The sequence below is a fragment of the Hyperoodon ampullatus genome, assembly GCF_949752795.1.
Source record: "Hyperoodon ampullatus genome assembly, chromosome: 3".
NCBI lineage: Eukaryota > Metazoa > Chordata > Mammalia > Artiodactyla > Ziphiidae > Hyperoodon > Hyperoodon ampullatus.
Window position 1 is genome coordinate 120245317 of NC_136916.1, and position 127925 is coordinate 120373241.

General features: G+C 36.6%; 1 protein-coding gene across 7 annotated transcripts; it reads left to right on the plus strand.

Moving 5' to 3' along the window:
• Positions 1 to 5915: 5915 nt before the first annotated feature.
• On the plus strand, positions 5916 to 118040 carry MIA2 (MIA SH3 domain ER export factor 2; the record flags this gene model as incomplete). 7 transcript variants are annotated; one of them, XM_079699272.1, is made up of 29 exons in its annotated part: positions 5916 to 6030; positions 7736 to 7869; positions 10027 to 10113; positions 13645 to 14875; positions 21314 to 21532; positions 21638 to 21738; positions 52030 to 52161; positions 56345 to 56366; positions 56455 to 56543; positions 66554 to 66625; positions 68808 to 68918; positions 69576 to 69647; positions 70197 to 70301; positions 74105 to 74227; positions 76103 to 76217; positions 77417 to 77463; positions 78316 to 78406; positions 81213 to 81351; positions 85759 to 85860; positions 86823 to 86883; positions 87440 to 87475; positions 91128 to 91195; positions 92457 to 92539; positions 94186 to 94314; positions 97253 to 97411; positions 110867 to 110989; positions 115685 to 115743; positions 116384 to 116618; positions 117723 to 118040. In XM_079699272.1, the coding sequence occupies 29 exons, from the start codon at positions 5916 to 5918 to the stop codon at positions 117887 to 117889; spliced, it is 4227 nt and encodes a 1408-aa protein (XP_079555398.1). In that variant the 3' UTR covers positions 117890 to 118040. The 7 variants fall into 7 exon arrangements, with proteins under 7 accessions (XP_079555398.1, XP_079555400.1, XP_079555403.1 ...); XM_079699274.1 differs by lacking the exons at positions 5916 to 6030; positions 7736 to 7869; positions 10027 to 10113; ... (1 more) ...; positions 21314 to 21532; positions 21638 to 21738 and adding exons at positions 28075 to 28137; positions 68224 to 68250; XM_079699277.1 differs by lacking the exons at positions 5916 to 6030; positions 7736 to 7869; positions 10027 to 10113; ... (2 more) ...; positions 21638 to 21738; positions 94186 to 94314 and adding exons at positions 28075 to 28137; positions 68224 to 68250.
• Between the last annotated feature and the right edge of the window lie 9885 nt (positions 118041 to 127925).

A 127925-nucleotide genomic window follows, 5' to 3' on the forward strand; every position in this document is an offset into this window, starting at 1 on the left:
TTTTTTATGTTCTGGATTAGTTTTAAGGATTTTTTTTTTTTTTTTTTTGGCTACCTGCACAGCTTGTGGGATCTTAGTTTCCTGACCAGGGCCATGCCCCCTGCAGTGGGAGCGAGGAGTCCTAACCACTGGACCACCAGGGAATTCCCTGAAGGCTTCAAGTTTCTGTTGGGCAGTCCTTTCCTAGAGTTCTCTCCAGGCTGTGGTTACTGTTTGCCTGGAGGTGTTACATCCCCTGCTGGTCTTCCTTAACCCTGCCCACACCTTTGTTAATAGTCCATTAGAAACTCCTCAGTCACTGAAGAGTGCCTCCCTCAAAATGGAATACCCATCTGTTTCCTGGTAGAACTCTGACTGATAGAATGAGAAAAAGTAGACAGAATTAAAACATGGCCTTTAGCAACAGAAAAGCAACAAAAGTAAGAAGAGCCATGGAGTGACTAGCGCCAAAATGTGGAAGTTCTGCCACCTCCTCTTTCTGCATCTGTGGATCACTAGCATCTGAGGTTGGGTCCTCTATAAGTAAATACTGGTATGGAGTTTTGGGTTCAAGGGATCAACATCTATGAAAGGAAGGGGGAGAAGGCAGGGTTGGGAAAAAGGGGAAGTCAAACTCCAATTCAGGCTTTACAGAACTTCAGTCAACCCAACAGGGAGCTCTAGAGTGAGGAATGCCTGTCAGAGTGTCCCACATTTGGCTGAGATGATCCTGCCTTTGTACTTGCTCATCATTTATTAACTAGATTCACTAGATCACCGAGGAAGGGGTGATCTTGGGTAAAGTGGCTCTCTGTAGCTGAGGCAGACATGGAAGTAGGTGCCAGCCGGAGGCTGCCAGCTCATTGCACTCCCTGCAGCTGGGCAGAAAGTCTTACCTTGAAGATGGGATGTGGGGTGCCATCCCCACATCTTCCACACCAGTTTGATCCCAGTCTCTCATTGTGTGCCTGTCTACCACAGGAACTGTTTCCAAAGGCTCCATTCTAGTGCCTCCTCCCTAGTAAGACACACCCCAGCTTAATTAGTTCAACTTATCCTAAGTACTTTCTACAGTACTCCCCGCTTCTCCATGGGGGATACATTCCAAGACCCCCAGTGGATGCCTGAAACCACGGATAGTACTGAACCTTATATATACTATGTTTTTTCCTATACATACATACTTATGATAAAGTTTAATTTATAAAGTAGGCACAGTAAGAGATTAACAACAATAACTAATAATAAAATAGAGCAATTATAATAATACAATGTAATAAAAGTCATGTGGTCTCTCTCTCAATATTATTGTACAAATTTAATGCCTTTTTCATCTTAACTAAGCATTTATCACACATTGTGGGTGTAACTTTTGCAGTTTGAGGTGTGATAGCGAAACTAGCACAAATTTCTTTTTCCTTTTTCACAATTTCACAGATAGAAGATTCGTTCTTACCTTAGATCTTAACAACTTCAGCATATGATGTTTTTTCTTCCCTTATTAAGTAGAGAACTTTCCCCCTTTCACTTAAAGGAAGCGCCTAACAGCTTCTCTTTGGCGTATCCTAATTGCCAGCGTCACTACTCTTGCACTTTGGGGCCAAAAAGCACATGAAAAGATGTTAAATATCATAATTATAAGAGAAATGCAAATCAAAACTACAGTGAGGTATCATCTCACACCAGTCAGAATGGCCACCTTCAAAAAAATCTACAAACAATAAATGCTGGAGAGGGTGTGGAGAAAAGGGAAACCTCTTGCACTGTTGGTGGGAATGTAAATTGATACAGCCACTATGGAGAACAGTATGGAGGGTCCTTAAAAAACTAAAAATAAAACTACCATATGACCCAGCAATCCTACTCGTAGACATGTACCCAGAGAAAACCATAATTCGAAAAGATACATGCACCCCAATGTTCATTGCAGCACTGTTTTCAATACAATAGCCAGGACATGGAAGTAACCTAAATGTCCATCAACAGAGGAATGGATAAAGAAGATGTGGTACATATATTCAATGGAATATTACTTGGCCGTTAAAAAGAATGAAATAATGCCATTTGCAGCAACATGGATGGACCTAGAGATTGTCATACTGAGTGAAGTAAGTCAGACACAGAAAGGCAAATATCATATGATATTGCTTATATGTGGAATCTAAAAAAAGGGGTACAAATGAACTTATTTACAAAACAGAAGTAGAGTCACAGATGTAGAAAACAAACTTATGGTTACCAGGGGATAAGGAGAAGGAGGGATAAATTGGAGACTGGGGTTGACATATACATACTACTATATATAAAATAGATAACTAGTAAGAACCTGCTGTATAGGACAGGGAACTCTACTCAATACTCTGTAATGGCCTATATGGAAAAAGAATCTAAAAAAAGAGTGGATATCTGTTTACTTATAACTGATTCACTTTGCTGTACACCTGAAACTACACAACATTGTAAATCAACTATACTCCAAAAAAAAAAAAAAAAAAAAAGTAAACCAAGGGCTACTTGAACACAAGCACTGTGATAACTTGATAGCTGATCTAGTAACCAAGGCGGCTACTAAGTGACTGATGGGTGGGGCATGCTGGACAAAGGGATAATTCATGACCAAGCAGGAGAGAGCAGGACAGCATGAGATTTCATCAACACTACTCAGAACGGTAAACAATTTAAAACTTCTGACTCATTTATTTCCAGAACTTTCAATTTAATGTTTTCAGACCTCAGGTACCAGAAACCATGGAAAGTGAACTGTGGATAAGATGGCACCACTGTAATCAAGTTTCTCTATCTTATAAACTGCCAAAGTAACAGGCAGCTGATTGAAGAAATATGTTCCCACTTTAGGAAATCTGAGGTACTAAGAGAAGAGATAGTACTATATAGTATCAGAAATAACATCACCAAGCAGTAGAAGTGCAGCATTCATGCTTCTGTCTGTATATACTCATGGAAAGAGTTGCTTTGTGATATTATCTCTAAGATACTGAACATGTGTGGCTTTTGACAATTAATTCTTTAGCTCTGTGCAGTAGGTACTCTTACCTCCTATGTGGTTTCTGAAGAAAGCTATAGGCTTTCCAAATCAGTATTCCTGACTCTTACCATTCCTCAGCAGTAGTAGTATATGTTAATATTGACACAACACTTGAGTTGCAAAATGCATCAGCCATTATATAATGTCTGGCTAAGTCAATATGACTGTTTTTATGGTGAAAATTGATACTTTGGGGTTTTTTTGGCCACACTGCAGCAACTTGCAGGATCTTAGTTCCCTGACCAGGGATCAACCCCATGCTCCCTGCAATGGAAGCACAGAGTTCTAACAACTGGGCCACCAGGGAATTCCTAATGCTCTGGTTTCTTTAACCTAAATGTTCTTATCCCTTTCATGTACCACCTCTTCATCTGGATCTGTTAGAGATAGTTGACATTGTGCTACCACATTTTCAGATATCCTATTAAAATATATTTAAGTAATGATCTGAACATAAAATGAGATCATTTGAGTGCATTAAGTAGCAAGAAAGTGGGAACATTTCTAACAGGAGCAAATCTCTCCAAGCTGGTATCTTAAGCAAGGATTGTTCTCTTGTTTTTCTGGACTCAAATGAACAGGCAAATTTAAATTTATCTGGGTTCTTCTCTATCTTAACTTAGAACACAATTAAATTAACTAGTTCAGAATTTAGCCATAACATCTTTAGTACTGAATACAAAAATGATGAAGTACATTAATTATTCTTTTAAAAAATATTTATTTATTTATTTATTTGGTTGTACTGGGTCTTAGTTGCAGCAGGCAGGCTCCTTAGTTTCGGATTGTGGGCTCCTTAGTTGCGGCATGCCTGTGGGATCTAGTTCCCTGACCAGGGATTGAACCCAGGCCCCCTGCTTTGGGAGCTCAGAGTCTTAACCATTGAGCCACCAGGGAAGTCCCAGTTATTAAACATTCTTGATTTGATATTATAGATTATGTAAATAATTCTGTGCCAAAATTTGAAGCTGAAGAGCTAATTGTTCTTTAATGTCTTTGACAACATAGTTTATAGATTTGCAAAAGTATTCAACCTACACCTTTTTGAGTGTGCACGTGTACAGCTATGCAGTGCTCTGATTGTAAACCAAAAGATCCTCAAACCCATGCTCTATCAGATTCTTTCTGAGGATGTAAAAATCTTTGATCTCTTGGGCTTCCCTGGTGGTGCAGTGGTTGAGAGTCCGCCTGCCGATGCAGGGGACACGGGTTCGTGTCCCGGTCCGGGAAGATCCCACATACCGCGGAGCGGCTAGACCCGTGAGCCATGGCTGCTGAGCCTGTGCATCTGGAGCCTGTGCTCCACAACGGGAGAGGCCACAACAGTGAGAGGCCCGCGTACAGCACACACACACACACACACCAAAAAAATCTTTGAGCTCAGAGAGGAGGCTTCCTACTAATTATTGGTTCTGGAAAACAAACAAATAGAAAACACACGTCTTTTTTTTTTTTAGGACTTTGAAAGCAATAGTCTTTCATATTAGCTTGCTCAGGCACTAGAGGGGAGCGTGGTGTCATTCAAGTGCTGCATTCTGCAAAGTATGTATACCCTGGCATGCCCAAACACTGGGAAAAGGTACAGCAAAGAAGGGCTTAGAAAAATATTTTCCTGAGATTAAAATAGGACAACTTTGGTTTCCAAAAATCTACTGCGATCTAGTATTTTACACAAAAATTTCCAATATAGGGATTTGATCCCTTTTTAGTGACAATATCTTTCAAATAATTTGATTTTCAAAACCTTATTGTTATTTTAAAATTATATATGCTCACTGATTTTTAAAAAGAAAGTCAGACAATAGAGAAAAATACAAAGAAGAAAGTGAACACAACTGGAACTCACATGATATATTCCCACCATATGGGGGAGGATTCTTTCAGACATCTCTCTCTTTCTCTTTATATATACAGAAATATGCATATGAATTTAAATACATAAAATGATATCGTACCTTCTGTTTCCAGAATGGTATTGTTGCAGACGGAGTAGACATCTTTCTGTGGCAGATGACTTGATTCTTGGTGGTAAAGCATAGTGGTTGTGGGTAGGAGGAGTCACAGAGCCTAGGTTTTAATTTCTTCTCCACTCACTATGTGACATTGGGCAAGTGATTTAACCCATCTCTATGTACCTCGGTTTCCTCATAATGCAAAAATGGGGATGATAATATGACCTACCTCAGAGAGTTGATGTGAGAGTAAAATCAGATCACATAATTGTTTGACAGTACCTGCAACATAATAAGTACTTAATACATTTTAACAATCTTAACTAAATATAGGTTTCAACTTCATAGTAACACTGAAGGTTGTTAAAATATGAACGTGGGATATTTTTTTCAAATAACTTTCATCATGATAATCCCAAACTACATGTTATGCTACATGTTATGCTTTTAACATAAAATATTATTGCTTCTACGTATAACTATATCTCCACTGACGCTGGTATTTGCATGCAGCAAATACTATGAACGTATTGACTGATCTACCTGAAGACTTTAACAGGAGGAGATGAACTACCTTTTTATGAAGGCCTCTTTAAGAATTGTTCTGTGGAATGCAAGGTGCCTTTAAGCAAGAGAGTTTTACTGCACTGGCTTTATAAAACATGACTCCAAGTAAAAATCCCTGTTAATTATTAAACCCTTATGTATAATCTGGATACCTGACACTGCTGATACTGCAGATTGAGAACAGAGAGTTTTTGTCCCTCAAGTTAAGCCTAAACACCAATAGAAAAAGGTAGTTATCAAGGGATTTAAAAACCCCAAAACTTCTCCTCTTATATTTAGTAAAGAGTGTGGGGTATCTCCTGTTTTGGCTGGCATATCTAGTGCCTAAACAACTGGTTTAAACCTTGTTTGGGATTCCTGCTTGTTTTAGCATGGCGGATCTTGGAGTTCACAGAATCCTCCTTCTGGTTATTTCTCTGACAAAGTGTCTGGAGGGCACAAAACTGCTGGCAGACTTAAAAAAATGTGGTGACTTGGAATGTGAAAGTAAGTCGCTTTTCTTTTTTTCCTTCTTTTCCTCTAAAAATGAGGCTCTGAAATGATATAAAATGTTATTGTGGACATGTATGATAAAAATGAATGTTAATATCATTGATAAATATTTATAATTATAAGGTATAGTACACTATGAAAGAGAAATGCTGGAAGCAAAGTATTTTGTGATAGTTTTTAATGTAAATATACAAAGATCAGCCTGATATATAAATATATAAGAAATTTTAAGGATATTAATCCAGATCTCAAAAACAAACTAATTAGCACTTTTACTATTTTTTAAGATCAATGTGATTGATTTGTATTAAAAAAAATATCAAGCCATTTGATAGTTATTTTTATGAAGCCCTTACATTTTTTAGTTTCTATTTCACAATCAGAAGTTTCTGATTCTCATGAGTTTTCTAAGACTGTTTTTATTTCAAACCGTCATGATTTATTGTGTAAACTTTATCAAACGTTAATTATTTCTGTGTTCCCTTATTATGCAAAAATACTGAAATCAGTGTTAGGAATACATAATTTTATTTATATCTTTGAATATTAAACTTCCTTCTTCTACAAAGAGAAATTAATTTTCATTTTATTGCTTAAGAACTTATTTTCTGAAATTGGCATTATGGTACAAAATGAATAGCATCCCAGTATATTAGAATTGCTTTATATTGTTCTATCCCTCCAGTATGTGAGAATTACTTCGAATTTGCAACATGTAATTAAAAATGCAAAATATTATTAGTATGAACATAAATGATTTAAAAGTAAATTTTTTATGTGTAAACATTTTCCTTAATCATTTGGATACATAATTTAATATATAGAGAATGTTTACTAGATGATGTTTTATAATAATTTTATTATAACAACTTTTCTTTCATTCTTTACAAACTCATTTTAGTTTCCTTAGGGCTAGGCACATAACATGGAAAGAGAACATTCAAATTTATAGTAATTGATAAAAGTTATTTTAACTTTAATTGCACGACTTAATGAAAATGTTTTACATATGCCAGTATAATTATAATCGTTAATAAGGTATGTATATTACTTTATGTGCTGAAGGGCTAAATCTAGCATATGTGTTTATGGTCATTCATAGTTATTAAGGGCCTATTATGTGCTGGGTCTGGGGGATGAGGGGTGTGTATCTAAGAGGGATAAAATGAAATGTAAGATAAGTTTCTTGTCCTCCACAGATTTTCATTCTAGTGAATGATGACAAGACAGGTCAATATGAAACAGTAAATAGTAATACAACATAAGGTTAATAGATAATATTGAAATTCAGAGAAGTGGCAGAGTAGGATGGACCAATTAGGGATGTCTATAGCGGAAGTAGGATATGAGTTGTCCATGAAGAGAGACTGATGGGTTTTTAGAAAGGCTTAGGAAAAAACAGAAAGAAAACTCAGAATACAGAAAGTGGATGTTGCAGTGAAAAGAACTTCAGTTCAAATCTGGCTCCACCATTTATCAGGTGTGTGACCAGCTCTTTGATACTTAATTAAAGGCTCAATTTTTAGTCTGAGATGAGATTATTTATCTCATAGGTCTGTTCTGAGGATTTAATAATAGCAGTAATAAAAGGTATGAAAGAGCTTATCATGATGCCTGGAGTATAGTAGGTGCCAGAAGAAAACTAATTATCTTTTCCTTCCCTTCTCTACTGTGTGTTTTTCTCTGCATGTTTACATAGCTTTAATAAGCAGAGTCTTAGCCATAAGAGATTACAGAGGACCTGACTGTCGATACCTGAACTTCACTAAGGGAGAAGAGATATCTGTTTATGTTAAGCTTGCAGGAGAAAGTGAAGATCTGTGGGCAGGAAGTGTAAGTATCTAATCTTACAAATTGAATACAGAATAAATGACTAGCTTGCACAAGGATGCCTGGTGTTCATCTCTAAAGGAACTTTAAGAATTTCAAAGTACTTTATATATATATATTAAAAACCCTTAACATATTTAAACAAACAAACAAAAAATGGTCATGTTCAGTGCTGGTTCCAGAATTTCTATAAAAAGTAGCTTTGGGGAAGCCAGTCTGGTTGGGATGAAGGCTTAAGAGTGCCTTGAAATTACTTTTACACAGCATGCATAGTTTTTGAACTTAGGTTTTATATTTATTTAGAGAGACTTTTAGAGGTGCCAGTGGAGATTATGGGATGACTAGGTAACCCCAGCCATCCCTTGGTGCTACCAATGGCCAAGTTTAAGAGAGACTGGGAAGTTTTAGTTAATCAGATTAAATGACATGTCTTGGGAATTCCCTGGTGGTCCAATGGTTAGGACTCTGCGCTTTCATTGCCGAGGGTGCAGTTTCATTCCCTGGTTGGGGAACTAAGATCCCACTTGGCCAAAAAAAGAAAAAAAAGACATGTCTTTTTGAGCAAATAAAGGACTGAGTTGCTATTGAAGAGATCCTCAGAAAGATTAGTAGCCTAGGGAAGCGAGGTATATGAATTTTTCATGGAGAAAAAGAATAACTGAGAGAGACCACTATTTGGCCCAAAAATCCTATTACACTGAAATGCCTAGATGCCTGAATCACCTCTCTGAATATACAAATAGAAAAATTAATGATTAATATTTTCAGTTGAATATAGGTTTATATCTTAGATTATATCATGCCTTAGAATGAAAAGATACCATGACAAGTGATTTTACTCCCAAGCTGAACAAGCATGACTAACCTGATACATACATCATTTCCATATTGCGTATGCATAAGATCTCTTCCCTGTGTAGCCTCTGTGATCTTTATTTGAAGGAGCAGATTCTATTTGGGTCTATCCTGCTTTTTAGCATGAGGGGCTACATGACTGAACCTCAGACTGTTGTTGACCAGAATTGTTTACCTGGACTTTGCAGCTCCCAAGGCTTCTTACTGCTTATGGTGCCTTAAACATGCCATTTCTTTGTCTTGAATGCATGGGAGGTATCCAATGCAACTATAAGGAAAATGACACAGTATCATAAGAGGAAAAGAAAGCATTCTTTCTTGTTTACTATGTGTGAAAATGATAGTTCCACACAAAAGCAGCATGTAATGTGTGGAGCCAGGATGAAGTTTCAACCACACTTGGTTTTGTGCCTTAGGTGTCTAGTCCAGGCAGATGACTGTTTAAGAAGCCACACTGTGTGGTTAGGACTCTGGGCTTTCATTGCTGGAGGGCCCGGGTTCAATCCTTGGTCAGGGAACTAAGATCCCACAAGCCCCACTGTCATGGCCAAGAAAAAGAAGCCACACTGTGGAGTTCATTCTGTCAGTTTCCAAATAATTGCAGCAACTGAAGAGCTGGAAGAATCACAGTTGAGGTATAATGGTGCTGAATCAAAGGGACAAAAGGAATATGCTGTTTAAAGTTTGACAGGGATGGGAAATGGGCTGAGAGTGGTTATGTGAAGCCTTCACCCTTGGGGGACATCTTGTATGCACTTAAACCGATTGAGAGGATCTCCGTTACCAAGGTACCCTCAGAAAAGTTGTATGGAACCAAATGCACCCTGGAAGACTCATAGATCTTTACTATCTTGATGAATCCACCTCAGTCCTTCAGAGTTTAAACATCTTACCCAATTTTGACATCCTGAAAATGCTGCATGTGTCACAGCTCCATCTTGCTTGGCTACAGTCACCATTCTCTTGCTTTTTGATATTCCAGGTTTACTAGTGTAAATCTGTGGTCCTCCCGGGCAAGAAAGGTCATTAGGAACAGAAAAAGAAAGAAAATGTGTGGTTTTCCCTCTGAAATCTGAAAAAGTGGCATTTTATAGCTTGGCCCTTTGTTCCCTCAGATTTATGCTGTTCTGTCGAGTAGCAAAAGGAATATGATTTCACTGACTTGCTTTTAGATGGTAAATGAAAGCTGTTAATGTTTGTAATTTGAAATAGATGAAAGCCAAGGACATGAAACAAAATTAAGCTCAATGGCTATTATTGCTCTGATCACTCTTACTTGCTAATCTTCATTCTTCATTTTGATAGAAAGGAAAGGACTTTGGGTATTTTCCCAGAGATGCAGTCCAGATTGAAGAGGTGTTCATATCTGAGGAAGTTGAAATATCAACAAAAGTGAGTAAACTCATTTCGGTTATTAATTGAATTTATGTATTTATTTATTAAAGAAAATTTTATTTTCTCTAACAAAAGAAATAGTTGTTGTAAACACCCAAGAATTCTCTTTTCCAATTACCAATAGTTTTTTTTCTTCTTCTTTTATAATGAATGTATTATTTATTTTATTTTATTTATTTATTTTTATTAATTGATATTGGAGTATAGTTGCTTTATCAATTATTAACTGAATTTAGAATTTTTTGGCTAAAACAGTTTTCTGTGGTATAAGTGCCCATCAGTTATACATCTTATATAGTGGATATATAAAATAGTCTGAAAACTCACTCTAGGAATAGTTTGAGTATGTGAATAAAATCAGGTAAGACGAGATTGATGACAAGGATTTTGCTTACTGAAAAATTAACAGGCAGTAGAGTATAGTGGTTAAGAGCATGGATTCTGGAGGTGGACTGGGTTCAAAGCCTGACTCAGCCACTTAGTTGCCATGTGGTCTTGTGTGCCTTTTTTCTCATCTGTAAAATGAAGATGATGATTATAATATAGTGTTACCTCAACAAATTTATTGAGTAAAAAAAGAGCATATGTAAAGTACATAGAACAGCACTTAGTAAGTGCTATGTAAGTGTTAGATATTATTACTAATGTTATTGTCCTTTATTATTACTAATGTTATTTTCCTACTGGGACAGAGTTTATTTCCCATCACACTCTCTAGGTCTCATATCTGTAAACCTCTTTTGCTGTTGGAGTTTTAAATGAGCTTGATAATGCTGGGCTTGATAATGAGAATGGGAATCAGAAGGTGACTCTTCAATATGTGAATTTGATTAGCCCATTTAATTCACATTCCAGGTTAAGCCTATTTACCTTACATGAGGTCAGTGTGACGTCAGTCTGCCTAGTTAGTAAACTATTATCTGGCTCTTTTCCAGCACAAATTCTGGGATTAACTGTCTATTCACTGTATAACTACTGGTCCCGTCAGTTCTGTCTCCAAAATATATCTGTCTTCTCTTCATTTTTACTCTCCCCATAGCCCTGATTTAAAGCATCATTGTCTCTTGAGTAGAACACTGCAGTAGGTTTCTAACTGGTCTCCTTGCCTCTACTTTTGCCCTCTTCCAATTCATTCTCCAGACAGCAATGGATCTTATAGATACAAAACCAAAGAAATCAGATCATGTCATTCGCTTGGTTTAAAGCCTTTTTATGGCTTTGCATTGAACCTGGAATCAAGCCCTGACTCCTTACCCTGGCTCTACATGATCTGCTGCTGCCCCGGCTGCTGACCCTGTCACGTGCCACTCTCCCTGCACTCACTATGCTCCTGGCCACACTGGCCTATTGATAGTTCTTAGAACATGCCAAGCTCTTTCCTAGCCCAGAAACCCAAACGGGCTGTTCCCTCTGTTTGGAATGCTTCCCCTAAGTTCTTCACCTGGTTAGTTCCTTTTTATCCTTTAGGTCATAGCTGAAATATCAGTGCCTCAGAGAGCTCTTCCATGATGATTCTAAAGGAATTACTGATTCTTAATCACAGCTTACTGTTTACTTCCTACATAGCACTTATCACAATCTATAATTACATTTTTCTATTGTTTACTGTAGAATTTCAGCACCTGGCACAGTGCAGAGCACATAATAAGCATATAGAAAGCCCAAATTCTTTATTTTTTAAAAAACATGTATTTATTTAGGCTGCACCGGGTCTTAGTTGTGGCATGCATGTGGGATCTAGTTCCCCGATCAGGGATCGAACCCGGGACCCCTGCGTTGGGAGTGCAGAGTCTTACCCACTGAACCACCAGGGAAGTCCCTAGAAGGCCCAAATTCTTAGGTCAGATTCCCTGGGAAATAGACTCCGAGATGGATCTTTGCATCCAAGAGGTTTACTAGGGAGTACTCTTGGGAATAGCACCTGTGAGGGAATACAAGAAAAAGCAGGACTGGGCAGAGAAGTTGAACTGTGATCCAGTTGCAACAAAGGTTTCAGGTGATTCCATAAGGAGCTTTGAAGCTGGAATGGCCTTTCAGGCTTGTCCTGAATAGAGGCAAGGGGTTGGGCCTTTTTATCCTTGCATGACTGGCTCATCTGGGGTAGTGTAAACTTGGGCTAGGTTAGGCTAGTATTTACTAGAGACAGTTGCTATTTTTGTGTGTGTGTGTGCTGTACGCGGGCCTCTCACTGTTGTGGCCTCTCCCGTTGCGGAGCACAGGCTCTGGACACGCAGGCTCAGCGGCCATGGCTCACGGGCCCAGCCGCTCCACGGCATGTGGGATCTTCCCGGACCGGGGCACAAACCCGTGTCCCGTGCATCGGCAGGCGGACTCTCAACCACTGCGCCACCAGGGAAGCCCAACAGTTGCTATTTTAATTACTTGATTCATTTAATCCTCACAACACCTCTATAATGTAGGTACTGTCATTATTCTCATTTTACAGATGAGGAGACTGAGGCATAGAAAGGTCATCCTATTCACCCAAGGTCACAGAGCTAGTAAACGGCAGGATTAGGATTTGAACCCAGAGTGTTTGGCTCCAGCGTCTGTTGTTAATCACCTACGATGTTGCAATGCCAAAAAATACTGTAAAATTGCAATTCTGAAGTTTATTTTTGTAAAATTCTGAGCTTTATTCTCATTTCATAATGGTGATATCCAAAGAGCAGTGTATATCACTGTTTCATACCTTCAGATTAAAAAAAAATAGCTTCACCATTTTTCTTCTTGATGATTTGGTTGTTTTGTGAGATGAGCAAGGGGATCACTGCTTCCATCAGCTACATGCAATATCTCAATAAAAGAAGTCTAAGTGGGGACTTCCCCAGTGGTCCATTGGTAAAGAATCCACCTTCCAATGCAGGGGACACAAGTCCGATCCCTGGTCGGGGAATTAAGATCCCACATACCACGGGGCAACTGAGCCCACACAGTACAACCACTGAGCTCGCATGGCTCAACCTGAATGCCACGGACTACAGAGCCCATGTGCCCTGGAGCCCGCATGCCACAAGTAGAGAGAAGCCCACGTGTCACAGCTACAACCCAACGCAGCCAAAAAAATGAAGTTTTTTTTAGTTCAACTTCTAACCAGGCCTTCATGCTTTAGAGTCTTTGGTTTGTCTGAGCTGTGACCATGTGCTGTAAATTCCCCTCCCTGAAAGCGCTGCACAGCTGCATATGTCCATTCAGTGTACCCTTACCAGGAGCAAGATTTTGTGGCCATGTACCCCTGTTCACTAGAGTTTATTTGCAGAATATACTCAATACTTGATTGCCTCTGCTTCTGAATTTCTTCAATTATTTGATAATAAATAAATCCTAATGCAAGAGGATTTTCATTTAGGTTTATATCATTAACCCTGAAAAGTCAGTTATGATACAAGTGTTTGAGATTAGGAGTTTTTGCTCTGCTGTTGAGCTAGTTGTGTGGCCTTGGGAAAATCATACTCATCCATTTTAAATGATTTCAGAGAAACAAGGAGTTTTTATATATTAATGTCCATCGTAACTTTTTTCTTTCAGGAATCTGACTTTCTCTGTCTTCTTGGAATAAGCTACACATTTGAAAATGAAGATAGTGAGTTAAACAGTGATAATGGTGAAAAAATATATCCATATGAAGAAGGCAAGGAGCCCAAATCTAGAGTATATGAAAGTGATTTGCAGATAGACCTTGGCTTTTATTCAACTTCTGAAAGTACTTTGTTTGAAGACCAATTTCCAGCATCAGAGGCTCCTGAAGATATCAGAAGTACTAGTGAATCAAAAGACTGGGAAGCAGTAGAAGCTGGAAATGTGGAACAGTATCTTATTCCAGAAGGGGATCATGTCCTACCATCCTCAGCTATTCCTGAAGTGAAAGGATGGTTTGGATTTGGAAAGGACCAAGCTGGAGAAAAGACTTTTGAATCAGTTACTGAACCTCTAGAAGAAAGCTCATTTCGAAGTAGAAAAATAACAGTGGAAGATGAGAACGACCCAGAGGGATTAAACAATGGTGAGCCCAAAACAGAACATAAGCAAGAACTTGAATCAGAATTTGATTCAGTGCCAAAGAAACAGTCTGAACTAGTGTCTGAGTCAGAGCACATCCTCAATCCTCAAGACACTGGTTGGTTTGGTGGTGGATTTACAAGTTATTTTGGTTTTGGGGGTGAGGATACAGGGCTTGAATTATTGTCCAAAGAAAGCAACCCACCATTACAAGATGTTCCTAGTTCCATATCCTCTGAGGAAGAACCCACCATTCCGTGTACAGAAATATTAACAGAAAAAGAAGACACAGCCACTAATGATAGCTCAATTCTCAAGCCAAGTTGGTTTGATTTTGGTTTTGCTATGCTAGGATTTTCATATGCTAATGAAGATAAAATTATATCAGATGATGGAAAAAATGAAGAAGGTGGGGGATATAAACATGGACAACCTCCAACAAGTGAATTTGACCCTGATAAGGAACAAGAAATAAAAATAATAAAAATTATGGAAACTGAAAATCAAATAGGCAAGAAAAGGGTCTTAGAGAAAACAGATGATTCTGATACTTTACCATATTTTAAAAAGTTCTTGTATACTTTTGACAACCCCTGGAACTTCCAGAACATTCTAAAGGAGACAGAATTGCCATTTCCCAAAGAGACACTGGATGAAAATAATGGAGGTGAAAATGATAAAAGAGAAGAATTTTCAGTTGAGTATTACCCCACAGATAATACAGAAGATATGATGTTGAAAAACGGATACAGTCAGCCAGGTTAGTATAAAAATATCTATAATATGATTTCTTTTTAAAATATAATCTAATTAAAAAAATTATACAGCAGGTTCTTATTAGTTATCTATTTTATACATATTAGTGTATATATGTCAATCCCAATCTCCCAATTCATCACACCACCACCCCTCCCCCCCACTTTCCCCGCTTGGTGTCCATACATTAAACATAATCTATTTTTAAGAGTGCAAATCACATGAAACATCCAGGAATCCATGTTTCTCAAAATACTCAATAATCAACAACAACTTTATCAATCACCCTTTTATCAATTTCTGGTTTACTGTGGGATTTAGTAGATCTTAATATCATAAAATAAAATCCCAAGGGACAAAGAATGATTGGCTATATATGGATGTTTCAAGGAGATCTCAAGGTATTTTACAATAAGCTCTAATCAAACTATTATACATAAACAGGTTAAAAATATAAATAGTGCTAAGGTTTTTTTTTTTTTTTAACAAAAGCAATTTCTGTTCCCTCTGTCCATTTCTACTTCTACCTCTGTCCCAGGGACAATAATTTCCTTTATTTATTTATTTATTTATTTATTTATTTTCTTTTTGCGGTATGCGGGCCTCTCACTATTGTGGCCTCTCCCGTTGAGGAGCACAGGCTCCGGACGCGCAGGCTCAGTGGCCATGGCTCACGGGCCTAGCCGCTCCGTGGCATGTGGGATCTTCCCAGACCAGGGCACGAACCCGTGTCCCCTGCATCGGCAGGCGGACTCTCAACCACTGCACCACCAGGGAAGCCCTCCTTTATTTTTTTAAGAAAATTTCTTTTAGTGTTTATCTCTATTTTCTAAATAAAATATTTATATTCTTCTTTGAGTAACCTATTTTAGATGATGTTCATTGACTTCCTGTTCTGTTAGGTGAGAATTTTTTCTTATTTGCACTCACTTTTTAGCTCATTTACACTTTCCCAATATAGCTATATCTGAATGGTGTTCTCAGAAACCTAAGCTAAGGTAATTTAAAATTGTCTTTATTCCTGAATGATATTTTATTCTAGATCTATAGCTCCTCCCCCCAAGAAGATCTATGATAACAAGGGTTTTCTTTAAGTTTACAAGATAATAAGGAAACTCAAGCAAAAACAATGTAAAAAGTTTTCAGCTTTCTTCAAGTCTCTCAATTCTAGGAGATCAACAGAGGGCAATAGAAGAGAGCAGAGTATCAGAGGATACTTCTAGATCTAGATGTCCAGGTATCTAGCAACTCCTATGATTAAAAACAAGTGGATAGCATTTTAAGTAAAGAATTATATAACATGACTTTCCCACATCTCCATTCTGATGTCTCTATGATGGACAGATTAGAAACCCAACAAATATTGGCCAATAATACAGAAACAATCGACCTAGAATGACAGAAAAACTTTCACAGGAAGAGATCAACAATGTTGCAAACTCAGAAGGAAACACATTTCACTGGTGCTGGTTGATTATCTTGAATTTCCAGAAGAACTATATGTTATTTCTTAATATTCTACAAAATATGAGTTCTTTACTTGATCAACATCCTCAACCAGAATATAGACTTTAGATTCTAACCCTTTTCTAAATAAGAAAGGTGGTGTGATGATTTTCATGACTGAAAACATTAGAGACCTAGATTTTCAAAGGCTAGAGGAAATTACTTTGTTCTAAGCTTGTTAGGTCCTAAGGGAATATTTGTGAAAAAGCAGATGAGTAATTGGAAAGAAGAGAGACTAAAAGAAAACAATATCAGGCCCAGAAATACAGTATTCAAAATATAGATATATAAAAATATTTTAGAGCTTATTTATAGAAACTTCAAGGCATTCTGAATATCATTTTAGTAGAACTTATTTATCATTTCATATAGTGATACTGGGAGAATTTCTAAATATGAATAACTTGGTAGATAGTCAAATGAGAACAGGGCATTTATGCAATTATAACTAGTTTTGAGGGTCTTTTATAAAAATGTTAAGAAATTCCTTTAAGTTTCAGAAAAAAGATGTCTTACTATATAAATACTTCAAAACATTTCACTATTAATTAAATGAAAAACAAGCTGGGGTCATGCAAAGTTTGTTTTAAAAAAAGAATACTAGGGACTTCCCTGGTGGTCCAGTGTTTAAGAATCTGCCTTCCAATGCAGGGGGACGCGGGTTTGATCCCTGATTGGGGAACTAAGATCTCACATGCTGCAGGACAACTAAGCCTGCGTGCTCTAGAGCCTGAGAGCCCCAACGAAGAGCCCGCACGCAGCAATGGAAGATCCCGCATGACGCAACAAAGATCCCAAGTGCTACAACTAAGACCCGACACAGCCAAATAAATAAATAAATACTAAAAAGAAAAAAGAAGAATACTGAAAGAGGGATTCAGATAAAACCACAGACTATTTTCTCAATATTGGAGAAATAGCTAAAATAGACAATATTTTCAGATAATTTCAACAACTCTTTTTTTTTGCGGTACGCGGGCCTCTCACTGTTGTGGCCTCTCCCATTGCGGAGCACAGGCTCCGGATGCGCAGGCCCAGTGGCCATGGCTCATGGGCCCAGCCGCTCCGTGGCATGTAGGATCTTCCCAGACTGGGGCACGAACCCATGTCCCCTGCATCGGCAGACGGACTCTCAACCACCGTGCCACCAGGGAAGCCCTCAACAACTCTTTTAGGGAATAACAAATGAAAACTTGACTTATTTAGAAAGAGTGCATAAGGAAAATGAATCACTGATCTTGAAAAAGCATTTGTGAAAAGCTGAGGTTTGAGATAACCACATTTACAAAAAGCTAATATCCTGAGATAAGAATTTACAAAACAGATAAATTAGGGAACAATTATTTATATTACAATATTAATAGATCCTAAGGGAATATTAGGATATTAGGACTCCATTTTACAAAAGGACTCCAAACTGAGCTTATTTAAATAATGAATTTCCCAAGTACAGTTAAATATGAAAACTATTCATTATTTTATTTGAATTAAAATTCTGTTTATTAATTTATTAACAATTGTAAGAAAGTCATATCTGTATCTAATGTACTTTTTAAAATTGAAGTATTGTTGATTTACAACGTTTCAGGTGTACAGCAAAGTGATTCACTTATACATATATAACTGAATATATATGTATAAGAATATATGTATATTCTTTTTCAGATTCTTTTCTATATTAGGTTATTATAAGGTATTGAATATAGTTCCCTGTGCTATACATTAGGACCTTGTTGTTTATCCATTTTATATACAGTAGTGTATAACTGTTAATCCCAAATTCCTAATTTATCTCTCTCCCACTTTCCCCTTTGGTAACCATAAATTTGTTTTCTATGTCTGTGAGTCTATTTCTGTTTTGTAAATAAGTTCATTTGTATCATTTTTTAGACTCCACATATAAGTGATATCATATGATATTTGTCTTTCTCTGACCTACTTCATTTAATATGATAATCTCTAGGCCCATCAATGTTGCTGCAAATGGCATTATTTCATTCTTTTTTATGTCTGAGTAATAGTCCATTGTATATGTATACCATCTTCTTTATCTATTCATCTGTCGATGGACATTTAGGTTGCTTCTATGTCTTGGCTATTTGTAAATATTGCTGTTATGAACATTGGGGTGCATGTATCTTTTCAAATTATAGTTTTCTCCCGATATATGCCCAGGAATGGGATTGTTGGATCATATGGTAGTTCTATTTTTAGTTTTTTAAGAAACCTCCATACTGTTCTTCATAGTGGCTGTATCAGTTTACATTTCTACCAACAGTATAAGAGGGTTCCCCTTTCTCCACACTCTCTCCAGCATTTATTGTTTGTAGGTTTTTTGATGATAACCATTCTGACTGGTGTGAGGTGATACCTCTTTGTACTTTTGATTTGAATTTCTCTAATAATTAGCAACATTGAACATCTTTTCATGTGCTTCTTGGCCATCCAGATGTCTTCTTTGGAGAAATGCCTATTTAGGTCTTCCACTCATTTTTTTGATTGGGTTGTTTGCTTTTTTGATATTGAGCTGTTTGTATATTTTGGAAATCAATTCCTTGTCAGTTGCATCATCCACAAATATTTTCTCCCATTCCGTAGGTTGTCTTTTTGTTTTGCTTATGGTTTCCTTTGCTGTGCAAAGCATTTTAGTTTGATTAGGTCCCATTTGTTTATCTTTGGTTTTGTTTCCATTTCCATCTCTAGGAAACAGATCCCCCAAAATACTGTTGCAATTTATGTCAAAGAGTGTTCTGCCTATGTTTTCCTCTAGGAGTTTTATAGTATCCAGTCTTACATTTAGGTCTTTAATCCATTTTGAGTTTATTTTTGTATACAGTATTAGAGAATGTTCTAATTTCATTCTTTTACATGTAGCTGTTCAGTTTTCCCAGCACCATTTATTGAAGATACCATCTTTTCTCCATTGTATATTCTTACCTCCTTTGTTCTAGATTAATTGACCATAAGTGCATGGGTCTATTTCTAGGCTCTCTATCCTGTTCCACTGATCCATGTGTCTTTGTTCCAGTACCATACTATTTTGATGACTGTAGCTTTGTAGTATAGTCTGAAGTCAGGGAACTTGATTCCTCCAGCTCTTCTTTTTCAAGATTGTTTTGGCTTCTAATGTAAATCTTAAAGCTTAGATTTAAGTAATGTGAAAATAATACCTCAAAAGTATAATCAAATATGAAATTATTATAGGAAATTTTCATTTTCTTCACATATATTTATTTCAAATGCAGTGTAAAACAATATTTAAAATAAACCAAATTAGGCACATATAAATTTGGTGTAATTAATTGTCGAATAAGCCTTTTTTTCCCCTAATGCCATTAAACATCATTGTAGATCACTATTTGAGTCCTATATTTACAACAGTCCCATTGTATTAAGACTCCTGAGTTGATTGTTCATTTTTAAGTTTAATGTCCACAGGTGGCATGAGTAAGTTACAGACATGTGTTTGCTTACTTGGGACTTTCATCTTTTAAACAATGCTAAGTAAGTGACAGCATCAAAGCCATGTGTTAAATTCATAACTCAAAGAGCAAAGTTAGACATTGAATAATTCAGTTAGGACTATTCTTTAATATTGTTTTTCAGGGCTGCACTGATACTTTTCTATCCTTGTCTTAAAAAGTAACTGAGGAATAAATCCCACAATTTACTTGAATACTATAAATCAGGCTAGGACTAGTTAGAACTTCTTTTTTTAAATCCTGTTCGATTAGTTCATTGAATCAGGTGATCAGTTTAAACTATGTTTGAAAATTGAAGTGTCTTAAATTGATGGCTATTTGACATGGTATGCACATGTATGCATATGATGCCATGGTATGCATATGATGCAACATTACAAATGTGTAAAATTATGACATATATGTTTCTTTATTTTGGGGAAGGGTGATCCTTTTTATTTTTTATTATTTTTATTATTTTTTATAAATTTATTCATTTAAAAATAAATTTATTTATTTTTTATTTATTTTTGGCTGCATTGGGTCTTTGTTGCTGCGCACAGGCTTTCTCTAGTTGTGGCAAGCAGAGTCTACACTTCGTTGCAGTGTGTGGGCTTCTCTTGCTGTGGAGCATGAGCTCTAGGCCTGCGGGCTCAGTAGTTGTGGCTCATGGGCTCTAGAGCACAGGCTTAATAGTTGTGGTGCATGGTCTTAGTTGCTCCGCGGCATGTGTGATTTTCCTGGACCAGGGCTCGAACCCGTGTCCCCTGCATTGGCAGGCTGATTCTTAACCACTGCGCCACCAGGGAAGCCTGGTAATCCTTTTTAAATGAAAGTTCTTGAGATGTACATATATATCTTCATATATACAGGGCCATGAGTCAAAGGACGCAGATGCACTCCAGAAGGTAGAAAAGGCAATGAAATGGGTTCTCCTCTAGAGCCTCCAGAAGGAACACACAGCCCTGCCAAAACCTTGGTTCTAGGATTTCTGATTTCCAGAACTCTAAGAGAATATATTTGTATTCTTTAAGCCGCTAAGTGTGTGGTAATTTATTACATCAGAAGTAGCAACTGGGGCTTCCCTGGTGGCGCAGTGGTTGAGAGTCCGCCTGCCGATGCAGGGGAGGCGGGTTCGTGCCCCGGTCCGGGAAGATCCCACATGCCGTGGAGCGGCTGGGCCCGTGGGCCATGGCCGCTGAGCCTGTGTGTCCGGAGCCTGTGCTCCGCAACGGGAGAGGCCACAACAGTGAGAGGCCCGCGTACCACACACACAAAAAAAAAAAAAAAAAAAAAAAAGAAGTAGCAACTAACAGAGGCTACAAATTTATGTTTTAATGAATTCTTTCCATAATGAAGTATCACAATGCCCACAAGATTCAAAGAATGACCTGACTAGAAAAAAAAATAGGAAGCCCACAACAAAGCAAGCATGTAAAAAAGAATCCCAAATATTTCTCCTTATTTATTTGCAGATATGGTCTCTAAAATAGAGCTATCTATGAGAATTCATGAAGAAGTACATTTCAAAACTCTGTCTTCTGAAAATAATGATGAAAAATCAAAAACATCACTAGGCACTGAAAGGCCTACTCAAGTGGAAATAGACACATTTGTGGAAAATACCCTGTCAAACAGTCAGATCTTTTCAACTGATTACTCTTTGTCTTCTCAAAATTATGTTTCTCAAAAAGGTAAGAAACAAGCTATTTGTTCTCCAATGCAGCAAGTAAGGAAAAAATTAGATTCAAAATTATATCGTATCAAGTGTTAACATATTTTTATTTATAAATTGACAGAAGATGCTTCTGAGTGTCAGATTCTGAAATATTTATTTCAAATTGATGTTTATGATTTCCTGAATTCTGCGTTTTCACCAATTGTAGTTCTTACAGAAAGGGTAAGTTGACGTTTTAGATGTTTTTCAATAATTTTACCTATTTTACTAAGTATAGGAACAGCTGAAAATTATGTTTGAGTGAATCCTTCCTATGTGAGTGTTACATAATATTTCTCTTTACATAAGATCTTACATGTAAGCTTTCTCCTTACATGAATGTTTTGTTGCATGGATGTTGTTAAGGATTTTTTCTAAAACTTTCCTTAAGCTTTGTTGATCTTGAGCATTTGGGATTTTTCCTTCTCCTTTTTTTCAAATCAGGGGAAATTACACTAAGAGTTAACTCAGAAATAATATGAACTGAAAATTAATCTTAAGCAAATTATTAGTATTTGAATGACAGCTGTGACCTCAGAATGGTGTAATGTGAGAATCTTGCAAAAGCAACTAGTACCTCAAAATTTAACCAAGTCATAACTAAAATTCTAAAATCTGTCCACTTTTTCATTTATTGTAAATCCTATTAAATTCTGTCTCATTTATTGTAAATGAAATATTGCAAAAGGACCTAGCTGTAGTACTTGGCACATGAGGCCTTTTACAAATGTTTGTTCCTTTTCTCATCTACTGCTACCAAATAAATAATTGAGGAAGTACTTTTGTCTTCTCATTTACATTTTAAGATGAAATTTTTTTTTTTTTTTTTTTTTTTTTTTTTTTTTTTTGTGGTACGCGGGCCTCTCACTGTTGTGGCCTCTCCCGTTGCGGAGCACAGGCTCCGGATGCGCAGGCTCAGCAGCCATGGCTCACGGGCCCAGCCGCTCCGCGGCATATGGGATCCTCCCAGACCGGGGCACGAACCCGTATCCCCTGCATCGGCAGGCGGACTCTCAACCACTGCGCCACCAGGGAGGCCCTTAAGATGAAATTTAACAGTGGTTGCCTTCAAGGAGTTCACTCTAGTTGGAGGACACCAGTGAAAAAAATGCAATAATTATAATATGGTGCCGTAATAGCCACAGGATGCTACTGATATACAGGAAGAGCTGCCTAGTAGACTGATTGGAAGTGGTAGGTAGAGAGGGTGTGGACGAGGATCCTGGGAAAATGTCCCAGAAGAGATCTTACTTGAGCTGATATTGAAGAAAGAGTAGGAGTTAGCCAGGCAAGAAAGGATAAACATTCTAGGTTGAGGAGAGAGCATTTTTAAAAGCACAGGAGTGGGAGAGAGCTTGGCATTTTTGGAGATCTATAAACAATTCAGTCTGATTGAATACAAAGTGAGACTGAAGTTGTATACTGGGATTATGTAAAAAACAGCTTTGCATGTTATGATAGGAAGTTGAACTCTATCTTTTAAATGATGGGGCACTATTGAGGAATTTTAAGTAGGGAGTGAACTGAAAAATTTTCATTTTTAAAGTCTATCTGTCAACATTGTCAAATAAGAATTGAACCGGATAAAGACCAGAGGCAGGGAGGCCAATCAAGAAGTTATCACTTTAGTTCAGGAAATAAATGGTGAAGGTCTAAAACAGGGTTTATAAACTCAAATGAAATGAGTGCAGCACAGGTAAAGGTGAGAGCTGTAACCAACTGGAGAGTGTATGCCTTCTCTGAAACATGTAGCTGCTACTTACCTTCAGCCTGGTTTTTGCCAGATCTTCTGATATTTCAGGAAAAGTTGGAAATCTGGGTTCTTTTGTGTGAAATTTCCCAATTTTAAATGCTGGCAAATATTTAGATTAGAAAAAATATCATGCAGTTCAGACAAAACATTCTGTGGGTTGGGTCTGGCCCACTAGCCACATTTTTTAACCTTTGGCCTAATATCTGATAGTGGTTGTTAAAATGATTGGAAGGACAAACTAGGTAGATTTTTGTAGATAGAATTCATTGGATTTAATGATTGATCAAATGTAGCAAGGAAAAGAAAATGGAAAAGTGAGGATAATTTACCAGATTTTTATTTAGGGTGACCAGGTGCCACTGACTGTAAGAGTATTTGTGAAAACTAGGCTTAATGACACATATTGTTTTGCTTTCAGAGGCTTCCTCCTTACTTTATTTCTTTGCTGGTTTCCAGAGAGTTGACATTACTTGGTAAATAAGTTCAGAGAAGTGATTAATTTACTCTGTATGATTTGGTGTTGAAGATGTTGATTAAAAACATTACTTAGAAATCTGCTCTAGCATAGGAGAAAAGGAAAACTAATAATAATGATGTAATTTATAAAAATAGTCATAATAAAACTTTCAACTACCCATTTAATTAATTCTACTTATTAGTATGTCCAACTGACATAGCCCTCACTTGTCATCCCCCTCTCCCATAAATTATACCAGTGAAGTTACTAAATTAAAAAATAATTTATTAGTACACCATATTCACCTTTCATATAAAGTGCTTACTTAATACAGGCTATGCTAAGTAAGCTTACTTTTGTGGACTCATTAAATATCATCAAATACATTTTACTTGAACCATTTTGGTTGAAATTCTTCAGACATGAAAATATTGAAGTTAAATTTGTTAATTATCTTGTGACCTTGGAGAGTCACTTGTTCTCTGGGGAAGTCTTGGTTTAAAACTGTAATATCAGTAGCAGAGACTAGATGACAGACTGGTCATTGGCTGGCTTGAACATTGTTTAAAAATTATGAACCAGTTGACTACATTTAAAAGGTTAGTTCATATAAAAATCTGGATTTCTGCGTTCTCTTGAAGAAGTAGAAGACTGTAATACATAGTCTTCCGTTCTTCTGTGGCAACACGAAGCTCAAGCTGAATAGCGCTTGCATTGAATAGACATGTGGTTTTCATTTCCCTATACTTATTTCAACTGTTTGGCCTCTATACAGCTTTAAGTTCATAATGTTTGGGCTAAATGCTCTGAAGAGTTTCTGCCAGGTCAGGAATGCTAAGTCTTAGTGGGTCTATTAAGCATCCATAATAGCTGAAGTAAATGGAAAATTTGAGCAATTTTCCAGTTAAATGTAGGCAAAAGTGTTTCCTTTTCTTCTTGCCTAAATGCTTCAGGTAATTGTTTCTATTCGCTGATAATTTTAGTTAGATTTTGTATACAAAATACTTTTTTTGAATTGTTTAAGTAATAGGAATCAACACCACTTTTTAATCTATTTTATTTTATAATTGAGGAGGCTCTTTGGGTTCTAACCTTTATATATTCTTAACTAGAATAAAAAATATATAAATATATTCATTTATATGTGGAATAAACAATGGAAATTCCCCAGCTCTTGTTCAACAGGTAGCTCCTGATTTAGTATGTTCTGAGAACAACTCTTACATCACTAGTGCAGAGAATGAAGATGTGGCTCAGCATGTTTGACTTTCTTTTGAAGGACTAGATCGTACAGCCTGTGACACTGACTGTTTAATTAAATGGGAGTAACTAGTGTTTACAGTTTAGCAACAGGGCCCTTCATAAGGGAAATCAGTTTCTAGGTTGTGGACAAGGTTTACTGGTTAGCATGTTTCCAATGTGCTTGTATGCTTTCTAGCAGCTGTCACAAACACTAACAGCATTTGTTCTCCATTTCCTTTAAAGTAAGCTTATATAAGATGGCAAAATCCCATATCTACTTAAGGAGGACAAACTTTGATATCTTTCACATGGTAAAAATCATGTACTCTATATGAATATAATATAAAATAAAACATTCAATTTTATTTTTATCAGTTACCTAATTTAGTATTTCTCTTTTCAATTGTAGATTTTAAGAGGGTAGTACTAGGCATGACATTTAAGGAAGAATTAATCAGGAGTTATGTCCATGAAATTAGATTATGGGTTGGTAGTCACAACTCCACCTATAGCACCCCTTTGCCACACAAGTGTCAAAGCAGGATCACAGTGTGGAAACACAAGAGTGCAGGATGTATTAGAATCTGAAATCTTTCTCAAGGATATGAGGAGCTTAGTAGAACTTTATTTACATATTAGAATATATTAACATGAACCTTTTAAAAAATGGAATTGAAACATCTAGAGGAAGAGGTAAGTTTCTATATGACTATTAAATGTGCAGAAAAGAAATTAGGTTTGAACCTGGCATTGAGTTTAAGTTTTACTGTTTTTGCCATGGGGAAACTTGTAGATTTTTCTTTTAAATTTCATTTATCCTTTTGTCCCTGCTCTATGTTTTTAATATTTGGAATGGTAATTATTGAAAAACTAGAAAAGGACACAGACTGTCTCAGGGAGGGCAAAGGGATTTTTAAAAAAATGTTTTACGTTGTAAATAAATCCTGAAAGCTAACGATTCTGGAGTTCCCTGAAAATGTTCAGACTAACTGAAGAATTTTCATTCAGTAATACAGTGTTTTAATTGAGGCATATGTTGTTGTTCTAAGATCCTTTGAAATTCTAAATTTTGGTTATGCTTCTGTTTAGATTTTTAAAATTAATTAATGAATTAGTTTATTTATTTTTGGCTGCATTGGGTCTTCGTAGCTGTATGCGGGCTTTCTCTAGTTGCAGCGAGCGGGGGCCACTCTTCGTTGCAGTGCGCGGGCTTCTCATTGCAGTGGCTTCTCTTGTCGCGGAGCATGGGTTCTAGAGTACAGGCTCAGTAGTTGTGGCTCGTGGGCTCCAGAGCACGGGCTCAGTAGTTGTGGCGCACGGGCTTGGTTGCTCTGCGGCATGTGGGATCCTCCTGGACCAGGGCTCGAACCCATGTGCCCTACACTGGCAGGCGGATTTTTAACCACAGCGCCACCAGGGAAGCCCCTTCTGTTCTGATTTTAGTGAACTATTCACATAGTTTAGTTTCAGCACACACTGTCCAACACATATGAAGGTTGTGTAATACCTTAAAAATGGAGAATTATTAAGCAATTTCTGCTACTCTTTGCTACTTGTGAAAGTTCCTGAAACTCCTTAAGCTGATGTGGCAAATGAGAGAGAGCACTTTGAGTTCCAAAAAACTAGTCTGCATTTTGGTCCTGAAAATCACTTGCCGTGAACTTGGGCCATTTCTGGATTCTTTTTGGCACAATAGTTCTGTTGCTGCTAGAGCTTAACATTAGGGAAGTTTCCTAAGGATCTAAGATTCTGTTCAATTATTGAGTTCTCTCGGGTGATTTGTTTAGGAAGAAGTATCTGTGGCTTTTTGAGTTGCTTCATTAAGGACTTCAATTAGAAGACTCAGAGATGGGTGATCCTTTACACCTGTGTTAGCTAAAACCCATTCCCCAAGAACAGATCCAGCCCTGGGTATTTTATTCGACAGACCTAAATATAGGGTCCTAAATTTAGAGGGCAAGATGCTACTTTTAGCTTCCCTTCCTCAGAGGAGAACAGCACGCGCCCAGCTAAGGTCCATACGGGTTTGATTTAGCATTTGGGTAACTAGGAGCTCATGGAGTTTAAAGAGTTTTGCCCAGCAAGTGCCCAGGTAACTCAGGTAAAAGTGAGTAAAGCCCTCGAACCCTTCGCTGGGCAGAGGAGGCCCGATCGATGTCCTCTTGCGTGGGAGAGGTTAAACTTTGCCCAGAACACAGCTGACCCGAGACGCCTTCCTGTCCAAAGTCCGGACACGGTTGGCAGGAGGCGCGGGCCCTGCAAGCCATTTTCTGACAGGAATGAAGACGGCGGCCGGTTTCCCTGGGCCGGCGGGCTCCCTCAGGGTACGACGCCGTCAGGGCTTCCGTGGGGTGCGGACAGCAGGCTCTAGCGGGGCTGCGAGAGGAAAGCGATGGGGGCTGGGGCTGGGCCAGGCGCCGGCACCCGGGCCGAGGGGGCGCTTCGCGCTCACCCCGCCGGGCTACGCCGAGGGGCCTCCGGGAGAAGCCTCGTCGCCGGCACCCGAGGTGGGGACTCCTGAGACCTAGTCCTGACGTTCGGGGCGGTGCGGCCCACACCACAGAGCAGGCCTGGAGGTCGAATCCCATTCTCTCAGCCCCAAGCCTCTCGATTTCCAAGGTTTGGTAGCTCCGCCAGGTAGAGCCCCGGCCCCTTTAAGAGAGAACGACCGGGACACGTCTACTAACCTCGCGCGAAGTAGGAGGGGAAATTAACGGAGTCCTTGCGACCCCGCCTCCGTGCGGAGGTCTGGCCGAAACCAAACCGAGGGGTAGGGCGGCGAGGAGAGTGCAGGTCGCAGGCTCATGCGGGCGGGCTTGGACCTTCGGATCTTCAGGACGCAAAGCGTAACCTAGGGGCCGAAGCTCCCCGGCTGGGCAGCGTGGACACTTGAGGCCCGTAGGCGCCGTTCATCTCTGGCACCTCCCCGCAGCCGGCTCCGCAGTGGTCTGCTCCGGTTGCCGGTGCGGGTTTGGGTTCCGGACCGAACGCTGCGTGTCCGGTACCGCTGGTGGTGGCTCGGCCAGGCCCTGGATACGGCGCCGACTGCCAGGGCAGCCTTGACGCCATGGAGGGCCCAGGGACTGTCTCTCAGCCGCACTTGGGGCTGGTCCTGGGACAGCTTCGCCGGGTGAGTCCAGGCGCGATCCGGGTCACTTGGCTCAGGGGTCGCGGGAGCCGCCCGGGGAAGGTAGCAGCCGACTTTGGCTTTGGGGTCTCAGCGGCGGTGGTCGGAGGTCCTGAAGCCAGTTCTCACCTGTCGCCGGGCAACGGCCTGTGTCCGAGACAGTAGCCAGGTTCCTAGGATGCCTGGGCGGTTTTTTTGTGTGGTGTAAGGGGACCTGGAGATCAGGAAGGTGAACAGAGCATTAGCTTAGCAGGACTTTACAAGGGTGTGTTTCCCGATTCCTAAAATGAATTAGCCTTTCGGTCGTGTTATTTATTTTGAACAGAGGTCAATAACACGTGGTTTCCCCGACAGTGAGAAACTTGAGGACAGATACTCTGAAATGAGTTCCCTTTAGTACTGAAACTTCAGGTTGCTTGAAAAGACACCTAAGCCTGGATAGGGAATCGGGATTCTAATTCTGCGTTTTCTTTTAATAAAGAATGCTTTTTTGAGTTGCTTTACCGTAAGTGAGATTGTTCTTCGTTTCTTTCTGTGTCTTGTTAATGTGAAAGGTCGTGTTAATGTAAAATCTGGAGATCCTGAGCTCCCAGTGTTCACAATTTCCTTTTTCTTTTTTTTTTTTTTAGGTTCAGTTTATAATCAGGTTGCAGGGATTTTTCTCACTAAGTGTTTACAGGTGTCTTTGTTGACATATTTAGGGGCATTTATGTCGCCGTATTTTAAAAAAACTATTTGTATTAAAAATGTCAAGGGCTTCCCTGGTGGCGCAGTGGTTGAGAGTCCGCCTGCCGATGCAGGGGACGCGGGTTCGTGCCCCGGTCTGGGAGGATCCCACATGCCGAGGAGCGGCTGGGCCCGTGAGCCATGGCCGCTGAGCCTGTGCGTCCGGAGCCTGTGCTCCGCAATGGGAGAGGCCACAACAGTGAGAGGCCCAACTACCGCAAAAAAAAAAAAAAAAAAAAGTCAAAAACCCCGTTAAACTTTGGGGCAGTTATGGTTATCGCTTTCTTATTATGTAAATTTAAAAGTTCTGTTGCCGTTGTATTCATTTATTCAACCATAGTGTGTCTAGTGATTTTATATATGTATGAATGTAAATACAGATGACAGTTATATGGAGGTTCTAAATGGACTAAGACATAGTCTGGGCCACTGGTGTCATACTATCTGTTAAGGGAGAGAAGACAAAAGCATAGAACAAAGTAGAAACGGATGAAGTGCTTACTGAAGCATACATACAAAGTGCTGAGGAAATTGAGGGGTGGGAGAGATTACATTTTCTTGAGTGTTTATGAAAGCCTTTCCAGGCTGAGCCAATAGCTTAAGCAGAGCAGGAATGAAAACAACATGGTGTGTACAGCAGACTGGGAGCAGTATTACTAGAGTGTAAAGTGGGCTCAGGGAGTGATGTGCAATGATCCTTGTTGTAGACGTAAGTTTGTTCCAAGTGATGTAGGTGCTGGAGAGCCCTTGAAGTATTGCAGTGGTTAGACTTTTGGTTTAAATAGATCTTCCTGATAGTAGTATGTAGGTTAGGTGTAAGGACAACCAAACTAGAAGCAGGGTGTAAGGGAGAGGTGACAGAGTCGTCAAGTAGGGGTAGAGAAGAGGGTACTGAATGGGAAATATATAGTAGCTAAGAACTATAGTGGGTAGGAATTTAATGATTGTATGCAAAGGATCAGAGAGAGAAAAGGAATCTAGAATGACTCCCAGTTTCTGGTTATGGCAACTTACTCATTCAAAGAGATAGGATATATAGAAAGATAAGGATTTGTGGGATGAGAGAGAATTTCAGATTGCACATATTTCCCTTTCTTCACGAAAAACAACTCTGTGAACAATATCTTCATCTGGATGTTTTTTTTGGCTAAATGCACTATGCTCACAACACTGGCCTGGGACCTAGGATAGCACAACACTGCTCGGCTTTTTAAATTTTTTTTTTAAGTTAAAAAATAATTTTTTATTGAGGTATAATCATATAACATAAAATTTACCCTTTTATAGTATCGAATTCAGTGATTTTTTAAAATGTTCATTATGTTGTGCAGCTATCACCACAATTTTGGAATATTTTTATCACCCTAAAAAGAAACCCTGTCCTTATTAGTACATTCCCAATTTTCACCTCACTCCATCCCTTGGCCACCACTAATCTACTTTCTGTCTCTGTGAATTTGTCTATTCTGGACATTTCATGTAAATGGATCATACGATATGTGGCCTTTTGTATCTGGCTTCATCTACTTAGCACACTTTCAAGAGTCTTTCGTGTTGTACCATGTAACAGTACTTCATTCCTTTTTATGGCTGAAAAATGTTTCATTGTCTAGATATACTATATTTTGAATATTCATTCATAGTTTAATGGATATTTGGGTTGTTTGTACTTTTTGACTCCTATGACTAATGCTGCTATGGACATTCATGTACAAATTTTTTTTAATGAATATTTTAAGTTCTCTTGGGTATATACCTAGGAATGGAATTACTGGATCATATTTACTGTATGTTTAACTTTTGGAAGAACTGCCAAATTGTTTTCCACAGATGCTGTGCCATTTTACATCTCCACCGGCAGTTTATGAGGGTCGAATTTCCCACATCCTCTCCGATACTTTTTTATTATAAATAGTCACTCTAATGATGAGTGTAAAGTGGTATATCTCGTTGTGGTTTTGATTTGCAGTTCCCTGATGACTAATGATGTTGAGCAATCTCACGTGTGCTTATTGGCCATTGTGTTGTCTTCTTTGGAGAAATATCTATTCAGTTCTTTTACTATTTAAAAAATTGGATTATTTGTCTTTTTATTGTTGAAGTCATAAGAGTTCTTTATACATTAACAAAATTAGACCCTTATCAGGTATATGATTTGCAAATATTTTCTCCTGTGGATTGTCTTTTTACTTTCTTGATGGTGACCTTTGAAGCACCAAGGTTTTTAATTTTTTTTTTTTTTTTGTGGTACGCGGGCCTCTCACTTTTGTGGCCTCTCCCGTTGTGGAGCACAGGCTCCGGACGTGCAGGCTCAGCGGCCATGGCTCACGGGCCCAGCCGCTCCGCGGCATGTGGGATCTTCCCGGACCGGGGCACGAACCCGCGTCCCCTGCATCGGCAGGTGGACTCTCAACCACTGCGCCACCAGGGAAGCCCAAGGTTTTTAATTTTGATGAAATCTAGTTTATCTTTTTTTTCCCTTTGGTTGCGTATGCTTTTGGTGTTATATCTATGAAACCAGTGTTTAAAATAAGGTCACAAAGATTTACTTCCTTCCTGTGCTTCCTTCTAAGAGTTTTAGCTCTTACATTAAGGTCTGTGATCCATTTAAAATTAATTTTTATATATGGTATAAAGTATGGGTCCAGATTCATTTGTTAGTGGGTAGATATTCACTTGTCCCAATACCATTTGTTGAAAAGACTCCTCTTTCCTCATTAATTTTGTATTGGTACTGCTGTTAAAAATCAATTGACCATACGTTTTTTTATTGATATAGTTCATTTACAATATTATATTAGTTTCAGGTGTACAACACAGTGATTCAGAACTTCTATAGATTATCCTCCATTTAAAGTTATTATAAAATATTGGCAGTATTCCCTGTGCTGTACAATATATCCTTGTAGCTTATTTACTTTATGCATAGTAGTTTGTACATCTTAACCCTCTCCTTTTTCCTGCCCCTCCCCCTCCCCACTGGTAACCACTAGTTTGTTCATTATATCTGTGAGTCAGTTTCTGTTGTGTTGTATTCACTTGTTTTATTTTTTTAGATCCCACACACAGTGATAACATACAGTATCTATCTTTCTCTGTCTCAGTCATTTCAGTAAGCATAATACCCTCCGGGTTCCCATGTTGTTGCAAAAGGCAAAATTTTATTCTTTTTTATGACTGAGTAACATTCCATTGTATCTATATCTGTATCTATCACATCTTCTTTATTCATTCATCTGTTGATGGACACTTAGGTTGCTTCCATATATTGGCAATTGTAAATAATGCTGCAATGAACATTGTGGTGCGTGTATCTTTTCAAATTAATCTTTGTATTCTTCGGATGTATGCCCAGGAGTGGAATTGCTGGATCATATGGTAGCTCTATTTTTAGTTTTTTGAGAAACCTCCATAATGTTTTCCACAGTGGCTGCAGCAGTTTACATTCCCACCAACAGCGTCCGAGGGTTCTCTTTTCTCCACATCCTTGCCAGCATTTGTGGTTTGTGGTCTTTTTGATGATAACCTTTCTGACAGGTATGAAGTGATATCTCATTGTAGTTTTGATTTGCATTTGTCTGATGATTAGCGATGTTGAGCATCTTTTTATGTGCCTGTTGGCCATCTGTTTGTCTTCTTTGGAAAAATGTCTTTTCAGGTCTTTCACTCATTTTTAAATTGGGTTGTGTGTGTTTTTGACATAGAATTGTATGAACTGTTTATATATTTTGGATAGTAACCCTTTATTGGTCAGGTCATTTGCAAATATTTTCTCCCATTCATTAGGTTGTCTTTTCATTTTGTAGATGGTTTTATTTGCTGTGCAAAGGCTTTTAAAAGTTTAATTAGGCCTTATTTGTTTATTTTTACTTTTGTTTCCTTTGCCATAGGTAACAGATCCAAAAAAATATTGCTATAATTTTTGTCAAAAAGTGTTCTGCCTATGTTTTCTTCCAGGAGTTGCTGTTTTTTTTTCTTTTTAAAAATTTATTTATTTTAGTTATTTAGTTTTGACTATGTTGGGTCCTTGTTGCTGCATGTAGGCTTTCTCTAGTTGCGGTGAGTGGGGGCTACTCTTCATTGTGGTGCGCGGGCTCATCATTGCAGTGGCTTCTCTTGTTGTGGAGTATGGGCTCTAGGTGTGTGGGCTTCAGTAGTTGTGGCACGCGGGCTCAGTAGTTGTGGCTCGCGGGCTCTAGAGCAGGCTCAGTAGTTGTGGTGCACGGGCATAGCTGCTCCACAGCATGTGGGATCTTCCAGGACCAGGGCTCGAACCCATGTCCCCTGCATTGGCAGGCAGATTCTTAACCACTGAGCCACCAGGGAAGCCCCCTTCCAGGAGTTTTTATGGTTTCTGATCTTACATTTAGGTCTTTAATCCACTTTGAGTTTATTTTTGTATATGGTGTGAGAAAATATTCTAATTTCATTCTTTTACATGTAGCTGTCCAGTTTTCCCAGCACCACGTATTGGAGAGACTGTCTTTTCCCAGTTGTATATTCTTGCCTCCTTTGTCATAGATTAATTGACCATAAGTGTGTGGATTTATTTCTGGACTCTCTATTCTGTTCCATTGATCTATGTGTTTGTTTTTGTGCCAGTACCATACTGGCTTGATTAATATAGCTTTGTAGTATAGTCTGAGGTCAGGGAGCGTGATTCTTCTGGCTCTGTTCATCTTTCTCAAGATTGTTTTGGCTATATGGGTTTTTTTGTGGTTCCATACAAATTTTAAAATTATTTGTTCTAGTTCTGTGAAAAATACCCTTGGTAATTTGATAGAGATTGCATTGAATCTGTAGATTGCCTTGGGCAGTATAGCTATTTTAACAATATTAATTCTTCCAGTCCATGAACATGGTGTAACTTTGCATTGTAATTGACGGTAAGTTTAAGAGTTTATTTCTGGATACTCATTTCTACTCCATTGGTCTATCTGTCTTTACTTAGGCTATTACCAAGCTGTCTTTATTATTGTAACCTTGTAGTAAGTTTTGAAATAGGGAAGTATGAATACTCCAACATTGTTCTTCATTTTCAATATTGTTTTGGCTAATATGTGTGTAGATAGATAGATAGATAGACAGCCAAAGGTAGGTATGTTTGTATGTATCTATGAATATATATCTCTGTAAAAGGAAATGCTATCCCTTGCATTTCCATATGAATTTTAGGATCTGCTTGTCTGTTTTTACGAAAGAGGCATTTGGAATTTTGATAGGGATTGCACTGACTCTGTACATAAATTTGGAGAGTATTGCCATCTTGACAGTATTAAGTCTTCCAATCTATGAACATGGGATTTATTTCCATTTATTTAGATGTTATTTACTTTCTTTCAACAGTGTTTTGTAGTTTTCAGAGTATAAGATTTCCACTTTGTTAAATTTATTCCTAAGTATTTTATTCTTTTTTTTTCTCTTGTAAATGGAAATGTTTTCTTAATTTCATTTTCAGGTGGCTCATTGCTGTTGTATAGAAATATACTGATTTTTCTTTTTTGATTTTGTATCCTACAGCTTTCCTGAACTTGTTTGTTAGGTCTACTAGTTTGTGTGTTGTGTTTATGTGTGTGTGTATGTATGTATGGTTTAGGTGTTTTTTTTTTTTTTATGTGTAAGATTATGTCATCTTCAAATGGAGATGGTTTTACTTTTTTTTTCCCCCCCAGTCTGGGTGCCTTTTATTTCTTTTTCTTGCCTAACTGCCGGGTTAGAATCTCTAGTACAATGTTGAATCAATGTGGAGAGAGTGAACATCCCTGTCTTGTTACTGGTCTTAAGGTGAAAGCTTTCAGCCTTTCACTGTTAAGTATGTGAGCTGTGAGTTTTTCATACATGCCCCTTATAAGGTTGAGGAAGTTCCCTTCAGTCCTAGTTTGTTGAGTGCTTTGATCCTGAAAGGGTGTTGGATTTTGTTAAATCTCTTTTGTCTGTTGAGTGATCATGGGTTATTTCCTTCTTTATTCTTTTAATATTGTGTTTAACATTGGTTTAGTTTTGTATGTTGAACCAACCTTGTATTCTTGGAATAAATTCCACTGTCATGATATATAATTGTTTTTACATGCTGCTGGATTTGCTTTGCTAGTATTTTGTTGAGGATTTTGCATCTATATTTATAACAAATATTGATGTGTGGTTTTCTTTTCTTGTGATGTATTTGTCTGACTATCATATCAGGGTAATACTGGCCTCATAGAATGAATGAGTTAGGAAGAGTTCCTCCTCTTTTATTTTCTGGAAGAGTTTGAGAATGATTGGTATTAATTCTTCAGTAAACTTTTGGTATAATTCACTACTGAATCCAACTGGCCCTGGGTTTTTCTTTTTGGTATCCAAAGGGGATTGGTTCCAGGACCCCAGTGAATACCAAAATCGGAGGATGCTCAAGTCCCTTTCATAAAATGTATTTGTAAATAACCTATGCACATCCTTCCTCCTGTATATTTTAAATCATCTCTAGATTCCTTATAATACTGAATAAAATGTATATGCTATGTAAGTAGTTGCCAATGTGTGGCCAATTTAAGTTTTGCTTTTTGGAACTTTCTGGAAATGAAAAAAAATTTTTTTTTTTTGATCTACAGTTAGTTGAATCTGTGGCTGCAGAACCCATGGATACGAAGGGCCAACTGTACTAACTCAGTCTGTTTATTTGTTTTAGGTCTAATCAGATTTTCTATTTCTTCTTGAGTTAGGTTTAGTAGTTTATGTGTTTTTAGTGATTTGTCAGTTTCACCTAGGTTATGTAATCTGTTGACATACTATTGTTCTCAAGATCTTTTTCGTTTCTGTAAGATTGCTAGTAATACTTTAATTACTGGTTTTAGTAATTTGAGTCTTCTCTTTTTCTTGGTTAATCTAGCTACAGATTCGTCAATTTTGTTGCTTGATTTTGTTGATTTTTTCCCGCCCAAAACCAATGTTTGTTTGTTTTTATCTTTATTGGAGTATTTTTGCTTTACAGCGTTGTGTTAGTTTCTGCTGTACAACAAAGTGAATCAGCTGTATGTATACATATATCCCCATATCCCCTCCCTCTTGAGCATTTGGAAGAGTTTGAGAAGGATGGGTGTTAGCTCTTCTCTAAATGTTTGATAGAATTCACCTGTGAAGCCATCTGGTCCTGGACTTTGGTTTGTTGGAAGACTTTTAACACAGTTTCAATTTCATTACTTGTGATTGGTCTGTTCATATTTTCTATTTCTTCCTGCTTCAGTCTTGGAAGGTTATACCTTTCTAAGAATTTGTCCATTTCTTCCAGGGTGTCCATTTTATTGGCATAGAGTTGCTTGTAGTAGTCTCTTAGGATGCTTTGTATTTCTGTGGTGTCTGTTGTAACTTCTCCTTTTTCATTTCTAATTTTATTGATTTGAGTCCTCTCCCTGTTTTTCTTGATGAGTCTGGCTAATGGTTTATCAATTTTGTTTATCTTCTCAAAGAACCAGCTTTTAGTTTTATTGATCTTTGCTCTTGTTTTCTTTGTTTCTATTTCATTTATTTGTGCTCTGATCTTCATGATTTCTTTTCTTCTGCTAACTTCGGGGTTTTTTGTTCTTCTTTCTCTAATTGCTTTAGGTGTAAGGTTAGGTTGTTTATTTGAGATGTTTCTTGTTTCTTAAGGTAGGATTTTATTGCTATAAACTTCCCTCTTAGAACTGCTTTTGCTGCATCCCATAGGTTTTGTATCGTGTTTTCATTGTCATTTGTCTCTAGGTATTTTTTGATTTCCTCTTTGATTTCTTCAGTGACCTCTTGGTTAATTAGTAATGTATTGTTTAGCCTCCATGTGTTTGTGTTTTTTCATTTTTTTCCCCTGTAATTGATTCCTAATCTCATAGCGTTGTGGTTGGAAAAGATGCTTGATATGATTTCAGTTTTCTTAAATTTGCTGAGGCTTGATTTGTGACCCAAGATGTGATCTATCCTAGAGAATGTTCCATGCGCACTTGAGAAGAAAGTGTAATCTGCTGTTTTTGGATGGAATGTCCTATAAATATCAATTAAATTTATCTGCTCTATTTTGTCATTTAAAGCTTGTGTTTCCTTCTTAATTTTCTGTTTGGATGATCTGTCCATTTGGGTAAGTGAGGTGTTAATGTCCCTTACTATTATTGTGTCACTGTCGATTTCCTCTTTTATAGCTGCTAGCAGTTGCCTTATGTATTGAGGTTCTCCTATGTTGGGTGCATATATATTTATAATTGTTATATCTTCTTCTTGGTTTGATCCCTTGATCATTATGTAGTGTCCTTCTTTGTCTCTTGTAACGTTCTTTATTTTAAAGTCTATTTTATGTGATATGAGTATTGCTACTCCAGCTTTCTTTTGATTTCCATTTGCATGAAATATCTTTTTACATCCCATCACTTTCAGTCTGTATGTGTCTCTAGGTCTGAAGTGGGTCTCTTGTAGACAGCACATATATGGGTCTTGTTTTTGTATCCATTCAGCAAGCCTGTGTCTTTTGGTTGGAGCATTGAATCCATTCACGTTTAAGGTAGTTATTGATATGTATGTTCCTATTACCATTTTCTTAATTATTTTGGGTTTGTTTTTGTAGGTCCTTTTCTTCTCATGTGTTTCCCACTTAGAAAAGTTTCTGTAGCATGTTTTTTTTTTTTTATTTTTATTTTTTATTTTTTTATTTTTATTTTTTTCTGCTTTATAACAAATTTAATCAGTTTTACATACACATATGTTCCCATATCCCCTCCCTTTTGCATCTCCCTCCCACCCTCCCTATCCCACCCCTCCAGGCGGTCACAAAGCACCGAGCTGATTTCCCTGTGCTCTGCGGCTGCTTCCCACTAGCTATCTACCTTACGTTTGGTAGTGTATATATGTCCATGCCGCTCTTTCGCTTTGTCACAGCTTACCCTTCCCCCTCCCCATATCCTCAAGTCCATTCTCTAGTAGGTCTGTGTCTTTATTCCTGTCTTACCCCTATGTTCTTCATGACATTTTTTTTTTTAAATTCCATATATATGTGTCAGCATACAGTATTTGTCTTTCTCTTTCTGACTTACTTCACTCTGTATGACAGACTCTAGGTCCATCCACCTCATTACAAATAGCTCAATTTTGTTTCTTTTTATGGCTGAGTAATATTCCATTGTATATATGCGCCACATCTTCTTTATCCATTCATCCGATGATGGACACTTAGGTTGTTTCCATCTCCGGGCTATTGTAAATAGGGCTGCTATGAACATTTTGGTACATGACTCTTTTTGAATTATGGTTTTCTCAGGGTATATGCCCAGTAGTGGGATTGCTGGGTCATATGGTAGTTCTATTTTTAGTTTTTTAAGGACCCTCCATACTGTTCTCCATAGTGGCTGTACCAATTCACATTCCCACCAGCAGTGCAAGAGTGTTCCCTTTTTTCCACACCCTCTGCAGCATTTATTGTTTCTAGATTTTTAAGGTACGCGGGCCTCTCACCATTGTGGCCTCACCCGTTGCGGAGCACAGGCTCCGGACGCGCAGGCTCAGCGGCCATGGCTCACAGGCCCAGCCGCTCTGCCACATGTGGGATCCTCTCGGACCGGGGCATGAACCCGCGTCCCCTGCATCGGCAGGCGGACTCCCAACCACTGCGCCACCAGGGAAGCCCTGTTTCTAGATTTTTTGATGATGGCCATTCTGACTGGTGTGAGATGATATCTCATTGTAGTTTTGATTTGCATTTCTCTAATGAGTAAAGATGTTGAGCATCCTTTCATGTGTTTGTTGGCAGTCTGTATATCTTCTGTGGAGAAATGTCTGTTTAGGTCTTCTGCCCATTTTTGGATTGGGTTGTTTGTTTTTTTGTTATTGAGCTGCATGAGCTGCTTATAAAATTTGGAGATTAATCCTTTGTCAGTTGCTTCATTTGCAAATATTTTCTCCCATTCTGAGGGTTGTCTTTTGGTCTTGTTCATGGTTTCCTTTGCTGTGCAAAAGCTTTGAAGTTTCATTAGGTCCCATGTGTTTATTTTTGTCTTTATTTCCATTTCTCTAGGAGGTGGGTCAAAAAGGATCTTGCTGTGATTTATGTCATAGAGTGTTCTGCCTATGTTTTCCTCTAAGAGTTTGATAGTGTCTGGCCTTACATTTAGATCTCTAATCCATTTTGAGCTTATTTTTGTGTATGGTGTTAGGGAGTGATCTAATCTCGTACTTTTACATGTCCCTATCCAGTTTTCCCAGCACCACTTATTGAAGAGACTGTCCTTTCTCCACTGTACATTCCTGCCTCCTTTATCAAAGATAAGGTGACCATATGTGCGTGGGTTTATCTCTGGGCTTTCTATCCTGTTCCATTGATCTATCTTTCTGTTTTTGTGCCAGTACCATACTGTCTTGATTACTGTAGCTTTGTAGTATAGTCTGAAGTCAGGGAGCCTGATTCCTCCAGCTCCATTTTTCGTTCTCAAGATTGCTTTGGCTATTCGGGGTCTTTTGTGTTTCCATACAAATTGTGAAATTTTTTGTTCTACTTCTGTGAAAAATGCCAGTGGTAGTTTGATAGGGATTGCATTGAATCTGTAGATTGCTTTGGGTAGTAGAGTCATTTTCACAATGTTGATTCTTCCAATCCAAGAACATGGTACATCTCTCCATCTATTTGTATCATCTTTAATTTCTTTCATCAGTGTCTTATAATTTTCTGCATACAGGTCTTTTGTCTCCTTAGGTAGGTTTATTCCTAGATATTTTATTCTTTTTGTTGCAATGGTAAATGGGAGTGTTTCCTTGATTTCACTTTCAGATTTTTCATCATTAGTATATAGGAATGCCGGAGATTTCTGTGCATTAATTTTGTATCCTGCAACTTTACCAAATTCATTGATTAGCTCTAGTAGTTTTCTGGTAGCATCTTTAGGATTCTCTATGTATAATATCATGTCATCTGCAAACAGTGACAGCTTTACTTCTTCTTTTCCAATTTGGATTCCTTTTATTTCCTTTTCTTCTCTGATTGCTGTGGCTAAAACTTCCAAAACTATGTTGAATAAGAGTGGTGAGAGTGGGCAACCTTGTCTTGTTCCTGATCTTAGTGGAAATAGTTTCAGTTTTTCACCATTGAGGACGATGCTGGCTGTGGGTTTGTCATATATGGCCTTTATTATGTTGAGGAAATTTCCCTCTATGCCTACTTTCTGCAGGGTTTTTATCATAAATGGGTGTTGAATTTTGTCGAAAGCTTTCTCTGCATCTATTGAGATGATCATATTGTTTTTCTCCTTCAATTTGTTAATATGGTGTATCACGTTGATTGATTTGCGTATATTGAAGAATCCTTGCATTCCTGGAATAAACCCCACTTGATCATGGTGTATGATCCTTTTAATGTGCTGTTGGATTCTGTTTGCTAGTATTTTGTTGAGGATTTTTGCATCTATGTTCATCAGTGATATTGGCCTGTAGTTTTCTTTCTTTGTGACATCCTTGTCTGGTTTTGGTATCAAGGTGATGGTGGCCTCGTAGAATGAGTTTGGGAGTGTTCCTCCCTCTGCTATATTTTGGAAGAGTTTGAGAAGAATAGGTGTTAGCTCTTCTGTAAATGCTTGATAGAATTCGCCTGTGAAGCCATCTGGTCCTGGGCTTTTGTTTGTTGGAAGATTTTTTATCACAGTTTCAATTTCAGTGCTTGTGATTGGTCTGTTCCTATTTTCTATTTCTTCCTGATTCAGTCTTGGCAGGTTGTGCATTTCTAAGAATTTGTCCATTTCTTCCAGGTTGTCCATTTTATTGGCATAGAGTTGCTTGTAGTAATCTTTCATGATCTTTTGTATTTCGGCAGTGTCAGTTGTTACTTCTGCTTTTTTTTTTTTATTTTTTATTTAAAAAAATTTTTTTTATTAGTTTCTGCTTTATAACACAGTGAATCATTCATACATATACATCCATTCCCACATCCCTTCCCTCATGCATCTCCCTCCCTCCCACCCTCCCCATCCCACCCCTCCAGGCGGTCACAAAGCAGCGAGCTGATCTCCCCGTGCTCTGCGGCTGCTTCCCACTATCTGTCTACCTCACGTTTGGTAGTGTATACATGTCCATGACTCTCTTTCGCTTTGTCACAGCTTACCCTTCCCCCTCCCCATATCCTCAAGTCCATTCTCTAGTAGGTCTGTGTCTTTATTCCTGTCTTACCCCTATGTTCTTCATGACATTTTTTTTTTAAATTCCATATATATGTGTCAGCATACAGTATTTGTCTTTCTCTTTCTGACTTACTTCACTCTGTATGACAGACTCTAGGTCCATCCACCTCATTACAAATAGCTCAGTTTTGTTTCTTTTTATGGCTGAGTAATATTCCATTGTATATATGTGCCACATCTTCTTTATCCATTCATCCGATGATGGACATTTAGGTTGTTTCCAGCTCCGGGCTGTTGTGAATGGAGCTGCAATGAACATTTTGGTACATGTCTCTTTTTGAATTATGGTTTTCTCAGGGTATATGCCTAGTAGTGGGATTGCTGGGTCATATGGTAGTTCTATTTTTAGTTTTTTAAGGAACCTCCATACTGTTCTCCATAGTGGCTGTACCAATTCACATTCCCACCAGCAGTGCAAGAGTGTTCCCTTTTCTCCACACCCTCTCCAGCATTTATTGTTTCTAGATTTCTTGATGATGGCCATTCTGACTGGTGTGAGATGATATCTCATTGTAGTTTTGATTTGCATTTCTCTAATGAGTAATGATGTTGAGCATTCTTTCATGTGTTTGTTGGCAGTCTGTATATCTTCTTTGGAGAAATGCCTATTTAAGTCTTCTGCCCATTTTTGGATTGGGTTGTTTGTTTTTTTGCTATTGAGCTGCATGAGCTGTTTATAAATTTTGGAGATTAATCCTTTGTCAGTTGCTTCATTTGCAAATATTTTCTCCCATTCTGAGGGTTGTGTTTTGGTCTTGTTTATGGTTTCCTTTGCTGTGTTGTGTCATCTGCAAACAGTGACAGCTTTACTTCTTCTTTTCCAATTTGGATTCCTTTTATTTCCTTTTCTTCTCTGATTGCTGTGGCTAAAACTTCCAAAACTATGTTGAATAAGAGTGGTGAGAGTGGGCAACCTTGTCTTGTTCCTGATCTTAGTGGAAATAGTTTCAGTTTTTCACCATTGAGGACGATGCTGGCTGTGGGTTTGTCATATATGGCCTTTATTATGTTGAGGAAATTTCCCTCTATGCCTACTTTCTGCAGGGTTTTTATCATAAATGGGTGTTGAATTTTGTCGAAAGCTTTCTCTGCATCTATTGAGATGATCATATTGTTTTTCTCCTTCAATTTGTTAATATGGTGTATCACGTTGATTGATTTGCATATATTGAAGAATCCTTGCATTCCTGGAATAAACCCCACTTGATCATGGTGTATGATCCTTTTAATGTGCTGTTGGATTCTGTTTGCCAGTATTTTGTTGAGGATTTTTGCATCTATGTTCATCAGTGATATTGGCCTGTAGTTTTCTTTCTTTGTGACATCCTTGTCTGGTTTTGGTATCAAGGTGATGGTGGCCTCGTAGAATGAGTTTGGCATTGTTCCTTCCTCTGATATTGTTTGGAAGAGTTTGAGAAGGATGGGTGTTAGCTCTTCTCTAAATGTTTGGTAGAATTCGCCTGTGAAGCCATCTGGTCCTGGGCTTTTGTTTGTTGGAAGATTTTTTATCACAGTTTCAATTTCAGTGCTTGCGATTGGTCTATTCATATTTTCTATTTCTTCCTGATTCAGTCTTGGCAGGTTGTGCATTTCTAAGAATTTGTCCATTTCTTCCAGGTTGTCCATTTTATTGGCATAGAGTTGCTTGTAGTAATCTCTCATGATCTTTTGTATTTCTGCAGTGTCAGTTGTTACTTCTCCTTTTTCATTTCTAATTCTATTGATTTGAGTCTTCTCCCTTCTTTTCTTGATGAGTCTGGCTAATGGTTTGTCAATTTTGTTTATCTTCTCAAAGAACCAGCTTTTAGTTTGGTTGATCTTTGCTATCATTTCCTTAATTTCTTTTTCATTTATTTCTGATCTGATCTTTATGATTTCTTTCCTTCTGCTAACTTTGGGATGTTTTTGTTCTTCTTTCTCTAATTGCTTTAGGTGCAAGGTTAGGTTGTTTATTTGAGATGTTTCCTGTTTCTTAAGGTAAGATTGTATTGCTATAAACTTCCCTCTTAGAACTGCTTTTGCTGCATCCCATAGGTTTTCGGTTGTTGTGTCTCCATTGTCATTTGTTTCTAGGTATTTTTTTATTTCGTCTTTGATTTCTTCAGTGATCACTTTGTTAGTAAGTAGTGTATTGTTTAGCCTCCATGTGTTCGTATTTTTTACAGATCTTTTCCTGTAATTGATATCTAGTCTCATAGTGTTGTGGTTGAAAAGATACTTGATACAATTTCAATTTTCTGAAATTTACCAAGGCTTGATTTGTGACCCAAGATATGATCTATGCTGGAGAATGTTCCATGAGCACTTGAGAAAAATGTGTATTCTGTTGTTTTTGGATGGAATGTCCTACAAATATCAATTAAGTCCATCTTGTTTAATGTATCATTTAAAGCTTGTGTTTCCTTGTTTATTTTCATTTTGGATGATCTGTCCATTGGTGAAAGTGGGGTGTTAAAGTCCCCTACTATGATTGTGTTACTGTCGATTTCCCCTTTTATGGCTGTTAGTATTTGCCTTATGTATTGAGGTGCTCCTATGTTGGATGCATAAATATTTACAATTGTTATATCTTCTTCTTGGATCGATCCCTTGATCATTATGTAGTGTCCTTCTTTGTCTCTGTTAGTAGTCTTTATTTTAAAGTCTATCTTGTCTGGTATGAGAATTGCTACTCCAGCTTTCTTTTGGTTTCCATTTGCATGGAATATCTTTTTGAATCCCCTTACTTTCAGTCTGTATGTGTCTCTAGGTCTGAAGTGGGTCTCTTGTAGACAGCATATATATGGGTCTTGTTTTTGTATCCATTCAGCCTGTCTGTGTCTTTTGGTGGGAGCATTTAATCCATTTACATTTAAGGTAATTATTGATATGTATGTTCCTATGACCGTATTCCTAATTGTTTGGGTTTTTTTATTGTAGGTCTTTTCCTTCTGTTGTGTTTCTTGCCTAGAGAAGATCCTTTAGCATTTGTCGTAAAGCTGGTTTGGTGGTGCTGAACTCTCTCAGCTTTTGCTTGTCTGTAAAGGTTTTAATTTCTCCATCAAATCTGAATGAGATCCTTGCTGGGTAGAGTAATCTTGGTCGTAGGTTTTTCTCTTTCATCACTTTAAATATGTCCTGCCAGTCCCTTGTGGCTTGCAGAGTTTCTGCTGAAAGATTAGCTGGTAACCTTATGGGGATTCCCTTGTGTGTTATTTGTTGTTTTTCCCTTGCTGCTTTTAATATGTTTTCTTTGTATTTAATTTTTGACAGTTTGATTAATATGTGTCTTGGCGTGTTTCTTCTTGGATTTATCCTGTATGGGACTCTCTGTGCTTCCTGGACTTGATTAACTATTTCCTTTCCCATATTAGGGAAGTTTTCAACTATAATCTCTTCAAATATTTTCTCAGTCCCTTTCTTTTACTTTTCTTCTTCTGGGACCCCTATAATTCGAATGTTGGTGTGTTTAATGTTGTCCCAGAGGTCTCTGAGACTGTCCTCAGTTCTTTTCATTCTTTTTTCTTTATTCTGCTTTGCAGTAGTTATTTCCACTATTTTATCTTCCAGGTTACTTATCTGTTCTTCTGCCTCCGTTATCCTGCTATTGATCCCTTGTAGAGTATTTTTAATTTCATTTATTGTGTTGTTCATCGTTGCTTGTTTCATCTTTAGTTCTTCTAGGTCCTTGTTAAATGTTTCTTGCATTTGCTCTATTCTTTAAATTGCGAGATTTTGGATCATCTTTACTATCATTATTCTGAATTCTTTTTCAGGTAGACTGCCTATTTCCTCTTCATTTGTTAGGTCTGGTGGGTTTTTATCTTGCTCCTTCATCTGCTGTGTGTTTTTCTGTCTTCTCATTTTGCTTATCTTACTATGTTTGGGGTCTCCTTTTTGCAGGCTGCAGGTTCGTAATTCCCGTTGTTTTTGGTGTCTGTCTCCCATGGCTAAAGTTGGTTCAGTGGGTTGTGTAGGGTTCTTGGTGGAGGGGACTAGTGCCTGTGTTCTGGTGGATGAGGCTGGATCTTGTCTTTCTGGTGGGCAGGTGCACATCTGCTGGTGTGTTTTGGGGTGTCTGTGGACTTATTATGATTTTAGGCATCCTCTCTGCTAATGGGTGGGGTTGTGTTCCTGTCTTGCTAGTTGTTTGGCATAGGGTGTCCAGCACTGTAGCTTGCTGGTCATTGAGTGAAGCTGGGTGTTGGTGTTGAGATGGAGATCTCTGGTATATTTTCGCCATTTAATATTACGTGGAGCTGGGAGGTCTTTTGTGGACCAGTGTCCTGAAGTTGGTTGTCCCATCTTAGAGACAAGCACTGACTCCTGGCTGCAGTACCAAGAGCCTTTCTTCCACACGGCTCAGAATAAAAGGGAGAAGAAGTAGAAAGAAAGAAAGTGGATAAAATAAAATAAAGTAAGAAAAAATAAAATAAAGTTATTAAAATAAAAAATATTTATTTAGAAAAAAAATTTTTTTACTGTAAAAAAGAGAAAGGACGGATAGAACCCTAGGACAAATCGTGAAAGCAAAGCTATACAGACAACATCTCACACACAAGCATACAGATACACACTCACAAAAAGAGGAAAAGGGGAAAAAATAATAAATCTTGCTCTCAAAGTCTACCTCCTCAATTTGGGATGATTCGTTGTCTATTCAGGTATTCCACAGATGCAGGGTACATTAAGTTGATTGTGGAGCTTTAATCTGCTGCTTCTGAGGCTGCTGGGAGAGATTTCCTTTTCTCTTCTTTGTTCGCACAGCTCCCAGGACTCAGCTTTGGATTTGGCCCCGCCTCTGCGTGTAGGTCGCCGGAGGGCGTCTGTTCTTCGCTCAGACAGGACGGGGTTAAAGGAGCCGCTGATTTGGGGGCTCTGGCTCACTCAGGCCGGGGGGAGGGAGGGGTACAGAGTGCGGGGCGAGCCTGCGGCGGCAGAGGCCGGCGTGACGTTGCACCAGCGTGAGGCGCGCCGTGCGTTCTCCCGGGGAAGTTTTTCCTGGATCCCGGGACCCGGGCAGTGGCGGGCTGCACAGGCTACCCGGAAGGGAGGTATGGATAGTGACCTGTGCTCCCACATAGGCTTCTTGGTGGCGGCAGCAGCAGCCTTAGCATCTCATGCCCGTTCCTGGGGTCTGCGCTGTTAGTCGCGGCTCGCGCCCGTCTCTGGAGCTCCTTTAAGCAGCGCTCTTAATCCCCTCTCCTCGCGCACCAGGAAACAAAGAGGGAAGAAAAAGTCCCTTGCCTCTTCGGTAGGTCCATACTTTTCCCCGGACTGCCGCCTGGCTAGCCGTGGTGCACTATCCCCCTGCAGGCTGTGTTCACGCTGCCAACCCCAGTCCTCTCCCTGCGCCCCTACCGAAGCCCGAGCGTCAGCTCCCAGCCCCGCCCGCCCCGGCGGGTGAGCAGACAAGCCTCTCGGGCTGGTGAGTGCTGGTCGGCACCGATCCTCCGGGCGGGAATCTCTCCGCTTTGCCCTCCGCACCATTGTTGCTGCGCTCTCCTCCGCGACTCCGAAGCTTCCCCCCTCCGCCACCCACAGTCTCCGCCCACGAAGGGGCTTCTTAGTGTGTGGAAACCTTTCCTCCTTCACAGCTCCCTCCCACTGGTGCAGGTCCCGTCCCTATTCTTTTGTCTCTGTTTATTCTTTTTTCTTTTGCCCTATCCAAGTACGTGGGGAGTTTCTTGCCTTTTGGGAGGTGTGAGGTCTTCTGCCAGCGTTCAGTAGGTGTTCTGTAGGAGTTGTTCCACGTGTAGATGTATTTCTGATGTATCTGTGGGGAGGAAGGTGATCTCCGCGTCTTACTCTTCCGCCCTCTTCCCCCTCTCCCACTATTGTTATTCTGAATTGTTTTTCTGGAAAGTTAACTATCTCCACTTCATTTAGTTGTTTTTATGGGGTTTTATCTTGTTCCACCATCTGTTACAAAGCCCTCTGCCTTTTTATCTTGTCTCTCTTTCTGTGAATGTGGTTTTGTTTCACAGGCTGCAGGATTGTAGTTGTTCTTGCTTCTGCTGTGTGCCCTCTGGTGGATTAGGCTATGTAAGAGGCTTGTGCAAGTTTCCTGATGGGAGGGACTGGTGGTGAGTAGAGCTGGCTGTTGCTCTATTGGGCAGAGCTCAGTAAAACTTTAATCTGCTTGTCTGTGATGGGTGGGGCTGGGTTTCCTCCCTTTTGGTTGTTTGGCCTGAGGCAACCCAACAGTGGAGCCTACCTAGGCTCTTTGGTGGGGCTAATGGTGTACTCTGGGAGGGCTCAGGCCAAGGAGTACTTCCCAGAACTTCTGATGCCAGTGTCCTTGTTCTCACGCTGAGACACAGCCACCCCCCGCCTCTGCAGGAGACCCTCCAGCACTAGCAGGTAGGTCTGGTTCAGTCTCCTATAGGGTCACTGGTCCTTCCCCTGGGTCCCGATGCGCACACTGCTTTGTGTGTGCGCTCCAAGAGTGGAGTCTCTGTTTCCCCCAGTCCTGTCGAAGTCCTGCAGTCACATCTTGCTAGCCTCAAAGTCTCATTCTCTAGGAATTCCTCCTCCCATTGCCAGACCCCCAGGTTGGGAAGCCTGACATGGGGCTCACAACCTTCACTCCAGTGGGTGGACTTCTGTGGTATAATTGTTCTCCAGTTTGTGAGTCACCCACCCAGCAATTATGGGATTTGATTTTATTGTGATTGCGCCCTCCTACCGTCTCATTGTGGCTTCTCCTTTGTCTTTGGATGTGGGGTATCTTTTTTGATGAGTTCCAGTGTTTTCCTGTTGATGACTGTTCAGAGTTAGTTGTGATTCTGGTGCTCTCGCCAAAGGGAGTGAGAACACGTCCTTGTACTCCGCCGTCTTGAACCAGTCTCGCCTCTTCTTCCATCTTTCGGCCTATTTATGTGTTTTAATCTAAAGTATGTGTCTTGTAGATGGCATATAGTTGGAACGTGTTTTTTTTGGTCCATTCTGCCAATCTCTGCCATTTAGTTGGACAGTGTAGCCCATTTACTTTAATATAATTAGTGATACTTCTGCCATTTTGCTATTTGTTTTCTATATTTCTTAGGTCTTTTTTGTTTCTTAGTCCCTCCATTTCTTTTGTGTTATATAGATGTTTTCTACTGTGCCATTTTAGTGTCGTTCCCCCCCCCGCCCCTTAACTGTATGTGTTTGATTTATAGTGATTTACTTTGGATTAATCCACCTAATGTCAACAACTTTGCTTCTATATAGTTCCATCCTTGCGTTCTGTATGCTGTTTTTGTTACAATTTACATCTTTATGTAGTTTACATCCAACAAAATAAATTTCTAATTATTGCATTATGCAGTTGTGTTTTAAATCAGATAGAGAAAAAGGGAGTTATAAACAAAAATGTGTTTATAACCCTGCCCTGCTTTTATTTAGAACGTTAGGCTAAGCCTAATATCTCATAAGGCTGCTGAAACAAGACTGAAGCATTTAAGTAAACCTTTACTAAATGGTTGTATACTGAGGGTAAAAAAAAAGAAACCAGAAGAATAAGAATCAGACAGTTTAGTCTTAGTAATATACCTTCCTCTCCAGCCTGTGTCCCATTTTAGGACCTGGCATATATATATATATATATATATTTTAATGTTTATTTATTTATTTGGCTGCGTCGGATCTTTCATTGCAGCACATGGGCTCTTTGTTGCAGCACACGGGCTCTCTAGTTGTGGCACACGAGCTCTCTAGTTGTGGCACACAGGCTCTCTAGTTGTGGTGCATGGGCTCTAGAGTGTGTGTGCTTAGTTGCCCTGCGGCATGTGGGATCTTAGTTCCTTGACTAGGGATCGAACCTGTGTTCCCTGCATTGGAAGGCAGATTCTTAACCACTGGACCACCAGGGAAGTCCCAGGACCTGGCATATTTTTATGGGCTAGGTACCATTTTAGCACCCATCCTTATCCCTACCTTCCCTAATGTCTAGGTCCCAAGAGAGAATGACTGAAGTAGAAATAGTTGTTTTACCAGCTTAAGATCAGATACTGGTTTCCTTTTAGAGGTCCTCTCCCTTTATCTGTATGATTGGCTTTGGGAATGATCACTTCCCTCACCACATTAAGGATGATACTGTAACTATTTGCAGGAAGCTTTCCCGTTTCAGTAGAACATAGACTGTATCAGACGATCTTTCTGTACAGTGACCCCTCCAGGACATCCATGTAGATTTGTCCAATAAACTGGTATTATAAAGCTCAGAGTTGGAGTCACAGATTTGTGAGTTATTAGCATAGTGATTTTAGTGTTTAGTTTCCATTAAAACAATGGAAATGGATAAAATGAAAAGAGTATGTGTTTTAAAGTGTCTGGAATGTAACATGTTAATAAATGTGGAATTAGTTGCTGGGTAGATGGATGAATGACTGAACGAATGTTAACTGCCTCTTGTGAGGTAATTATTAATTTTACAGATCCTGTTTCATCTTGTTTGGGTTGAACTCTTATTCTGCCTTAGTTCTTTTTAGAGCATTTGATTCTAAAGCTCTTTTGATACCCTTTTAAAGGGAGAATTATTATTAATGATTACAAGTTTACATTTTTTGTAAAGAAAAGTTTAAGAAAGGGATATACTAAAAATAGTTTTTATCAAACTTGATCATGAATAATGAGTGAATCAGTGCCCCTTTTAAACTTTTTGGTGGTTTATCACTAATTACAGGAAAAAATCTCTTTATGTAAAGTGGAAATTATTTTTTAAGTTTTATATATTGGAGAGTGTAGGTTCATAAAACTTTGCATTACAGTCAAGTATTATCAGGGCCTGTATATTGACATCTTATTATGTTGTTTTTATTAATATAATATTTATTTGAGGTAAAATGAAAAATAATTTTAATTTAACCTTACTGTATTTTGTCAACTTGATTAATTGCTTCTTTTCAGTTACTTGGTCTAGAATTCCTTTAATACTCACGTTTGGGAGTGGAATAGGTTTTAAGTGTTCTGTGATTAATCACTACCATATTGTATGGAGGGTTACCTATTACTTCTAAAATTTAGGACCAATTTATCAAATCATGTGTAATTGTGTATTGCATTATATTTATTGATGTTTGATAAATTTGGTTATTCTTTCTATACTTTTGTGAGATAGGGTTCTATATTTTAGTTAAATTTAAGGGTGAAAAATCTCCATGAGAAAACCAGCATAATTAAGACCTGAGCAATGGATTTGACATGCATTCTTGAGACTCAGATTCTTTGCTATTCCTCAGTCCACCAGATCCCACCAGATTCCACCAGCTCAAGGCTTTAACCTAGAATTTACCACCTCCTTTTAGAATAGAAGGACTGATAAAATGTTATTGGATTTAAGAAATATCACTATACTAAAGATAATTACATGTTTAATCTGAGAGATGCTTTTAGAATTGTCTCTTAAAGTGTTGTAGTGTTGTAAAGAAATCATTCCGATTATTAGGTTTTTGAAGTGATGTGCATTCTATGTTTTGACATAGTTAGCTGAAAATAAGATGGTTGGAGAATATGTAAACTGTAAAGAAAGCACCTTTTCTTCCCAGTATTGTGTGTCAAATGCCTCTTTTTCTCAGAGGCAGAAATAGATTTTTTTTTTTTTTTAAATCACTGGTTGTTTCTAGCGATGTCACAATTCTGTGAGCTAGTAACAAGGGTAATGTAGGGAGAGGCAGAGGCAGAGATCAGGGTAAAGCGGTATTTTTTTTTTTTTTTTTTTAGAAAAGGTATAATCAGGTTTATTTAATACAGGTTAATGAACTGTTGATAGCATATATGGGTCAGAGTTACAAAAAAGATTTTGGAGAAGAGAATAGATATTAAAAGGTGTTTTTCTAGATAGAAGGGGCCTAAAAAGGGAAGATTTGCCATAGAGGTTTTGGATTGAACCCTGGAAAGAATCAAACCTGATCAGACTTGAGGTTGTTCTTAAAAAAGAGTATTTTTCCCCCCCTACTTTTCACCTTTTTATGTGATTGAATAATATGTGGGGCCTGGTAACAAAGAAAAAATAACCTCATTGGATGACAGTGAATAATGAACTGACCCAGAGAAAGATGAAATACAGAAGCAACTGCAAAAGCCTTAAGCTGTTTTGTGCTGAAGACTTGTTAGGGAGGAGGACTAATAGAAACAGCTACCTTTATTGAGTACCTGCACTCCATATTCATACAACATTATTCCCATTACAGATAAGAGAAGGGAGCCACTGAGGTAGGGTAGAGGGATTCAGATTCTAAACCAAAGGTTTCATCAGTGGTTTTCAAACTTTAATAAAGCAGCAGATCCATTTTTTTTCCCCCATGGGGAAATCTTAAATGGAACACCATATACTCTATGGAAAAAGCCTAAACTGGTTGAATCAGGGTAAGAGCACCTGATTCAGCTTCTTTCTTTGGCCTTCTTTCTTCTTACTCTTATTTTCAGAAGCTCTGAGGCATCTCTGTAGAACTCTGGTTGGAAAATCATTAAATTTCACCATACTACTTTCCTTCATCACTTGGTGATAGTGGTTGAAAATTGCCAGAAAAATACCCTCTGATACCTGCTGTTTGGTGATAGTCTGGTACCCATTTCATGAAAAGGGTGTTAATAGTATTTACATGTAAACTTGTACTTATGTTTGTGTCTTAATCTGTTGGGGCTGCCATAACAAAATACCATAGACTGGGTGGCTTAAACAACAAACATTTTTCTCACAGTTATGGAGTCTGGGAACACCAAGATAAAGATGCCATGGATCTGGTGTGTGGTGAGGGCACACTTCTGGTTCACAGTCTTCTCATTATAACCTCACATGATAGAAGTGTCAAGGGAGCTTGGAGCCTCTTTTCTAAGGTCACTAATCCCATTTCTGAGGGCTCCACTCTTATGACCTAATCACCTCCAAAGGGCCCTACTTCCAGATACCATCGCATTGGGGATTAGGTTTAACATAAGAATTTTGGGGTTGCAGGGGGACACAGAAAAATTCAGTGTATAGCAATTTGTAATCAACACTTTTTATCAAAAGTGTATTTTTAAGAGGTTAATTTTCTTTGTCTTGAAGGTTGTGGCAGGATTGCCTGAAGATATGAGACCAGGTTCTAACTTCTATGGTTTTCCATGGGAATTAGTGATATGTGCAACTATTGTTGGATTTTTTGCTATTCTCTTGTTTTTGTGGAGAAGTTTTCGATCGGTAAGTAACCAGTGCTCTATATACTAAGAGAATGTTCGTTCTGTCTTCATGTTGAACAAGTAATATGAGAAACATATATTTTGTTTTAAGGAAACAGGTTATTGTTATGTGGGCTACTCATGTTAATGTGTGGCTCCTAGAAACTGAATATGGATTTAGAGGAATTTTTTAAAGTGTAAAAATTAAAATAAATTCTCTGTAGGACTATTCCACACTAATACTAAAACCCTACCTCTATTTCTTTTTTTTAAATTTTTATTGGAGTATAGTTGATTTACAATGTTGTGTAAGTTTCAGGTGTACAGCAAAGCCTACCTTTATTTCTTACTTACTTAGTATTTGGGGTCTGTGTTTATTTTTAACAGTATACTAAACATCTGTGAATATACCACCCAACCTGGAATCAAAGATATTGACTGTCACCTATATTTAGGTGATCCTCCCTCATTTCATCCCCCTGCCTCCCTGTACTAGAGGTAATCCTGTTCTGGATCCTGTGTTAATTATTCCCATGCCTTAAAAAAATTTTTTTTTGGGTCATATGTACACAAATCCTTCAGAAGTGTAGTAATTTTGCTTAGTCTCATGCCATATGTCATGTTTTGGAACTTTTTTACTCCATCCTGTATTGCTAAGATTCATCCATATTTTTGACCCATTTTGATTGTTTTAAGAATATTTTATTGTAAGAATATACTACAATTAATTGGTATATTTTATGGTCTTGGGCCTTTGAGTTGTTTCCAGGTTTTTTCTATTACAAATAATGCTGCTGGGTAGTTTCTTATACTTGTCTCCTGTTGTATATTTGTAAGTTTCTCTTGGGAATATACTAGGTGCGAGATTCCTGGGTTATATAGTATATTGGAAGTTCTGCTTTTAAAATGTAATACCAGGGCTTCCCTGGTGGCACAGTGGTTGAGAGCCTGCCTGCTGATGCGGGGGACACGGGTTCGTGCCCCGGTCCGGAAAGATCCCACGTGCCGTACAGCGGCTAGGCCCGTGAGCCATGGCCGCTGAGCCTGCGCATCCGGAGCCTGTGCTCCGCAACGGGAGAGGCTGCGGCAGTGAGGGCCCCGCGTACCGCAAAAAAAAAAAAAAATGTAATACCAAATTCTTTTCCAAATTATCTGTACCAGTTTATACTCCCAACAGTAGTATATAAGAGGTCCTAGAGATCCATTTGATCTGTGTCATCTCCAACACTTGTTATTGTTGAAATTCTTTATTTTTGCCACTTGAATGGTATCTTAACCATGGTTCTGATTTGTATTCTTTGATCACTAGTGAGATTGAAAACTCAGTAAATTTATTGGCCATATGTATTTTTTCTTCAGGGAAATATTTATGTCTTATACCCATTTTTCTTTTGAGTAGTTTGTTGTTTTCTTTTTTATTTGTAGGAGTTCTTTATATATTCTTGATGATATCCTTGTTGATTATCTATATTACATATGTCCCAGTATGAAACATCTTTTCATTTTTCTTAAGATGTTTTCTGATGAGTAGAAATTCTTAATTAAAAGTTTTCTTTTAGCACAGAATTGCTTGATCCATCTTGAGTTGATTTTTTGTTTAGTGTGGGGTAAGGAGTTGGTGTAATTCCCCACCCCCCTTCCCCCCACAATATAACCTTTTTCCCAGCTTTGTTTATTGAATAGTCTCCCTTCTTCCCATTCATCTGCCATGCTACATATGTGAGTTCCACATACATGTAGACTTTTTCTGTGCTCTTTATGCTCCTGATTATTATTGAAAGCAGATACATGTATATCATTCTATATCCATCCATTATTAGGTCAAGCTTGCTAATTGACTAATTTTTGTGGTGCTCATGTATTACATATTCTTGCTCTTTTTTTGTTGTTGTTTCCTTCATCTGTCAAGAGTGAAGAGAAGTTGGCTGAATTCCACTGTCATGATGGATTTATCAGTTACTTTCTGTAGTTTTGCCAATTCTTGCTTTACATATTTTGAGGATATTTTGTTAGGTGGATACATGTTTAGAATTGCTACATCTCTTCTTGGTGGATTGAATCTTTTATCAATATCTAGTGACCCTCTATAACTCTTCCGATGCTTTTGTCTTAAAGTCTCTTATCTGATGTTAGTGTAGCCAGACCAATTTTCTTTTTGGTAATATTTCATGTGTCTTTTTCCATCCTTATATTTTCCAGTCTTTCTGTGGTCTTTTACTTAATGTATGTCCTGTATGAATTTCTTTTTTTATTTTTATTTTGTTGGAGTATAGTTGATTTACAATGTATTAGTTTCAGGTGTACAGCAAAGTAATTCAGTTCTGTATGAATTTCTTTTATATAATCTGAAAATCTCTTTTTCACTGAGTTTAGTGTATCTACATATATTATGATTATTGATTACTGATGTATTTGGACCAGTTTCTTCTAGCATACTTTATTAATTTGTTCCACTTTTAATGTTTCTTTTCTACATTTGTAAGTAAATCTTCCTTCTGAGAAAACAAAAACCTTATTTAGCATACTCTCACATCCCTTGGTCTCTTTCACTTTCTAACCCCCTTTCATATTGGTATAATCTAGAATTTTAGTTCTAAAAATATTTCCTTTTCCATTTCTTTGTTTTTTACTTTCTCCTCCACCCCTTCTCCAGTCCTCAAGATACATCTCTTGCAGCGGCTCCTGAATTTAATTCTTCCCATATTTGAATGCTTCTTTCTAGATTGTTTTCAGTGTTGGTCTTTATGTGGCAAACCTTTTGTATGCTTGAGGATGTTTGAATTAAGTCTTCACGCTGAAATGGTAATTTGTTTGATATAAACATCCTGCGTCCAAAGTTCTATCCTTTTACTTCCTTGTCTTTTTACATCAAATGTTACTTGTTGAAAGGTCTAGTGTCAATGTGATTCTTATTCATTTGTAAGTGATCTGTTCTCTGTGGAGGCTTTTAATTTGATATCCTTATTTCAATATAATATGTTCAGGTTTGATTTTTTTTTCTTATTTCTTTAAATTCTCTTGAATATTTAAATATGAAATCTTTTATCTTTTTTAATTCTGGGAAGTTTCTTCTGCAGTTTACATTTTTTTTCCTCTTTGGAACTATTATTTTTTTGAGATGTTGGCTCTTCTACTTCTCACTTCCCTCTTAACTTTTTTTTTCCTTTTTTTTTTAATGGTTTACTGTTACCTTTTGAGATAGTTTCTGAATCTGATGTTTCAGTTCACTAATTGTTCCTCATCTATACCTACTATATTGTACCTTGACTTTCTTTTTAAATTTATTTATTTTATTTTTATTTTATTTTTGGCTGCGTTGGGTCTTCATTGCTGCGTGCAGGCTTTCTCTAGTTGTGGCGAGCGGGGGAGACTCTTCGCTTTGGTATGTGGGCTTCTCATTGTGGTGGCCTCTCCTGCCGCGGAGCACAGGCTCAAGGCATGCAGGCCTCAGCAGTTGTGGCTCGCGGGCTCAGTAGTTGTGGTACACGGGCTCCAGAGCGCAAGCTCAGCAGCCATGGCACATGGGCCTAGCTGCTCCGCGGCATGTGGGATCCTCCTAGACCAGGGCTTGAACCCGTGTCCTCTGCATTGGCAGACAGATTCCTAACCACTGCACCACCAGGGAAACCCTGTACCTTGACTTTTAAATCTTGTTTTATTTAATTTTATTCCTATATATCTTCTGTAGATCATTTAAGTCCCCACTGTTTTCTCTTAGATTACCTTAGTCCTAAACCTGATCCCCTTTTAAATGGAATTTTTCCTTCATTGTTTGAGAGAGAGGTTAAAGAAGAAAAAAGGTTTTTTACTTTATAGTCAGCAGATCCATGGCCGCATGGTAACATTTTTCAAACTGTGTTATTTTGGATATTAGTACTGGGGAGATGATATAGGGGCTTCCTTAAGTAGTTCATTTTAGGGTCAAATATGTTTGAGGAGCAGTGGGCTAAATGAAATGAAACAGATATCTTTAAGGTAGACTTATTTCAGAGTCTTTAATATGCTAATACACAATGTGACTCTTCAGTAGGAGGACTTTCATATGTATTTTTCTCATTGGAAATAGAACACTTTTTGGCGAACTACATTTATACTAAGGCAATAACAAACCTTTTGTTTTTAAGTTGGCAGTAGAAGTTAAATAAATTATATGTGCTTGAATCTGTGTGTGTTTTAATGTAATTTTTGTTAAAAATTTGTTTCAGGTTAGAAGCCGGCTTTATGTGGGTAAGCTCTTTTTTCTATTTTAGATCTCATCATTGTTGTTTACAATTAAATCAACTTAAAAACATGATAACATTAACTCTGTTTTTAGGAAGAGAGAAAAAGCTTGCTGCAGAACTTTCTACACTGATCGAAGAAAAATGTAAACTACTTGAAAAATTTAGTGTTGTTCAAAAGGAGGTAAGACGTTTTTGAAAATGTTGACATTCGTGTTAGAATCAGAAAACTTGATACTTTTCAATGCAGCTACTTCTGTGTAAGTTGAAGATCACTCATGCTTTGTTTGCAAAGTGTGAGACTTCGGTGGCTTTCATATTACCAGTCTAAATTTTAACCATTGTGGTAGGTGCATAGTGATGTCTCATTGTGGTTTCAGTTTTCATTTCCCTGACTAATGAGGTTAATCACCTTTTCATGATTATTGGCCATTTGGATATCCTTTTTGTCATGTTGCCTAGTTTTTTTGTTTTCACATTTTAAAAAGTATGTTTATCTCTCTTTTTCCTTTTGATATGTAGGATTTTTTCCTATATTTTGGATACAAGTCCTTTGTCAGATATACATATTGCAAATATCTTCTTCCACTCTGTGGTTTGCTTTTTTATTTCAAATGGTGTCTTGGTAAGCATAAGTTCTTAATTGTAACATAGTCTAATTTTTCAGTCTTTTCTTTATGATGACTGTTATTTGTTTCCTACTTAAATTTTTTTTGTGTACTCAAGAGTATGAAGATATTCTTCTGTGTTATCTTTTAGAAACTTAATTTTTTTACTCATTTAGTCTTTGTATTAGTTTGCTAGGACTGCCATAAGACAATACCACAGACTGGATGACTTACATAGAAATTAAGTGTTTTCACAGTTTTGGAGGCTAGAGGTGCAGGATCAAGGTGTTGGCAGGTTTGGTTTCTTCTGAGGCTTACCATTTTGACATAACTGGTCATCTTCTTGCCCTGTCCTCACATTGTCTTTTCTCCGTGCAGGTGCATGTTTCTGATGTCTCTCAGTGTGTCCAAATTTCCTCTTCTTGTAAGGGCACCAGTAAGATGGATTAGGGCCTATCTTTTTTTTTTTTTTTTGGGGTACGCGGGCCTCTCGCTGTTGTGGCCTCTCCCGTTGCGGAGCACAGGCCCCGGACGCACAGGCTCAGCGGCCATGGCTCACGGGCCCAGCTGCTCCGCAGCATGTGGGATCTTCCCGGACTGGGGCACGAACCCGTGTCCCCTGCATCAGCAGGCGGACTTTCAACCACTGCGCCACCAGGGAAGCCCAGGGCCTATCTTAATCCAAGGGGCTCATTTTAACTTAACAACCTTTATTTTTAAAAACATTTTATTTATTTTTGGCTGTGTTGGGTCTTTGTTGCTACCCGTGGGCTTTCTCTAGTTGTGGCAAGCAGGGGCTGCTCTTCGTTGTGGTGCGCCAGCTTCTCATTGCAGTGGCTTCTCCTGTTGCGGAGCATGGCCTCTAGGTGCGGGAGCTTCAGTAGTTGCAGCATGTGGGCTCAGTAGTTGTGGCTCCTGGGCTCTAGAGCGCAGACTCAGTAGTTGTGGCGCACAGGCTTAGTTGCTCTGCGGCATGTGGGATCTTCCCAGACCAGGGCTTGAACCCGTGTCCCCTGAATTGGCAGGTGGATTCTTAACCACTGTGCCTCCGGGGAAGTCCTAACTTAATGACTTTTAAAGGGCCTGTCTCCAAATACAGTCACATTTTGAGGTATTGGGGCTTCAACATACACATTCTGAGGGGAAACAGTTCAGCCCTAAATTAATGTCTTTAATCCATTTAGAATTGAATCTGTGATGGTGTGATTGGTGGTTAGTATTCAATTTTTTTTTGGGGGGGGTACGCGGGCCTCTCACTGTTGTGGCCTCTTCCGTTGCGGAGCACAGGCTCCAGACGCGCAAGCTCAGTGGCCATGGCTCATGGGCCTAGCCGCTCTGTGGCACGTGGGATCTTCCTGGACCGGGGCACCAACCCGTGTCCCCTGCATTGGCAGGCGGACTCTCAACCACTGTGCCACCAGGGAAGCCCAGTATTCAATATTTTTCATGTGGCTATTGAATTTACCAGTACCACTTATTAAAGGACCATCTTTTCCTTTTGTTCTGTACTGTCGTAGTCTTAAGTTATGTGACTGTATGTATCTGAGTCTGTTTCTATAATATTTTCTATTGTGTTGGTCTGTTTTTTTAAAAAAATATATCCTTGCACCAATACCATGCTTTTTATTAAAAAAAAGTTTTTTAACATATTTATTGGAATATCATGCTTTTTAAACTCTACCTAGCACGTCTTGATGTCTGACAGTATAAACCTCCAGGTTTGTTTCTCAAGATTGTCTTGGCTGTCTTGGCACTTTGTCTTTTCATGTAAATTTTAAATCACTTCATCAGTTTACACATGCACACATACACATAGCCTCTTAGGAGTTTGGGATTGCATTGAATATATAGATTAATTTGGAGAGAATTTACCTTTTTACAGTGTTGAGTGTTTATCCGTGGCCTGTGGTATATCCCTCTATTTATGTCTTTTTAAAATTCTCTCAGTATTGTTCATACATTTTTGTGTTGAGGTCTTGTACATCTTTTCTTAGATTTATTCCCCGGTATCTGATGATTTTTGAAACTATTCTAAATAGTATAGTTTTTTTAACAGCTTTTCAGGGGTATGATTCACATACTATACTATTTATTTAAAGTGTACAAATGAATGGCTTTTAGTATATTCACAGAGTTGTATGTCCACCACAAAATATTTTCAAACATATTTTTTACACCCCAAAGAAACCCTGTACCTCTTAGCTGCCACCCTTCACCCAATCTCCCCTACTCGTAAGCCCTAGACAGCTTATCTACTTTCTGTCTCTATAAACTTGCCTACTCTAGATTCCATTTTACATAAATGGAATGATAGAACATGTGCTTCCTTGTGACTAGCTTTTTAAGCCTAGCATAATGTTTTCAAGATTCATCCATGTTGTACTATGTATCAATACTTAATATCTTTTTTTGCCAAATAATATTCCCTACCACAACTGATATATCCATTTTTCAGGTGGTGGACATTTGGGTTATTGTCTGGCTGTTATAAATGATGCTGTTGTGGACATTCTTGTACAAGTTTTTGTGTGGATATATGTTTTAAATTCTTTGAGGTATATACCTAGGAGTAGAATTGCCGGATCTATATTTAACTTTTTGAGGAACTGCGAGATTGTGTTTCACAGTGGCTGTGCTAGTTTATATTTCCACCAGCAGTTTGTGAATGTTGCATTTACTCCACATGTTTCCCAACACTTGGTTTTTTTTTGGCCACGCCATGCAGCATGCGGGACCTCAGTTCCCCAACCAGGGATTGAACCCGTGCCCCCTGCAGTGGAAGCGTGGAGTCCTAACCACTGGACCCCCTGGGAATTCCCTTCCAACACTTGTTATTATGTCTTTTTGATTATAGTCATCCTAGTTGATGTGAAGTGTTGTCTCAATGAGGTGTTGTTGTTGTTTTCTTTTGATTTTATTGAAGTATAGTTGGTTTACAGTGTTGTGTCAGTGAGGTTTTAATTTGCGTTTCCCTGATGGCTAGTGATGTTGAACATCTTTTCATTTGCTTATTGGCATTTATATATATTTTCTTTGGAGTAATGTCTACTCAGTTCCTTTGCTTATTTTTATTTTTAATTTTTAAAAATTAATTAATTAATTTATTTATTTTTGGCTGCATTGGGTCTTTGTTGTTGTGCACAGGCTTTCTGTAGTTGCGGTGCATGGGGGCTACTCTTCGTTGCGGTGCGCAGGCTTCTCATTGCGGTGGCTTCTCTTTGTTGCAGAGCGCAGGCTCTAGGTGCGTGGGCTTCAGTAGTTGTGGTGTGCGGCCTCCGTAGTTGTGGCTTGTGGGCTCTAGAGTGCAGGCTCAGTATTTGTGGCACATGGGCTTAGTTGCTCCGTGGTGTATGGGATCTTCCCAGCCCAGAGCTCGAACCTGTGTCCACTGCATTGGCAGGTGGATTCTTAACCACTGTGCCACCAGGGAAGCCCCCTTTGCCTATTTTTTTTTTTTTGCCGTACACGGGCCTCTCACTGTTGTGGCCTCTCCCGTTGCGGAGCACAGGCTCTGGACGTGCAGGCTCAGCAGCCATGGCTCACGGGCCTAGCCGCTCCACGGCATGCGGGACCCTCCCGGACCGGGGCACGAACCCGTGTCCCCTGCATCGGCAGGCAGACTCTCAACCACTGCGCCACCAGGGAAGCCCCCACTTTGCCTATTTTTAAATAGGGTTATTTGTCTTTGTTATTGAGTTCTAACTTTATATATTATAGATATGAGCCCCTTATCAGATATGTAATTTGCAAATATTTTCTCTTATTCTGTGGCATGTTCTCCTCACTTTCTTGGTGGTATCTTTGAAGCATAGAACTTTTTAATTTTGGTGATGCTCAGTTTATCTATTTTTTCTTTTGTTGGTTATGCTTTTGGTGTCATTTCTAAGAAACTATTGCTTAAAACAAGGTCACAAAGATTTACACCTGTGTTTCCTTCTAAAAGTTTTATTCGATTAGCTCTTATGTTTAGATCTTTGATCTATTTTGAATAAATTCTTGTATATTGTGTTAGGTAGGGGTCCAGCTTTATTTCTGGCATGTGGATATCCAGTTGTCTTAGCACTGTTTGTTGAAATGACTAATCTTTCCCCATTGAAGTTTTGTGGCATCCTTGTTGAAAATCAGTTGACCATAATTGTGAGGGTGCATTTCTGGGCTCTCAGTTGTATTTCATTGATTTATATGTGTATTCTTAATGCCAGTTTCACACTGTCTTGATTCGTGTAGCTTTGCAGTAAGGTTTGAAATTGGGAAGTATAAGTCCTGCAACTTTTCAAGATCATTCTGAGCCTTTTGCATTTTCTATGAATTTTAGGACCAGCTTGCAATTTCTGCAAATAAATTAGCTGGGATTTTGATAGGGCCTATGTTGAATCAGTAGATCAATTTGGGGTTATTGCCATCTTAGCAATATTATGTCTTCTGATCCATGAATATGGGATGCCTTTCCATTTATTTAGGTCTTCTTTATTTCTGTAATATTTTGTAGTTCGCAGAGTATTAGGTTTACACTTCTTTTGCTAAATTTATTTCTAAGTATTTTTTTCTTTTTGATGTTACTGCAAACGGAATTTAAAAAAATTATCTTTTGTTTGCTCATTGCTGGTATATTATTTATTCTCTTGTTATTTTCTAAACATTTATGGGACCTTCAGAGAGGTCTGCTCTTTTATTTGTGACATTAGGTTTATTGTCCATCTTTCTCTCTTTGTCACCTTATCCTTGACAGGGGTTTATCAACTTTTTTAGTGTTTCCAAAGAACAATCTTTCGGCTCAGTTGATTCTTTTTACTTTATTTGCTTTCTAATTCATTACTATCTTTATTACTTCATTTTTAACTTTTCTTTGGTTTACTTGCTTTTCTTTTTTATCACTTCTTGGGATGGATACTAAAATCATTGAGTTTTTAGCCTTCTTTTATAATTTCTGCATTAAAGTTATAATTTACTTGGCAAGTTTGGCTTTTATTAAAGAATCTTCTTAGTTTTGATATGTCATGGTTTCCTGATCATTCAGTGTAAAATATTTTAAAAATTTTATTGTGATATTTTCTTTGAAACATTGGTTATTTGTTAGGATATTTATTACTTTCCTAACATATGGGGATTTCCCAATAGTTTATTTGTTATTAAGTTTTAGCCGAATTCTACCTAATTGTATTTAATTCAGAGAATATCCTTTGTGTGATTTTGCTCCTTTATTTGTTGATACTTAATTTCTGGCTTTTCATAAGATTGATTTTGGTAAATGTTTCATATACAATATACATACATACATATTATTATCCTTGTGTCAACACCATACCATTTTATTTACTAGTTTATTGATATATAAATATAAAAATTGTCACTTGTTAATTTTTTATTCATATCGTCTATTGGTTATTGAGAGAAATATGTTAAAATTTCCCATTAAGATTGTAGATTCATTTTTCTCTTTTAGTTTTATGATTTTTATGTATATTGAGGCTATGTTAGATGCATATAGATTTAAAATTATTTATATGCTTAGTTAGATTGACCATTTTATTATCATGAATACCTCTGTTTTATTTGTACTAATTCTTTTTTTAAAAATTTTTATTGGAGTATATTTGATTTATTACAATGTAGTGTTAGTTTCAGATGTACACCAAAGTGAAGCAGTTATACGTATACATATATCTAACCTTTTTTAGATTATTTTCCCATATAGGCCATTACAGAGTATTGAGTAGAGTTCCCTGTCCTATACAGCAGGTTCTTACTAGTTACCTATTTTATATATAGTAGTATGTATATGTCAACCCCAGTCTCCAATTTATCCCTCCTTCTCCTTATCCCCTGGTAACCATAAGTTTGTTTTCTACATCTGTGACTCTACTTCTGTTTTGTAAATAAGTTCATTTGTACCCCTTTTTTTAGATTCCACATATAAGCAATATCATATGATATTTGTCTTTCTGTGTTTGACTTACTTCACTCAGTATGACAATCTCTAGGTCCATCCATGTTGCTGCAAATGGCATTATTTCATTCTTTTTAATGGCTGAGTAATATTCCATTGTATATATGTACCACATCTTCTTTTTTTTTTTTTTTCCACAGCATTTTTTTTTTTTTTTGTGAGATGGGGAGGTGGTACGTGGGCCTCTCACTGCCGTGGCCTCTCCCGTTGCGGAGCACAGGCTCTGGACGCGCAGGCTCAGCGGCCATGGCTCACGGGCCCAGCTGCTCTGCGGCATGTGGGATCTTTCTGGACCAGGGCACGAACCCGTGTCCCCTGCATCAGCAGGCGGACTCTCAACCACTGCGCCACCAGGGAAGCCCAACCACATCTTCTTTATCCATTCCTCTGTTGATGGACATTTAGGTTACTTCCATGTCCTGGCTATTGTATTGTAGATAGTGCTGCAGTGAACATTGGGGTGCATGTATCTTTTTGAATTATGGTTTTCTCAGGGTATATGCCCAGTAGTGGGATTGCTGAGTCATATGGTAGTTCTATTTTTAGTTTTTTAAGGAACCTCCATACTGTTCTCCATACTGGCTGTATCAATTTACATTCCCACCAACAGTGCAAGAGGATTCCCTTTTCTCCACACCCTCTCCAGCATTTATTGTTTGTAGATTTTTTGATGGTGGCCATTCAGACTGGTGTGAGGTGATACCTCACTGCGGTTTTGATTTGCATTTCTCTGATAATTAGTGATGTTGAGAATCTTTTCATGTGCTTTTTGGCCATCTGTATGTCTTTTTTTGGAGAAATGTCTATTTAGATCTTCTGCCCATTTTTTGATTGGATTATTTGGTTTTTTTGGATAATTGAACTACATGAGCTGTTTGTATATTTTGGAGATTAATCCCTTGTTGGTTGCTTCGTTTGCAGATATTTTCTCGCCTTCTGAAGGTTGTCTTTTTGTTTTGTATTTGTAGTAATTGACTTTGTCTGATATACAGTGTAACAACCCCAGTTTTCACTTGGTGAACATTTGCGTGGTAGATCTTTTCCCATTATTTTACTTTCAACCTTATTATATGCTTGTTTAAGCTGTCTCTTTTGGAAACAGCATACAGATGGGTTTTGCTTTTTTTAATCAGTCTAAAAAAATCTTTTAATTAGATTATTTAGTTCATTTGCATTTAATGTAATTTCTAATTTATTAGGGGTCAAATCTACCATCTTAACTGTTTATTTTCTATTTGACCCACCTGTCCCATGTGGCTTTTTCTCTTCTCTTGTTTTCTTCTGGATTGAAATAGTCATTTATTAATTCAGTATTTTCTACATGAATGCATTTGTTATAGATTTTATTTTTTTAATGGTTACCTTAGAGATTGCAACATGTATCCTTAATTTATTAAATTCTAATATAAATTTGTGCTGTTGCTACTTACTGGATAATGCAAAGATCTTAGAATGCTTTAATTCCACTTGCCCCTTTTTATCTAAGTGCTGTTGCACTATATATATATATATATATATATATGTATTTTTCTTCTCATTATTAATTTATTTTATTTATTTTTATTTTTGGCTGCATTGGGTCTTTGTTGCTGCATGCAGGCTTTCTCTGGTTTTGGCAGGTGGGGGCTACTCTTCGTTGCGGTGCGCGGGCTTCTCATTGTGGTGGCTTCTCTTGTTGCGGAGCATGGGCTCTAGGCACATGGGCTTCAGTAGTTGTGGCTCGCGGGCTGTAGAGCGCAGGCTCAGTAGTTGTGGTACACGGGCTTAGTTGCTCCGTGGCACGTGGGATCTTCCAAGATCAGGGCTCGAACCCATGTCCCCTGCATTGGCAGGCAGATTCTTAACCACTGCTCCACCAGGGAAGCCCTGTTGCACTATATTTTGACTTTATATTTATATAAACCTCCAAATCGTTTTATTATCCTTTGAAACAGTCAAGATTCATTTGGATTTATCTACACATTTATTCTTTCCATTGTTCTTTATTCTTTCTTTCCTTTCCACCTTCTGTCTGGGATGATTTTCCTTCCTCCTGAAGGATAGAGAAACTTCCTGGTCTTTTCTTTTCTGGAATATACTGTTGATAAATTCTCTTAGTTTTTGTTTGTCTGATAATGTCTTTATTTCTCCATTTTGTATAATGCTCTTTATAGAAGTCTGAGATGGCAGTTGCAGTTATTTTCTTTAAGCACTTTGGACATCTCATTTTACTGATTTTTTTCCTTGGCATGTTGTTTGTGGGTCAAAGTCAGCTATAAGTTTTATTGCAATTTGGTGATCTTGTTTTGTATTTTTTCTCTTCCAATTTAAAAAATTGAGGTATAATTTTCATATAATAAAATGGACATTCTTAAATATGCAGTTCTGTGAATTTTGACAGGTATATTCACCCATGAACCTACCACTCCCATCAATACATAAAACATTTCTATCACCCTTATATTTCCCTTGTGCTCATTTTCACTCAGTCCCCTACCCCTGCCAGCAACCACTGTTTTCATTTCTATCACCGTAAATTAGTTTTTGTCTGTTTCAGAGTTTGTATAAATGAAATCATACTCTTTTGTTTCTGCCTTTTTTCAGTTAGCATTGTGTTTTTGAGATTCACTATGTTGTTGCATATATTAGTAGTTTTTAAATTTTAACTTGCAAGTAAATTTGCATTACATCAACATATCACAATTTTTTTATCCATTTACCACTTAATATGGTTATTTCTAGCTTTTGGCTATTATGAATAAAGTTGCTATGATCATTCTATCTTTTTGTGTGTGTGGGGTATATATTTTCATTTCTCTTTTGTAAATATCTAGTATTAGAATTGGTAGGTCATAGGGCAGGTATTGTATAACTTCTTAAGAAACTATCTGGCTACTTTTATGATTTTCTCTTTATCTTTGATTTTCAGCAGCATTACTAGTTGTCTAGATGTGGTTTCTTCTATTTATCATCCCTAGGCTTCATGATGTTCTAGAATCTGTGGCTTAATGTCTTTCTTTAGTTTTGTAACACTCTTGATCATAACCTTTTCAAATATTGTTATTGCTTTTTTTTCTTCTCTTCCTGTAATTTTAAATACTTGTATTTTAGTTTTTTACTATATCCCATGTATCTCTTATGTTCTTTTCTGGGTTTCTTATCTCTTTGTTCACACTTCAGTCTAGATGTTTTCTTCTAATCTAGCTTCCATTTTACTAATTGTTTTCATCTGTGTCTAATCGTCTTTCAAACCATCTTAATTTCATTTATTTCCTTTTTCAGTTCTAAAGTTTGTTTCGCTCTTTTTGTAGTTCTTTTTTTCTGGTTTAATTATTTTGGTTCCTCTTACATATCAAGCTTACTTATTTTAATGTCTGAAGGAGAACTGTATTACCTGAATCCTCCAAGAGTCTGCTCTCTTGCTCATTTTTTTCTCTTGGTTCTCAGTCAGATCTTGTTTTCTTGAATGCCAGATTATTTTACGTTGAGTATCAGTAATAGTATAACAAAAATTATAGTGGTAAATTTGAAACTGTGGGCAATATTATCTTTCTGCAGTGAGGATTTACTCTTCCTTCTCATGGAATTGGTGGGTCATAGGGCAGGTGTAGTTTGGAATAAAATTTATGGCCCTTTTACTACAGTGTTGCTTTCTTTCAGTTTGAAGGCTTAGAGTCATCTTTAAAGGATGCCAGCTTTGAGAAGGAGTCAACAGAAGCACAAAGTTTGGAGGTAAAAACAAATAGTATAATTATAAAAGTTAGGGGAAAGATTCTTACTAAATAACATAAATTTTGAAAGTCATGTATCTTCTCAAAACTCACATTTCAAAGGAAATGTGAAAGAGTATCTCTAGATGTTAAAACTGAACAAGTTAAATATAGGAAACAGAATATTAGTAAGTAGCATAAGGTATTTTAAAAATTTGAGCTCTTGTTGATAACTTGTTTTCAGTGAAGCATATTCAGTTCAATGTAATCTAGAGCTATATAGAAGCTCTTTATTCTTCATTCCTGGGAAGTGTATTAAGGTAACCATTTCTTTTTTGACTCAGTTTGCTCTAGGAAGGAGAAATAGGATTTATTTTCATAAATTTAGGAATAGTTGGCAATGAAAAATTATCTAAGTTGAGGCAGTACTTGCCTTTACCTCATACCAATGTATTAGGAGCTGACTAGAATTAGACCAAAGATTTATGTTATACACAGTGGTGTGCTGGTAAATGTTTAACAGCTGGCTCTTTAAAAAGCAGGAGCCTTTATTTGTAGCATTTGCTGGGTTCTGTTGTGTAAATACTCCCACGTTGACCAGTTTCAAGGTACCAACATGATGCCACTGAATGTGGAGTTTGGAAGAGATAAAGAGTCAGCTCTCCTGAGTGAGGCATGATTTAGGTAATAGTAAGGAAGGAAACTGTGATAATTTGTCATTTAGCTAAGCTATGACAGATTAGGGTAAGTAATAGCAATTTCTTTAGAGATGGAAATGTTGTAAAAAGCATACTAATATTAAAGTAGAAAACAATGGACTTTGTACCTTTGTTGTACAAGTTCAGTCATTTCAGCTTGGCGGTTCTCAATCACTGATGTCTGTAATCATCAGAAAGCATATGTATCATGAATCAGAATTTCTTAGTAGAGTCCAAAGGAAATTATAAATTGAATTCCAAATGAAATTAATTTCTTAACCTTTTCTTTCTTCATTTGTTACCTATTAATATTCTTAAGAACTTGTTGAAATTGTTGTATTTTATTTGTTGACCCTCTGTTTTAACTGCTGTTATGGTAGTAATTTATTAGATTGATTAAAAGAATTTTATAAGGAATTTAGCATGCTGACAAAACAGCAAAAACTGGAGAGCAAAAATATTTACTCAAGCTTTGTGATGTTGTGGATAAAATAAAACATACCAATTTATTCTCAGGCATTGAATTTATGTAATCTGCCCGTAAAATTAGCTAAATTTTTACTTTATAATGAATATTTTGGAAGTTTTCCTCTAATTTTAGTAATTTTTTTAAACATACAGTGTTTATTTTCAAGATTGGTAAACATAGTTGAATATAAACTATAATGTGTTATAATTAAAAAAATTGATGTTTGAATCTATAGATAAAATCAAAACAATAGATTAATTTTGATTCAAGTCAGAGAATTCATATAATCAGATAGTCAAATTTGGGGAAATATATATACATATATATATATATATATATGTATGTATATATGTAAATGAGTTTTTTAACCAGTATAATATAGTATGTAGTTGTGCTACTTTTATTTTGGCCTGCATTAAATTCTTTGATTCTTTTGGTTTTTTTTTTAACAAGTTTGTTGAAGGATCACAAATATCAGAGGTATGTTTATTATAGTATTTAAAATCCAATTGGAATAATCCAACAACTAATCATTTTAAATTAAAAAGGTCACAGAAAATATGTCTTAATTCAGTGTGGAATATTATCTTGATTGTTTTTTGAATTTATTTTTTATTTTATGTATTTATATTAAATTTGGTTTTTTTCTTATGGTTTCTTTTACAATGCTTTAGAGCAGAAGTTGGCAAACTACACTCTGAGCTCTCCACCTGTTACTGTAAATAAAATTTTATTGAAACACAGCCATGCTCATTCATTTACGTATAGCCTTTGCTTTCTCACTACATATGCATATCAGTTGAATAGCTGGGACAGAAACTGTGTGGCCTTCAAGCCTAAAATATTTACTTTCTGTCTCTTTATAGAAAAAATTTGCGATACCTGCTAGTATTGCTGTTATTTCAGTGTTATAAAAATGAACAAATATACAAACTAGACTTATTTAACTTATAGTGTATGTATTTGATTACACTCATCTGATTTATCTTGACCAAAAATTTCCATGTCAGTCTTATAAAGTTGGCTTCCTCTTTTAGGCAGTCTGTGAAAAGCTGACTAGGTCCACATCTGAACTTGAGGATGAAATACTCATTCTAGAAAAAGAGTTAAAAGAAGAGAAATCTAAACATTTGGAACAAGATGAATTGGTAAGACTTTTGTGTTTGAGGAGACTGTAGGAAAAAAAAATATATTGAGTTAAAAAAATGACATGATATTGGTTAAAGTATTACATGCACTGGAAAAAAAAAAAAAGAAATCCAAAGAATACAGAAGGCTGTAAAGTGGAGAATAAAAATTTCCAGATCCACTAGCTCTTTTCATTTGTTAGGGGTTACCATTATTATGTTACATTTCTTATATTCTTATAGAAATTTTCTATTTCCACTATGGAAGTAGCTCACATAAATAATTTAAGTTGAACAGTCACATACATAGTGGATTTTTAAAAATTACTCAAAACATGTATTAAGAACTTTAACTTTCCTTTGTCTTTCTATTTTAAAATCTGTCTTAAGGATGATCTTGATGTGTGTGAGACTATTTAGTAAGATATGATGCTAGTGGACTTCTTTTGAGCCTATATAACTTAAGTGTTACAAAATATTAAAGATGAGTTGAAATACTGTTGTTATGTAACTTTTGTATGAAATCCCTTTAAGCATATGGCTGAGAATGTTTCTTAATTTGAACCCTCACTTTTGGAGCAAAAATGTTAGGTTAATAATATAGTTAATATATATGGCATCTTGGAAACTGGAGGAGTTTAGTATATACTTGTTTATTGATTTATACTGCCTTTTTAGATGGTGGATATTTCAAAAAGGATACAGTCCCTAGAAGATGAATCAAAGTCCCTCAAATCACAAGTATCTGAAGTAAGTTGAATTACTTTAATAGCTCTGTTGCTTTTGAAAATCAGTTACATTTTACTATTACTTTTATAATTAAAGAATAAGGTATAATAATAGAATTCAGATGTATTTTAAAAATACAGGGTATCTGAGGAAAGTTCATTTTTTTCATTGGACAGTGTTTATTGAGCCATTGCTATGTACTAGTCACTGTTGAAGGTGATTGGCACTTAATATTAGTAGACAAAATAGAAAGACTCTTGTGGATTTTAAATTCTGGTAAGAGAGACAGACAGTAGAAAGTTAACAGAATTTGCCGTGTAGTACATAGAAGGTTACAGGAGGTTAAATCATTTGTCCAAGGTCATGTGGCAAGTTAGTGGCAGAGCAACTAGACCTTGAGTGACTAGACCTTGAGTCTAGGCCAGCCTTTTTTTCTGCTACAGCATGCTGCCTCTCCTATTAATATTGGCACATTTTTTATTTTAATTCCGTGTTTCAGGGAATGTGTATAAAAAAGAGCTATTGTGTTAAACTAATTCTTGTAATCTCAATATGTTGTATTTTACTTAGGCCAAAACAACCTTCAAAATATTTCAGATGAATGAAGAAAGACTTAAGGTAGCTATAAAGGAAGCTTTGAGTGAAAATTCTCAACTTCAGGAAAGCCAGAAACAGGTTTGTACTGTAAAGGGACTCCAGCTTGTGAGTATGTAATTATAAACGTTCTAGAAGGGCATAGTCATGACTGACCCATGCTAGGGGCAAAAGTAGGCTCTTTCTGGAGACCACAAGAGCAGGACAATCTCCTATGTATATCCTATGGTGTCTCTTTTATATAGGATACAGAGGTCTGTATTCCTGGAACCCTCTTCCGCCAGGAGTGAAAGTAAGCCCGGGCACTCAGCACTTTAATAATAATAATAACAAATAGCATTTATCACAAATCTTCAAAGCCAGACTGAAGGAGGGCAGAGAATACCATGAGAGTTATTGCAGCTGTGTGTCTGGGCCCTGAAGACAGAAGCAGTTGTTGTGGCAGATCTAATGAGGATTTAACTTTTACCCTCTTCCTCCCCACATATGTAGACACTGCCACATACCCAAATATATTTCCTCTCCAGCTGTTGTCCCGATACAGTTATAATTTTTCAGTGGGAACATTTTTTAATGATTATATTATTTATGATTTTCTAAATAATACAGCTGAGACACATGGTGTGCTCTGATTACATATTCCGTTTCACTCAACATTTTATTTGCCCTAGAGTTAATAATTGTCTTGTTTCTTTTATACCTATCTGTAATTCATCTGTAGTTCAATCATATATATCTCTTTTAGAGATTATGTAAATATTTATGTGTTCAAATGCTTTGGTTAATCTATTAATTTCATTTTTTCCTTGAAGCAGTCCTTCCTGGGGTCTTCCATCCTCCTGGTCCAGTAGGAACTTGTTCTCTAGGTCTGTTATACTTCTGCTGTTCTGAGATTTCACTTCACCCCCATCCTTTCCCTTGTCTTTCTTTTGTGTTAGATCTTTTATTTCCTGTGTCCTACCTGTGCTTCTATGTGGTGAATTCCCTTGATTAGCTTCCTGAGAAAAGGTATAGGAGGTAACTTTTAAAAAACTTTCATGACTTAGACTGTCTTCTTCTTTCATACTGTTAACATTTTGGTTGGGTATCTTCTGGGTTGAAATTTTTTTTCTTGATATTTTGACATAATCACTCTATTGTCTTCATTTTCCAGTATTACTTTTGAGAAGTCAAATGCTATTTGGATTACTGAACCTTTTTTGTGACCTACTCTTTTCCCCGGTAGAAAATTTTAATATCTTTCACTGTTGCCAGTTCTCCAAAATTTCATGATGGTGTGCCTTAGTGTGGGTCTTTTTCTATACATTTGTTGGATACTCTCAGTCTGGAAACTTGCTCTTGATTCAGTTCTGGGAAATTTACTTAAATTATTTCATACTTTTTGGGGTGTATTTTGTATGATATATGAAATTATTGAAAATGTCTTTTTTGGTTTCTTTGTGTCTGTGGAACTTTCATTCACTTATTCTCTGATATTTTTCACTTGTAAGAGTTCTTTGTTTTGCTTATGCCTTTTTCTGGTTTCATGGATGCAGTGTCTTACTTTGCTGAGGACATTATGGTTTTTTTTTTTTCTCTTTTTTCACACGTTTTTCCCTGAGTTGCCTTGTTTCCTTTGAGCTCCTTTATTTTCTGTTTTAGTCTATGTCTTTTATCTAAGAGTTTCTTTTTTCAGGTATTTGATGGTTCTTGGGTGTCTGCTCATTTAATAGTGAAGCCCTCCAAATCTAATTGGAAGCTCTGTTTGTGTTTTTCGTGGACCCCTCCGTAGGGTAATCTGGCTAGGGTATTTCATTGGAGGATCCCCGATTGTTGGTATTCAAAGACCATTTTCCACAGGGATGACTCCTCCATAGTTCCCATTTGGGAGGTATAAACCTGTTTGCCAACAGTGAGGTAAGCAGCTTAGTGAGGTAAGGAGGGCTGGTATCTCACCCTTCATTTCAGTAAGTCAACTTTCGCTTAATGCTTTTATGTTTTCATCTTGTTACTCACACCTTTACCTGGGTCAGGTGTCCCAGAGTTTCAGATTCTAGCTCTCCAGAGCATAACCTTCCAGGTTCTTGCCAGATGTGTGTGTATGTGTGTGAGTGTGCCTGTGCACATGCATGTGTGCATGCATGTGAAAGACAGTGGTGTGTGTGTGGGGGAGAGGGATGGATTGAGAATTAGAGTGTGTGTATATGTGTGCAGGGAGAACTTAGGGGATTTTCTAACTGCTTTTCATACAGACTTTTGGGCAGTCCTCCTCTTTTCATTCCACATACACCGTAGTACTTGTGCCTCCAAATCATGAGCCGTTCTGAGTTGTATCAAGTCAACCTGCTTTTAGAGTCTCCCATCTTCTGCCTTAGATTTCACTTCTGTCTGGTCTTTTACCGTGCTTCCATCTCTTTCCACTTTCCACTTCTAGAATTATCTTTTTCCTCATCACGTTTTCACTTTTTCTTTGTGGGTTTATGCTTTTTTTCCCTTAAACCTCTTTACTGTCATCTTAGTAGATTTCAGGAGAAAGTGGTTGTACACCCTGTGTTAATTTTGCTATGTTATCAATATAATCAAAAGTGACCTTTTGTACCTTGAAAAAAAATTTCACCTAGATTGTCTTACTCTTTATAGCTGCTTTCATCTAATTCTTTTTAATCACCAGAGTTCTTGAAATAAACTATTCTGTATTCACTGATTCCATGTTCTAACACATTCCTTCTTTAACCTTATAAGACTGCATGCTGTGTATACAGTCTCTTTAGTAAATCACTAGAGACCAGCCAATCACCAAATCTAAGTTTCATTCTTCAATTCTTATTTATTTTTAATCTGTCAGTGTTGTCTTATTCTATTATACATGCATGGAGAAGGATTGGTTTTTCTCGTGCTAGGGAATATGCTAATGAAGCCTTAGTTTTTCAGAGAAACCCAGTAATTACTATTTGATAGAATAGAGTTTTAAAGACTAAATAAAATTGGCCTTTTTTTTTCATATATATATATATATATATATATATATATAGGCCAATTCTTTTGTAAATTGCTTGCTGATTCTATTTTTTTGTGGGGGGCTATTTTTCTTAATGACTTCTAAGAGCTCTTTGCATGTCAAGGTTATTAACCCTTTGGTATATATAAGAATTTCTTTCTCATTACTTGCTTGTTTTTAAATTTTCTGTTATTTTTTGATTTGCAAAGCTTTTAAGCAGTATGTAGTTAAGTTTATCTTTTATAACAATCTTTATCTTTTATTCATGTTGAGAAAGTCTTTCCTCTCCTGTAAAAGTATATACGGTAAAAGATTATTTATGCAGAATTTGATCTGTTCTAGATTAATGGTATTTCTGAAGGTTAGTTAACCACAAAATGGCACATGATTAAAAAAAATAAATTTTAATACAAGTAAGGTATGGCATGTTATATGGGATATAAGGAATGGTAAGGAATGGCCAAAGCTAACAAATATGCTTGTCTTAGAATGCTTTTTATTTGATATAAGTTTATTATGTAAATCAGTTGAAGATTGTTTTAAGTGTCTTATTTTGCCTTACCCCTGTTTTGAAAGTTCTTTGAAAACAGTAGCCCTTCTTTCCTTCCTGCTTTCCTTCCTTCCCTTCTTTCCTCATTCCATTCCTCCTTTCCTTCCTCTCTCCTTCCCCCCCTCCCTTTCTCTCTCCCTTCTCAGTAACACATTGTGTTGTATATTTATTAGTGGTACACCTAGGTATATAAATAAGTGCATCTACACCTACGTATGATAAGAAAATATGAGGTATTTTTCCTTTTTGTGAGGTTCTATTAATGATACACCTTAGATATATAAATAAGTGTACCTACACATAAGTATGATGGATAATATGAGTTGTTTTTCTTTTTATTTGGGGTTTGAATTTTAGCTTTCACAAGAAGCTGAAGAATGGAGGGAACAAGTGAATGAACTTAATAAACAGAAAATAACATTCGAAGACTCCAAAGTACATGTGGAACAAGTTCTATGTGATAAAGAAAATCAGATTAAGGTAAATGACCCTACTGGTTTAGTGAATGAGTTAAGCTAGAATTTTATACTAATTTGTGAAATTTGAGAATTTTTGTTTTTAGCAGCTTTTATTTTGATAATTTATTTGGCCAAATTTGAAGAAGTGTACTTTTGGGCATATACATTCCAATTTGTACCAGTGTTGTTATCCTTGCTGCCTAATGTTCCTTGAAGACTTTGTAGATTTGTAGTATATATACATCTATATTCCCTGTGTCCTTTTTTCTTCTCTCCTCTGTATTTTAGCCTAGGTATTTAGTGAAGAGAGACAAAGGATATTGGATTTTACCTTTTATCTTAAGACTGCCATCTTTTTTTGTTGATAAGAAGAGGTTGGAAAGAATTTTATAAAATGGACAAATGAGATTATGTGTATTGGCTGAATGTCTTTAATACTAGATTAACTGTTATATGTACTTTTACAGAGAGGAATACTTTAAGTAAATCTAATTGAAATTTGACTCCAATAGGAATAAAATAGTTGATATTACTATTCGGATTTTTTGATTTTTTTTTTCCTACACCCCGTCTCTCCCTCCTACCACTTTTTCCTGCCTACCCTTTTATTTTATTTATTTATTTTTTTAACATCTTTATTGGAGTATAGTTGCTTTACGATGGTGTGTTAGTTTCTGCTTTATAGATGAATCAGCTATACATATACATATATCCCCACATCTCCTCCCTCTTGCATCTCCCTCCCATCCTCCCTATCCCACCCCTCTAGGTGGTCACAAAGCACTGAGCTGATCTCCCTGTGCTATGCAGCTGCTTCCCACTAGCTATCTATTTTACATTTGGTAGTGTATATATGTCCACCTGCCTACCCTTTTAAATCTTACACTTTCAAGCTGCAAACAGATACTCAAGTGTAAATACTAAGTAATAAGCTGTACAATTAACATTCTGTAATCTGCACAGTGAAGTGGATGTTTTTATCTTGAAAGCTATACATTTATGCTATTTACGTTGCTACTAAGGATGTTTTTAAGATTCCATCTTTAGGATTTGTATTCATAATTTGTTTTATTTTTTTTGTTGTTTTATTTGTTTTGTTGTTTTATTTTTTTCCCCTAAACTTACTCTACTAAAGAACTTGGGACTCTTCCTAACAGAACAAGAATGAGATGCTAATCTCAAGCTCTACTCAAAGTTGTAGGCCATGATATTTGTGCCTGGAACTCAAGAGGGAGGAGATCGAAGGGTGGAAATTGTAGAGCAGAATGGGTTTTTTTAGGTGGGTCCTTCCACAGAAATACGTGGGACAGTCTATTTTATTCTCTATGGTTTAAGAAAATCTTCCTTTATTTAAGAAAATTCAAAAAAGTACTGTTGGAAAACCTCTAACGTTCCAATTCAGATTCTCTTTTATAATTTCCTTTTCTTTATGTCAGTTGAGCTCCTCATCTAGTTGTTTACTTGAATAAATTGTATCTGTGAAATCTGTGATTTTTTTCATATATCACGTACCTCACTTGAGGATTTGTTTGACTTCACACAAAATTGACTCTCATGTTAATGACCACTCTTACTATGGCAAGTGAGAAACATCATGTAAGAAATGTTTTGTTCCTTTATAGTCATGTGATACTTTTAGCAAAAATGGGCCATTATCAAGTATTGTTTTTGATTTAGGAATAACCAGTTTTGATTTTTAACTTGCAGAGTTTAATAGTAAATAAATGTTAGTTTTTGAGAGTTTTTACATATTTTATGCCAGGTGGAGAATAAGAGCTCCTGTACCGTCATCTATGTGGATTGATTTTTAGACTACAGCTATGCATTCAGAAGTTGTAAAGCTGTTAGCATAAGGTATTACCCTCTCTCTTTTTTTCCCCCTTTGCTAAATGTCAAGTCTCTGACTGAGCACTTACAAAAGATGAAAGACTGGGCTGCTGTGCTTGGAGAAGACATAACAGATGATGATAACTTGGAAATGAAGAGTGATTCAGGGAATGGTGCGGACTTAGGTATTAAGTCATGACTTATCCTCTTTTACCGAAAACGATGACTGGCTCTTGTATTTCCTTTTAGTTCCCCATGTGCACCATGTTCTTTATATACTTGTGTAATATCCTGTCCCTCTCTCACTATCCCTTATGGTTGTTTCGGCTGGGATAACACCTTTTCAGTAAATCTTTTCTCAGCCCCTCAGATAGACCTTCAGTCTTCTCCCTCTCTGTTCTTTTTATATGTTGTACATTACAGCACTCTTCACGTTGCATCATAATCATTTCCATGCCTGTTTTTCCCTGTACTGTAAGCTGATCAAATGGCTGGGTGAGTAGTTTGAAAAACGAGTGTTATATAAATGAACGCCTCAGGATACCTTTTTTTTTAGATGGTTCAGATGTTTACAGTACTTTAATCTTGGCCATCCCAAATTCTTATTGCCATTGCTGGTTGCAGTCTGGAAACTCAGCAAAAGTTAGGTTCACTATAGCCACCTAGTGTATTTTCAAACCAATTCCTTTGACTTAAAAAAAGAACATTTTGTTTTGACATAATTATAGACTCACAGAAAGTTGTAAAAGCAGTACAGAGAAGTCTCATGTATATTCATCCAGTTTCTCCCAATGATAGTTCTTCTGACTTTTGTGCCCTTTCTCTTTTCTCTCCCTCCATCCCCTGTATAATTAACAAATATTAAGGAGAAGGTGTGATTTTTAAAAAGATTTTCTTTGATGATAGCATTAATGTGTTGGAAGAAAAGTACATTTTAAAGTAAATACATATAGTTCTGTTTATACTTTTTCACTTCTGCTTTATTTTGTAAGAAATAATTCTTTTTCTAATAAGAAAACTCATGCTTTTTTAATGTTTTAATTTGGAGTATAATTCCACTCATATTTTGTGTGCTGAAGGATTCTAAGAATAATTGAGATGGTGGGCTGGATTTAGGTGAATACCAAATCCCTGTTATAACTCTGTTCTTGGAGTTAGTGGTGAAGAACCTTGTTAGATGATACTGTGGTACTTCCAGTGCTTTTTTAGTTTAGCTTCCTGGGAGCAGGTTCGAGGCTCTTCTGCCTTATATTAAGTTCTTTATTGTAGCAAGAAGAGGGATTATAAGGCTCTACTTGAGTGAACTAATAAAATCATTTGAATGTCTGTTGTGGCATTGCACTGTTTTCTCAATTTATTATTATGTTTTTGTTTTTCACTATAGATAATCAACCAAAAGGAGCTTTGAAGAAACTGATTCATGCTGCTAAGGTTTGCATTACTACAGAAATGTAAAGAATATAGAGAAAGAAATAAACATCCATATTTCCTAGTAACTTTTAAAAGTCCATTTTATAGTTACCATGAAGTGATAGAATTTTTAGAAGTGATCAGAATTTTCTTCAATTGCTTTTTTCTTTTTTTATAGTAACTATTGTTATTATAAAATTATATTGTTAATTTTTAGAATTTATCATAAAATTTTTCAAGGTATACACTCATTTCTTTGGATAAGGAATATATTAAGAATGTTTACTATATATTCTCCCATACTTCCCTCTTTATACATTCTTCATCCTCTGGTCTCAGTATTTTCTGATCCCCTATTGCCTAATATCTTATTTTGAGAAGTAGGTATTAGATTCATTTTCTTATGGTTTATCCCTAACCTTTTTCATCCTAGTAGTGGTATCCTGATCTTTATTGATCTATGTGAAGTCTTGGTAATGTAGTTTGAAGGTTGCTTTAATCAAAACTTATGTGCTGGGACTTCCCTGGCGGTCCAGTCATTAAGACTCCAAAGCTTCCACTGCAGGAGAAAAAAAACCCCCAGAACTACAAAAAATGAAAAAAAAATCTTACGTGCTGAAAGCAAATAGCTACTATTCAAGCATCTGTCACTGATCTTCTCTGTTCCTGTTTGGAGATTTACAACTATTGATGACTTTGCTAACTTTCCAGGATGGAAGCTACATTGTTGGTTTGTGTAGTCTAGGCAATAATTTCATCAGAGTGTAAAAGAGCTTCAAGGGATTGGGATGGTGTGTTGAGATTTTTTTGTTTTTTTTTGGTATAATTGATTAATGTTGCTTTTCTTCCTTCTCCTTCTCCCATTCTTTGAAGTTAAGAGCTTCTTTAAAAACCCTAGAAGGAGAAAGAAACCAAATTTACACTCAATTATCCGAAGTTGATAAAACAAAAGAAGAGCTTACAGGTAGGTAATCTACATACTTATAAAGTTTTTCTAAATAAATACATCTTATAGAGAATGGTACATTAATTGAATCAATTATGGGGAGATACAATTTGATTTTTTTTTTACTTTTGTTGGTTATCTGAAAAGTTAGTCATGAGGTTTTATTGTTGTTGGTAAAGCCATATCCTTTTCTCCATATTTATATAAAATTAATGGCATTATTTTAAAAAACATGTAAAACTACTTACCTTTGAATTTCAGTGTCATACGTGTGGTATGGTTTTAGTTGTTAAAAAGTAGCAAATTAAAAATGTTAACAGAGGGGTGGGATAGGGAGGGTGGGAGGGAGGTGCAAGAGAGAGGGGATATGGGGATATATATATACGTATAGCTGATTCACTTTGTTATACAGCAGAAAATAACAACATTGCAAAGCAGTTATACTCCAATAAAGATGTTAAAAAAAAATCTGTTAACTGCAAAATTGATTTTTAGTAGTGGTACTACTGTATTTTACAGAACTTTTTACAGAATAGTTTTTTCCTTTAATGTACATGCATATTATATTAGCACATACAGGAATGATGTTAGACCTGTAGAACTGAAGTTTTTTTTTTAATTGAAAAGATTTTTATTTATTTTGCTGATAGTGTTTTTTTCCTAAAGTAAACAAATGCAGTTAGGTTTGACATTTTTTAAAGTTGATATAAGTAACATTCCATTTTGTAAAAAAAAAAAAAATTCACCGTAACTGTTAGCATAAAAAAATAATGGAAGGACATTCTCAAATGTCAACCATGATTCTTTTTGAATACGGGACAGATTTCTATTTTCTTTGTACTTAATTGTATTTTCAAAAATTTCTAAAATAAGTGAACTGTATTTATAATAAGACACTTTTTGAAAAGGTTGAACCACCAGAGATACAGATTATTTAAAAAATTATCATTGCCCTATTCACACGATACTGGTAGTTGGATTTTTTTTGGATTTTGAAAAACATTAATTTTAACTTAAAAATAACATTTTGCTATATGTAAAGCATAGTGCTAAAAGCCATGGGAGATTTACAGGAGGAAAAGATATGGAGCCTGCTTTCAAGGAAGCCATATTTTAGTACATTAACAGGCTCTCAGTGAGGAACTGTAGTAAGTGCTAGAATAGCAAGGAATTTGCTCACCAGTTACCCCATCACTTAATAAAATTTCTTGGCAAATTATTATTTTCTAAAAGTAGTATTTGGAGACTTTGTGTTTGTATGCTTCTTCCACATCTTTCTTTTTTTTAATGGGTCATGAAAGATAAATTTCTGTAATTGACCTTCTATTCATAACAGGAAAGTTTTCTTCTAAACTGTTTCTCCTCTGATCTTGCCTTTTTCGGTAATCATTTACAGTCCTCTTTTAAGATACAGAGGATTTGAAACAAAATAGTTAAGGTAGAAGTACAAAAATATAATGAAGATTTAACTGTTTAATTTTTTTTTTAAGTAGGGATGATCCAGTTTGGTTTTTTTTTTGCGTTATGCGGGCCTCTCACTGTTGTGGCCTCCCCCGTTGCGGAGCACAGGCTCCGGACGCGCAGGCTCAGCGGCCATGGCTCACGGGCCCAGCCGCTCCGCGGCATGTGGGATCCTCCCAGACCGGGGCATGAACCCGTGTCCCCTGCATCGGCAGGCGGACTCCCAACCACTGCGCCACCAGGGAAGCCCGGGATGATCCAATTTTAATAGAGATAATATCCAACATTAATGTCAGTTAAATGACGTAACAATGGCTTGTTAAGAATTATTAAGACTTAACAGTGGCAATGGCTTAAAGCGTAGGTCAACACTTTTTAACTGATATAGATTTTAAAATTTCTGTGGAAAGACAGATGTGGACAGTTTCCTGCACATTTAATCATTTAATGTTAAGGTATTTTCTTTAACTGTCATTTTGGTGTGTACCTTTAATTAATAGATGTTGTAGAATAATTATATACTATTACATGTAATTAATAAACTTTTAATGCTTGTTAGTATGATTTTGAAACTGCCCTCTTTAGGCAGAGTGTTTTGCCTTGTTTTAAGATATATGGTATAGTGGTGATTCATACACATTTTGGGGGAGATATCACCTCAGACTTAGAGGGGTTGAATTAACTTATGTTGGAAGAGTAATAAGGTTTTAAAAACAGTGGTTGCGCTAATTATAAAATATTCATAATTAATTAGAATTGTTAATTTTAGTTCAATAGATAATTCTTTTAGGTTGAAACAAAGCTAAAGTTGGTATTTTTCTTTCCAGTCTTGATATGGTTTAAGCTAGCAAGACTTTGGAGCATTTGTTATCAGAAGATCCAAATTTCTGGCTTGATTTATAACACATATCAAAATTTTGGCTTAAAAAGAGGCTGGGTTGAAGTTAACTATTAATGGATAAAGTTTTTACTAGATAAAAACATGCATTATTCATCATGTGGAAGTAGTTTCATGGAAAATATTGAACTAAAATATTTGCCTTCAAAACCCTCATCACCAAAACTTTGAGAATTTTAGTGACTTTTTTCTCCTAGACTGAAAATTAGATGCTAGAATTAGAATATTGAAGGTTTTAGGAAATTTTTTTAAAGGAAATCTTTAAATAATAAAATAATGTATAATAATTTATATAGCTCTTTAAAATGTTAAAAGGTATTTAGGTGAACAAAATACCTTATAGATTTTCTGTTGCAAAGAATTTAGTTTATTAATTATTTTTGGTAATTTTTATTTTTATGAAATGTTACTGTGCAACTCAGAATATTTGCTCCTTTAATTGTGATTTAAAAACTTTTTCTGTAGACTGTATTAAAAATCTCCAGACTGAACAAGCATCTTTACAGTCAGAAAATACACAGTTTGAAAGTGAGACTCAAAAACTTCAGCAGAAACTTAAAGTAATGACTGAACTGTATCAAGAAAATGAAATGACACTTCACAGGTAATAAAAATTATGTTGGTGACTCCACTGAGTGGGAAGTAAAGTAGCTTAAAAATGTTGCATATGCAGCTTATGTGATTATTCACAGTTCTTAATTTATGACTGGGTTGCTTTTCATTAATTTATTTTTAAGAAAGTTATTTGATTTTGACACATTTTTCTTCAAGGAAGAAAATATAAATGATAGTAGACTTTCACAAAATCCTCTTTAACTTCTAATAAATAGTCAGCAAATTATTGCTAATTAAACTTCCCAATATTGCAGGTCTGGGAATCTGGGTGGACATCTTACTAATTGAACTATCCATTAATTCCATCTCGTATATATATAAAACTGATTCCTCTCCCCTGTGTAAATTGCTGCAGCCCAAGTGTTGCTTGTCTCAGTAAAAGGCAGTGTCATTTGCTGAACTGTTCAGGGCAGGTGCTTAAGCTGTCCTTGCCTTCTCTCTTTCATTTAGTCAATTGTCAGATTCTGTCAGCTTTCCTATGTCTTGAATCTGACCACTTTCCACCACCTCCCACACTGCTACTCTGATCCCAGGCATCATCTCTTAGTACCTGGTTTATTGCAGTAGCCTCATGAGTGGTCTCCATCTTTCCACTCTTAACTTCCTCATGTGTTTTCTGTAGCATAGCCCTCTAAAACATAAATTATGGGTATTGTCACTCTCTTGCTTGGAAATTCCAAGTGCCTGCACATCACACTCAGAATTTAATCCACAGCTTTTATCATGGCCTCCAAGGCCCTATAAGATCTGGCCTGTTGCTACCTCTTTAATTTTAACTTATTCATTTTCTTTTTCCCTCACTGTCTTCCAGCCATGCTGGCCTTTTTGATGATCTTTAGCATGCCAAGCACATCTGTAGCTCAGGGCCTTTTGCACTTGTTCCTTCTGCCTGGAGTGGTTATTCCCCTGTGTAAGGTTCAATCCTTCATTTCACTTGAGTCTAGGTTCAAATGTTACCTCAAAGAATCTTTCCCTGGCTACTGTAACTAAAATAATACCTGCCCCTTCCTATCCCCTTATCTTGTATCTTGCTTTATCTTTCTTCATTGTCCTCTGATGATTGATTATCTTTTTTTTTTAATCTTCCCCACATTAAATGTAAACTCCATGAGATAATTACTTCATTTTCTTCTCTTCTGTATTCCCAGTGCCTGAAACTATGCACATGGTAGTTATTCAATAAGTATTTTTTGAATATATGAATAAATATGTTTAGTGCTTTTATATATTGTAGTGAAAGATTGTGTGCGTGTGTGTGTGTGTGTGTGTGTATGTATATGTATGCTGATGCTTGAATGCATAGATACACAGAAGACCCTTGAGATACCTATCTGGAGACACCAGATTTTCAAATACCACTATATCACATGTTTTTCATCATTAAAGGAAATAAAATATCTGGAGACACCAGATTTCCAAATAACACTGTATCACATGTTTTTCTGTCATTAAGGGAAATAAAATGTAACAGACTTTCAAGCCTCTTTGTAACTTAATGGAAGTTTTTACAGTTGATCCTCATTATTCGTAGATTCTGTATTTGTAAATTCACCTACTTGTGAAAATTTATATGTAACCCCAAATCGATACTTGTGGGACTTCCCTGGTGGCACAGCGGTTAGAATCCTCCTGCCAGTGCAGGGGACACGGGTTCAAACCCTGGGCCGGGAAGATCCCACATGCCGCGGAGCAACTATGCCAGTGTGTCACAACTACTGAGGCTGTGCTCTAGAGCCTGCGAGCCACAACTGCTGAGCCTGTGTGCTGTATCTACTGAAGCCTACACGCCTAGAGCCCATGCTCCGCAACAAGATAAGCCACTGCAGTGAGAAGCCCGCACACCACAACAAAAGAGTAGCCCCCGCTTGCCGCAACTAGAGAAAGCCCACGCGCAGCAATGAAGACCCAGCACGGCCCAAAATAAATAAATATAAATAAACATGTATATAAAAAAATCTTTAAAAAGAAAATCAATACTTGCAAAGCTTTAGTGGTCATTTGCAGACTTGCACAGAATGGCAGAAAATTTGAATTGCCCAGTGTGGATGTTTCCAATTGAGGTCGAACAAGAACTCTGCCTTCTTGTTTCAGCTCTCATTCTGTAAACAAGTGTTCTTTATTTAGGGCCACATCTTAATTTTTTATTTTTTAGGTGATTTAGCTGTTTAAAATGGCCCCCAAGTGTAATACTGAAGTGCTGTCTAGCGTTGCTAAGTGCAGGAAGGCAGGGGTGCGCCTTCTAGAGAAAATACATGTGCAGATAAACTTTGTTCAGGCATGAGTTATAATGCTGTGGGCCATGAGTTCCTTGTTATGAATCAGCAGTATATATTAAATAAGGTGTCTAACCAGAAACACATACAACAGGGTTATGTATTAATGATCAAAGTGCTGTGATCAGAGCTCATAGGAATCTAACCCTGTATTTCCCCTAGGAGCAGTATTTGCTAACTTAGGGTTTGTGGTGACTTTATAGACCATAACTAGCGGGAATAATGAGATTCTATTGTATGTGTTCGGAAACTCGTAGAGAATATTAAAACTTCACTGACATCAGGATGCTAGGTGATTTGTTAGGCTCTTTGACTACCAAGGTGTGTACTTCAATCATGCTTTGGATTCAGTTCAGAATTTACAACCTTTCTATTCATCATGGACTTCTGGGCCACTTAGGACTGCTCTAGGCATAAAAGAGAAATAAACTTCACCAAATGGAAGAGCTACCATGAGGGTAGCCTCATGGTTTCTGTCAGTAAACCTAGGAATGAGTCCTTCTTTTTAGGTTAGGATGAAAGATACTGTGAGTAAATTTTGGACATAACAAGGATTATTTGAGGTGAAAGGAGTACTTTTGAGTGTATCTTTTGAACAAAAGAATATATGTTTGATTATAGAAATTTAATGAGTGATGTGTAAACTTTCAAAGAAAAAAATATTCTCTGTAGATACTCAAAGCAAGGATGGGAAGCTGAGCAGAAATCCTAGCTGTGTGTGTGTTGTTCACATTGCAATTTCATTCATTAGTTTGAAATGTTTTCAGTTCTCAATTTCCATCGTTTATGAGCCCACCCAAATTCAAGAGGAGGGTTCATAGACTTTACCTCTCAACTGGAGGGGTGTCATAAATTTCTGGCCATTTTTAATCATACAGTCTTTACAGGAAGAACACACCTCTCTTCCATCTCCAAGCCCACTACACTTTCATGCTTTTCCTAAGGAGATGACTTATTTTCTTATAACACCTGTGAAACGATTGAGTTGGGGAGTGCTTCCTAAGCAATAGGTAATGTAGTGTGTGGAATATAAAACATTTATTGTTGACATGTAGAATTTCTTCAGTGGTTTGTCACGTTCTTCCTCAAAGCTCATGAAAAAGGTGAGGCATCCACAGTTAGGACTCCAAATATGTTTTCCTGTGGCCTTCAACAAGTATATCTTGAGGGACCAGTGTTATTAATGATACCGTGTGAAACAACATGGGTAATGTAGTATAATGGAGTCACTAACTGCTGACTGTATGTCTTGGTCTAGTTATTTAGTTTCTCTGGGCTTCATTTTCTTTTTGTAAACAGTACCCTTCTTTTTTTTTTCTTTTTTTTTTTTTGTGGTATGTGAACCTCTCACTATTGTGGCCTCTCCTGTTGCGGAGTACAGGCTCCGGACGCGCAGGCTCAGTGGCCATGGCTCACGGGCCCAGCCACTCCTGGACCGGGGCACGAACCCATGTCCCCTGCATCGGCAGGCGGACTCTCAACCACTGCGCCACCAGGAAAGCCCAATAGTACCTTTCTTGTAGAGCTGTTGTGATAAATAAGATAATATATAGAGAGGTGAAAGAAGAGTTTCTGGCACATGCTCAAGGGCTCATTAAATTAGCTATTATTGTTAAGTAGAAGTAGTAAGTTGGACACTAAATTTTATTTACTTTGGGTTCATTTGTGTGTGTGTGTGTGTGTGTGTGCATGTGCATGTGCGTGTGTCCTGGCCTGGAAGCCCAATCACTATTTTAACAACTAACAACCAATTTAAAAATTATTGAAACATAGTTCATTAGTTGGTGACTTCTTGTCTAATAAATGTAATACTTCTTTATACTAGAAAGCTTGGTAAATAATATAGTCATAATATTTTTTATTAATATTTACCTTTGGTAATCTCATTTCTGTGATAAATTCTTATAGAAAACTCTTGAAACTTCTATATTACTAGTACTGTATTAGACAAGGTGCTTTACAATTTGAGTTTATAATATTAAATTCCACACTCAGGTACGTTTTTTTTTTCTTGCATGTGATGTTTTTACTGGTATTTGCAGATTACTTTATGGGTAGCAGTAATTGATTATTGATTATTTTATGACATATAGTAAAAGAAATAAAACACTTTTTGTTTTAAGGAAGTTAACAGCAGAGGAAAACTACCGGTTAGAGAAAGAGGAGAAACTTTCCAAAGCAGATGAAAAGATCAGCCATGCAGCTGAAGAGCTGGAGATCTATAGGTATTGAATATATTTTACCCCTTTCTTTTGAGGTGGGAAGAGTATCCAAAAGCCCAATACCAGAAAAAATAATAAAGCAACCAAAAAAAACCCCACATATTTTTGTTTCATTATTTTTCAGTTAGATGTCTTGCTATTATGCAATTATACAGAAAATATAAAAAGGAAAAGCTTTTCTTTCAGTGTGTGCAATTTTAAATCTCTCACATTAGTTGGATTTGAATATGAGCAATCCTATTTTATGTTAATGTTAAGAACTTTATGAATGTGATTAATTTTAAGGTCTTTCCTCTTTGGTTCACATGGGGAAGAATGTATATAATGTTAATCAATTTGAGAAGTATGCCACCAAAAGGAGAGTAAGCCTTAATTAAAGTTATGAAGAAGTGTTTATAAGACCATAAGTCTGGTTTTTACCTTAGCTCAATCCTCACTGAGCTAAGGTAAAATAATAGATATAATAAAAACCCAGAGAAAATAAGTGGCAAGATTCAACAGTATTCCAGATAGTTGTGATACTTCATTTTACATTGGGAAGAGTAAGCTTGAATTTTATCCAAAAGAAGGAATTGTCTTTTTAGTCTTATAAAGGTAATAAATAACAATTTATTTCTTACAGATTATTAATTTCCTAGAGTTCTATTAAGATTATATGAAGTCTGACTAAATCTCCCAATACTATGCTTCTTAAAAATAAAAATGAGCCAGTATACCATCTAATCTTTTCATGATCTTGATTTAGGTAAACCCAAGTAGTAGTACTCCTAAAGCTTAATTAATGTTGAAATTATATCAGGAAAAAATATACTTTAGAACCTCGTAAAGGTGATTAACATGTGGAGTTCTAGAGTTACATGAAACAAAGCACTCTAGGTGTTTTAATTAATATTTTCAGTAGAGATAGTGTGTTCTATTATTTCTTAGTATATGTTAATAGTAGAATGATTATTTGTTCTTTATAGAAAGCGAGCCAAAGATCTAGAAGAAGAATTGGAGAGAACCATTCATTCTTATCAAGGACAGGTATGTGCGTGCATGTGTGTGTGTGTGTGTGTGTGTGTGTGTGTGACTTAAAACAGTTGTGATTTGTTTGAATTGGTATCTATTTTGATGTAGGAGTATAGTTACTCTCTTGAGGTTTTGCAAATGGCTGTGGAACATTTCTAGGGAGGCAGAGATTCTAGAACAAGAGATATTGTTTCAAGTTGCCATGTGAACTGCTGCTGATTTGGGAATTGGGGTTGCATAAATAAATAAACATATATCAGCATTGGGGGCTTGTATTTAGTCTGGCTAGTTGTCTCTTAATTGGCACCTCCTATTGTAGTTGATAATAGTGTAAAATAGAAATGTTACTAGACAAAAATTTTAGTTGTCTTTACATTCAGTTTTTATTTAAAAGTATAATAGTAGATCATATGTATATGAAAATTTGCTTTTAAATGTTACTTGCTGACTTTTTAGAGATGCTTGAGTTATTTTTGAGTTTGAGTTGCGTACTAAATCATAGTGGTAGGTGTGAATGTTTTTTACTGAAAAAAATTGTTATCAGTACTATTTTAATGACTTTCTTTTTCAGATTATTTCTCATGAGAAAAAAGCACATGATAATTGGGTAAGTATTAAATTTTCTTAGGCTTTTTCATCAAATTGTTCTTTTTCCTAATTTAAATGAGCAGTGTAAAAAGTACACTTTTAAAACTGAGAAAAAAGGTGGTGTTTAAAGAAATCAGTTTCTTTTAATTTCACCAGTAATGAAATTATGTTCCTTATGATACAGTTATTCACAAAATCTGACCTTTCCTTCTCCGCTTTCAGCACATTGCTTCTTTGCAAGGAGCTTATACTCTTTGGGGGAGGTGAGGTAGTGTTCATGGATTTGTTTCAGGCACTGGATTGTCAACTAATTACTTGTGGACAAATTACTTAAAATTCTCTGGGCCTGTTTACTCATCTGTAAAACAATGGGACTGTACTAAGTAATAATCTAGAGCCCCTCCTAATTCTAAAAGTTATACAATTCAGGTATCTGATTCTCATTGTTGAATTACTTGTTACACATTAAGAAAAAGACCATCATGAGAAATGACATGTCAGTGCTCCAGAGGAACTGTATGAGGAAGTGATAAGCATGTAGATTTTGACTAATGATCAGGATGATCCCTCTAAAATGAAGAACTATTGTTAATAGCTGGCCTTTGGAAGACTTGTCCCTTGCAGTCTTCAAGGGGAAGCAGTTTGCACAGTGCGTGAATATGGGGTCTGGAATCAACCTGTCTTGGTTGATATTCTGACTCTATCACCTACCACCAGTTTCCTTACCTAAAGACAGAGATATCATTAGTACCTATTTCACAGAGTTATTGTGATGGTTAAATAAGATAATTCTGTTAGCCAGGTACCTGACATATAGTAAGCACTTAGTAGATATTAACTGTTAAATTATCACTGTTGTTATACTGAAGCTTGGAAGGTATTTTTTTTTTAGGCATGGATGTTTCTTGGAATGGAGATTTCAACTTACAGTGAGAGATTATGTATGTTGAATATCAAGGTGCTTCCCAATTTTGAGATTTTTGTATGCTTCTGTATTTAGTGGTCAAGTGAAGATTTGTTTTTGAATTAATAAGCTGGGCTTGGAAATGAATTTAGTCTTCTCACCACTCCTCACTACTTTCTTTTTTTTTTTTTTTAAATTCTATTTATTTATTTTTGGCTGTGTTGGGTCTTCATTGCGGCACACAGGCTTTCTCTAGTTGCGGTGAGCGGGGGATGCTCTTCCTTGCGGTGCGCGGGCTTCTCATTGCAGTGGCTTCTCTCATTGTGGAGCACGGGCTCTAGGCGCGTGGGCTTCAATAGTTGCGGCATGCAGGCTCAGTAGTTGTGGCTCACGGGCTCTAGAGCACAGGCTCAGTAGTTGTGGCACACGAGCTTAGTTGCTCCGCGGCATGTGGGATCTTCCCAGGCCAGGGATTGAACCTGTGTCCCCTGCATTGGCAGGTGGATTCTCAACCACTGCGCCACCGGGGAAGCCCTCTCACCACTTTCTAAATACTCAGATGCATATTATTTTTTCAAGATTGAGAGGAACTGATGTTTATTAATATTTCTTATGTTCTAGGCACTTAAAGGCATTTTACATATATTACTCATTCAATCCACACTGTAACTCTGTAAAATAGGTATTATTATTCAGGTCTTACTAGTGAGGAAATAGCCCAAGGTCACATGATTAGAGAGGGAAGATTGGAAATTGAAACATTGACCTTTCAGATTTATAAGTCTTGTATTTTTTCTTTTCAATACATTGAAAATCTTGTTTAGTAAATAATGACATTGACTTTAAAACATGCAGAAAATATGCCCTTCATGTCTCAAATTCAAAAGATATTTTTCAGATTTTATAAAAATAATATATACTTATTGAACAAAAGTTCATACCATGTAGAAAAGTACAAAGAAGTAATCAGCAGTATTACTTTAATTTATTCCATACTTTTTTGATACATTTAGACATAAAGCACATATATATGTTTAAGAAAACAAAATCATATATTAACATTTTATAACCTGCTTTCTTAATGTATCATAGATATTTTTTATGAATGTTTTATAATTTATATAAACCTTTCTCATTTTATAAACTTTTAGTTTGTTTCCACTATTTTACTGTTATAAATAATTTCATAATTTCAGATGTTACTTTCTCAACTGAGCATTTCTTTCCTCCATCCTGTTAGATTTAATCTTTTCTTCCTTCAAACTGTCATAGTACTTTGCTTTTTGTATCCCGTGGCAGATACTATGGTCATTTATATTTGTCCTTACCACAGATTTAAGCTTATAGGGACTGTTTCATTTTCCATAACACCTGTTCCTAATAGAATCTGTTTTGCATATTGTAAATATTTAATATCTGAATATGAATGTTTTGGAATACACTGCAGTTATTCACTGTAATTACAGTTTTTGCTAACATTTGGGTATAAACTTTTCAAGTATGAATCATTGCCGTCAGTTTATTTTTATATTTCTCTGTTGTAAGTATATCTTTAATATATATGATACTATAATCAGAGTAGAACTTACTTTTGACTTAACTATGCATTTTTTTGTGCCATATGCTTAATAGTAAATAAGTTACACTATAGACAACATTTAGAGATGATTTTAGTTCTGCATTATTAAAAGTTAAATGAATTGGTATTTTGTTAACTAAAATTGTTATGGTGTAGTATTCTTTTTTGTTAGTACAAAATTGATTATATAATTATATATCAGAAAAAAGATTTACACATGGAATCTTTTTGATACTGAGTGCTAAAATGTGGTTAAGCTATATTTTTGGTGAATATTTGCCTACTTAAAGTCAATTCTCAGGTGCAGTTCACCATTTTAAGTGAACACATTTGATAATATAGTTCTTTTTACTTGAAAAAAGTTATAGACTGAGTTAATTTACCTACCTTTTTGTGATTGTTACATTTGCTCTAGTGGATTGCATTAATCTGGCAGGTCTGATATTCCACACCCTGCTGCTTGTAATCTGGAGAGTCCACAGAATAACTGGGAAACATTCAGTATTCTATACAAGCTTAATTTTGCCCACAACTATTTGGGTATATTGCATGTTCTTGGTATAAGTGTAAGCTTTTTTTTCTATAACATACATACTCTGATTTTTATTAAATGAAAGTGTCTCTAAGCAAATGTAAAAGACTAAAGGAATGTATCTGTACAGTGCTGTGTACTTAATAAACACACAGCATGCTTTGATTATATTCAGCCATTTAAAAAAATGGCCTTTACCAGCTCTGAAACTGTTTTAGACCTTTATAGGTTCACAGAGTTATAGTGATTTCTTTCCAGAGATGGTTACTTCGTTCCATAGCCAATGCGGCCATGCGTAATGATCCTGAGTCTTAATTCCTAAGCTTGGGTCCTGTTACATTGCTCTTGTCATTTTATTTGGATATTTACAGTACCAAATAATGCTAATCCTTGACTTCACATCTAGCTAAAAGCATTTCTTGCAAGTACATGATTAAACTCCAGCCTTAGGCTCATGTCTTCTGGTTATATGAAACTCATGCCCTTTTAAAATAATTTTCTGAATTAGAATTTTTTTACATTGAGTTTACTGAAATGGATACTTAGTTACTTAAGTGACTGTGATATTTGTATGCCATTATTGAGATATTTATATATGCTTATCTTTCATTTTAAGTTTTCATAAATGTTTTTAAAGATATATTATTTTCCTTAAGTTGGCAGCTCGAACTACTGAAAGAAACCTCAATGATTTAAGGAAAGAAAATGCTCACAACAGACAAAAGTAAGTATCTTAGTGGGAATACTTTAAAAACTTTAGTTATAACTTTTATTCTTAGTTGTCATTTTAGTAATTAGTTAATACTTTTATAAGGATAAACAAGAAAGCTTTCAGTGAACCCAACATATCTAGTGGTAAAGTATCTATTAGTTTTACTAGGAGTTACTAGATTTTTGTTTGAAACACTTGTCTTGGAGAGGTTACTCTAACAGAAGGAAACTTTTCACAGATTCTTTTGTAAAAAGTGACTTAAAAAAACTTTTTTTTTTTTAAAGCAGTGTAGGTAGCGGGAGATTACCAGAGATGGAGATAGAAAGGATGAATCTCTCTGATATAGTACTTCTCAGAGCATTAGCATCTTATAATGAATAAGTGGATAGAATGTTTATTATTCCTCTTTTTCCCTGGTTTTATTGCATTTGGTGGCATTGCTTTACAATAACAAAATGAATAGGAGGATAAAAGGGTACAGTGTACAATCGAAAGGAAGAGTAAACATTTTTCTATGAAGATTGTGAAAGTCTTCCCATAGAGTTATAATTTCTTGACAGAATGTACTATTAACATTATCCAGTATTAGTTTTAGTCTTCTTGCTTGTCTTTTCTACTCACAAATGAAAACTGAATGACTAAATGTTTCATTTCAGATCTGATGGTCAAGAACTAGAAATAAGATTCTTTTAAAATGTCATATTTTTCAGATAAAAAATTTAGGAGTAAAATAGTAGGATGAGTTAATCAGATTCCAATTTTATGTTATGATTGGAATCTTATGGATAACATTATAATGGAAAGCATATGGGACTCAGAGCTGGGAGCCCTGTTTTAATCCTGGTACTTTCATTTTGCATAAATCATTTAAACTGCAACTTCACTTTCCTTAGTTGTAAAATAATAGACTTGAACTGGTTGACCTTGGAGGACCCTTCAAGGTCTTTCTAAAATTTGGATTCTGTGATATAGTACTCTTTGTACTCTGTTTTTTTGTTTTTTTTTTGTACTCTGTTTTTGAAGAAACAAAACAAAACAATTCCAAGCCTCAACAAAACATCACTATTACTAGACAAAAAGGAATCTGTTACCCCAAAATAAATAGTGGGGGATATGGAAAGGTATTTTGGTCAGAATAATTTTAAAGGATCTGTTTCTCTTATGTAGATATTGAGATAGTGAAGAGTAGCTTGTACTTAACAGTGGCAGTTTCTTGAAATGTGGGTGCTTCTCTTGGATGAGTAACTTAGAGATGCTTGTTCTTTATTTGCAGATTAACTGAAACAGAGTTTAAATTTGAACTTTTAGAAAAAGATCCTTACGCACTTGATGTTCCAAATACAGCATTTGGCAGAGGTAGTTTTTTTTTTTAACCCTACATTTAAAATACATATATTTTTATATATATTGCATATATAGTTTATATTAGTGTGAATTAACACTGCTAATAAATATTTTAGATTTTGGAGCTAGGGTTCTAATCTGAGTTCTCTCATGGTCTCTCAGTTTTCTGAGTTTTGTTCTCTAGCAATAATGTAAATAATGGCTGCCTCCTTTTCTCAGTGGCATTTGGTAAGATAATGTATGTTTAGTACCTTGAGCTTCTTGAGAAGCAAAGTGCTTTGTACATAGTAAGGTACTCATTAATTAGTTTTTTGGAGAATGAATAAGGATTGCTTAAATGGAATAGCATTGTGACTGTTTATATATTAACTATTCTTTGGAATTTGCTTGAATTATAAAAATAAGAATTAAAACAGCTGGTTTTAAAGTATTTAAAAGTATTCATTAAAAAGTTGGGAAAACCTTAATAATATGAGTTTTGATTGCTTTAATTATCCCTAAAAGAAACAGTTCTTTGGAAGATGTATTTAATATTTCTGTCCATTCATTAATGAGTTAGCATCTTTATGATCTCATACTATTCCAAATAGTTTAAATTTTGCCAAATAATTTTGGTTGAATTGGAATTAAGCTTCTAGGGCAGTGAAAACAAACTTATTTTTATATAGGTAGATTCCCCTTTTAATAACTGTTGCAAAGTTATAAAAATCACTTTTGAGAGTCCAGTTTCATTAAAATGAAAGTATTTCTACATTAAAAAATAGAAGATTGTTATGGATTTCAAATAGGAACAAAATCTGGAGTGGGGGGAATTATACAGAAGGAATTTTTATCTGAATCTAATTCAAAAAAGTCTCAGGGTAAATAATGCTTTGATCTTACTGTTGTAACTATATTTGAATATTATATAAGCTACATAATAAAATTTAACATGTTTTGAAAAGTGTCATTTTGGTGGCATTTAAGTTTGTTTGTTTTTTGATGTTGTTGATTTTTGATCTTTGGAAGTATAACCATTATTTGAGAATGGTGAAGTTTGTAAAATGATAAGGCTCTTCTTGGTTATATGGTTTATAGATAAAGTGATTTATTTAATGAATTATTTTATGTAAACTGAATTTTCACTGGTGATGAATCAAAAGTAATTTCTGATGTTTCAGAGTATTTTGTGGGGTTTTTTCCCTACTTTTCAAAATGTGAGCTTTTCTCAAGTAATTCATGGCCCAACACAGCCTATCTGGCCCTGATTTAAACAGAGCCCTTCCATGTTACAACCTTCACCAGCTTAAATATCTGGAAACATACTGCCATTAAAAACAAAACAAAAACAAACAAACTTCATGCCCCTCAAGTCCTCTTACTATAAAATATGATGTCCTTTGCTTAATATTGTATGGTTATTCAAGTGTATTAGTTGCCAAGAAGATGATGTTTTTATTGACTGAAGTGTCCATTTGGTAGATAGACTTTAAAAACAGGGTTCAATATTTAATTCTATCCCATATCAGCAAAACTCAAGGCACGGTTAGTATTTAAGACAGGGATTAAACTTAAATTGGCAAGAGAATGACCCGAAGGTAATTGTTGAAATGGGATTCTAATCTGTAGTGTAGGTAATTGAAACTATGAATTTAAATATGCTGTTTTAATTATTCCAGAGCATTCCCCATATGGTCCCTCACCATTGGGTCGATCTTCACCTGAAGTGAGAGCTTTTCTCTCCCCTCCAACTTTGTTGGAGGGTCCACTCAGACTCTCACCTTTGCTTCCAGGGGGAGGAGGAAGAGGTATATTGTTTAAACATCTTTATTACTCTAGATTTCTTCCTTACTTTATATTTTCATCTCAACTTATCTTTAAAATGATCTTTAAAATAAACCTTTGCAAAATACAGGCATTCCTTGCACTTATTCTGAGTTACTTTTGTTTGGAAAAGGAGCTCTATGACATCTAATTTGAATATATTTTTCCTTTAGAAACACTGTTATAATGGATTACATTTTGTTCAAGGACTTGATATATATCTTTTAAAATCATATTTTAACTTTTAAAAAACTGTATTATACTGTATATCACTTTATAAAGAATACATAAAATACAATCACAATATAACCTAGCATAAAATTGTATTTTAATGAAACATTATTGGAATATAGAATTTTAAAAATCTTTTTTACCTTATTATCATGATCTTTTTCATGGTAGAAAATCAACAAGTGAAAGAACTTTTTTTTTTTTTTTTTTTAAAAACAAGGAATTCAGAAGTGCTCTCTTGAAGGCAGAGTTTTGATGGGAACCTAAAAGAGACCTAAATCATTTGTTAATACTTTGAGAAACTGACCCCAAATTGTCTGCTTTGTTACCTTCTTATGTGTTTTTGAGAATTTCCAGAGCCACTTCAAGCCCAAGCATTAGCTGTTGATCTTTCTGCATTTACATCATCAGCACTTACCCTGATGTTACCTGTATATCTGGAGTTTTACTGTTTTGATCTCTCAACTATATTTTGTTTACTTTGTCAAGTTACTTTAAAAATTTCCCTTGAGTTGTAGCAAAATTCAAACCTATGTATTCCAAAATCAAGAGTCTTAGGTTTTTAGCCCCAAATCTGTGTTTATATCATGTCATATTACACACCAACATAAATGTAATTGAAACCAGTCACATGAAATAGCACTACCCTTACTATTTTTGATGCTTTCTGATATCTTCTATTCAGTTCTATTCCATTTCATTAAAAAAGAATGCTAGTTAAGATTAAGTTAATTTCATGTACCACAATGGGTTGTAGCCAGCAGTCTGAAAAACAGTGCCCTAGTAATAAGGGTATATAATTGGCAAAACTGCAAATGTGAATCACTGGAAGTTGAATGACATAAGTCAAGGATTGCTTGTAGTCAATTGAATATTTGGAATAACAGTAAAAATTACCTTTGATTTCTCCTCTCCTATTTAAATTACTTTCCTTTCTTTTTAAATTACTTTCAAGATACAGTGTGGTTAGCATTTGCAAGTGTGTTTTACTATTCATTAGAAAAGCTACAGAAGTTTTAGGTAAGTTATCAGCAGGTCTTAAAAAGAGTTGTTTTGAATTAAAAGTTTCTGTGACCCACCAAAGAAGAATGACCTTTCTTTTCCTTCCTCTTGTTATCATTTTTTTTTGAAAGTTTGGATGAGATATATGTTTGAATAAGGTTGAGTATAGGAAAATAATTTCTTTCTAGAGTAAATTGTATATAACTTTTGGACTGAATGAAAAACCTTAACCTTTAGCGTTTTCATGTTTGCAGTTTTTCAGCTGGTAGTCACTTGGCCTGTATTTTGTTCTCTGGAAGTAAACAGTCAGGAGAAAGCCTTTGAATGTCTCCTTTAAAGATCTGTCCTTCACTCTAGACAAACTCAGCCTAATGGACTCTCGCACATTTCTCATTGATTTAATTTTCTGCTTTCCCAGCCTTTTTCTTCTAATGAACTGATTAGAAGGATAAACATGCTAGAAGGAATAAGGAAAAGTTGACATTCTGATATAAAAGTCAGTTGGCCTCCTGTCTCTACAAAAGAGAGTAGATAGGACAATTTTAAAGATTACTACATATTAAAAAAAAATGGTTATAGTTACTTGTACAAGTTACCATGAAAAGGTCATATTAGTTTTAGTCTCTTCTTTTAAAGGAGGTACTGAAATGTGGGAAGCATTGTAGAAAGATTTCTATTAAAACAATTTTTTTTAAAAAAGCTGTTTTTTGAACTCATTCCCCCCTCAATGACAGATGAAGTATTAATTTATTTTGTTATTTAATGTTAAAAATTTTTTTATATTTGTCTTTTTCATTTTAATTGAATATGGGTTATTAATTGAGGTACCATTCTTTCTGTGGTCATAGGAAAGGAACTTTAAAATGATTCCCCTTCTTTATAAATGTTAGCATGTCAGTTTTTGTTATCCAAATGAGTGTTACCTTGTTCAAAGTGTTTATTTCGACAGTGCTGTTGTTTTTGAAACTCTTGTTTTAGACTCGCCTTCAGAGTTGTGAGCTGTCTTTGAAGGTGGATTTGATATTTAGAAACTGCTAGAAGCCATTTAAAGCCAAATTTATTTGGCAAATATAAAGTTTGTAATCAGACTGGTTAAAATCATTTTGGGGCAGAAGTAGAGAGTCATGTTACAACATTAAGATCCAATTTTTTGAGTGCTTCTTAAGTTAATCTGAGTACATTTCTAAAAGAGTTGTTCTAAAAAATACTTTGAGTCGTTTCAGAAATATTGAAATAGGTATATTAGCCTCTAAGATGACTGTTTTAAAGGCATCATGCTCTTTTTGACTATTGGCATATTAGTTTAAATAACAAAAACCTGATTTTATAATTATTACATCTGGAATAGAAATCTCTTACTTTGCAATTTACTTTCTACTCTTATTTTTCAGACTTAGTGGTTATAATTTTCAATTTAACCACTGATTTTTTGTGTAAATAATGATGGTGATAACATTTAAAAATGAATTTTATAGGCAAGTGTTTGCTTATGTACATGACAAAATTATTTTTTCTTTTCGTCTTAGAAATGGCTTTGGTAGGATAGAGTTACAGTCTAATGTGTCTTAGGGAAACTTTGTTGGAATCTGATTGTTTTTCCTTTTTAAAAAGGTCTAGATTTTATTTGATGATGGATCTTGTAATACTTTTTTTAGATAAAACATAGTTGTATTTTTCTTCTTTAATTAGGCTCAAGAGGCCCAGGGAATCCTCTGGACCATCAGATTACCAATGAAAGAGGAGAATCAAGCTCTGATAGGTTAATTGATCCTCATAGAGCACCTTCTGACACTGGGTCCCTTTCACCTCCCTGGGAACAAGATCGTAGGATGATGATTCCTCCATCAGGTATGGAAAGAGTATAGTTAGTATGTTTATTTGAAAGGCAAGCAGTATGTGCAACATACAGGACTGGAAGAAAAGAGGAGAACGTGTGTGCCCTGTCTTAAGAAAAGCCATGATATAGATTAGAAAACAACAATACACACATTTCCAAACAGAATAGTGATAATTGTTCACATTACAGAAGGCTGTCCTCTCTGCAACCCCCTTCCCCCCCGCCACCCCATGGAATGTCTTTATTGTTTTTGTTGCTCATAGAAGTGATACATGTTTATATTTATGTTAGAAAATCCAAACAATGGAGAAATGTATAATTAGGAAAGTGAAAAAAATCCCCCTCATCATCTTAAGCATGCCCTTCCCAGAATTTAGTTTTATATCTTTTAGGGAGTTCCTTTTTGGTATGCATTCATAAACCTAGGTATACCCATTCCTTCATCACTTCTGTGCAGTTATACTATTCACCTTCTTGTAATTATCTTTTTAAAAAAATTTTATTTATTTACTATTTATTTGTTTGTTTGTTTATTTATTTATGGCTGTGTTGGGTCTTCATTTCTGTGCGTGGGCTTTCTCTAGTTGCGGAGAGCGGGGGCCACTCTTCATTGCGGTGCGTGGGCCTCTCACTGTCACAGCCTCTCTTGTTGTGGAGCACAAGCTCCAGACGCACAGGCTCAGTAGTTGTGGCTCACAGGCCTAGTTGCTCCGCGGCATGTGGGACTTCCCAGACCAGGGCTCGAACCCGTGTCCCCTGCATTGGCAGGCAGATTCTCAACCACTGCGCCACCAGGGAAGCCTGTAATTGTCTTTTTACCTTGAACAGTATATCTTAGATTAATTGCCAAAATAAATATATTTACCAGAAGACTCACAGTAAAACATCCTGAAGTTAGGCAATAACTGCTGTTCTCTTGATAGAACTAAAATCTCCCCTACTTTCTCAAGGAATGTATTTAAAATTATTCAGCTTGCTAAACTTTTATTTATGCATAGTGTTTCAGGGACAGGCACTGTTATGTAAAATGAGCTATGCCTGCTTTGTATAAATTAGTTACAATTAAAAAATATACTAGTTCGGATTGCTTCCTGAGGAGTTGGAGATAAGAATACTGTGATTAAAAAACTTTTAATTCCAAGAATTAGCCTTTGCTTTGATAGTGTGTATGTTCTATGAAGTGGTGCCTCCTTTGGTTTGATATCACTTTCCTCGGCTTGATATCACTCGAATATCAGCTTCATAAAGACAGAGATTTGTGTCACTTTAGTTCACTGCTATATCTCCAGCACCTAGAACAATGCTGGACCTGTAATACTTGCCCAGTAAGTATTTGTTGAATGAATGAATACCCCAGTAATTCTCAGAAAGCTGAATATTTTTTGTTATTGTTTTTATATTTAGAAATATATATGCTGTGACTTAAAAACTTAAGAATCTGTTAGCAGGTGGCATAGAACATCCTTTTTTCAAGGACTTTTTCTTGAGTAACTTTCATTTTAAAGTTTAGCTGTGATAAAAATAAAGATTAATAAACTCCAGCCCCTTTCTTAAGGAACTTGATTTCAAGGTTTTGGTGGATATCATATTTCTGTATATCTTTGGAGAGGACATTCCTTTTGAGAATTTACAAGCTGTCAGTACCAAGAGTCCCTGTCACATGCTCTGCCTACCTCCCCAAGTATTATCCAGTGTAGTGATTCTCAAACCTGGCTTATCATCAGAAGTAATCTAGGGAACTTCAAAAAAAAAAATACAAATACCTGGGTTTCACCTCATTACACCTTTTTTGGGGGTAAATTTTATTGAAGTATAGTTGATTTACAATGTTGATTTATATTACACCTTCTGAACATGAACTCTGGAGGTAAGCTCTGTATTTCTAAAAAACTCCCTAGGAGGTTCTGAGGATTAGCTAAATTTAAGAACCACTAATCTATTCAGTGCTCTTAGTAAATGGAGAAGGGCATTGAGTCCCTGAAGAGATTAGCTGACAATCTTAGGTTAAAACAGCCAGGTGAGGAGCTGAGACTAGAACTCAAATAGTAGTGACTGTTATTCATAAAATTGGAACAAATTTTACATGTCCTTTAAAAACTGCCTGAAACCTGTAATTTTTCAGACATTTCGATGTTGTCCCAGGTCTCTGAGTCTCTTTTCATTTTGTTTCCAATTTTTTTTCCCTTCTTTTTTTGGTTGAATAATTTCTTTTGATCTGTCTTCAAGTTTAGTGACTATTCCCTCTGTCACTTCCATTCTGCTATTAAGTCCATCCAGTACAATTTTATTTTAGATATTGTATTTTTCAGTTCTAGAATTTCCTTTTTTTTTTAAAGTTTTGATTTCTTTGCTGAAATTTATTACTTTTTAAAAATCATTATAAGTATTTTTTAAACCCCAATATCTGCTTTAAAGTCCTTGTATGGTCATTCTAACATCAAGGTCATCTTGAGGATGACCTCTATTGATTGTATTTTCCCTTTAAGAATGGGTCACATTTTTCTGTTTCTTTGTATATTAATTTTGGTTTGTATTATAGACATTGTGGAGGTTCTGGATTCTACCGTATTTTTCTGAAGACTGTTGTTTGTTTTGTGTTACAAGACAATTAAATTGGTGAAACTGTAGACTTATTCTCTCCTGTGGTGGGTAGCAGCTCAAATATCAGTTCGGTTTTTAGCCTTTGCTGAAAACTGCTTAAGTTTGCCTCACATGTGTGTGGTTCAGGGGTCAGCAATAGACTTGGGCAGAAAACTCAGAACTTTAGGTTCCACTTCTCTGGCTCTCATGAGCTCTGTCCTTTGGTTTTTCAAGCCAGAAAGTTCTGTGAATTTTTTTTTTTTTTTTTTTTTTGCGGTAGGCGGGCCTCTCACTGTTGTGGCCTCTCCCCTTTGCAGAGCACAGGCTCCGGACGCGCAGGCTCAGTGGCCATGGCTCACGGGCCCAGCCGCTCTGCGGCATGTGGGATCTTCCCCCAGACTGGGGCACGAACCCGTGTCCCCTGCATCGGCAGGCGGACTCTCAACCACTGCGCCACCAGGGAAGCCCGAGTTCTGTGAATTTTGACTGCTCTGTGCTATAGTTTGACTGTGGTCTGCTTTCAGGCTAAACTATAAAGGAAAACACTCTGCATATGGGTCCCTTCTTTCTAGTTCCCACTCATTTCCCAAATCTGTCTACTTTTATTCATGGCCCTGAGTCTTCAGGTATTTATTTCATTATTTTAAAATTTTTTGATTTTTTCCTGTTTTATTGAGATATATAATTGACACACAGCACTGTGTAAGTTTAAGGTGTACCGCACAATGAGTTGCCTTACACACATCGTGAAATGATTACCTACCATAATAAGTTTAGTAACATCCATCATCTCATATAGATACAAAATAAAAGAAAAAAAGTTTGGGAATTCCCTGGTGGTCCAGTGGTTAGGACCCGGTGGTTTCATTCCCGGGGTCTGGGTTTGATCCCTGGTCAGGGAACTAAGATACCACAAGCCCGTGACTCAGCCAAAAAAAAGGAAAAAAAATTTTTTTCCCCTTGTGATGGGAACTCTTAGTATTTATTGTCTTAACAATTTTCCTATGTATCATACAGCAGTGTTAACTACAGTCATCATGTTATACATTACATCCCTAGTACTTATTTATTTTATAACTGGTGGTTTGTACCTTTTGATCCCCTTCATCCAGTTTCCCTTCTCTCTCCCCCCACCTCCAGTAACCACAAATCTAATCTCTTTTTCTATGAGTTTGGTTTTTGTTTTTTCAGATTGCACATGTAAATGTGATCGTGCAGGATTTGTATTTCACGTAGCATAATGCCCTCGAGGTCCATTCATGTTTTCACATATGGCAAGATTTCCTTCCTTTTTATGGCTGAATGATATTCCATTGTTTGTATGTGTATATATATTTTCTTTATCCATTCATCCATCGATGAATTCTTAGATTATTTCCATGTCTTGGCTATTGTAAATAATGCTGCAGTGAATATGGGGATGCAGATATCTTTTCAAGTTAGTGTTTTTGGGTTTTGGGGGGATAAATACCCAGAAGTGGAATTCCTGGATCATATGGTAGTTCTATTTTTAATTTTTTGAGGAACTTTGATACTGTTTTCTATAGTAACTACACTTCAGGTAGTTATTTTTTGTAAATTGTCTGGACTTATTATATGTAGGAGGGTCAGTCTGTTATGAGCTTACTCTGCCATGCTAGAAATGGAACCTGGTACCCATTATTTTCAAAGTCTAACTGAAAATTCAAAATTGTGAGCTTCTGAATCTGCCAAGCTAGAAGTGGAACCTGGTATCCATTATTTTCAAAGTCTAACTGAAAATTCAAAATCGTGAGCTTCTGAATTAACGTCTTCGTAGAAGAGATATATATGCATTCGATAGAGAGTGTTTCCAAATAATGTAACTGATCCATTTAGTTTAACACAGGGGCACCTGTGCCAGTGCTAATCTTAATGAAATAGGATTACTCTACAGAAAGAGCAAAAGAATTTTAGAGACTGTCCTATACTTTATGAATGAGTAAATGACTCCTAAGATTCTACTTGAATTGGAGCAATGCTGATAAATGTATTTAGCTATTAGCCCTGTTTTCACCTAGAGTAAAATTATAAAAATATTCTGTGTTTGCCCTCAGTACATCCCTATTTCATCTAAATAGTCACTGAACAGGTTTCTGGGTTGATTCTTTTATTTTGTATTACACTTAGCTAATTGGTAAATTAGAACACTGAATAAGGAAGGAGGAGACCTAGGTTTTTATCGTAACACTGATGTTAATTTTTTATATAATCTTGAGTTTTTCATCTTACCTGTCACTGTTTTCTCAGCTCTAAAATGTGGACTTGCATAAAACAAGAGATGGCAATAATCTAATCTCCCCCTACCTACACTTTTTTTTTTTTTTTTTTTTCTTTTGTGGTATGCGGGCCTCTCACTATTGTGGCCTCCCCCGTTGCGGAGCACAGCCTCCGGACGTGCAGGCTCAGCGGCCATGGCTCACGGGCCCAGCCGCTCCACGGCATGTGGGATCCTCCCAGACCAGGGCACGAACCCGTGTCCCCTGCATTGGCAGGCGGACTCTCAACAACTGCGCCACCAGGGAAGCCCCCCCCACCTACATTTTATATTATGTTGAATTATCAGGACTCATGAAGAGTCCTGCTTTCCAGTAATAATTGTGTCTTTAAGATTTTTCTTAAATTTTAAAATATTTTAGTTTAAAACACTTGTGTTAAAAGATAATGACAACGAGAATAACTAAATTTCTGAATGATGTGGATTCCGTAGTTGTTTCAGATTTTCTGTAATTTAGTCCTATTAATGCATACTTTGTAAAATTCATATATTCCCTTAACATGTTAGTACCTGGCCGAAATTAAAAAATTTTTTCTTTACTTAAGATGAGTAAGCAGAAATAATTTTAAATGACTCTATAATTCCAAGGAATCATTTGTTTTTGCACTGTTAAATACTTTGGGGTGGGGGGAATGTTCTTATCTTATATAGTTAAAAAAGATATACTCTAACTTGTCTTTTTCCTGTATATTATATTTCAGATATTTTTATTACTTAGAGGTTTTGTTAACAGTATAGATCTAGTTTCTTCAAGTAATCAATATTTTATTTTCACTATTTTTAGATGCAAATCAATCTTTTAATAGACCAATATAGGTTTTAATCATCTTTTCTTCCAAAATTCTGCAGTGTAATGTATATGTTCATCTAACATTCTTTTACGTGTTTATAACTTAGAGTGCATGGTGTAGAGCAAGAATGGTTCAGTTGAAAAAGTATTTGGACTGGAAATTAAGGAATTTGGTTTCTAATCTTCACTCTTTTTAATCTTTTTATGTGTTTTGAAACTTGTTTTATCTCTTTGGACCTCAGTCCTTATATACACTGAGAGAGATGAACTGAGTGATCTGTGTAATCTGTTTATCTGAGTAATAGAAAATTTAGTTAGGTATTAATGGTTAATGCTGAGGTTTGTTAATGTTCAATCTAGTTGGTAGACCAAATAACGTATTGTAATATACAATGTTAGTAAAACCAAAGACTATTTACAGCATTCTTTTCTAAACCTAATTGATGAACACACCTTTTTCAGTTCTTAAAAACTTCTTGGGCTTCCCTGGTGGCGCAGTGGTTGAGAGTCCGCCTGCTGATGCAGGGGTCACGGGTTCGCGCCCCGGTCTGGGAAGATCCCACATGCAGCGGAGCAGCTGGGTCCTTGAGCCATGGCCGCTGAGCCTGCGCAACCGGAGCCTGTGCTCCGCAACGGGAGAGGCCACAACAGTAAGAGGCCCGCGTACAGCAAAAAAACCCAAAGCAAACAAACAAACAAAAACTTCTTATTGGGAGACTTCCTGTTCTAGGTCAAGCTACAATTTAATCAAATTGGTAAATGTTGACACCAGTAAGCAGTGATAAGTTATGTTAATACCTAGAGCAACCACCAAAAAAATCCTCAAAAATACTATGGATCAGATAAATCATCATCAGAATAGACATGCTTTTCAAGCCCCAAGGGAACATTTCCCAAGATTGATCATATCCTGTGCCATGAAACAAACCGTAACAAATTTAAAAGAATTGAACTCATATAGTGTGTTCTCTGACCGTGGTGGAATCAAGCTAGAAATGAACTATTGATACATGCAATAATTTGAATAGATCTCAAGGGCATTATGTTGACTAAAAAAAAAATCTCAGAAGGTCACATATTATATGATTTCATGTATATAACATCCTTGAAACGACAAAATCATAGAACTAGAAAACAGATTAGCGGATGCCATGAGTTAGGGATGGAAGGGGGAGGAGAGTGGATGTGACTAAAGGGTGGCATGGAGAGATCTTTTTGGTAAGGTTCTGTATCTTGAGTGTGGTGGTGGTTTCACAAATCTACATGTGATAAAATGGCAAGAACTATACATGTTAGTCATAGGACCAATGTTAGTTTCCTGGTTATTATATTGCACTATAGTTGTGAAAGATGTAAACATTTGGGGAAACTGGGTAAAGGGTATGCAGGAACTTTCTGTATTATATTTGCAGCTCTCTGGGAATCTTTATTTTAAAATCAAAAGTTAAAAGAACCCCTTCTTATCTGGATACAATACACATATAGTAAAGTGCAGGTGTTTTAAAGCATATAACCTGATGATTATTTCACAATTTGAGCACACCTATAAACCAGCATTCAGATTAAGGGACAGTTTTCTGATTATTTTTATTCATCTTATGAATTTAGATAGAAATCTTTACAATTAAAGCAGAAAAAAGTTCTTGATAAATAATATAAATAAGTTAATATTCACATATCATAAGTAATCAGAATTAGAATTTTAACAGGAAAATGTTCTGGAAATAACAAGCCCATTATAATTCTTAATAAATATTGAACTGCAACAAAAATTTAATCAGCGTGACTTACCTTGCTCAGTGTTTCATTCCTTAAGTAGTGGAACTTTATTCTGTGAGGTTCTCATCCTGTTGAAGTTCAGGAGTAGAAAAGCAAACACATGAAAGTGCTTTTTAAAGCCTCTCTTTGAATCACAGTAGCTAACATTTGATTGGCAAAGCAAGTCACATGACAGAATTTGGAACCATTGGGCAGGATATATATTCTACCTCTTAAGAACAAGGATACAAGGAAGGGTAAAGAATTGAGGTCATGAATGCAGTCTACCCAGAGGGATTATACTTCTGTAATGTGTTTTCACTTATTATATAACTGTCGTTTAAAAAATATATTGGGTAACATAATTTCTTAGATTTTAAAATTACCTTTTGGAAGAAAGGAATATATGATTTTTCTGTTTAGTTCTACTTAAGTAATTGCCTTGTTTTCTTTGTACTTGCTCTTATTTACAAAGCTGTGCATAGTAAGCAATCTTGAAGAGTAATAATTTAAGCAAGTTTTTAGAAAGTCTTAAAATACGATCTCTTAACTCCCATATTTAGTAGTTACTAATACATTTTAAGAGGCATGCATATTAAAATATTCTTATGCTTTTTATAAACTGTAATTAGTAACTATGTTTCAACAATGCTAGTAACAAATAATTCAAATAAGAAAAGTAATGCTAGAATTTAAACGATAGCTTTTTGACTGTCAGGGTATGAATCTGCAAGATTCTTGGCTTTTAGTCTTTTAACTGATTCTTGAGAATTATATCTACAAATAATCTGTAGTGCAGGTATTAATCAGAGTAATATATTCATGAATCTAACAAGAAAGATATAATTGTGTCTAAGTTCATGTAAATACTTTATTTTGTTAGAATTTTAAGTTAAAAAAAAGTAAGAAAACCACAGATACTTTAATGAAAAAAGTTTCAGTTTTTATCATTTTTTCACTCTTTGGTATTCTTGACCTCTCAGTGCTCCTCTTGATCTTTCAGTGCTCTGACTTCAGTGTCCTTCTGTTCCTCTATCTAGCCTCACAGCCTCCTTTTCTAGGAATAGAGAAGTAATAGAGAAGAATGAGAATCTTAATTCTCAGCAGATCTTGTGCTACTTAATGTAGAGATATGCATTAAAGGTGAATTATGTCACTTCCCCTCCTTGTACTTTTTTTAAAAATAAATAAATAAATAAATAAATTTATTTATTTATTTTTGGCTGCATTGGGTCTTCATTGTTGCGTGTGGGCTTTCTCTAGTTGTGGCCAGCGGGGGCTACTGTTCGTTGCAGTGCACAGCCTTCTCATTACGGTGGCTTCTCTTGTTGAGGAACACAGGCTCTAGCCACATAGGCTTCAGCAGTTGTGGCACACGGGCTCAGTAGTTGTGGCATACGGGTTTAGTTGCTCTGTGGCATGTGGTATCTTCCTGGTCCAGGGATTGAACCCGTGTCCCCTGCATTGGCAGGCGGATTCTTAACCACTGCGCCACTAGGGAAGTCCCTGCATCAAGTTTCTTGATATGCAAGATCATTTACTTGGGATAGGAGAGGAGGGGATTGTCAGAGATTTGGAGGGAGAAAAAGGTACACAGTAGCCATTTAGGAGAGTGAAGCTGCTTAAATGTCAGTGAAATGTGGTATGATTACAGGGCAATGTTGTTTATCTACTTGAAGCTTATGGTCCTAGATTTGAAAGAGACTAGTCAATACTATGTTTTAATATAGTTTATAATCATAAAAAATTTAATTTATCATTATAGTTACTTTGGGGTGCTTACTCTGTGCCAGATGTTATGTTAAGTGCTTTATATTAATCATTCTAAGAATCTTAAGAGTGTTATTCCCATTTCACAGATTAAGAAACAAAAACATAGATAATGTAGCAAAATACTGTATATCACCTTCCAGAATTTACTTATTAATATTTGTTTCATATATATATATATGTGTGTAGCTGTGTGTGTGTGTGAGAGAGAGAGAGGGAGGGAGAGGGGTAGAGAGAGAATGGGTACATAAAACATAAAAATAAATAGCACACTATATCAGTTGAAGTCTATTCTGTTTCCTTTCCGAAGGTCATTATGTTCCTTCTTTCCCAGAGGCAACCACTCATGAGTTTAATGTGTGTAAAGTTACAGTCTATATATGACTTTTTTAAAGTATTTTTCTATTTTATCAAGTTTTTATCAGCATATATTCTTGGATTCTTTCCATTTTAATATAAAGTTTATTATTTTAATTGCTGTATAAATAAATATATGAATATACCACAATATATTTATCCAGTCTTATCCAGTCTCCTCTGATGAACATTTCGGGTGTTTCCAGTGTTTCACCATTACTAACAATGCTGCAATTAACACTTTTTTTTTTTTTTTTTACACATTTGTTCTTTAGAGATGAGTCCAGTTAATGAAATTGCTGGGAAGTAAGATATGCATAGTTTTGGTTTTAATAGATGTTGCCCTTTGGCCTCAAGAGTAGTTATATGTGAAGAATTTGAGAGTAGCTATTTCTTCAATACCTGATGTAAAACTTTTTTGAGTATTTCCAGCCACATGAGTTAAAAGTTTTCTCATTTTTCTTTCTTTGATTATTTTTTGTAGTTCTTTTATTATTAGTAAGCTTGAGCCTCTTTTCATGTTTATTGATCATTTGTATTTCCTCCTGTAAATTGCCTGATCCATTTCCCTCTTGCTTAATAGGAATTCTTAGTATCCTTTGGATACTAATCTTTTATATTTTGCAAATATTTTCTCAGTTTATTATTATGTATGTTATTGTTATACATCAAAAAACAAAAGTTTTAAAAATTTTGTTATAGGTAAGTTAATTTATTTTTATGGAATTTTTGTTTTCTTTAAGACTTATCTTTAGATAAAAAAAAATTCTGTTTTCTTCTAAATATTTAAAATTTTGTTTTGATTTTTAAGCCTTTAGTCTGGATTTTATTTTTTTTTTTTTTTTTTTTTTTTTTTTTTTTTTTTTTTTTTTTTTTTGTGGTATGCGGGCCTCTCACTGTTGTGGCCTCTCCCGTTGCGGAGCACAGGCTCCGGATGCGCAGGCTCAGCAGCCATGGCTCACGGGCCCAGCCGCTCCGCGGCATATGGGATCCTCCCAGACCGGGGCACGAACCCGTATCCCCTGCATCGGCAGGCGGACTCTCAACCACTGCGCCACCAGGGAGGCCCTATTTTTGTTTTAATGTTTAGTTGGAGAGTTATTTTTTCCCCCATTGGATAGACAGTTGTTTTAATACTGTATATTGGTTTATCAATTTGAAATACCACTTTTATCTTAAATGTCCATATTTGCATAGGTCTGTTTCTTAGACATTTTCTCTGTACCATCAGTTTCTTTATTCCAGAGCCATAACCTATCCATATCAATGCTTTTATCAACTACTTCCTGGAAATTTTCCTTTCCATTCCTTTTAAATTCCTTAATCATTAGATTAAACTATTTCTTCACATTCTGTGTGAAGATGCTTATTGTACTTGATTAGCAAACAGTATTGAATTAAAAAAAATTCAAACCCTTTATCCATCTTTATAATTCTCTTTCAACCATGCTGATGTTCTTGTTATGTGATAGACGCCCAAATTATTAAATAGTTACCCAAGGAACTATTGCAATCCAAGATTTGTTTTGGAATGAAAAGAGATGAATAACACTTTTGTTTAAACTAGACATCTTGAATTTTTTTCTGATTTTTAGTTTACAAAATTGCTTCACAATGCACTGTACATTCCTTCCCACTCTTTTATTCACTTTTTCCCTGATTCTTTTCCTTCTCCCGTTATTTCTTTTTAATCAGCTCTTTTCTTAGAAGAGTGGTAGGAAACAAAGGTAAAAAGGCAAGAAAGAAGGGAACCATTCATGTCCTTATTTGTATTTTAGTCTTTGATTGGTCATATGCTTTCTACATAGTTTTATCTTATTACATTAAGTGTGTGTGTGTGTGTGTATGTACATGTACATATACATGTATATGTGTATTTTAATTTGACCAGAATACCATTGTTTACTTGTTCATCCTTCCTTATTTTTCTTTCAGGGCAAGCTTTACCTCCTCTGTGATATCATTTCTGACTCCTCCAATCAGAATTAGATAGGCCATCTCTCACATTATTTGTATGCCCTTTTATTTAAGGCATTAATTTATTTGTTTTTATTTGTTTCTGTCACCATAAGGGCACAGACTGTATCGAAACCAACTTTGTATCACTAATGCCTGGCACATAATAGGAGCTGGTAGATTTAATTATCCCAGAAGAGGGCAATGTGGACATACCATTGATAAAATAGAATACTTGTAGCAAAATTTTGTATTTCTGAGGTTATTGATATTGTGGGGATGTATTTTAGAAGCAAAATAATGATATGGTATCTTGAGAGCTGATTGAGAAAGAGTTGGGAAGTTTTCAGGTTTCCCCATCTTATCCTTATCCCCTTGCCCAGCTCTGCCATTTAATTAATCCCGTGTTTAAAGTAGAAAGGGAAAACTCAGTTTAGATCTCAGTGGTTGTTATTGGCCTTTTCTTCCACTGGGCTAATTCATTCAGACCTTTGAGACAGCTCTGAAAGGGGGAGGAAATGAGCCTTCAAGACTATCCGGATCTTCCTCTTCTAAGTCACATCCCTTGACCCTTGAGAGCTCATTAAATATAATTCTCTTCATTGACTCTAGTTGTTGCCAGGTGGTATCCTTGGCTTTGTGTGGGAAAGATGTGTCAATAAGGTCCCATGTGGCTGAGTCAAATGACAAGTGACATATCCAACATTGTATGGAGTTCACATTATGAACCACAGCCTGAGACAGTCATGGAAGGTAGTTTGAGGCCATTTGTCTGTATCTATTAGGGTGGGGAAGAGTCACACAGTTTATCCACTTTGTCCTTTGCCATATTTTTGGAGATTGGCAAATGCCTACTTAATCTATCAAAATCTACCATCACCTATCGGAGATGAGATAGACTACCTATATTTTTTCAAGAATGATGAGTTTCACAAAGACCCATGAATTTTTACCATTTTGTCCTTGTAAATGACAAAGGAGGCTGGCTATAGAAGCACCTCAGTCAGAGTCTGTGTCTAAATTTGTGTCTCTCCAGATATCCTTAATCTGAGTATTGTGAACCTCCATTCCTCTTCTGAGTCAGAGATCTTTCCCTTTAGTTTTGGAGGGATGCTAAATTCCAAAATGTTGAAGTTACTGAAAATTTGATTACTTGATGACCTCAATGATACTCTTTCTGCTTTGCTGACCATTTCTTTTATCATTGTCAGTTCTGCTAAATTTCTTGCTATGCTTACAGCATATTCTGTTTTTTCTTTCTTTGCTAGTAGCTGGCTCCTCAAAGCCTTTTTTGATATATTGATGTATCTGCGTCCTTCCACTGTTATTAAAATTGAAAGTTAATATATGTAACTAAATTCTATTCATATATTTTAATTTACACATGGTAATGGAAACTATCAAACTCCAAGGTAGCATCTATACTTGTGTTTACTACAAAAGCAAAGTTATTGCCTTTAGTAAAGTGTGTAATTTTCCTAAAATTGTCTACTGTTATCTACCCAGAATATATGTCAGTCTTTTATTTATTTATTTATTTTAAAATTTATTTATTTATTTTTGGCTGTGTTGGGTCCTTGTTTCTGCGTGCTGGCTTTCTCTAGTTGCGGCGAGTGGGGGCTACTCTTGGTTGCAGTGCGCGGGCTTCTCGTTGCTGTGGCTTCTCTTGTTGTGGAGCACAGGCTCTAGGTGTGCAGGCTTCAGTAGTTGTGGCACGTGAGCTCAGTAGTTGTGGCTCACGGGCTTAGTTGCTCCGCGGCATGTGGGATCTTCCCAGACCAGGGCTCAAACCCTTGTCCTGGGCATTAGCAGGCGGATTCTTAACCATTACACCACCAGGGAAGTCCATGTGTCAGTCTTTTAGAAAGCAAGAAAAATATCTACATTCATTATATGAAACTTAAGGAAACTCGATTTATTTTTATCTTAATGAAGATATTTTAAAAACGTGTTTTCTAGGCCAACCGTATCCTGATCCAGTTCTTCCTCCACAAAGGCAAGACAGATTTTATTCTAATTCTGGTAGACTTTCTGGACCAGCAGAACTCAGAAGTTTTAATATGCCATCTTTGGATAAAACGGGTAAGAAATACTTGTGTGTATATGTTTTTTAATAATGGTGGCATACTAAAGAACTGGAAGCTGCATAAAGGACTGGTATAATTGTGATCTCTGCTTAGCTCTTAAGGCCACAGTCTCTTTCCTGAGAACTTCCTGGTTTTATGTTTCTTGTTATTTTGTACACATCCATGGCATCTGCACATATGTTGGTGGTTGGTTTGGGCACCATTGTAATGAGTTTACTATATGAACCCAAGATGGTAAATTTTACTGTGTTCTGTGATTAATTTTCTAGTTTTTCCAGTCCACTGACATGTATCCTGTTTAGTAATTAGGGAAATTAGGCTGGTGTGAATCGATATGTTACAGTCTACCAGAAAAATAATTTGAGTGCATACTCTGTTGATGGGTTAATCAATTACCTTTTTTAAACCTTCCATGCTTAGGTAGATTTAAATTTTACTGAGCAGTCAACTATTTGTCAGGGGCTCTTTTTCTTAAACCATTTCACAGCAACCCATTGAAGTTGGGAAATATATATATCCAGTGTATCTATTAGAAGTACATAACATTAAGGAAATAAAAAGATTAAAAGTAAGTGGAAAATTAAAATTTATGAGTTGAAGGTTTCTTCAGGAAAGGGTATATATTTTAGGGGAGGGGTTTATCCAGTTGAAACATGTATTACTTTAGAAACTCATTCTTCTCTGAATAATAAGGCAAAAAAGCAGACCTGTGGCCTGTTTTTCTGTTATTATAATTAAGTTAATTATTTCTAATTGTTTGGCTTTTGAAATTGTTTTCCCTTGTTAATTCAAGCTTAATGGAATGAAAGTACATGTATGACTGAACATCTGTTTCTAAACTAATGCTATTTAAAAATTTTCACATGTCCATTTTTTTTTGTAATAGAACAGTATCCAATTTAGCAAATTTTAAAGTGCTTTCTGTTTGGAAGGTAGCCTGCATGACATGGTAGATAATATAATTACAGTAAAGTATAGTTTTTAGCTGTAAGAAGCTAATAATTAAATAGGAAAGAAGGACAAATATATATGCTTAACTAATATTGGTCATAATAGTAAGTCCCATGAGAGAATATGTTATGTTCACAGAAAGGGAGAGCTCCCATATAGTTGAAGGATAAAGGAAAACTCCATGAAGGAGGTGGCATTTGAGCTGCTTTTGAGGGAATTTGAAAAATTAGTTAAGAGGTAAGGGTCTGTGCTAGTAATAATGAACAGTATAAGCAAAAACAGAAGAGCATGAGTTGTTGATGGAGAATGGCTGTAAAACTGAGCTATTAATCCCGATACAAGATCTTAAGAGGGTTAAATGAGTTAATGTGTGTGGAAGTATTTTGTAAATAGAAAAATTTCTGTATATGTAATATATTATTATTGGTTTATCAGTTTATGGTATTTACATGAAGGAGAGTGGTGAGAGATAGGTTGATACATTAACTTAGCACTAGTGCTCAGTAAATGTTTATTGAATGAAATGAATTATCTCATTTAATCTGCACAATGAACCTATAAAGTAGATGCTATTATCCTGATTTTACAGATGAAGAAACCAAAGCTCAAAAAGGTGCTCATGGTCTCAGGTAGGAGGTATTAGAGCCAGGATTTGATCCAATGTCTGTCTGACTCCAGAGCCATTGTCTTGATCCCTATACTGAAATGAGAGGGTAGTGGATCAATTTAGTGCATCAACCCTGCCATTGATGCACTAAATACCTATAGAATGCTTACTGTATGATAGGCACTATGGTAGCTGCTGTATTTCAGTGGTGAATAGGTCAGCATTCCTTATACCTTGAGGTCTAGTAAAGGTCTGTAGGCAGTTGCACTACATAGTGACAAAAGTAACGAGTGCAAAATGTTATGGGAGCATATGGGTCACTAGCCACTAACCCAGATGAGAGGTGGTGGTATTTTTTTTTATAAATTTATTTATTTAATTTATTTTTTGGCTGTGTTGGGTCTTCGCTGCTGTGCACGGGCCTTTCTCTAGTTGCAGCGAGTGGGGGCTGCTTTTCGTTGCAGTGTGCAGGCTTCTCATTGTGGTGGCTTCTCGTTGCAGAGCACAGGCTCTAAGCGTGTGGGCTTCAGTAGTTGTGGCATGCAGGCTCAGTAGTTGTGGCTCACGGGCTCTAGAGCACAGGCTCAGTAGTTGTGGCACATGGGCTTAGTTGCTCCGCGGCATGTGGGATCTTCCCAGACCAGGGATCGAACCCGTGTCCCCTGCATTGGCAGGCGGATTCTCAACCACTGCGCCACCAGAGAAGCCCTAGGTGGTGGTATTTTGAATGTGGGATTGTCAAGAAAATCTTTTTGGAGGAAGTGACATATAAGCTGAGAATTAAAGGAGAAATTAGCTGGGCCAAAATGATGTTGATAATGTTTTGGGAGGAGAGAATAGCATCTTTAAAGACTTAGAATTAATAGTGCCTCTTAAATTATGGCTGCAAACTGGAGTTGAAGGTGCACTTCAGGGAATATTGAAACAAGTAGTGAAGAGGTAAGCAGTGCATAAAGTTTTCAAGGACCTGCAAGCCTGTTCAGAAATATTGGACTTATTTGCAGGATAATAGGAACACATTAAAGGACTTTAAACAGAGAAATAATCAGATCAGATCTGCATTTTAGAGAAATTGCTCTGGTTACTTTATGGGGAATAGATTGGAGGGTGCGGTTAAAGGTTGGAAGGAGGGTAACTTTTTAGGGGACTGTGACAAGTCTACAGGGTTGATGGTGGTGACTTAGCAAAGCAGATAGATGTGAACAGACACAGAAAAGATAGAATTGGGAGGACTTAAGATTGAAGGCATGTGGCAGTGAGGGAGGAGGAGGAGTCTTGGCTGATGCTCAGGTTCTTGGCTGGGGCACTTGGACCATTCATTGTTCGGAGACAAGGAACAAGGAGCAGCAGAACATTTGACAGGAAAGATTATAAGTTACGTTTTGAACTTACAGACTTAGCTGCACCTGTGATACACCTGCATGACTATTCAAGTAGGCATTTCAAGCTCTGAAGTCCTGGGGGAAATATCTAGATCTCAATTATACATCTGGAAGTCTGTAGTGATATACATCAAATTAAAGCTGTAGGAGTGGATGAGATTTCTCAAGGCAAGAATGAGAAGAGAGTAGGGCTGAGGGTGGAACTCTGAGGAGTAGTGGAGCCCACCGAGGGGACTGAGAAGGAGCAGCTAGAAAAGAGAGGTAGAGAGGGTGCCATCCCAGTAGTTGAAGGCTGAGAGGACTTAAAGAGGGAGGGAGTAGTCAACGATGGTGAGAAATAAAATTAAATGAGGACTAAAAGTTCTATTTTAATTTAGCAAAAAAAGAGACTTTTCTATCTTGGGGGAAGTAACTTCAGTGGAGCAGTGGATGTTGCACATAGATTGCACTACAGTGAGGACAAAATGGGAGGCATTCTGAATAATATATATAGAACAGTTTTTCACTGTGAAGGGGAGAGCTAGCTGTAAGGGGGTGATTCTCTTTTTCTGTCTTATTTTAAAATAGTAGTTGGGAGAGACCTGCTGATAGGATGGGTCTAGCAGAAAGGGTGGAGGGAGGCAACAGAGAGAGGAAGACCCCTGTGGAAGCTGGAGGAGGGGGACTCTGAGTACAGAATCAGGGTCTTAGATTGTCTAGAAGAATCCTTTCCCATGATAATAGGAAGTAAGATCATAGGAATATAGTGGCTGATACATTTATATGTTTGACTACAAAAAGTTAAGGGAGTTTCTAAGTGACTGGTGTAGTAGGTTTGAGGAGAATGGAGGTTTCACATTGAAGGGAAAACTGGCTTAGAAGATGCAGAAGGAAGGCTAGGCAATAGGCAGCTGGAAATGTGGCTGGAGGTCTGTCAGCCTGGAGTGGAGACAGTCTACACGGCTCTGTGGTGTAGTTTACCCCCACAAGTGCTAAGTGGTTCAGGTATAGGCAGAGTGGAAGCAGAGAGTTGAATTAATCCAGGGCTGAATGTTGTCAAGCACATGTGAAAAATGACCAATAGCATAAGGACACTAGTGACGGGCTGTTAGTGATGGAGTTTGAAGTCTGTTAATTAGGGAAGGAAATGAAGAAAGGAGGAAACTGAGAGTTAGATGAGAGGACTGGAAGCTTCAGTGAAATCCAAGGACAGGTATAGCGGGAGTAACTACATGAGAAGGCTAGGAGAGGATAGGTAGCCGTGGTCGGAGAGAGGGTTGTTTGAATTTATGTTCTTAGAGCCTGAGCAGTTCTTGATGATAAAGTCCAGAAACATTTATTTTGAAACAGTGGCTAATCCAATTGTTAGTCTGTGTTACATGATGGAGGAATAAGGAAGGAAAGATGAGAGGGAAGAAGGGAGGAAGAAAGAAAAGGGAAGAAGTAAGGTGGGAGAAAAATGAAGGAAGAAAGGAAAGAAGGAAGGCAGGAGAAATATGAAGGAAGGAGGGAGGGAGAGGGATGCTACCTCCTGGAAGCTTCCTTAATGATGCTCCTTTCAGGATTGCCTAGGCACAAGATAGGGAAACCACAGTCACACGCCTTTGCAGAACTCTTGAGTCTGCCAAAATTTCCGGGGACCTCAAGCTGTTCTTGTGGCCCTAATACAGGATGCTGGTGTCAAGCTGGTTGTCAGTGTCCTTTGTGATCTCTTGATCTAAGAATGGAGCGATAAATCATGTGTTTTTCATGGTTTAACTTTTATGTCTAGATGGGCCAGTGTCTTCAGAAATGGAATCCAGTAGAAATGATAGCAAAGACGATCTTGGAGTAAGTACTGAAAGTGGAATTTTATCCATGTATTCAGGATCTTTCTAATCGCTTGGTTTACTAGAATAGAAATTTAGCTAGCCATCTAGTTTTTGATTAAAAGCTGCTTTTTTCTTTTCCACAAATATACTTCGTACTTAACATTATAGCTGTTTCCTTTCTGGATTGTACCCTATGGTGATAAGTACAAGGTACAGACTTGAGGTTTGATTTAGTTTATATAGTTAAACAAGAACTTGAATTTTCCCCCTTGGATTTTTATGTTTTCTGTTTACCGCGCTTACAGTCTTGGTTTTTGGTCACCTTGGAAATATTAACATAAGCATCTTTTCTTTTTCTCAGTATATGCTTGATAAAAGAAATGTATATTTTGGTACTCTTGGACTATTCTTATGTTTTATCTTTAGCCAGATTATTACTTTGTTGGTTAAAGCTGTTTTCTGTTGAGTTAATAAAATATTCATGATAGCTAAAATTCATCTGATGTAGAAAACAGAATATTTCTCTGGAGCCTTTTAGGATATCATAGACTGCTTTCTGCCTAGGTGCCTAGATGCTTTCTTCTAAGCCTAAGCTTTTCAGGACAACTATTGCAAATTATGCTGTTGTTTAATGACTACCATTTGTTAATTTGCTGTAGAATTTAAACGTGCCTGATTCATCTCATCCCATTGAAAATGAAGCACCTGGCCCTGGCTTGGTTCCCCCACCTCACCCTCCAATCAGAGGCCCATTGTTTCCAATGGGTACAAGGGGACCTTTCATTAGAAGGGGTCCTCCTTTTCCTCCACCTCCTCCAGGAAGCATGTACGGAGCTTCCCGCGATTATTTTCCACCAAGGGATTTCCCTGGCCCAGCACCTCCTCCATTTGCAAGTATGCTTTTTTTTTAAGCTTAATATATGTCTTATAGAGTAGATCAGAAATATTTATTTTACTTTCTATTCATGTAGTAATACAGTGGAGGAAAATTTTTCTCAGCTTCTGTGAGTGTGACATTACTTTTCCAGATTGGGAAGATAGCCAGCCATCAGTAATGAGGCCTCATCAGTAATGAGGCTTCAACTTGATTCATCTTAATAATGTGGAATTATTTCTATGATTCAGTAATCAAGAAAATCATTGGCTCTTTGCAGCAGTCTTATGTTAAGACTAAAATTGTTTGTATCTTATTTGATAGAAATTGGGTACTCTGTCAATTAGTAAAAGTAATTTCAATTTATATTTTTGCATTAAAATGACTGGCTAAAGTATTTTTTAAAATCTTTTTTTCATAAGTAGCTCCCATGCAGTCTTATTTGTTTAAAACCTAAAATGTGTTTATCATGTTTGGACTAATTGTTGAATTTATTGAAATTCCTCATAGCCTCACATACGAAAAATGGAATAATTATTGCTTTTATGTCTATGCATTGCCATTTAGAACTATAGGTTTCAGCAGAATAAATACAGGGTTACCAAACACTAGGAAAAAGCCTGTCATTTGCCTAATATAGTCATTCCTTCCCTCATTCTGCCTCTATTTTTAAAGTTTAAGGTGGATTAAAATGAATTTTAATTGGGAAATTTAAAGACAGTTTTTGATATAACTAGAAATATTTTAGGATAGTATCAAATTAGACTTGGGAATTACTGATCTGAGTTTTAAGTCTGGTGAAAATTATATTACATGAAAGCTTTTTTTAGAGTAAGTTTTACTAGATTTTGAAATAATTGTTCTCCTTTTCAAAAACTGTTGATGTTAGATTTTCATAGGACAAAAAAGTTGCACCTAAATTAATGATATTCCCTTTAATCGTAGTTGAAGAGAATATGTGTTGCTCAATGTTGTAAAAATTCATTTGTTAGATCAGGTAATTATTCTGGTGTCAACTTTTGAAAGTAAAGATAGGTACTGGCAGTTATAAGCTAATGATTTACTGGGGCTGCAGTACAGGTGCTGAAAGTTAAAAAATGTCTTTTACCAATCTCTTTGAACAGTGAGAAATGTCTATCCACCAAGAGGTTTTCCTCATTACCTTCCCCCAAGAGCTGGATTTTTCCCTCCACCCCCGCATCCTGAAAGTAGAAGTGAGTTCCCATCAGGGCTGATTCTGCCCTCAAATGAGCCTACTACTGAACATCCAGAACCACAGCAAGAAACTTGACAATATTGTTGGGTCTTTCCTCAAAAGTAATTTTGACTTCTTCTCATTTTCAGTTTAAGTAACTGCTGTTACTTAAGTGATTATATTTTTGCTCAAATTGAAGCTTAATGGAATTATAATTCTCAGGATAGTATTTTGTAAATAAAGATGATTTAAATATGAATCTTATGAGTAAATTATTTCCATCTTATTTTATTCTAGATAGTATAATTATTTTAATTTAACACATCCACTATCACATAAACAATAATGAGAGTTTTATATATGTAATCTTGCAGTTGGGGATAATTTGAACTCCAAAGGCTGTGTCTTTATTCCAAGAACTGTATTTACTATGGTTGTAGACAAATGTGAAAGTAACTTTATGCTTAATTAAATAAATATTAATTGATTTAAAGACTTGTTTGGCATTGATAATAATAAAATCAGCTAGTTTTTTTTTATAAATATGGCTCCATTAGTTAGTTTCTTTACTTCTGCCCATGGCTTTGAGGCTCAAAACTAATGCTTTATATGGGTCTTTCCCATTCAGTTATCTTAACCAAAAATGTGTTCTCTTTCTTGCAAATAGACATGAACGACCCAAAGCAACAAATTAATACACTTAAAAGTCAAAGTTCACTGTATTTTAAAGAAAACCAGGATGTTGTCTAATGGCAAATTTCAGAATTTGGATCTTCTTAGTTCATTCACTGATTTCCTATGCACTTTTTTTTTCTTGTTTTTCTCTTCATTTGTAAGATATTTACTGTTTTTAGTGGGGAATGTTGAGATTTACTATAAGGTAACTGTACTGAGGCAGTGTGTCATTTTGAGCTTGGGACTCAGTATCTTTAGAATGTCTCTCTAACTCAGGTTTGTGTTCTATTATTAGTCATCTTGCACATTAGTATGATTATGAAAGGAAAGGCAATTAAGTATAGGTAATAAATATTATACTATTTACGTACAGAAAATAGGCTTAGAAAAAAGGCTAAAAAGAAAGGATCTGTGTGAAATGCCTGGATAAAATAATAAGTAGAATGAGGATTATAAAAGCATCATTACATTTGGTGTTAAAAGCCAGATATCAGAAGGAAATAGACTGTTTTTTCAAGTTGGAAAGTGAAAGAAAGAAGAGGAACGGAAGAGGAGTGATGTAGAATGCTCCAATCAAGTAAAATTTTTTTGCTTGCCCTGGGATAGGGGAGACTTGTCTTGGCTTAAGACAGAAGAGAAGGAGAGAGGAGAAGGCAAACAAACAGTAGTAGAGAGAGTGGTAATATAAACCAAGAGGCAGAATCGTAGAGGAGGCAAGGAGAGCATTGGATGAGAGCATGGTGGAAGGCAAGAAGACTTGATATGGGCTGACTGGTCTAAAATACTTTGGGATTCCAGAATAAAGGAACATAATTAGTTTTAAAATATATTTTATTAAAGTAATATAAACAAATGGGAATAAATCAAATAATAGTATTTTAGGATGAATAGCAAGTTTTCTCTGTTTACTCTTTATCCCCATTTATACATCCTAGTCAGTTTCTCTTTTAATTCTTATTTCCCTTTTTAATTCTGATGATTTTAGAATTTTAGAAGATAATCTTATACCTCTAATCTCTGATTTATCAACTTAATTTATTAAATTTATCAGTTTGTATACTGATTCCTTGAGATGAAAAATTGGGACTTAATGCACTTGTATTATTCCCATCCCCATTTTCCTTTCCTCTTCATGTTTGATGTTTATCCAAATTAAAGTTTTCTATTGTTGCCTTTGTAATTTTTAATATATTTAAACCTCTATTAGTATCCCTTCTCTTTATTCCACTTCCCTTCTTCCCCTACCCTGGCCAAAATCCTATTTTCTCTTAGCTATACATTTATATTTTCAAGGTTGCTAATAATTACATTATGCCTACAAGCATAACCTGTCTTCTTTTTTTAAATTTTTTTTTTAAAACTGAAGTATAGTTGATTTACAAGCATAACCTACGTTCTGTACTTGGCCCACAGTTGATCTAAAACTTGAAAATCAGGGACTTCCCTGGTGGTCCAGTGGTAGAGAATCTGCCTTGCAATGCAGGGGACTCCAGTTCGATCCCTGGTCAGGAAACTAGGATCCCACATGCTGTGGGGCAAATAAGCCCATGCGCCACAACTACTGAGCTCGTGCGCCTCAACTAGAGAGCCCGAGTGCCTCAAACTACAGAGCCCACGTGCCCTGGAGCCTGCGCGCCACAACTAGAGAAGAGAAAACCCGCACGCCACAACTAGAGAGAAGACTGTGCGCTGCAACGAAAGATCCTGCGTGCCTCAGTGAAGGTCCCGCGTGCTGCAACTAAGATCTGACGCAGCCAAAAATAAATTAATTAAATAAATAAACAATAAATAAATCTTTCAAAAAATAAAATTTGAAAATCATAAGTAGCATTTATAACATTATCATCATTAAATGTTGTTCACCAGCAGGCCAAATCATATACAGTTGACCCTTGAACAACATAGGTTTGAACTGTGCAGGTCCACTTATACCCAGATGTTTTTCAATAGTAAATACTACGGTATTACACAATCCACGGCTGGTTGCAATTTGCACATGCAGAACCTCGGATATGGAGGAACCTTGAATATGGAGGAACTGCAGATAAGGAGTGCTGACTATAGGTTATACATAGATTTTCAACTGCATGGAATGTCGGCACCCGTAACTGCCCCCCACCCCTGCCACCCACATTGTTTAAGGGTCAACTGTACGAAGTTTGCATTTCCTTCTCTATGAATGCCAGTATCATAATTTCTGGGCCACTCTGAAGAGACTGTTTTTTAAACATCAGGGTCAAATGAGTAATTTTTTCTTAGCTGTTCTCTCTTCCCCCGTTTACCAATAATATCCTAAAATAATGACATATTTTGGTTAGCTTTATACTTGGGCCAAGAATACAATCCCCCCGCCCACTTTCCTAATGTAGTTTTTTCCCTCCTCATATTATTTGCCATTATCATACCCTAATTTTAAAAATTCCCTTTCATATCTTTTCTGTTGGATATATTATTCTTTATGCATTTGTTAAAGACTTTTATTTTGCAGGCCTTTGTCCTGCTGGCTGCTCTCTAGGCCTGGGAACAGAGCCTGCGTTTTAACTGATTTTTTTGGGTTGCTCCTGTTTTATAAACCCTCTATCTTGCCGTTTTTTAAATTTAAGTCTTTTGTTTTGCTGGAGTTCACAAGTAATTTCCTAGGAAAGGATGTAGGGAATGTAAAATTTGTGAATCCTTGCATGTCTGAAAATTCAGCCCTCCAACCCCCTTTTTGGAGTTAGTTTATATGGGTATAGAGTTCTGTGTCAGAATTTTGAATGTATTGTTCTTTTAATATCAGTTAATTAACATCAGTATATTGTAATATCTGTTGTTGCTGATGAGAAGTTTGAAGGGAATTTGATTCTTTTCTCTTTGTTGGTGACCTTTTTCCTGTGGAAACTTTTAGGATTTTTTTCTTTATCCTTGGTATTCTAAAAAATCACAGTTTGATGCATCTACAAGTGAGACTTTTTCCACTCATTTTTGTGTTCAGGTCCTCTGAGAAGCAGATTCTAAGATGTAATTAGACATAAAGAGATTTATTGAGGGAGAACACCTGTGAAGGATTAAGGCGCGAGAATGCAGAATGAGGTGGAGAAAACCTTCAGACCATGGTTCAGATTGACATCTGTGAAAAGAGAGAATGGCAGGAAGGAAGGTTGGGTAGGAAGAGCCTCAGATTACAGTGCAGTTCCGAGAAAGCCCGAGCTGGGGCAGTGGCAGTCCCCAGGACAGAGACGGCCTATTAGAAGGGTTCCTCATTGGGTAGGAATGGTCTGCTCTAGTACCCCTTCGTGTTCTTCCTTGCCAGAAGCAGACACCAGGGAGGACCTGGGTTTGGCATGAATGCTGAAGCTGCATTGGCCAGAGGCTGTCAGCTAACTAGGCTCCTCGCAGCAATCTCTCTCCTGGGGGCATATATGACTTGTGCACTCTTGGCTCCCACATTGTTAGGCACGTAAACTCTGAAGACTCATGTCTCACATCCTAAAACTCTGGGAAATTCTTTATCTTTGGTAAATTCCTTTTCTCTCATAATTTTCCTCTCTCTCTCTTTTTTGTTCTGGAAAATTTTCTTAACTGTGTATTCCACTCATTTAAAATTTTTGTTTCCACCAATTATGTTTAATCTTTAAGAGCATTTTTTATTATACCTCTTTCCTTTTTCTTAGATTCTGTCCTTTTTGTAAGGATCTAATATCTTGAATTTCTCCATAGTAAATTAGAGGTTTCTAAAAGCACTCTTCTGAATTATCTGTTTTCTCTGGCGTTAATAATTTTGTTTGCTTATCTTGGCCTTTCCTTATATGCCTCATAAAGTTGTCCATGTTTAATAAAGATGAACTGATCAGCTGATTGTAGTTTAAACCTTTTTGTATGTAAGAAAGACAGTTTTCTTGTTAGATCTCTTTCTTGAGTGAGGATTCAGACTAGGAGACCTTTGTGTGGAGGCAGGCAGGAGTGGAGACAGGGCATCTGTGACTGACAAGCTTTGTCTTAGGATGAGCAGATAGGGATCTGGCTGACTGTGTGTAGGCCCTCCAGATACCAGAATTAGAAGGGCTTCATCTAGGACACCGCCATTCACACTAGACGCTTTTGCTTGTTCCAGACAGTTTAGTATCTTTAGGGAATATCTATACATTATTTTAGCTGGAGCCAAATCTTGGCTCACTACCTTGTGCTTGGGGTTGTGTCAGGGGAATGGTGGTAGCAACTATTAGTTATCTGTATACAGATTTTCAGCTAATCTCCGTTTTCACACTCATACCTCGGTTCTATACATAGTATATGGACTGACTGTGAGCCCAGCTTCAGGTTCTATCAGGCAGACTGACTCCCAGCCCCTGATAACATCAGGACAGCATCTGAAGGGATAGTTAAAGGGATAAGGCAACATTCAAGATATTGAACGGAGCATTATTTTGGACTGATATGCAATAGGCTTGGACATTTCAAGAAAGAATGCTTCTTGGTCCTGTCTGGATAACTTTCCCCTCTGTATAATATTTTAAATAGAAAAGTAAAATGTGGTCCTATAAGAAAAGTTAGAAAATGTTCAAAAGCCTAAGAAAAAACAATCATCCAGGGTCATCACCAAAACAAAATCATTTTTTGCATTTATGTTGTAGTTTGTCAGGCCTTTTATCCTTCAAGTACCTTTTGTATTGTTGTAATTATGTCTATAATTTTATATCCTTAAATGTAATCTCCTAATATAAATAATTTTTATGTAGTCATGGTAAAGCTCATTTTTAATGGTTGTATAAGTTTCCCTTTTGTGAATATAGTTTACCTGACTATTCTTGCTGAGCACTAAAGCTGTTTTCTTTCTTGTTCTCTTTAGAATTTTCAAAGAATTATATATGATAGTATAACATCTAAGAAGTATATACACTCTACCCACGCCCCCCACCCTGGATTTAGGATAATTCTTTAGGGATTTTTTTTTTTTTTTTTTGCAGTACGTGAGCCTCTCACTGTTGTGGCCTCTCCCGTTGCGGAGCACAGGCTCCGGACGCGCAGGCTCAGCGGCCATGGCTCACGGGCCCAGCCGCTCTGCCATGTGGGATCTTCCTGGACCGGGGCACGAACCCATGTCCCCTGCATCGGCAGGCGGACTCACAGCCACTGTGCCACCAGGGAAGCCCCTAGGGATATATTTTTAAAATATATTCTGGGACCAGTATTTGGGGCAGGGGAGAGAGGATAGTTAAGAGGAAGGATCACATTCTTTGGAACAAGGTTGGTTGAAAAAAAAATTGACTTTTTTTTTTTAAAGCCAGACAATTTGTAGATGTGGTTAGATGCTATAAAATTATTTTATGAGTATAGTTGGTGATTTTTAGTCTGTTTCTGCAGGTGTGGTTCAGGGTTCATCATGAGTTTACTTAAATAAGCATCTAGCTTGATAACCTTTTCAAATTAAATCTCCTGTATCTTTCAAAGTAGCAGCTACTTTTACAGAATTTGATACAAGTGCTACAAAAGAGATGGTGAGTTTTTTCATGGAACATGAGAGCTCTCTGATAACTGTCTATATATATATTATATATATTATATATTCATTCATCTGTCTATAGACACTGAGGTTGTTCCATATATAGGCTATTGTAAATAATACTGCATGAACATGGTGGTACTAAAATCTCTTCAAGATACTGATTTCATTTTCTTTGGGTATATACCATGATGTGGGGATTGCTGGATCATATAGCAATTCTACTTTTAATTTTTTGAGGAACTTCCTCATAATTCTTCCATAGTAGCTGCACCAGTTTATAGTCCCACCAGCAGTGTACACGGTTTCCTTTTCTCCACATCCTCACCAGCATTTGTTATCTTTGACTTCTTGATAATAGATAGCCTAACAGGTGTGAGGTGGTATCTCATTGTGGTTTTCATGTGCATTTCCTTGATGATTAGTGATACTGAGCATCTTTTTATGTATCAGTTGGCCATTTGTATGTCTTCTTTGGAAAAATGCTTGTTCAGGTCCTCTGCCCACTTTTCAAATTGGGTTATTTGGTTTTTTGCTATTAAGTTGTATGAGTTCCTTGTGTATTTTTTATATTAACTCCATATTAGATATATGGTTTGCAAATATTTTCTCCCATGTCATAGGTTGCCTTTTTATTTTGTTGATGGTTTCCTTTGCTGTGCAGAAGCTTTTCAGTTTGATGTAATCCCACTTGTTTATTTTTTATTTTGCTTGGCTTTGCTTTTGGTGTCAAATCCAAAAAACCATTCCGAGGACCAATGTCAAGAAGCTTACCACCTGTGTTTTCTTCTAGTTTTATGGCTCTAGGTTTATGTTCATCTTTAATCCATTTTGAGTTGATTTTTATGTGTGGTGTAAAACAGGGGTCCAGTTTTATTTGCTTGCATATGAATATCCAGTTTCCCCAACACCATTTATTGAAGAGATTATCCTTTCTCTGTTGTGTATACTTGGTGCCTTGTCAAAAATTAATTGTCCATATATGCATGGGCTTATTTTTCTGAGTCCTCTATTCTATTCTATCAGACTATGTTTTAGGTTTTTTGCCAGTACCATACTGATTTGATTACTATAGCTTTGTAATGCAGTTTGAAATCTGGAAATGTGATGCCTCCAGCTTTGTTCCTCTTCCTCAAGATTGCTTTGACTATTTGGAGTCTTTTGTGGTTCCATACAAATTTTAGGATTTATTTTTTCTGCTTCTATGGAAAATGTCATTGGAATTTTGAATAGGAATTGCATTAAATCTGTAGATCTCTTTGGGTAGTATGTACATTTTAACAGTACTAATTCTTTCAACCCATGAACATGGAATATCTTTCCATTTATTTGTGTCTTCCTCAGTTTTTTCATCAGTGTCTGATAGTTTTTGGTGCACAGATCTTTCATTTCTTTGGATAAGTTTATTCCTAAGTATTTTATTGTTTTTGATGTTGTTGTAAATGGGATTGCTTTCTTAATGCTTTCTTAATTTCCTTTTCAGATAGGTCATTGTTAATGTTTAGAAGTACAACTGATTTTTGTATATTAATTTTGTGTCCTGTAACTTTACTGAATTTTTTTTTTAGTTCTAACAGTTTTTTGGTTCAGTCTTTAAGGTATACTATACAGGCATACCTTGCAGATATTGCGGGTTTGGTTCCAGACCTCCACAGTGAGGTGAATATCACAATAGAGTCATATGATTTTTTTTGTTTCCCAGTGCATATAAAAGTTGTTTCTATTATACTGTACTCTATTAAGTGTGGAATAGCATTATGTCTAAAAAAAAAAGTACATACCATAATGAAAAAATACTTAGTTACTAAAAAATGCTAACCATCATCTGAGCCTTCAATAAATCATAATTTTTTGCTGATGGAGGGCCTTGCTTCTATGTTGATGGCTATTGGCTGATCAGGGTGGTGGTTGCCGAAGGTTGGTGTGACTGTGGAAATTTCTTACAATAAGGCAACAATGAAGTTTACCACATCAATTGACTCTTCCTTTCATGAATGTTTTCTCTCTAGCCATGCAACACCGTCTGATAGCAGTAGAACTCCTACTGCTATCCACAGTAGAACTCCTTTCAAAATTGGAGTCAATCCTCTCAAACTGTGCTGTAATATTCTAAATCCTTTGTTGTCATTTCAGCAATCTTCATAGGAGTAGATTCCATCTCCACTTTCTTTCCTCATCCATAATAAGCAACTCCTCATCTGTTCAAGTTTTATCATGAGATTGTAGCAATTCAGTCACATCTTCAGGCTCCACTTCTAATTCTAGTTCTCGAGCTGTTTCCACTACATTTGCAGTGACTTCTTCCACTGAAGTCTTCAACCCCTCACAGTCATCCATGAAGGTTGGAATCAACTTCTTCCAAACTCCTGTTAATGTTGATTTTTTAAAAAAATTTCTTTCCTTCCTAAATATCTCAATTTTTAAAGTAATTGCCCTTAGGGAATTTGAGTCCTTCTCATGTAATTCTTATATATATATATATATATTTTTAAAAAATAATTTTTATTTATTTATGTGTTTATTTTTGACTGCTTTGGGTCTTCGTTGCTGCGCTTGGGATTTCTCTAGTTGTGGCAAGCGGGTGCTACTCTTCCTTGTGGTGCGTGGTCCTCTTATTGCGGTGACTTCTCTTGTTGCAGAGCACGGGCTCTAGGTGCGCAGGCTCAGTAGTTGTGGCGCACGGGCTTAGTTGCTCCGCGGCATGTGGGATCTTCCCGGACCAGGGCTCAAACCCGTGTCCCCTGCATTGGCAGGCAGATTCTTAACCACTGGGCAACCAGGGAGGTCCTAATGTTGGTATTTTGACCTCTTCCCATGAATCATGAGAATGTTCTTAAGGACATCTAGAATGAAGAATCCTTTCCAGAAGGTTTTCACTTGACTTTGCCCAGATTCATCAAAGGAATTGCTTTCTATGGCAGCTCTACCTTACAAAATGTTCTTCTTAAATAGTAGGACTTAAACGTTGAAATTACTCCTTGATCCGTGGGCTGCAGAATGGATGTTGTGTTAGCAGGCATGAAAACACATTAATCTCATTGTTCATCTCCATCAGAGTTCTTAGGTGACTAGGTGCATTGTCAATGAGCAGGAATATTTTGAAAGGAATCTTTTTTTTCTGAGTAGTAGGTCTCAACAGTGGGCTTAAAATAGTCAGTAAACCATGCTGTAAACAGGAGTGCTGTCATGCAGGCTTTTTTGTTCCATTTATAGAGCATGAGCAGAGTAGATTTAGCATAATCTACCTCAGGGCCCTAGGGTTTTCAGAATGGTAAATGAGCGTTGGCTTCAACTTAAAGTCCCCGCTGCATTAGCCCCTAGCAAGAGAGTCAGTCTGTCCTTTGAAGCTTTGAAGCTGGGCATTGATTTCTCTCTAGGTATGGAAGTCTTCGATACCAGCATCTTCCAATAGAAGGCTGTTTCATCTACATTAAAAATCCTTTGTTTAGTGCAGTCACCTTCATTAATTTGTCTTAGCTAGATCTTCTGAATAACTTGCTGCAGCTTCTATATATCAGCACTTGCTGCTTCACCTTGTACTTTTATGTTATGGAGATGGCTTCTTTCCTTAAACATTATGAACCAACCTCTGCTAGTTTCAAACTTTCTTCTGCAGCTTCCTTGCCTCTCTCAGACTTCCTAGAATTGAAATTAGTTAGGGTCTTGCTGTGGATTAGGCTTTGGCTTAAAGGAATGATGTGGCTGGTTTGATCTTTCCAGAGCACTAAAACACTCTCTATTACAGCAATCAGGCTGTTAGCTTTCTTATCATTCATGTATTCACAGGAGCAGCAATTTCAATTTCCTTCAAGAACTTTTCCTTTGCCTTCACAACTTGGCTGTTTGGTCCCAGGAGGCCTAGCTTTTGGCCTATCTCATCTTTCGACATGTTTGATTTAAAGTGAGAGAAAATGACTCTCCCTTTCACTGGAACACTTAGAGGACTTTGAGGCCTATTAATTGTCCTAATTTCAG